We start from the raw sequence: 121,896 nt of genomic DNA on the forward strand, positions 1-121,896 counted from the left end.
TATCACCTCTGCTCTGCTGTCAATTTGTTCCTGCCATTTGGTTTTCCTGTAAATTAAATCTGTTTGAGCCGCAGATGGAATTCAGACGAATGGGCCACAATATAAGAGGAGGGGGATTATGCCTTTCTTTTGTTTGACTGTGACTTTTGTGCAACATTACCAAAGCCCCTCGGCAAATAGAATCATCTCCCAATGAGCAATTGGCAAACAGCATAGGCTTTAGAAGATTTAATTATGCCTAATTGTATCCGTTTCAGTGTGGTTCCATCAATCAGTCTGAGCCATTTTCAGTCTCTTATACATATTTAAATAGATGGGATCCTGATTCTTTGATAGTGATGAGAGGATGGGAGGAGAAAGAAAAGAACTGCCGCTTATATAAGATGTTGCTGCTTCTATACTCAACATATCAAGGCAATCCTAGCATTGGGTGAGTATGCCATTGATGTTGTTGTGTTTGATCACTTGCTGCCATCACTAGGATTCTGAATGATGCAACCAGAGAGAAAGCGCATGGCGTTCCAGCCCGTGGCTTAAAGAGTGGCATACCACCAACAACAAATGTCACGGCATCTGACCTCCAGATTGTTATCTGCAAACTTGTCTCACAGCCTCTGTTCTCCATGCACCTCTCTGCCATCTGCGTCCGCCTGTGAATGATGTCCCCTTAGGCTCCTGATGACAGGATTGGTTTCACCTCCTCTCACGCCTTGAAGTGTTCCTCTAAAGGGCTGGGGATGCTTTATCTCCCCTGTGTTTACAATATACTAGTACCCATATGAGATAGCTTGGGGTGTGCTGACCCATCAGCAGTTGTTATTAAATCCGGCAGACATTAATTTCAAGAACCTCCAGCATATTGTCATCCTTAATGATGGATCAACAACAAATGGCTGCTTAAGTGGCACTAATAAATGTAAGATTCCTGACAAATAAGACTTTTATTCTACATGATTTCACAGTCTCTTATAGGCTGGACATGCTACTTTTTTTGATTAGTTGATTTATTACATATTTCATTAAATATTAAAAAATAAGAACAAAGTTCCCAGAGTCCTATTTGTTATCTTTTTTTATTTTTTATTTTTTTGTATAAATCACAGTTAAACAAGACTCTACAGGGATGCTATCAACTCTGTGAGGCTGTACTAAAGCACAGCAGAGCTTTGAGCTAAATGCTAACATCAGAGCTCTAATATGTTCACAATGACTATGTGAACATGCTGACACATGCTGTTGTTCATGGCTGATTAACCCTGAACACAAAGTACAGCCAAGGCTTGATAGGAAGATGAGGTATTTGGTCATAACCCAAAGTATTATACAAATAAGAAATATTAACTGATGATGGTGTTTGATGAAAAGCTGAGGGAGTTAGAGGATCACCAAAGGTGTTTCAGTTTATCCAGAGGGTCTATTAAATTTCATGGCAATCCATCCAACATCCAACCACAAATGAGTTGGATGGCTACACGGTGACACAGCAGAAAATGTTGGGGTATCACCAGAGTCATTAGGACACGTCTTCTGGTAACCATGAATATCTGTAGTAAATTCTATCACAATGCAAACTTACAGATGGCATTTTGCTTGCACTTACTGCATATCCTAGTAATTCTATTTTTGACGTATTTATTCCTCACTTATTGAATTTAAGGTATTTGAATTTTTTTGTTGTCTCTGCATTTTGATGTTATGTGGTTAATCAGTCTAATTATTAAACATTTGTTTTGAGGTGTGGGAAATCTTTACTCACTCTTGTTTGCCTGACAGTGGAATCCTAGGATAATAGTAATATGTTTTCTTACAGTTTGTTTTGCCCCCTGTGAGCACGTTTCACTTTATTACACCCTCTGTAAACCAACAAACAATTACAGACGTGCAGGCAGCTCAGCTCCAGCCCCATGTAACTGTACTCAACAGTGTGTGTGAAAATGAAATGAATTGTAATTCCTTCTTTTTTCTTTCTTTTTTGGCTCTAAATGAAATGTGCTTTACCACAGCATTGTTTCAACTTCAATCTCCTGCATATTAAATGTTCTGCCATCACATGTCAGCCTGTGTCACGCGGAGGTGGCGTATGAAATGTACTACTTTTATTACTACAGCTGCAGTTCTTGTCATTGGACCCCCGAGCAGCTCCCTCAGTATAATGATACTGGCATACTTATCCTGTCACATTTCGAGTTACTGGCATTACAAAAAGAGACGGCAGAGTATTTTCTAAGACGACTTATGCAGCCATTACTTTCATGTTTCATGTGTAGGGGGGGAAATGATCTGCTACAGAAACTGATGGCCAGCATGATATTTCAAAAGGTTACGCTGCATCTTGCTCAGCGATTGTTTTCCACAGATTTATATTTGTTTAAAGGGGGGTTGTGGTTGTCAGCGATAACAAATGCACTGACAAATAACTGGGCAGTGTGCCATTTGGAATTCATTTAGCAAGACAAGGTAGAGATAAAGGCGCTACCCTTACTGTCTGCGAGCGACACTCCGTAAATCAGAGAACAGCATGGATGAATTACACTGGTGAGAAAGTCTCTCTTCTGAAGGACAACAGCAGTGTGTCTATTTACAAGCAGCTGGCTTACAGCATAGGTCAGTGCTCACTCCTCCTCTCTCTGTCCTTTTGAAAATGTTACACCAGGCCAAGTTGCAGAGAGCAATGAAAGACGGAATACCAATTCAGATTGTCACTTCAGCTGCTTTAAGACCATTGTAAAGGCAATATTTCAGTGGCTTTGTCTGTGTCTTATCATTCATTACTGTCCTGTGCCAGATCTCTTAAATTACACAGGCAATAAACTAGCAGAGGTCTGTTTGACAATATATCTCCTAGTGATGGATATCTGCTAGAAATCAAATCAAGATTTATTATGTAAAGCTAGAGTTATATTGCTTCTTCCTGAGGTGAAATGAATTGCATATTTATATTTCAACTAATGCATTGCGGTATTGTTTTACAACAGTGATATGGATGAGTAATTATGCATCTCTCTATGGATTTATCCTAAATCCATTCGAAGAATCATATGAACGGATAAGACGGGGATAGTTAAATGTATCTGTAATGGTGAACTTGTTTTTCAGAGGAGAGAAAATGGAAAGATAGGGGATAAAAAGTTGTTTTTATCACTATAGGAGAAAATAAACAGCACCTTTTGATATTGAGCTCAGTTTTTTTTATCAATCACACTGCAGCTTTGCTTTTCTGGTGAATACAAAATGTGTTTAAAAGCCTTTTCATCAAATCATTTCCCATGAATAATACAAGCCACTATACACAAACTGAAATATATCAGTGGTGAAGCAAAAGCTCATAAAGCATTGCACACAGATACAATGGGGACTCATCTGCCCACTGGGCAATTTTGATCATGATTGGAAAAAGCTTTGCGGACATGTGGCAAACTTCCTCTCTGTGTGCTTGGGCCAACTTTGCCCGAGCCAAATGATCTGTAATGAACGATGTGATTTTGATCAATTTTGTTGATCCAAGAGTGAAAATTGACTGAAATTGACCAGGCAATATTTGTCTAAAGTTATCTTGACCTGAACTCGGCAGTAAAAGCCAAAAAGTGATTCTGGCTTTATGGCCATTATCTCAACCTCACTGGCTCATTTACTCACTTGTCCTGTATAGTTACCGACTTTAGCTCAGTGCAATGACACTGCTTTCTAGTTTGGCCAACAAATACCTACAAGGGAAAAACCTGTTATACAAATTAGTATTAATTAGCATCTGTAATCCCTAATGACTAAACCAGACTACCTAAATAAACATCATGGTTTGGTTGTCCTCATGCTCCCCTCCCTTGTGTAGATGTGTGTGTCTGGCTGGGGGCGTGGCTCCTTGGTTTCTTTTCCCACCAACTCACCTAAACAGCTGCAAGTCATCACCCAATCAATGTTGCAATTTACCTCAGCATATAAGACCCGGCTCATCCCTTCAGTCTTTGGCAGACTGTTCTGCCAGTGTAGTACCACGCTCCAGCCAGCTCTAATATTAGTTTGCTCCTGTGCTCACTACCTCAGTGCTAACCCTGTGTCACCTGTGCTTTAGATCCTGCTAGCTGCTCCTCCTGCCACTCACCACGTCCAGTTCAAGTCTTTGTCTACTACTCTCGTTTGATTCTCCGCTCTGCCTGTCAGACTCCTTCAGTCGTGAACCACCCAAGACCAACACAGCTCTGCTGCTCTAACTCTACACCTGCCCTGATCTACCATGTGGCTTTCCCACAACTTTGATTAGAAAACCCCAGCATCTACTTCAAACTCAGCTTCAGATACAATGTTAATGTATTTTTCCCAACATTACCATAATCACAGGACGCACTCTGTTGTGAAACAAAATGCTCATATTACCATAAACAAACCACATGACAGGAAAATGTCTGTCTTGCACTTTTCAGTCCTGCTGTAAGAGAAAGGCAGTCAGAGGTATTTACTGCTGTAATGCTGATAGCTGTCATGACATTGATTTGGACTTCTTGTTTGGAGATTATAACTTCAAATGATGGCTAGCTCAGATAAAATATGTAGATAATCAATCTCAGTGGTATTCAGTTCCACAGGCAGACGATCTGTCAGCTAAAAAGCAAGGAAAGAGTGAATACAGACAGACATGACTGATCCATATTTCTCTCCTCTGTGTGTCTATATTATGCATGCAGAGTCCAATATTTAACCATGCCAGAAAAAAGCTGAAATGTGCTGAGATATGCAAAAACTGCAGTACAGCTTGTAATATTTGTGGCATGATTTATTTCAATAGATATCTTTAGAGGAGAGACATGAGGGGGAAAGAAGTACAATTTTTATGCAAAGAAAAATGGCAGCATGGTGGAGATTTCCTTATCTTTTATCATTTTGCTGCCACTTCATAGCCATCCCTAGTGTTGTTAGTGGATGGAGCATGTTATAATGTATTATTCAAAGTCACCTTACCTTTCGCTGTTTATAGGAGCTGATTCAGTTTGACACAGTTGTGCTATCGGTAACGCAACTTTGTCAATAAATCACTGTAAAGTCGGCGGCGAATGATTTAGTCTCAAGAGATGTTTCCTGGTCCTTTTTGTATCTTTGATAATTGCTGGCAAGTTCCCAGACATGAAGTGTTCAATTTGTTCAGAAGGAACCTTGTAATTTGTGCCAGAGCAGGAAGCTAAATCTTTAATTTTATCCAATAAAAGGATCGATTGAGGTCAGCCAGGGCTTGGCAAAGACTGCCAGCTGAAAAAAAAACATTTATTTGGTGGCAAGTTCTTGAAGGACAAACTGGCATTATCATATAATTTTTTTCTTTGTCTCACAAATTGCACAAAAAGACCAAAACCAACAATGTGTTAGCTGTCTCCTAGTACCTTTTGACTTTTCTAACATATCTGTGCCCCAAGTCCAATGAGTCCTGCTGTAGAAAGTCCACAAATATATTGTTTCATCTTTGAAAAAGGAAAAGTAATTTCTTAAAACAGCTAGGCACTGTAGTTTTTAGCAAAACTGCTTTCCCAAGAGTAGGCGGCATTTGTTGAGGACTGTTGTCAGCTGTGGATTGATATACATTTGGTGCACAAGTGATTATTTGGGAGTATGTGGGACTGACTCAGAAGAAAATCTGCAGGGACTCTGTTCATCATAACAAAGCAGCATTTTTGGACACAGATGGAGGTCTGTTACAGAAAGGAATAAGCTATGTCAGACTTCAAAGTCAATACTATTCAGCGGGAGAAATTCATTCTTTGTTTTTGTCTTTTCATTGGATCACTGACTAAAATATGGAATATCACCAGCTTTATCCTTTAAGACATACACTGCAGCTGAAGAAAACATGACCAGTCATTGAATGTCCTTCCCTAATGAAACAGGAAATAGCCAAAAAAAATGTTGTAGCATGTACATTAGATTAAGGAAATGAGGCCAAAGAGGGGGAAAAATCCCAGTTTTCCATTCATGACAAGAATTTAGTTCAAGAAAATATCAAAATCTTTAGAATCAGGTCAGACATGAAGTCAGTTTATAACAACAGACTCTTTGAAGGTTACCCTGAGTATTTCATGTAGGGCAGGAAAAGTGCCCAGCTTTATTTTCTGAGCTGAGTGGCAGATACAGTACAATGCTTCATTGCGCTCAAAGCACTTTACTCTGGGCCGAAGCATGTGGCCTTGATTTAGGTGAATGAGCACATCCCATTTATATTCAAGCAATCAGCGTTCACTCACAGAGACACATGCACACACAATCACACTGGCTCTCTCTCTCTCACTCTTTCTCTCTCCTCCGCTCTCTCAGCCAGCAATGCTCATTACACAGCTGAGACGAGTGAGAGAAAGAAAAGCAGAGACAGAGAGACCCCAGACACAGGGGAGATCTACTCCCACACCAGGCTGTTCACTCCATGCCAGCAGTCAGAGAGTCAGTGATCCTGGCAGCAGCTGCATGGTGCTTGCTCGCCCTGCTCCCTCTCCACTCTGCCAGGGAGGTCCGGAGTGACAGGTCCCAAGACTCGAGACCTCAAGGCCCCCTCCCACCCCCCAGCCCTGTGCTCATGCAGTGCAGACCAAATTCTGAGTCTTCCTGAAAGGGACTTCAAAGGATCAGGTTGGAGGCAGTAACAAGAAAGGTGGGGTACACGGTGAGGTAACGTAAGGTCAGGCCAAACCTGACAAGGCAGGCTTCATCTTGCCGCAAGCTATATTCCAGATTCAAATTGTCAATTGGACACACCAATTATATCAAGCTGATGGAATCATACTTTCTGTAAATGAGGATGTAAGGCGACCTTTGTCACCTTTGGCAGTACTGTGAAGCAGTGTTTTAATGGATCACATTGGCTTCTTTTACATGAAAGGTGTCATTTAAACATGCAACAGGTACACTACCTATTGTACACAGACCTGTTGGCGGAACACACCGGAGCAGTTAGCCACTAAAAAGTAAGATGATTCCCCCTAGGAAATTGAAATGATCAAAAACAGAGGTAAAAGAAGAGTGAGTTTTGGGCCTGAATTAATTAGGTAGACACAAATATGGCTAAATGAACACTAATGATGCTCCATATACGGCTGTTTATTAACATTGCTATTGCACTATGTGCAGCAGCATTAGCACTGCGCATGAAAGTTCAGTCTTGACCTTGAGAACACTAGTTTCTCAATAGGCCTTGATTTTTTTTTTTTTTTTTTTTTTTTTTTTTTTCATATTTCTGGCCACCTTTTGAATACAAAGTCCAATGTTGCCAATTTTTTTTGCCATTATACAGTCATTTGACCATTGTACAGAAAAATAATAATTAGTGGAGCTAAGTAAGAAAATGGGGGCATGATTTTTTTTTTTTTTTCCCCTGTACACACACACAGCATGTTACAACATAGTGAAATCCATCAGAGGATTCATTTTAACTCAAGAACACCTCTCAGACAGTCTCAACAAAAAAACTGTAAGCTTCACAGAGATGGTGTTTATTGCAAAGCTGTTGGATTACATTAAATTATACTGTGCAGATGTTCGTGACCAGATGTTAGAGTCACATGGTTTACATTACAGATGTTGCAAAACATGGATGTGGATGCAGCTATTGGACAAGTTTGAGTGCCAGGTTGGTGGCATTTTAACAAGAGTAAGAAAGGCAGACTCAATGTCAGAGCAGCTCTGTTGGAAAAACCACAGGAATTAAAAGCTTCTGTGCTTCTGCAGAGTCAGTGCTGTAATTATTTTTCGGGTAAAATTTGATAGCGACAGGATCAGAACCCTTTTTTTTCTTTTTCTTTTTCTTTTTTTTTGTTCCTTTTCTTTTGACAAAACTCGCTCCAATTCCTGCAGCTGTCTCTCAAGATATGCACTTCACTCACATACACAGAATTATTATAGGGAGCTGTCAGCGTGGAGGATTATGTTAACAGCTTAATTAGACTATTGCTTTTGCTTGCAGTGTTGATGATAGTCATTATTATGTGTATGTAATTGTGGCCAATGATCAATTAAATAATCTATTATACCAAATTGAATCATACATAACAGACTGTATTTATCGGGAATTATGATTCTTTCAATCACGAGTGTGTTACACTGATATCATTTATATCACATCAGATATGATATAATGGCTGCAATACATGATATGCAACTTTTCCAACAATTTCACAAATGAGAGTAATAAGGATGATGGAGGAGGGATAGACAGGTTAGGATAGAAGGATGGGCTGAGATGACAAGACTTGCAAGGAGGGCTTCATCTTGCCTCTGGGTCTTATCTAACCATCAATCTATACTTGATCACACTGACATACAGAAGACACAACAGCCATACCTGAAAACAGTGCTGTTAATAATAATTGACATCAATAATAAATGAAAAATTACTCAACGTGTGATATGGTTTTCTCTGTAAGCAACAAAATTCTCTTTCTTGTAGAAATTGTGTGATTCTTCCTGCTAATAATACCAATATAACATGATGCTCCATTCATGTTATGTGAGAAGAGGAGGGAGAGCATCATGTTGCTACAGCTATGGAAAGGTTCATCCATTTAATCTAACACTCAACACGGGGATGGTAAGGTCATTTGTTGTTGACAAACTAGATTAAAATCAGCTGCAACAGATAGCAGTCGATTTCAATAAATGGACATGATGACATTAACTGATTATTTCGATTTTTATTGCCTCGGATGGCTGTCATCAGTGAGATACAGAATGACAGAATCGTGCAAGCATATACATGAAGGATAAAGACAGATAAGCATGGATTGATCATGCTGCAGAGGATGGAAGACCACACACCAAGCTTCTGTGTTCATCTGTGAAAACACTCCATTACACAGTGTGGCCGTGTTAACTCCTTCATGCTGGGAGAAAAAGCACCAAGCACTTATAGAAAACATACATCTTCCACATATTTTGGTCCCTGCAGTGTTCCTGCTGAGATTTATACAGGCATGTGAGAGATGTCTGGACCCCCACAGAGGATAGATGGGAGCAAATGACATCTCCTGTCAACACTGTAACACATGTCACTGTGTTAGTAAAGGATTTCAGCAGCAATACTACAGTCTCAGGGTGCACTCATGAGTGTCACCAGAGCTGCAAAATATTGTCAAGGGTTCTCTCACTCTCTGCATGCCTTAACAACCAACAGTGCTGTTACTTTGCACACCCAGATAACAACGCTATAAAGAGTCATTTTTTCACTCCCGTGCAGGAGCCTTCTTAAATGGAAATAAGACTCATTTTGAGAATTCATGTGTGTTATTCTTTTGGCCCTGGAAAGTTCATGTGCGGTTTTGGAAAAACTTTCTTCCAAAGCTTCAAAACCGGAGTGCTGAAACTCTAATCTGCATTGTCACATCGATGTACAGCCTCGAGCTGCTCCATTAACTATGATAACAGGGAGGAACAAACTCTTTTCTCTTGTTTCTGTCTATGGCAGACAGCACTCACTGTTCACTAATACAGGCTGAACTCTCCTAGGGCAATGAGATGACATATTTCAAACCTCAATACAGTGGTTCTCCTCTTTGTATTTCCACCACCTCTGAGGCTTTAACACTTGGAATTTTGTTAGTTCAGGCATGAGGCTGAGATTTCCAGGGAAAAAATCATTCTAGTTCATGATGGAATTTTTTTACCGCAATTTTTAATGAGCACGGTTCAAAGTAAACTTTCCTACACAGCGAGCCTCGCTGGGAGCTTCAACAATAAAATCTTGTATCTAATCTTCATTGAAATTTTCTGTCCCAATGGCTCCTTGGAGAGTGACTCAGCAATGCAACCTTTTCCTCAACTCTCTCATAATTTCTTTTGCCTACCATTAGTCCATAGGCACAAGACATTAGTCAAAACCGGCTATTAATTAACCAGGAAGAATTTCTTTTTACATATTGATTGCCAGGGAATATAGTGCAACCTTGTATAAGAAAAATCTATCATTAAAGAAGATATAAATCAGTCTATTCACATATTCTGATATAAAAATCATACTTAAGCTTTTTCCCCAAGTGCCACTAAAAAAAGATGTGAATTATTTAGATAAATGATTAATCATAACATTTTAGAAAGTGGTACTGCTGCATGTGTGAAACAGTAGATCTGAATGCATAAGAATCATGTCTTTCACCAAAATCCTCTGTGTCTTCAAACACAGCAGCCAGCTTAAACACGCTGTGGTGTCTGGCTTCTTCCTTCCCTCTGCCTCTTTCTCCATCCCAACAGCCCCATCCCTCTGCTTTATCTCCTCCCTCTCTTAAATCTATCTCTCCTGGCTTGTTTTGCTGTTTCCTCCTTCTGCTCAAGCCGGCTCTTTCTTCCCCTCCCTCTGTCTCTCCCCCCCTTTTCCTTTACCTCTGCCTCTCCAGTCTATCTCTCCCTCGATCCCTTCCTCTTTTAGTCTTAAGCAAAAATCCTTGCTTCCATCTTATCTCCAGCCTCCATGTAGCGATGCCAACCATGACCAAAAAAACAGTAAGGACTTACATATCTTTGGCTGGTTGCCATCTTCTTTGCCTTTCTCCTTCCCCACGGCTTTTGTGGGGTCATGTATCTGCCTGCCAGCCAACAGAGAGGGAGGGGGGAAAAACAGGCAAAAGCTATGCTGTTCTTCACCTTGAGCTGGCAGATTAGCACCTTCAACACCTTATCTCTTCAGAAGTTTGAGCAGTCAACTCAGCTATCACACATGTGTACGTGTCTGTATACAGCGTGTGAAGATTTGTATAGAAAGGGACAACTCAAGTTTTTGAGTGACCTGGGGACAGACTCCAAAAACTGGTTTATGTTATGAGTTCTTCAAAAGGGCAATTTTATAAGCAAGATATTTATAGTACTGCAGCAACTTTACCTCAGAATCCACAGCTAAGAGAATAGTCAGGATTAACCTTTTTGCTATGAATGACATCCATGTCTCCTGAAAATGCTAAGAATATGTAATATGCCCAGAGTACTGGTATATACGTAGACCTTTCTGTAGCTGTGAGTTCACCATACAGACACAACAGCAGAGTCTATGGCCATGCAATTGGCTGTGTGGGGTCACAGCTGGGGAGGTTCGAAACAAACTCACTCATACAACATATCGTCCAACTACGCCTGGAGGCAAAAGTGTTTATAGCTGTAGCAAATGGCAACACTCCAAGGCGGAGCAAAAAAACATGGCCATCACAGAGACAGCCAAGACGTGATGATTATTCAAATGATGATAACAACGCACACTTTTGGACAGTCTCCTGTCGAAGGCACTTGTAGTGTTGCACACCTGGCCAGTTGCAGAGTGAGGTGGAAATGACTGGCAGATGGTTTTCAGAAAACATCCCAAAATGTTTGATGCCTTTAGTCATTGCAGTGTTTTGAGATAAATGCTAATGGGAGCGTGTTAGCATACTAACATTTGCTAATTAGCACAAAACACAGAGTGCAGCTGAAGCTGATGGGAATGTCATTAGTTTTGAGAGTGTCTGGTCATAAACCATTGTATTGGACACCAATTTTGACCGATGATGGTGTAAGATGAAACGTCAATAGCAATTCATCCCCTGGGGTATCTTGAATATTTGTACCAAATTTCATTGTAATCCATCCAATAGCTGTTGAAATATTTCCATGGTGATGTACTATTGATTCACCAAGCAACAAATATTGCCATCATCAGAAGCATGCCACTTGCATGGCTGAAATTATAAGTAAGTTGAGAGAACTAAAATAAAAAAACAGCCAACTTTTTGTATGTCTTGATTTACTGGTGTTTTAAATTACAACATTACATTGACTTAAATTTGTTGGCAGGGATTTCAAACATAATCCAAGCAGAGGCCACATTTTCTGCTTTGATCTCAGTAATTTAAAAGTATTTTTGACTGGCATCACTTCACAAAATTAAGAAACTAGATGTGATGCATTTGAATTACTCTCACACCAAAAACATGGGCCTCTCAACATTAGAATTGACATACCATATTATTTTATATTTTTCTTCCAAATCGGCCAGTTGGAAGCTACTGTAAGCTTTGAGAATTTCACCTTAAAAATACGATTAAATCCCAGCAAGACTAAAAGCTAACACAAAGCCTCTTAGCTCTGACGATGGCTCCTAAGGTAGAAAACTTGTTAAGAGTAGGGAGGAGGATTCTCAATGGAGCTTTAGAGTTTTTTGAACAAATGTCTTCAGGAAGCAGAGATGGCAGGAAAGTAGTCCAAACTCTCAACAACAGGGAGACTGAGACGTCATTTGAAATGTGTTTGGGTTACTTAGTCTCTGTAGTAATCCCATCTTGTCATGAATGTTATTTCAACCTAAGTCTCACCTGATGTGAGCAAATTGTGAGCTAACAAATCAGTATTAATGGGTACATGGCACAGCCCACCTGTTGTGTTGTGGGGGTCACCGATGGGACACATTTGCATCATTGCTATTTTGTTTCAGTGTAGTGTTTTCACTACAGGTGAGAGCCATGTTCACCACATTCCAAATATTTAATTGTTCTTAATATTTGATAAAGAAGGATTTTCATTTGTGGGAGAGTCACAAACCAACAATTCAATATAGACTAAATTGTGTTATAATGGATTTGAGTGAGCGTTCATGAATGACTGAAGGAGGCGTGCTGAGATTTCTTGATCAACCAACAACAGAGACTGAAAAAGAACAAAATACCTCCTCAGTTAGATAAAGGTTTACGTCTCTTCCTTGCTCTGAGTCGCTGTGAGATCTTTCCTAAATCACTCTTATGCTGAGACACCTTGCTTGGATTCTTTTAGGCGATATTACAAGCTCACTGCAAGTATTCTCATGGTCTTTACAAATATTGCCCCAAAAATCTTTAACATATTCATAACGGTGAGAAACATTCTTCATGTTGTGTTTGGAAAGCATCATAAATCACTGCGTGTGCCCTGAAGATCCATGGCAGGCAGCAATGATCGATAAATGTATTTACCATGGGTTCTGAGTGACTCATGAATTTAACATAGATAGAAAGTCTCTTTCCAAAGTCAATATGTCATTATGAATAATTCTTTGCATGTGAAATCCTCCTCACAGGAAAAAAAACATGAATGGAGAGAGCAAAATGAATCATTACCATGGTGGACTCTGGGAACACACTGGATGATATACTGACAGATATCCATTCCAGTCCAGGGACAGATATAGTATTAGAGAATCATGTCTGTCAGTTATTGGTGAAATAATACAGTCTGCAGACGCTGGCTATCAGTGCTGAGACGCAAGGCAAACAAATGTGTCTGACTCGGCAGCACTGGGTACTGCAAGACGAGGCCAATACCTTTTCCTGTGTGTTTGTATCGGAACATAATTATGACACCCACGCAGTGACATTATTGCAACCCGGCTTTCTATTCTACCCAAACAGTGTGAGCCTCAGCATAATAAATAATAAACAAAACTGGGAGAAAAAAAAAGAAGAGATGTAGAAAAGCCAAACCATATTTGCACTGGAAATGATGAATAATTGAATCTGGGAGGCATACACACAGATGCAGACACAGACGTGCTTGCATGCACACACATTCACATGCACACATGCTGTACATACACACACAGACACACGTAGGGAAATAGTCCACTGGGTCTCCAGTGCCATCTAGAGTTAGTCTGCAGAAATGTGCATAAAAAATGCTAATTTTAGGATTATGAGTTTTTGTAGTCGTGGTGGCTCAAAGCTAGAAAGAAGTTTGGGAGTTTGTATGCTTTCATGTGTTTTTCCTGCCACTGTTCAAAGACGATGCTTTTGCTGTTAAGCAACAAGCACTCACATGATGAATATGAGTGACTGTCATTTGTTTCTGTGCCTTCCAATCGATGAAGCTGCAGCCCTTCATCATCTTGAAAAGAAAGAGGCAGGTAGAAAAAAGTTAAATTATTGAATATCTCTTTTGCGCTGAATGTGATTAAAGGTTGCTTTGAGAGAAATGAGTGACTTTTATGTTGCATCCAGCGCCACATTGAGCACTCAAGCTTTTTTGCTCACCCTCAGCTGGTGGCCCTGCAAGCACCAGAGGTCTTGCTGAGGGCCACCATGTTCCGGCCACCGTGTCTGGCAGCTGTGTGCGCCACCATATGTTCTGCACAATAATGACTAAATATGTCATTCTTACGGCTGGCTGCACTTCTCAAAGCAAGAAGCCATGCATGAAGTTTTATCAGCTTGTCAACACCAGCGGAATGATTATCCTTCAGTGCATTTGTGTTGCTAGATGGATTTACTTTTTCTGCATTTTCTGAAGATGGTAACAGCTTCCACCAGCAGCAGTTGACACTGACTGAACTGAGGTTCTCTAGGCTGTCTTCCTCCAGTCAGCATTTCAAACATTTCTCTTTCACCTGAATATGTCTGTCTAATCAAAAGGGGTTTTGTCTGGCAGTTTGTCCAATTTTCTATCATACTTTACATAGATCTTCAAATGATATTTCAGCATAATTAGATTATATCCAATCAACAGGACATAATATCTGATATTATAGGACATTAGATGTCCTATATACTTAAGTACATTTGTAAGTACATTTGTACTTAAGTAGAAATCTGAGATACTTCAGTATTTTGGTTCTATTTCATACCCCTATTCTACCCCTACTCTAATATATTTTGTAGGGAAATCTTCTACTATTAACTCCACTACATTTATTTATGTTTTTAAATATAAGATCAGCAGATAAAATATGATGATTTTTAATAGATAAAACTACCCAACAATTTAGAAATTACACAGTACAGTTCTGCATAATGGCCACTTTTACTTGATACTTGACTACATTATGCCAGAAATATATTTATGCAATTTTATTTAAGTGAATTTTTGAATGCATGCATACATGTAGTATAGTGGCTTACTGTGGTACCTGCAGTATCTACCACTGCTGATTGGACTGTGTGTTTTTTGTGTTTTTTTTTTTTTTTTTTTTCTGCTACCAGTCGTCAGAAGGAGCATGTAGGGAGCACACACAAGCACATAAATTCCAGGAACTCTCAAAAACACACATCATATCTGACAACCTTTTCCCTGTGGGCACTGGCACAGGAACACACAATATAAGCAGTTGTTGTTCTTTCCACCACTATAGACGTTAATGTCGTGTTTCCCATTGGCAGCACTTCAGATGCCACTGGCACAACCTGTGCTCTGAACATGGCTCTGCTCCAGAAGCTCTCCATCCCTTGCTATTTAGTGTCTTTGCCTGTACTCCCAGGTCAGGGGCATTTTCCTCTCAGAGGAGAGCTGCTTCATTGGGTAACAGTAGAAAAAGGTACAGCAAGACAATTTTAGTTTGTTAAGAAAAATCACTGATGCTGTGCTTTAACGCCCTCCTCTATCTTTTGATCCTTTTTCTTGCACTGTAGAGTTGGAACTGAAAAGGAACAGCCAATACTGAGTGGCAAAGAGGTGGAAGGGAAACTTTTAATTGGCTACGCAGAGCACAGCTGTGTTTTGTTGTTCCCCCCTAAATTCCATTTGTCAGAAGTGCAGAGCACTGTAATAGGGAAGCAGCACCTGAAACTAATACTTACAGTAAACACTGGTGGCCAGATTTACAGAAGAGCGGTCACCTTCCAGAGTCATCCATCCGATTTCCTGTGTAAGCTAACTAACCAGTACAGGCACTTATTCAAATTGTAAGCTTTCATTTTTGTGAAAATGATAGCAACTACTGAGTGTTTGAAGGAGGCTGCATATGACCCAAAATATCTGCACAGGCAGCGTTCCAGTGTAACATTTACTTTGATATGTTTTATTCATTCTCCTTGACTCCAGAGAGGGGAGGAGGGGAAGAGGAGAGGTGATGTTGGGAATCAGACCATGTTTCCAATCAGCATCAATGTTGCCTCATTTCACTAATCATTATTCAAATGAGATTGATTTGCTTCCCCACCCCTGTGCCTAGTTTGGGTGTAAAACAGTTTAAAGTGGAGTTGACTGTCTCCAAGAGGGATTTGTATCATACCACCCCCCCACTCCCTCCTGCTGAATTGCAGCTGAATGGTCCCTAAGTTCCTAACAATAAGCATGAATACTGAAGTAGTATTTTATTTTTCTCTGCCTGGCTCAATTCTATTCACTGTCATAAAAGAAATGAAATCCCCTTGAAAAGGAGGCCTTTTAGATCATTTGCATGCAAGCTCGGCCCAGTAATGGAATGAAATATGACACACCAATTTAATTACTGTTTCAGAATTGTCTCGCCTCACAGTATAAATATTGATTCAGGCTCCTCTCTCCTCGGTTTTCCTTCCACTATCTCTTTTCACTTCTTCTGTTTCCATCTTTCTCATCTAGTATTCCAATCTCTTCCCTCTCTAAAACACTCCCTCTTTTTCCCCATGCGACACACACACATTCAGTGCCGTTGCCTCCTCTTCAGTTTTCCCTCCCACTCAATCCGCCTCTCATCTCCCTCCACCAGGTTGCCCATTCTCCAGTGTGTCCATTCCTTATTCTGCTAGCATCAGGCGATGCATGTCATGTTGTAGGGGCAAAGACTGGCAAAGGAGCAACGAATATGAGATTCTGCCCTGGGTACTCTTCTGCTCTAGTGTGATGATAGTAGTGCTCTATATGCATGCCTGCACTCTCACCGTTAACGGCCCCTGAAATTACACACAATTTCCATAGCAATAGGCTTTATGGAAGGCAAATGGGTCCCTGCAGGGACCCCAGCCACGCCTTTACAGTGCAGGACAGCACAGGGAAAGAGAAGATAGGCAGCGTGTACAAAAGCACAGAGGAGGAGTAGGAGGGGTAATTTCCCCGCAGGCATCTCCCATGTGGACTTCTATAAACTCTTTGGCCCCACCGCTCCTCCTCGAGTGTGTGAGGGGTCAGCCTCATGGCAAACCTCAGCTCTCAGCAGGGAGGGATACCAGCCCAGAGAAGTGGCCCTGACTGTGAATTCGTTGGCTGTGTTGTGACTGTCTGCCCAGCCAGCTGCTGCCATGAGGCAGGCAGAAGAAAGAAGTAGAAATTGCTGGTAAAGTCTGACATAAAGGGAGCCTATAATGAATTAAACACATTGAGCTAAAGATGTCCCTTTAAATGGAATAGATCAGAGAGTGGTGCTCTTAGCTCCTTGGACCTTCTTTTTTTCCCACAAAGCTTTTCTGAGTCAAAGGGGAAAAAAAACATGCAGCATCCTTTAAAAGCTCAGGCGTTTTGTAAACAACAGATCCTTCCTCACAAGGACTAAGTGTTTCTCATGTTTTCACAGAGCTCTTAACAGGCTGAATGCCTAACAGGGGTGTCTAAACAAGAGATGGAGAATTGAATCCTTGTCGGAGGGTTCATCCATGAAAAGTGAAGCATCAACATCCTCCTAACAGCGCTTCTCATCTTATTCATATTAAAATAGATTCCATTTTTACAAGTCACACTACAGACATGAACTTTTTTAATGAGACAGTCATAAATAGAAGCCTAGACAATTAAGAAGACGGATCTGTCAGAGTGTTTGTGCACCATGTCTTCCTCACATAAAGAGGGTATATGGGCTATTAGGGTGCCTGCCTTTTTAGAAAGCCTGCACTTTCAACCCACTCGCTCTTCTCCACACAGGGTCATGAAAACATCCATTTCCTAATGGCTCACTCATGTGAATCATTGCAATATAGCCTAAAGACATGGTGACAGCACTGCCCAGACTGACGCATCGTTAACACTGTGTAGCTGGAGCAAAAGGGAAGGCAGAGACATGACCTACCAACAGGTTAATCCACCAAACAATGAAGTATGTGAAGATCAGCACTGCAGCCATGGACACCAACCGCAATACAGCTGTAATCACCGATGCTGAGAGGCAGTCAAAGTAACATGACTAAACTTTTTGGTTTTATGAAATAAAACATTGTTAGGAATGTGAGAGGTGTGAAAACAGAGAAGAAAAAGTGGAGGGAAGGCAGATGTTTTGTCTCTGTGATTAAACATCTCAGTCTGCAGGGATCAGCAATGATTATGCGTCGACTGCAGTCTCTGGTTTTTGTCTTCATGTCAGCTCACAAGGTCTCACGTTGAAATGTAGCATTTGATCTTTGAATTAGCTTTTGCAGATCCGTTTATGTAATTTACATAATAGGAAGTGAAGGATAATTTTAGGGAAAGATGAGAATTTTAGGAGGCAAATGTGATCAATCACACAAGTTCTTTCAGTTAAATACTGGAATTAACAGCATTTGTTAGTGATGTCAGTGCAATTCAACTAAAAAAAAACATTCGCTGTGCAAACATTGTTTTCAAAATTGCCATCACAAAGTTCATTCATCTCAGCCGGCGACATTGAGATTTTTTGGCGGACAGAAAAGATTTCCAGCTCACAACAAAACAGACCAACTCATTAGAGACCCCAACTATCCCTTTAAGGGGGCAATAAGTATGGTTTTTACTGCCCCATAGCACAAAACGACCATAATATATCTGCAGTGGGTTGATAGGGTTATGCTTTAAAAACTCATTTTCTACCTCATACTCTGTTTTAGAGCAAAAACTTTAAACTCCCAGAAGTCTACTAGCATTTTAAGACACCAGAATCCCAAGGTTTATTCTTCTCAAGGCAAAACTGTCAATGACAAAGCACTATTTATATTATTCATTGATGCAGTCTTTATTGGGATATAACATCAAATCTTCATGCAGTGTTTCTGTGGGATCTCTGTTTTAACTACCTATCTTACATATCTCTAATGGGAAAATGTGACTTAATTGTTTCTGTCTATTCCAGGCAGCAACTGTCCCTGAAGAGTTTGAGATGGGGGTGGGTGAGTGTGCTGCAGATATTTGTCGGTAATGTTGTTGAGCAGCTTCTTGGAGTCTGATGAAATTCATGTTTAGAATTTAGAAGGGAGCCAATCAAAGCTCTATTAACCTGCAAACGTGTTAGTAATAAACTAATTTGCCATGTACACGCACAGATTGTTACAGATGCTGCCCTGTTCCAGAGATCCCATCAATTTGTTTGTGTGTGAAAATGCTAAAATTTAACAGTGCCAGTAGAGTGTGTACCAAACCTTTTGTGACTCCACTCTTAAAACACAACCACATCAACAGGAGACTTATAAATCTGCTGGCTGGTCCTTAGTCAGAAGTGTTTAGGTCCCTGTGCATCTGTACTGTACTCTATGATGTTAACTGTTACAGAATATAAAACCTAAATAAAGGCAATAATGTGGTTTAAAGTGAAGTGTGTGTGATGCCATTAAATCACAGTTTCCTGCCCAGTCTTGAAAAAAAACTGATGTCTAACTGATGTGCTTTCCATAAGGGGAAGTCTAGTGGGATGAAATTAATAAAGATACATTTGATCATTTAAATTTTAATAGAGCGTAGGTGGGAGTTTGCATTATTTTGCTCACAGCCTCTGAAGAACTGAAAGAGCAGAGTGCAAACATTTTGAGTCCACAAACTAGAACAAATTTAATTCTCTAGCATTCTCACATTGAGACATAAGGCCCCTTAACCTTGATGAATATTACATTTTTCTATTTAGATGTACTAGTGAACTTGTTGCCTTACAACACAAAATATCGGAGGTAAGTACTGTAGATCTGTTGAGTGGGGAATGAAAGACAAAGAGAGGATGACTTCATTTTTATCAGTATTTCAGTGACTGTGCCTCAAAACTGGGCAACTGGTGGAATGAATATTACTTGGGCATTTGTAGTTATTTAAAACTCTGACTTGGGAGGCTCCTCTTCTCTCGCACAATTCTATGGTATGTTGGAGTTAATAAATTTCCTTTGTTTTAGTTCATGTGTTTCCATTATTTGCTATGGTCCAGAGCCAGGCCATACCATTACACAGTGGAAATACATCTTGCAGTCTGTGGAATGTCAAGTCATTTTATTCCTTATCATAAGACCTGCTCAGAATATTTTGCAGAGCAGTATGTCTTCCTGCTGGAATAAATAGAGACAGAATGGCTGATCCACTTGGACAGAAAATCCTCATCCTGATAGACAGTATATGTCAGTCACACCCTTAACATAAAGCATAGCCCTGAGACCTGCCAACAAGTATTAAATAGTTGATTAAATGTCACCCTGTTGACTTTGTAGCTTATTTCTTAGATGTGTAACATATTGTGTGTATTATTCATTGTCAAATTTTGACAAGGCATCCCAGCATCCCTTGATTGACATTTGAGGAAAAGTTTTCTTCACAATCCAAGTTACCAAAGCTTCATTTTTTTTTTTTTTTGCATCCTTGTTAGATGCCTTTAAGTTGGCATCTGGTTTTCCTAAAGTCAACCCAGGTAGTTACATTTTGCAGGTCTAGCAGGTTTTCACACCTGGACAAACCACCACTCTATCTCCATCCTTTAAAATACGCGTGGGCAGTAGGCAGAAAATACACTTTGGCTAGCAAGTCGGAAAGCTTGTCCAGGACATAATGAAGCAGGCAACATCCTTAAGCCTCCCAGTTAGCAGTGCAGAGCATTTCTCTCTATCTGAGCAGCATGTTGTCCCACGCAGGCTAATGTCAACTCAGCTGTTACATCTGCCCAGGCTCTCCAAATCTCCTCCTCTTAATTCCTCCAGCAGGCAGCTGGAATCAGCTGAGGGGACCTGCCAGATATGGAGAAGCAGGTGGCAGCCTTGCAGCCATTCAAACCCCCTTTATGTTTTCAAAAAAAGTCACCAGAGTGAAAATAAAAGCTTTCTTTGAGAGATACCATTTTTATAAAGTGTTCTCTGTTCAGAGCAGTGATGTATCACAGGTTGCTATCAGAGATTTTAATGGTTATAGCATATTTATGCAAGAATATGTGAGTGATATGCTTGCTAGAGCACTTTCATTTGCTCTGCCAGGGGACTAACCAGTGTTAGAAAGTACATCAGTGAGTGGAACATTTAGGAGAAAGCTGTGAAGATAAGGGCAATAGCTGTAATAGTATACTAATCCAATTACAGCTACTCCATTACATTAAATTACAAAATTTCTCTTTAATATGGTATTACCATGGGAGGGGTTACGGTACGGCTGAGTTTCCATGGCTACAGTCAGAAAGTCACAGTTAAATGAAATATAGAGTGGAACATAACACCCACGCACACTACACGGCTTCAAGACTTCAAGATATTTCCCCCATCAACTGGCAAGTATTTGTCAGGCAGAGAAAACAGATGGAGTCACAGTAGTCAAACCCACAGTATGAGTTCATATAATTGATGGATAGGTAGAAGATGATATTTGTCTAAACAGGCAGGCAGTAAATGAACAGGTGAGATAAAAGAAATGAGTGCACATTTTTATTGAGATGTTCAGGTGGTGGGAGGACTGCGGGGAGAGAAAGAGAGATGGGGGAAGATCCAGACTGCGGTGGGAAATTCTGATAAGCCAGATGAGACCACCTGCTGGAAAAAATTATATTTCCCATGACCTGCACTGTCAAAAAAATGCTACTAAGATCTCATTCAGTGGAAACACACTGACAAACAAGTAAGATGTAACTGGCTATGTTATTTGTTAACTCAAGACCAGCTTTATTTTCCTCATTCTTTGCAGCATGAATGACTTCCATTCAGTAGCATGTATGTGTCCAGTTCCAAAACAACCCTACCACATTGCTCTTTGAGACCATTTAAATTAGACTGTTTGAAAACATTGAGCTCATTACATTATTAATTTTGACAAGTAGCCTAAAGAGGCTTTGTTTTTTATTATTTATATGTATCTTCATGTTTATTTTGGGAGGGGATTGTGAACATGGTAAAGTTGCAACCAAAATATTTTTTAAATTCAGAATATTAATTAAATATAGTAATGATGGCAATTTTTCATCTTGACATATGGCAGAATTAAAATAATAACACCAATGATTCCTAAATTAAAATTCCAGTGTTTCCCACTAATAGATTCAATTGTGTGGAAGATAACAGTCATTAATTTCCATTTAGCCTGGTGGAAAGGTGTTGTGTGAAAAAAGGTGCAAAAGACAGTATCCAGGAAAGCAGTTGCATTGCAAGCTGTCAAATGAAAAGAGTTTTGTTTACCTCTCAGACAAGTCCCTTGAGAAGCCTTGAAGTAAACATCAAGTTTGTCCAAAAAAACAAAAAACAAATGGGGCGGTGGCAAAATGTGGAACAACACCTGCTGAATGAGCATTTTCTGTTACAGGTTTGACAAAATGTTATGATGTCTCTCTCTTCCCTGGCTGAACTTTTTGGATGCATGCTGGAATTAACTTTGTTAGCTTGAGATGTGTCAACAGTTTTGCTTAAGCAGCATGACTGAAGCTGATCTGAGGACACAGTGAGCCAGCACTGGCAAACAATCCTCAGTAGTGCTCCATAGCTAGCCTGAAATCAGCTGCAACTTCCTGACAACACAGTGGATGCAACAAACTTCCATGCTTACGCTGACAACACACCTCAGAAGAGTCCATGCTCAAACAATGACTCATACATATAATCATGTTTAGGAGTGTGCTATTTATCTTTATTGTCTTTTTTTACACAAGCCAAATCACTGTAAAGTTTGAGGGCCACGGAATTACAGGATACAAGCATCATCAATCTGTCACTGTCTCTGAACTCCTGCTCTCCTGGCAGAGATTCAGGCAGTGAATTAATCAAAGGAACCGTTATTGCCAAATTACTGACATGGGTTCAAAGATAAATGTCTCCTGGCTGACGCCAACTGACAGCTCAGCGAGTGATTAATTTCACTCCACTCTGGTGATTGGCAAGAGACTCAAACTGAGGATGGCGCATCATCATCGTGCCACGCATCACATGTTGCTTATATTTTTCAGAATCTGGATCTCAGCACCAGTCCTTACTCTGCAATACTACAGCAGTGCTGAGGTACTCTTAGGTGTTTTAAGCTGAAGAGGTACTGAGTGAAGCCCAAGGTTCAGTGGCACAACACTTTCTCAAAGGCCTCAATTTAAGCTGGTGACAGGATTGAGTTATGTGGACACTGTCCTGTCAAATGCAATAAGGAAAGCAAGGCAAAGAAAAGCCCAAGGTTTTCTTCTTTGCGACCAGGGCTTCATAAGCACACAGATTCAAAACCTGCTGCAGGCGATAATGCAGCTGTTATCATAACTGGACAAGACAGGTCTGTATCTTTTTCCTAGATATAGATTCACATGGATATTAGCATGTGGCTAACTACATATACAACCTCCCTGCAAAAAGTCCATGCTGTAATGCACATTCAATACAGTATGACAGCTTAAGAAATCCACACATGATCCTCGCAAATGCTCAACTGCTGCAAAAATGTGTAAGTGAAGCATATCACCTTTTGATCCTTGCCTGTTAGCCTAAACAACTCTATCAGTCTTGATATGAGTCCCATGGAGAGAAGCGAGATCAATCAAATCCATTATCTGGCTTTTGTGTTTATCATGCTTTAAAGTTGCAGCAGGGGCTTGCGTTGTCATAGAAACAGCTGCAGTAGAAAAAGGTTAGATTGTTGTTGAACTTGGTAGGATGCATGGAGTAACGAGAGTCATCATTATGTGAGATATCAGCAGCACAAGCAGAGAGGGGGCTGTTGCATCTTTTGTTTGCTTGAAAAGCAAGGTCTTACAAATTAATGTGCGCGGGTGACTGCAAATTTTCTTCCCCCTTGAATGAGGATACAGGAGAATATGGTCAGGCTCATGGACAATATCGAGGCGAGGCAATATACTGACACAGGTGCAGGGATTTGGCTGAATTCCTGCATAGTAATGAAACTCAGTGATAGAATTTTGTTTTGAGAGCTCAGAATTGGTTTGTACCTGCACCACAATGCAATCATCTTGTCTTGCCTTCCTTCAGATATGGAACCTGTCTGGCGCACCTGTAGTAAAGCTGAAGCACACTGTCATGTCTCTTTACTTGAGGATTGAACATTAGCATTCACACCAATTGGTTAGAGTGTCCCCAATACTGCTTACAATCTCTAAGATGTTGGGCTGTTTGTAACAAGTGTTTGTGCTTCATTTCAATTTTACAAAGCTGTGACAACGAGAGATCTGAGATGTGCAGAGCCATTTTCACACACGGAGACCACATTATTGCCTGATGAATATCCAGCTGACGGAGGCCATTTTGTATTTGATGCAAAATCAAAATAAGGGTTTTGTTTACAGTAGTTCTGCTTAGAAAATAATTTTTTTGCGTTTTTTGGGGTTAAAGCATCTTTTAGCTTATTGTTTTGTGTTTTACAGCCTCTTTCACTGTTCACTGTTTCACTCCTTCACTCTCACCACTCATTATTGACATTTTGTCATCTACAGCAGGGAAATGATTTCAGCAAAAAATACAGAACATTACCTGCCCAGCACTAAACAGCAGACAGACACATTTAGCAACTAGCAGGTGTATATAAGGAGACATTTCACTGCTAAAGAATCAGATATTCTTCTCAGGAGTTAGTGGAGACCAAAGCAGGGCTAAAAGGAGAGTGAATATTCGACTTACAGTTGTCAGTTGGCAAGAGAAACGACTCCAAATTTTCACCATTTCAATTTTATAAGTAGTATAGTATATAGTAGTAGATAGTATAAGATAGTATAAGGTGATTATATGTCATTTACATATTTGCTGATTTTTTCACTGCCTTCAAGTGGGCATAAAAATTATTCAAGGCTGGTTTGAGATGTGATTTCTGTTTTGGATAATTGAAAATTGCAAGTCAGTACCGCCTGAGAAAATCCACCTTCATGCTGTCATCTGTCAGATGTGGAGTTGAACTCCTCCAGTGCCCACCTTATTCACCAGACTTGACATCCTCAGACCACTACCTCTTCCCCAAGATGAAGGAGCAGACCATTTTCACAGTGATGATGGTGTCATCACTGCTGTGGACCATTTTCTTAGACAGCGCTGACTTGTCATTTTCAATTACCCAAAACAGAAATACCACAAAAGTTATTAAAGTCAAACTTTCTGCATAAAAGAGTTGAACGGCACATGCATTTAATGAGAGCTGTCATCTTTTTCTACCTGAGGTTGCAAACTTATCATTCACCCCGTAGACAAGCTTCTGTATAATGATAAAACATTAAAATATTCCATTATGTAGGGACAACATGATGAAAACTTCCTCTCTTTCTTCTGTTTGAGCCATAGTTTACACTTAGCGTTGATGGCTGGATTGCTCCTCTGACAGAGGTACGAAGATGCACTAAAAAGAGCAGGGAGTACTTAAATTAGTTTTCAGAGATTTGTGAAAGTTTTTGCCCTAAGCCAGTTTGAGAGCCACAGTGTCAGAGTGGAACCCGAGCTTGATTAGGCACTGAAACACAACGCTGTGCAAGGTATTAAGATGACACGAGAAACAAACAAGCCAGCTCTGAAGCGAGGACAATGTGATTGCTGTGAGATAGGCAGCGGCAGCATAGCAGAGGAGATAAGGTGAAGAGAGAGATCTCACCAGAGGCGAGTGGTTTGCACTCAACTCAGCTGAAAGTGAATGGCTGATCTGTGTTTCCACACGCATACACCTTGTTTAAAACCCCTGGTTCTTCACCTTCAAAGGCTTTCCAAACTCAAGAACCACAAAGGAGCCTTTTGAAGCAATATCTCCTGGTGTTTCAATGGGACAGCCACGAGCCAAAAAAATCCTTCTACGTGTGCAGATCCACCTGCAGCCTGCTACCTCACATATGTTAGTGTGATTATTCCTCTTTGTAGATGTAAACAACATATCAATTTGCTTTATTTTTGCTTGGCCACACCTCCAACTGCAAGAAACTGGTGAAAAACTGGTTGGACTTTGATCAATTTGAAGTAAGTTTCTTGTACAAGCACCAAAAGAGTAGGTTTGTTTTGTTTAAACACCTTTCCCTCATTAAGTTCATGGAACTTCAGTTGAGAAAGTTTGACTTGAGTTACAGTAGTGACCCAATTATTAGGAAAGTATGCCAAGGAATATGCTTATATCTAAAAGAAACTTGGGCTACTGCAAGACAATACCCGGTAGGTATATCATAAATTTGTTTTGGGAGAAAACAAGAGAAGTCTTATATGCACCAGTGGCATATTTGACTGGTCTGAAATATGAAGAGCCAATTACCTTATAAAAATCCTGGAATATGGTCTACAGTAATATTCTGATGCAGGCTACAAGACACAACAGCAAAAGTCGGTGTATCTGATTGGTGCAGTGTACCAGATCAAATCCAATATCATTTGGAGGAATACATGTGACAAGAGGTTCTAGGGAAGGCAATTGATAAGGGGATTACTCAACAACTGCTTTTTGGTGGGCCGATTGCCCATTCTGAGAAGTCAAAGGGATTTGAAGATACGTCATGGCTCTTGATTCTGGTCTTCACAAACACATACAGCCATGTGTGCGCAAACACACAAACATGCTGCGTCTAAATACACAGGCTTCTGCCTCATATTGCTGAGGAGAGCAGAGATTCCCCCAGAAATCTCTCAGCAGGGCCTATATCAGAGGCTTAAGAGGAACAGCTCGGGGAATTCTCTCAAACATGAAGCAGGGAAGAAAGGGGTTTATTGTTAAAATGTGTTTTGATTTGACATATTACATTCAAAGAGGGGAAAAAACGAAATAATCTAGAGTACTTGAGCTTTAATGAACTGATCCCCCATTAAAGTTGATGATAAGATGTAAATGATAAGCAGGAAATGGAAACAATCTTCAAGAAAATGTATGAATGCTTACCAGTGTTTAAAAAGCAATGGGGTGTAACAGTAGTGTATTTTTATGCTGCCAGATTCTATTTCACAATATGTTCATTGTATCATATCACATTAGCAGGCATGTGGGACATATCAGGCATTGTGTTGTTGTCACCATCCGTGTAAATAGCACACTACTGTGTTGTTAGTCTTCTTCTGTAGAGTATTGTCTACAGGAATGTGTGACAAAGTTGTATTTAAAACTCATAATTTGAGTATGAGGGGATTCAGACTGAAAAACCACACCAAAATAAAAATAGAAAGAAAACTAGGGAAAGAAGAGGTGGGAGTCAAAAATTAATAACGCATATTTATAGAGTAACAGGTTTCAAAGAAGGCTATAGTTCAGGAGCTTTATGGGGAGGCAAAGACACGGCTTGGTAAAGAGATGAGGCAAACAACATAAAAACACGGATTAAGGGAGGGAAGAAAGCCTAATAGTGGTAGATTAAAATGGCATTACTACCTGGTGAGACATGAGTACACACAGCGGGCTTGAGGTATCTGTGGGATGATGGGACTGACACTCAGCGGCTGAGTCACACAGAGGCTGAGCAGAAGGGCGAGGATCATAAAGGCTGCTGCTCTGCTGGGAGGAGAAAAGAGCTCAGCTCCAGTGAGTCATCTTCCACTGGTTTTAACCTCTGTCAATCACACCTTTCATTGGCTACTGACTACATCTATAGTTGAAGGTCTGTATGGAATTCTTCCTCATTATACGCCAAAGAGACTATAATGAGAAATTTTTCTATTAGGTTTCTGTCGAGAGCACTGCGATTGTGTTAAAGTGGCCCACCAACATTTTGGTCTTAATGTGATTATGGGAATATTATGATTAAGACATGGGTCATAAGAACACATTAATCTTATTATGATATTTATTTTAAGGCCATATGGAGATGATTAATACTGCAATTATGACATGCACTATTAGGCACGTTGTTGGAGGCTTATTTAGACACCTTAATCCAGATAAAATTGTTTCCAGTGATTTTTCAAGTTATAACATTTGCCCAGTATGCCTAGAACAATTTCATTTTTCACAGGCACTACACATGGTGATACCCAGTCTTCATGAAATAAGTCATTTGGGTTGCAAGAAAACAACATCTATAATACAAAGGGAGGATTTTTTTGGAAATCTGCTTCTGCCTTCTTGCAGAGAGTTAGACAAGAAGATTTATACCACTCTTGCTACTGTCCTCTAACTATGAATCTACAGCCAGCAGCCAGGTTTTAGTTTGTTTACAGTCTTCATGCAATGCTGCGCTAACCAGCTGCCGGCTGTAGCTTCACATTTAGCTGGCAGATATGAGAGTGGTATCGATCTTCAAATCAAACTCTCAACAAGAAATTTAAGTTTTTTTTCCGAAATGCCAAACTACTGCACAAGCTAACATAACTAAGAGGAATTCTATTTACTGGGTCATGTGGACCTTTACAGAGTATTTGAATTAACCTAGAGCACCATAGCCAGCAAATCCAAGTAAACACCCCAACAGCAGCAGTAAATTGTGTAGTGTGCCTGATGCTGACCTAACTCATCCCAGAAGCTGCATGGTGGTCGCATGTACCTACTTCATTTTCCCAAGCTTTCCCATCCAAGTCAATTTCACAGCCTGGCTGTGGTGAGTTTCCCCCCCCCTTTTCGTGTCTTTCAAACTCAATTTCAAAGAGTTCTGGCAGACAGCGGTGGCCTCAGCGTTGGTCGATCACACTTTCTCATTAATTTAAAGGCACTGTAGATGCCTTCCGATTACGACATGAATAATAAATAGGCTTGTTGGTCTCCTTGTGGTGGGAGTGGCCCTTTTTAATTCACTGTCTATCCATGTGTATTAAGGGAACTGCTTCTCCACAGTAAAAAAAACAGAACAGCCTCAGACACATGACATTGTTGTTCCAGACTTAATAAACAACCCGTCAGGATTTGTTACACAGGGATGTTCCAGTGGACTGAGCTGCACAGTGTCACTGTAAAACCACTATTACACACAAAATGGTTTAGGCTGTGATGCTCGTGTGTCTCAAATAACATTTTTCACATGATATGTAATCTGATGGTTCACTTTCTGCTATCAGATTAAGTGATACCCACCCCATATTTCAGTGTGATTACAACTGTATCACTTTCTTGGATCAAAAGCTTTGATGCGACTCGAGCTCCAATTTGCAAAGTAATTACAGATTATAACAATTCTTCTCCACAGTGTTGAAAAAACAGCCTTCAAAAATTAAATGAGGGAGAGGGTGGATGAATTTACATTCTGGTGCACAGTCGGTGTGCTGCAGGCACAGGAGTAAAAGGGTCAATGTACATCAATTTATGAGCGAAAAATTACACCCATCACAGGTCTTTGCCTCATTGAGTAATCGTCATTCAGTGGGGTCTTCCTGATTATCACAGCATTGATGCTACATATGAAACCACCATTAATTCAATAGGTTGTCTACCTCAATAAAGGACTTCCTTCTGGTCTCATATCCAGTTTGTACAACATGTACTGCTCTACTGCATGGTGACTGTCAAGGTGTTATGTCTCCCCCTAAAGGTAACCTGAGGAACAGAATGAGAGTCCTGTGTGTGTGTGTGTGAGCCCCACATGACAAAATGCTGAACTGATAGGCAGGATAATGATATAAACACTCTGAGCAGCATTTTAATCACAGCCAATTATAGACCTCTGTCGTCTTTAATGATACATTAGTTACAAGTGGATATGATTAGACTTGTGAAATCAGTGGAATTCAGGGGAGATACTGTATGCATCCAATTACACCCTCATATCTATACAGTTTTTAATCAAAAATAGCAGATAAAGTACAAATCATGATTAATTCAGTGGTGTATTATGCATTACAAGTTTTATTATTCAACTAGAATAATAATCTCACATAATAATAATAATACAACAAATGTACAATAATTTGTGCGCTTCTGTGCAAAAGTGTCTAAAAATATAAAATAAGAGACAAAAGAGGGGAAGAAATTACATGAATCCAGAAAGTTTCTCCTTCACTTTCTCTTCAATGTTTGCATAGTATTTCATCTGGGCAAGCAGTGCTTTGGCAGTCTGGAGCTCCCCTGCAAAAGGAAGTTCAGTCAATGACTCACTCCGAGACCTAAAGGAAAGCTTCAGCATAGATTACAAAACAAACAAAGGGATGTGTGGGAGGAACAGAAAATATTTCAATGCAACATCTCAATGTAATACCTTTACGAAGTGCAGCATCTATCTGTACTGTCAAGTCTGCCAGTTTCCCTGCAAGTGAGCAGGAGACAAGTTTCAGTTCTGCATGTTAACAAGACATGGCACGTATCGTGCTTTTTATTCATAGAGATTCAAAAACACACTCGCCTCTGAGAGTAACAGCTTGATTTGATGTCAAACAAACAAGAAAAATCAGAGAGACGTATTGTGTTAACAGTTTGATGTGTGCATCATCTAGCACTGATGTAAAATGAAATATATTACACAGCCCATACAGACACTTACTTAAGTTACTGCAGATCTGTCAGATACTGTAGTGTTCAACCTTACATGCATTGTATATCAAAGGTAGGATATTATGCTCATTCTGTCAGAAGTTAACCCTGGGTTAACGTTATACTCCTAAGATTTTCATGAAATCAAATCCCATACTATTTATGGTCAGCATTTTCTTCTGCATTAGCCATTCAATGTATTTACATTCTGAATTATCTTCTATATAAAGTAGTTTTTATTGTAATTGTGACTCCCTCTATTTAAGAATGCCCACATATGCATATCTACAACATGATTTTGGTTGGCTGCACTGCACTTAAACAGCAACACCAGTTACTCTTCTGTTGTATTTCTGACAAAGCAGCTGCTCAAGGAGTACTGTCTTTAGTTTTAAACTCCACTTGCTGTTACCATGGTAACCACAGGTATCACCAAATCATCCAGAAATGAGATCTTCACAACTTTAACCCTTAAAAACAAAACATGTCTCAATATACTTAGTGAGCAGTTCAGCCATCACTCTGTTTTCATACATTTCTGAGGCCTAGAGAGGGAAAAATCTAATCATAAAACTAGTTATAAATCAGAAGTAGCTGATGTGAACCAATTAACTAGAGAAATGTTCTTCACCTGTGCAAATTTAAGCTCAATAATCAGGCTTTCACCATATAAACTTCAACAGACATGTATGTCTACCTTTAGTGTCTTGGCCAATCTCATTGGCTTTCTCTGGAGTCTGTGCTTCATCAAGAGCTTCATTGATCTCCATCAGCTCCATCAGAAATGCAGAATCGGCCCCGGAGTCTGTGCCCTCTTCTATATGCATCCCCTGCAGCTCCAGCTGAAACATAGGTTAAGAGTTCATCAAACTCAACTGCTCCTTTGAATGCATGTCACTGCTCTTGGATGTCAGATGGTAAAGATGCTTCTCTTGAGGGAGAGATCAGACAGACAGAGCTTACAGTTATGAAAGTAAACTATTCATTAGAATGGAAAAGTGGAAGCAGGGATTTCAAACTCACCATATAAAGACCGCGACTCAAAGGCTTAAGCAGAGTCTTGTATGCTTTGTTCACCAGAGCCGACTGGCTTTCTGAATACTCCTGTTCTTTCTGCAAAAGAGGGTTCTGTTAAGTTTGCTTCTAATTATGGCAGGTTCGCTCCGTATACATTCATTTAAAAAGGGAAAGAAACTCAGTATCATTGTGATTGATAGTGATAGTGATGAGTTTTTTTTTACACCTTGCCATCCCAGTCTATACCACTGTCAATTTTCTAAACACCCTTGGTGATAGTGTCAATTAGATGTATGACATACAGCTACTCTTTTATAGTTGAGCAGTTTGGGACCCTTGAAGGGATACAGGTGTAAGTTTGACACGGCAGATGTGTAGAAATAAGATGGCAAGGAAAATATCTTGGAAATGGTTGGCAGATCTGAGTACATTTTGCAGCTATCAGGTCTGTCAGCTCTTGTGGAAATCAATAGTCTCAAGCTCTGGCCCATGGGCCCCTCGTGTGGAGCTGTTTCTGTAATAACAACAAGTGCAGTAGGTGGCTGCCTTGTAGCCTTGTATAAGTAATGAGTTTTCTATACATGATGAAGATCCCTGAGGCTGGAAGATGTCTAATTAAGAAAAAATGGCCAGAGGTGCTGATAAATAAAACAGAGTCAGTACAATATTGGACAGGTTGTGTGTGAGGAAACCATTTAGGCTACCCCTCCTCTCTCACACTCTGCTGAATATGAGTTTGGCTTTCATATCATATCCTGACAGCATTCTGCATTGTGCTTTTCCACCCGAACGTACAGAATAAATTACAACTGAAGCAACAGACCTCTGCTCCTCCTCTCCTAGTATCCATAATGTTTATTTCTTCTAAAGTGCCATGCAGTTTTTTCAGTGATTCACGAGGGGGAAACTGGATGTTGTGAAACTTTTGTCCACTATTTACCACTTTGTAAAATAACCTATAAACATATTCAACCCTAAAGCACTCAGATGCATTGGTACAAGTCTTATTTCTTTCTTTGACATTTTTAAAGCTGATCTAGTCAAGGTTTTTATGTAAATTATAGTCCTCCTTTTCTCATCTCAGCCTAACTGTGCTTTCGGCTGAGCGTGATTTACCAAGTATCTCAAATCTAGTTTTCCACACAAACCTCTGGTGCTAGAAAGGCACACTTGTTTGCTTATAAAGACAGACAACTCAAAAGCAAAGAGTAAGAGAGGACCAGATTTCTTTCTTTAACAGCAATGAATGAGTCCCCCACAAGTCGACAAACCAAAATTAGACCTCTTCTGTGTATTTTCCCTATAAACCCTATAAAGTATAAACCATCACCATGAGTTTGGTGTGTGCCATTTAATAATGATATTCTATATATCTTTTGAAGGGTTACATTAAGCAGCAGAGGGGCAACTACCTGACAATCCTGACTTTTGGTCTCTAGTATGGATCAAGCTCACAAAATACTGCATCCTACATCTCCCATGACGCAACTTGATAGAACCATTCATTAAAGCCTCCCAGATAGCATTCCATGTCTTAAAGCTCTACTCCCTTCTGATAACATCACTATGACTTAATCATGACTTGACAAACCTCCACCATTGCCACAGAACACATCATACAACTGCTAATGTGTAAACCTTTATGTGTAGAATTAGAGGGATGCCCCTTTAAAATTACATTTCACTTAACATTTTGTCTTTTTCTGCAGGCTAGAGCCACTAACAAGCAAAGTTGCCTTGTGCAGCTTTAAGACATTCAATTTTTACTGGAAAATGTGTGGTTACTTATTTTATGGTACTTACTTTTCCTCCTCTGCCAAAATATGCTTTTAAATCAAAAATTGGATTTCAGCTTTAACTGCACAATGGCTTTGGGATATGTAAGCCAAACTTTCTCTCTTTACCACAGAAAGAAGTTATGAAATACATGGAGGATGGACGGGTTTCCATATATTTATTTACTTACTTTACTTTAACTTTCTCTTGTTCACAGTAGACATCTCAATATGTCAGGTATAACCAGCATTAATAAAGATGTAGGGAAACCAGATCAGGGTCCTGGTATTGTGCATGCTGGTTCACTGGAATTGCCTCCTGGGATACTTAATTTAAAACTATAATGCTGTTTGTAGTCCACTCATTCATTTCTACTATATTTCCACAATTCTTTTGATATATTTCTCATCTTTTCTCCTTTCTCTCTTAAAGCAAAGGCCTTTCAACTTTTCAGTTGTTCATTTTTTGATTCCTTGAAGTTGCTTGCCTTGTCCTTGTTTGCTTAATATAAGAAAAGCTGCCTTACGGGTGGAAAATTTGTCAATGTACTTTAATGAAACCATCTTTCAACTTTGCCCAGTATTATTTCCATGGCCAAATCACAATGAATCATACTAACAAAACAAAAATGCACAGTCAAGTGGGCTAATAGGGACAACGGGTCAGACCCCGTTTCCTGTGTCACACTGCTGCTAATAGATAGGAAAGCTTCGATGACTCATAGAAAATGTCACTCAGTTGATCTCCACTCAGATTCCCCTTACATCCCCCTGCCTACCACAGATTTCTGGCTGAAGTTGTCTGGATGTAGAGACCTCTGGAGCTCCAAGTATCTTTTCTGCAGCTTCTGTGTGTCCAGTGTGAATGTGCAATCACTGAAAAGAGGTAACACGTGGTAATATTACAGACTTGACTTAATTAATAACAAGTTTATGAAGATACAATAGTAGGTAATAAGCAAAAAGACATAGTAATACTCACCAGTCCATGATCTTGAAGTAAGTTATCCCTTCTTCAGGGGGCTGGATTACTTTGCATGACATGCAGAAGAATGCAGGCATTTTGTCAAGAGGCTGTTTACAGTTCCAGCAGTTCAGTTTGACTTGACCTGTACAGTAATTCCGTGGTAAATTGGCTTGATTTGTGTAGTAGGTTAGCCATCTTTCCTTCTCCAGTGCTCTGATGTTCATGTTGCTGTGCCATGCGTCCTTGTTGAGTAAGCTTGTGGACATGCAGTGTGCTGAACATGTAACAGCTCTAGAAAGAGGCATTTGGTTCGTCATTAGTCGGTTCGGGTGCAGTGCAGCCCGGGATAAGCACACAGTCCGTAAAGAGTTCAATGACAACATGTCTGATATTAAAATACACTACCTAGTGCTGTTATGCAGTCAAAACATAGGACCTTCCTGTCAAAACATCAAACATCTTTCTCACTCTCCCTCAGAGGCAGAGGAGGAAGAGCGTTTCTTCTTCTTCTTCTTGTTAAAAGCTGCACACTGCCACCCCTCGCCTGGGCGGTGTAAGCGAAGGTGCTGATATAAAAAACAACGGCTAGCAAACTGAGCTGCTAGCAACAGCAAACACAATTTGTTAGCAACTATTGATGTTAAAGTAGCGTTGGATTTGATCGCAGCACACCAAACGTTGTAAGTCGAACATCCTGGCAGTTTTAAAGCATGTTAGCAGTGTACTGCAGTCGTATAAACTTCAGCGTTTGCTAGGATGTAAACTTCCGATGACAGAAAGAGCCGGTGGTAAATCATGTAGCTAGGCTAGCTCACTAGCTAATGGCAGCCTAGCTTAGTTTGCTAACGTGTTTTAACAGCAAAATTTGTTCTTGTTCGTGGTCGGTGCTGACATGTAGATTGCTGAATTAGCCAGATGACAAAGACATCCCATGCCAGGGTTACGAGCGGTGACGGATGGATAGCGGGTATATCTACTTAAATGGAAATTGTGTCTGACAATGCAAGTCATATATATGGCACGATATATCACACACTTCTTAATAAGGCACATATCGTTTATCGTAAGATATTGTTGTTTAAACATAACTTGGATCTCGTATGTAACTTTCTTTACTTTGCTAATGTATATCACTTCCAAACATGGTAGAAAACATCTGGAACTATATTTCCATCTCCAAATATTCTTTCAGATCTTCTATTCAACCCCATGGCGATGAGAGGGGCAATGGTCCATGAAAAGTTTTGGATATATAGAGAGTGGCTGGTCCACCAGGGACATCATCAGGCACTGGAGCACAGATAACACCTCCGAACTGGTGAGTGTTTGATTTATTGAGTGTACTTGTAGGTGCTACGCCGTCTACTCAATCTGGGCTAGTGAATTGGAATAGCTGTTATGTGTGCAAAAATTTTTCTGAACTGGAGCCAATCTAAATATGCTTATTTGGCCAAGGATCAGACCAGGCGTCCTGACTTCTCGCTTTTACAGTTTCCTAACAAAGTACAAGCTGTGATGAATGCCAGCTCTTGATTCTTGTTGTGTATGTGTAGGTGTGTGTTTTTGGGGGGTGGGGGTGCAAAAGGTGACGGCGGAGTATTCCAGAGAGACACTGGTTGGAGACAGCAGCTTCCATAAGGTAAACAGGATCTCCTCCTGAAGGTCGAGGGAGGTGCTTCTCAAGGCCCCCACAGACAATACTCTGGGTATCCTTAACGGAAATGGCTAAGAATAGAGAGCAAGGGAGCAAGGTGGCTCCTCTGGCGGTCGTGTTGTTTGGGTTAAACAAGCCAAAACGGAACATCATCTGTAGAAGAGTGACTTCTCAAGCTTACAGGCTGGGTGTGTCACACTCGCACAAGGCTAGAGGTTGATTTGGAGGGCTTTATCTGGCTCTGCTGTGCAGTAGCGGCTAAGGGGTACTTGTGGATCACTCTTGCCTGGTTATGTATGGAATTATTGCATTTTACAGTTTGGATTTGTAAGTAGAACCATTTTCAAGTTCATAAAGAACTTTATCTGTCCTTGCACATAAATTATGTTGTATATGCAGACTTTTTTAGTTTCTTATATTGCATACCAACAGCTTGGAGTAAGGTGTAGACTTGAGGTTACATAGTTACCACTAGGAATGTATGCTAGATAAAATCCACTATCACAGTATATGAAATTCTGCTTGACAGTATCATGATATAACACATTTTATGGTACATAAATTAAAATGTGTTTTAGGAATAACATAACCACATAGGAATGTCTGGTTTGGACTTGTTCAGTTTATACCTGACAAATCAAGGGATGTTACTGTAATGCTACAAAAATTGTGCAACTGTGCCATGAAGCAGTCCTGCTCATTAATTTGCATCATTGCTTACTATGGCCTAATACACCTAGTGATGTTAAAGTGATAAATGCCTGAGTATAAATGGTAGGTGAATTTTATTTTTTTTTTTGGTTAAGAAGTTTGTATTGTCTCATGTGTCTCAGTGTCATCATTATATCACCCACCTCTAGTCCAAGTTAGTAGTGCTACATCTTAAACAATACTCTGGATCATTCTCGGCACAATTACTGATGCATAGGTCATTGTTCAGATGTGTATCAGACTGCATTACAAAATTTGAAGTACTTAGTTTAGGTTTCATAGATGTCATAATCGACACCATAATCAAATTCTAGTGTCCCTGCTCATAAGGGTAACTGCCCAATTAAAATCAGACATATAGGTTTTTCATGATTAAGTGTAAAATGATTGTGCTGTTAATTTACTCATTTATTATGCTTACAGCCCACATACACTTTCTGTGTGACATATGTTTGTTTTGTTTTTTTCTTCACAAGAACAGCCCATTTATTCTTCACCTAAATCATGTAAGAATTAAATTAAAATGCAGACAAACTGACTTTGTATTTTATTGATGGCTGGTTTGCCATTCGGGCCACAACATTTGAGGTGCTATGTCCAGTGACAATACCCCTTTGAAAGCAAGATTAATTTTGCATGTTTAGCAGTGGTTAAATCAATAAATATTAGTCTACCTAGTGAAGTAAATCAGGCAGTTCTTTGTCACAACAATTGGGAATTTGGATTTCATTACTCCTGGCAGACTTTGCATTAACTGTCTGGAATGTTTTGATGTATGACCTTGTTAGTTAGCATTGTAGTCATCATTTGTCAGCTTGGTATTATGTTGTGGTTCAGGTATGTAAAGGCTGTTCAGGCATTCATGGAAAGGAGCTTTTTTATTTTTGACAACCTTGTATAGTATATTACTCCACTCTATTATGATTACTTTCTCAACTCTTCTTTTTTTCCACAGATAAACCATGATCCCCATCACTGAGTTGCGGTACTTTGTGGACACACAACCAGCATACCGCATCCTGAAACCATGGTGGGATGTGTTCACCGACTACATCTCCATTGTTATGCTCATGATTTCTGTGTTTGGAGGGACACTGCAGGTCACCCAGGACAAGATGATCTGCTTGCCCTGCAAATGGGTGGTCAATGAGACCTGCAGGAAGAACTTCAATTCCACCCTCTCCACATCACTTTTCTTGGAGCCCAAAGGGATCCAGTATGATCTGGACCGCCACCAGTATAACTATGTGGATGCTGTGTGCTATGAAAATAGATTGCACTGGTTTGCCAAGTATTTCCCCTACCTAGTATTACTTCACACCCTTATTTTCCTAGCTTGCAGCAACTTTTGGTTTAAGTTCCCACGGACTAGTTCCAAACTAGAGCACTTTGTATCGATCTTGCTGAAATGCTTTGACTCCCCATGGACAACTAGGGCACTGTCAGAGACGGTGGTTGAAGAGAGCGACCCAAAACCAATGAAAATGAACGGCTCAATGGACCATAAGGAGTCTGTCATTAGTGAGGATGTTGAAGCAAGTGTTCCTATGCTCCAAAGGACAAAGACACGCTTTGAGCAGGGCATAGTAGATAGAACAGAGACAGGGGTTTTGGACAAAAAAGAGGGTGAACAGGCAAAAGCCCTGTTTGAAAAAGTGAAGAAGTTCCGTATACATGTTGAAGAAGGAGACATTGTGTACAGACTGTACATCCGTCAAACTATTATCAAAGTCATCAAGTTCATTTTGATAATCTGCTACACAGGGTATTACGTGCACGATATTAAATTCAGCGTCGACTGTTCGGTAAATATAGAGAGTCTGACAGGTTACAGTGTGTACCGTTGTGCCCATCCATTGGCTACGCTTTTTAAAATCTTAGCCTGTTTTTACATTAGCTTAGTGGTGGTGTACGGTTTGATTTGCATGTACACGCTTTGCTGGATGCTTCGGCGCTCTCTAAAGAAATACTCCTTTGAATCAATACGGGAAGAGAGCAGCTACAGTGACATACCTGATGTAAAGAATGACTTTGCATTCATGTTGCACATGATAGATCAGTATGACCCTCTGTACTCGAAACGTTTTGCTGTGTTCCTCTCTGAAGTAAGTGAAAATAAACTGAGGCAGCTCAACCTGAACAATGAGTGGACACTGGACAAGCTCAGGCAGAGGATAACTAAGAACTCTCAGGAGAAGTTGGAGTTGCACCTTTTCATGCTAAGTGGCATCCCAGACACAGTGTTTGACCTGATGGAGCTGGAGGTCCTTAAACTGGAGCTTATCCCAGATGTCACCATCCCCCCGATCATCGCCCAGCTGGTTAACCTGCGAGAGATGTGGCTTTACCATACACCAGCCAAAATTGAAGCTCCAGCATTGGCTTTCTTGCGTGAGAACTTGAAGTCTCTGCACATCAAGTTCACTGACATTAAAGAGATTCCCTTATGGATCTACAGTTTGAAGAATCTGAGTGAGCTTCATCTGACAGGGAATCTCAGTGCCGAGAACAACCGTTACATTGTCATTGATGGGCTCAGAGAGCTCAAGAGGCTCAAGGTTCTTCGTCTGAAGAGTAATCTCACCAAGCTACCTCAGGTGGTGACTGATGTGGGCATGCACCTCCAGAAGCTCTCCATCAATAATGAAGGCACCAAGCTGATGGTGCTCAACAGCCTGAAGAAGATGGTGAACCTGACCGAACTGGAGCTTATTCGCTGTGATCTAGAACGTATACCGCACTCAATCTTCAGTTTGCACAACTTGCAGGAGATTGACTTAAAGGACAACAACCTGAAGACCATCGAGGAGATCATCAGCTTCCAGCACCTTCATCGGCTGGTCTGCCTTAAGCTCTGGTACAACCAGATTGCCTACATTCCCATTCAAATTGGCACACTGACCAACCTGGAGAAGCTGTACCTGAACAGAAACAAGATTGAGAAGATCCCCAGCCAGTTGTTTTATTGCCGCAAGCTCCGCTTCCTGGACCTGAGCCATAACAACCTGACCTACATCCCAACAGACATTGGCTGCCTCCAGAATCTTCAGTACCTGGCAGTGACAGCCAACAGGGTGAGTACTTGAATATGACTGTTTTCATCCTCAGAGGTTTGTTTGCAACAATTTGTCTGCTGATGAAAAATGTTTCTCTCTCCTTTTCTCTGCCTTCACAACACCCTCCCCACCTTAAAATAAAGATTGAGAGTCTGCCTAATGAGCTGTTCCAGTGCAAGAAGCTTCGCACTTTGAACTTGGGGAACAATTGCCTACAGTCTCTGCCATCGCGGTTTGGAGAACTGACCGGGTTGACTCAGCTAGAGCTGAGAGGAAACCGTCTGGAATGTCTGCCTGTGGAGCTGGGCGAGTGCCGACAGCTTAAGAGAACCGGTCTCGTGGTGGAGGAGGACCTCTTCAACACGTTGCCCACGGAGGTTAAGGAACAGTTGTGGAAGGTTGACAAAGAACAAGCTTAAAGAGGTCTGTTGCTGTCAGTGAGAGCAGATACTCCCCAACTTGGCCCTGACACAGAAGGAATGCCCATACAGTCCCAGAGGGCTTGCTGCAGGCAGTAGACCTGCTGCCAGTGTACTGCCAGTAAGGTTGGGTATCAAGAGCCAGTGCCAGTTTCACAGAACCGAAATGCTAATCCTGGTAGCTTCTGGTTGTTCTCCATTCAGTTTAGTTTTTTTTAACCTAGTAATGATGCTTTATAGCAATAATGTAGCAGTGACATGGTCAACAATATGTCTTTGAATTTTATGTTTCTCAATTATGGCAGAGAAGTTAACATAATGCAGACTGTTGGCCAACTTTACAAAAACCAGAAATAGAACTTGAGTACGGTTTCCGTACTCCAATCTTGTCTAATCAAGATTGGATATATTACTAAAATAATATGTTCAGTATTGTTAACATGAGTAAGTAAGGTGATCTGTAAGACCTCGCCTCCTCTCTGTGTATAGATAACAGCCAAACTGCAATCTTCACTTGCTCCAATTATTTTGAGTTATTTTGGGGGTGACTAATGATGAGTCATCTCAAAAAAGGTTGTAGATTGTGAGATCCTTGTGTCTGAGAAGGTATTGTATAAGATGGGAAGAAGAGGGTCATTGAGGATAAAGTGTTAGTAGTGCAAGTGCTGTAGAGGAGGAGTAGTTGTCTTTAGCTGGCCTGAGTCTTGGTAGCAGTACAACATTTGGTATTAGACTAGTGAGTGTAATGTTACATTACACTGGCAGGGTGGAAGAGTTGATGGCCTCTTTCTGTGTGGTGTGTTTGACCTACCGCTTGAGGAAAGGCAATTACTGTCCTGAATGCTACCCAGTGGACTAGCATTACAAAACATCAACCCCCGCACACAGTCATCTTATCAGGAAGCAGATACCCAACCCTTACTGTCAGTATACTAATCAGTGGGAACTGGGAACCGAGCAAAATCAATTACATGGCCATGCTGCATTCACATTTTTTGTTTGCAATGACTTGCACAATACAAAATGAACAAATGTGGGAAAAATGCTGAAAAGGTTTTGAATGAGTTGAGTCACATCTGCATCATAAGAATTTAATTGAAGTTTATACAGGATAACATGGTGACACTGAAATGTGTTCCACATGTTGGTAGTATGACTGAAACTAACATAGATGTTTACCTGAAACACTAGATTGGTTTATTACCCTTGCAATGGTGGATATGATGTCCTCAAATCTGCTTTCTGAGCACCTGGCCTTGTGTTCATTTCAGTTTATTTTAACACTGTATTATGATGTTTCTACCTTAATAGGGTTACTCTGTTATTTTAATCCATCTGAACTGCATTACCCAAATATTGTGCAGTGTTCAGTGTAGATGTTGTTCACCTGTGAGTGAATTTACAGCCATCTTTAATGTAAGCAATCTTAATTGCTACATATGTAATTAATTAAGGTGAGTTGAACAATTTAGTGATTTAATCTGAGTTAATTATGTGAACAATGCAATAAGGTCCAAAATGGCCATTTCTGAAACTTAAGCTAGCTAATAAATAAACAAGCCACATTCCACTTAATGGAAAGAAAAAAAATGTAATTTTGATATTCACTTCAGTGGCAAGAAAGATTAGGGGGCATTTATGAAAAGAGCCATGGATTTCAAGTCAGTTGCCTTAACTTTACTCCTTTTGTGTTATGTACTTTTGCTGTTATTTTTGTTGTGGCATCTGTAGAGTTAAAAACAAATGATCGTACTCTTGGCCATGTTTTGATGCAGATAATTGTCTTTAAAGCTGCACTAGATCAACAGGCCCAAATGGTAATGGATAGTTTTGCTGTTTGTTCCATATTTTGCTCTAATGTTTAATTTCATCAGTTCCTGGAGACTTTTCACAAGTGACCATACTTGACACCAGTAATAAATTTGGGCAAACGTAAGACACATATGGTGTCCCAGATGTGATTAACAAGGCGTTCTTTTCTGTTGTAGCCTCACCATGTGACATTGGCTGTGAAAACTTTATTTTTTACATTAAGGTCTGCTCTAGTGCAGCTTTTTTATTTGTAAAAGTGATTTAGAAATTCAGCTGTTGACTTTAAATTTTAATTATTGAAGTGACACAAGCTCATTTGAAAGTAGACTTTTTTTTATTGTGTGATGGATTTTTTGTTTGTGTGTTTGTTTTTGTGCCAGACACTCCGCTCTAATGTCCTGCCAGGGAAATTTAAAAAAGACAAAATTCTAGTAATTATTTAAAAAGATTCTCAAAGCCAGGAATGGGCAGCATGGCAATAGTTAGCACTGTCGCCTCACAGCAAGAAGGTTCCGGGTTTGAGCCCTGGTTCAAGCCCGGGGCTTTTCTGTGTGGAGTTTGCATGTCCTCCCTGTGGCTGCGTGGGTTCTCTCCGGTTACTTCGGCTTCCTCCCACAGTCCAAAGACATGTGGCTTAGGTTAATTGGTAACTCTAAATTGCCCGTAGGTGTGAAATGTGAGAGTGATTGGTTGTTTGTCTATATGTGTTGGCCCTGCGATGGACTGGTGATCCGTACAAGGTGTACCCTGCCTGTCGCCCAATGTCAGCTGGGATAGGCTCCAGCCCCCCCACGACTCTTTACGGATAAGCGGTATAGATAAAGGATAGATGGATGGATGGTGATGTTATGATAATTTTTTATTTATTTCATTTTTTTCCTTTTGGTTTTGTCATAAATGGGCTTCCATACTTCACGTCAGGTCATTGTTATCATTTTGGTTTCAAAGTGTGATCATTTGTAGAGAAAAGTTTAATACTTTTTGCCTTAGAGAGACTTTTCTGCACTTGCGGTTTGCCACAGTAAGCAGCATGATGCTAAAAATGTGGAATTTAAGATCAATGCACAGCGCTCACTCAGCACAACACACAACAGGGGTTCTTTTGTTTACTCTGAGAATTAAAAAAAATATATCAGTTTATGTTTTAATAAACCTAACTACAAGAAAACTTGGACAGTAGCAATATACAGCACAGTAACTGGGTTGGAAAGCATTGGAATAGTTATGTACATTTATTTCAAAACACGTTTAACCATCCTATATTGTGCAATATTGCCTTTATTTAAACTATGTAAGAGTTATTAGTGATGTAGTTTTCTAATGCGCATGGGCATTCTTTTTGTCACATTCATTTTACTAACGCAATGGTGAGAATTTCAAGTTAAATAGATTAGAGGTTATTTTTGATCCTAGAATGCTTTTGCACTATAGCACCTCTCCCACAATTTACATTTAGGTAAATGCAAATAATGATATACAATTTAAAGTATACAACGCATGTTTCGTGTGTTTGCTGGTATGGTATGGTTCAAGTGAATGACTGCCAGCTATGAGATTAAAAGGGTATTTGATTACTATTTAAGTATTTTTAGAACTACTCATAGGAAAACAAATTGAGTTTGTTCCTTACCTTTAAGTCCCAGCAAGGAATTTTAAATGAATGCCTCAGCAATACGCCACAGATGAAGACAATCAACTATTGTAATTAAAGGTGACATCACAAATGTCAAATGTTACGTCTTGTTGTAAGCACTGCAAGTAAATGGTCAGTACATTTAAAAAATACATTGTGTAGGTTACTAGTAAAGTGGTATCAGTAAATAGATTAGGTTCTTGTCTCATAGTCATTGTTAATCTTTATGTTCTCTGTATTTTCCCTCCTCTTTAAAAATCATTTGACTCATTTTTTTTTTTTCATTTTGACAGCTATTAGCATTATGATAGTATGACTAAATTTCTCAGGAAACCAGCTAGTACTCACTTCTTTTTTTGAGTTGATTGCCTATTTTTTATTACACCTGGTATTTTTATTTATTTAAACAGTTGTGATAACATTTTTATATGCATTTCTATACATTCTTTTCTAGTTTGGTGTATTTAATATTGACTGCTGGTTTAAAACAAGATGTGTTTTGTGTTTTTAAAGAAACCACATGGTTTAACCTTGATTCTGTGTTTTCGTCAATCACCATGTATTAATTGAGCTGTGTCATGTCAGAATTGTCATCGTGATTAGCACAGATGAAGTGTGTGTATGAGCGTTACCTGTGTGTATGTATGTTTGCATGATGGCACTCTGTCACTCCTTGATGTCCATGTTCCTGGTCCTTATAGAGTTATTATTTTGGGTACAAAAATCATTGTCATTGTTCCCCAACTCAATTTCAGTCATGGGTGATGTATACATTTGGTTTTGTGCAGTGTTTTTTCTTCTTTTTGCCAAAAGTTTTTCATTAAAACGGAAATCATCAATGCAACAGTATTGACATGAATGATGTGACAATGAGTGAGTATTGTTTGAGCATGTGTCATCTTCTCTTGTACACCATCCACTAGGGTAAAATAAATTTGGTTGACAAAATTTGTCTTGGTTTCTGTTCAGCTTCTGCTTGGATGTTGCAAATGAGTCACTTCTCTCTTTTATTACCACCTGGGCCCCTGTGTCAAATAGCAAATAGTTTTCCTTCTTTGTAACAGTTTTGTGCTTCTAACAATCAAATCAACCCAAAGCCAATCTGGTAATATTCCACCAGAAAAAGGCTTTGAGTGAGGGGGGTGGGAGTTTAGGGGCATAGAAGCTCATTTTAGGTTTATCTGTCTATGTCAACAGTATCACAAATTTACTCTAATGTTCACTGCATCTAGAATGTATGGTTTGCCATACTATAGGTCAGGCAAATTCAAAATCCGGTCATTTCTGCTGTAACTACTCCTTAACGCCATGGGTCCACAATGTATGCATGTATGTGTGTAAATAGCCCAGAGATCTGCACAGCATAATAGAAAGAACATGAGCGTTGCGACACGGAACCATTCAACGCCGGGTAACTGCGCTTACACGGACACGTTTCTCCGACACACTTATTCACAGACGCAGTGTTTGAAATGGTAAAGTTCATTGTAGAATTTTTCAGCAGATTAATATCAAAATACAATTAGCAAAACAGCCCAATAAGTTAATAACTAATATTGTGATTGAATGCTGTTAATCAAGCGTGGAGCCTAGTTCGCGAACTACGCGTGTGTGATGTGATAGTTTGCTTATGTTTGCTAACTGGGAAACGGGCTAAGCTAGACACCCAGCATTAATGAATGGCTTTTAACTCCTGTGCCTGTTAAAAGTTAACGTTTTAAGGACTTCATTGTGTTTTTTTTTGTTGTTGTGAATTTTACAGGCCGTTACCCTTCACACAGATCTAGGAGACATTAAAATTGAACTATTCTGTGAGCGCTCACCGAGAACATGTGAGGTGAGTTGCATGTTTCACTGCTTTAGATGTAAACCACGTAGCTACACTAAACGTTACTGTCGACTGTTTTCCAACACAGTTGCATATTAAGTTACGTTTGTATTAAATAGCAAGAAACTTCCATTATCGCTTTATTAATATTAATATCCTTCTGGGTTTGGACTACTATTAGTTACTTGCTCTTTGGGAGTTGAAGTTAACATAAGCACACGATAAAAAACTTGAGAGGTGAATGTGAAGTATTGCACTCAGGTTAAGGTGCCTTCTTGTGATATGATTCACATGCATGGAGACTCAATATTACATTGTAATAATTTGACAGTTGCTCTCTTGGGATTAGTTGTAGTTGCAAAACTGTGTTTTAATTGTAGCACTGTAATTTTCAAAGGTCTAAACATAACTAATGTATTTTCCTAGGTAAAGTCATGGTATATCATGGCATATCACCTATTTATATTTTTTACTTTACAGAACTTTCTTGCTTTGTGTGCCAGTGGGTTCTACAATGGCTGCATCTTCCACAGAAATATTAAAGGCTTCATGGTTCAGACTGGAGATCCCACAGGTATGGGATTGATCTTGTACCTGAACAATACCTGAAATGTCAGAATTTATATTCTCACTTTTGTTTTTGTTTTCCCTGTATTTCAATTTAATTAACCAGGCACAGGCAAAGGAGGGACGAGTATATGGGGTCGTAAATTCGAAGACGAGTTCAGTGAGCACTTAAAAGTCAGTACCTCCTTTGGTTAATTTTTACCTAAATATTTTTTTATTCAGGGCCATTTTGTAACTCTTGTGTTCTTCTGATTTGTCATATTTCAGCATAATGTGAGAGGAGTGGTCTCAATGGCCAATAATGGTCCCAACACGAATGGCTCCCAGTTTTTCTTCACATATGCCAAACAGCCTCATCTGGATATGAAGTACACAGTGTTTGGGAAGTACGTAACCTGTATACCAATAAATGAGCATATGATTATGTGAGATCAACATAGTGGTAGGGACATAAATAAATGTGAGACAGTGAAACTTGTTTTGACTCTACAGACAACTAGTTAGATTCTGCTTGACAGTTACTGACTGATTAAAATTTAGTTCATGAAATATATCATATATAATTGAGGAGGATCCATGGGCCTCTTTGTATATGCCTCTGCATGACCACAAATCTTTTAGATTGTGCATTGACATCTCACTCTCTTCAACATATAGGATTATTGATGGCCTGGAGACACTGGATGAACTGGAGAAACTGCCCGTCAATGAAAAGACGTTTCGACCACTGACTGAAACTCGGATAAAGGACGTGACCATTCATGCTAACCCTTTTGCTGGATAGCCGAAATGGACATCAAATATACAGATAGCCTTTTAACATGACAAGAACTCTGATGTTTCCAATATGCCTGAATCATGCACTGTATATTGATACAGTGCATGGTACCTTGCCAAAGTTAAAATTAATAACTTGTTGGAGGCTAGAAATTGGAGAAAATCTGACTGAGGCTATGAAATGTTCAATAGTATTGACAATTTGAAAAATATCTCAGTGTTTTAATAAATAAGCACCTCAGTCATTGTCTGTGAAGCAATGCCAGATTTTACAACTGATCCTGTCTGATTCCAGCAGTTTGTAACTAAATCTATGATTGCTAATTTTAAGTTTAAATTGTTATTCTCCTTTAAACTCATGTTGATATGTCAGAGCCTTTGTGGGGAAGTTCATGCTATTCTTAACCTATTCATTTTCACACATTCACAATAGACACCATAAAAAGAAAACATATATGTGGTTTCATACAGAACTGTTGTACAGATTTATTTGTTTTGTTTTGATTTTTCCATAATAGACTGTAAATAAATTGCCAATGTTTTTTTACTGAATAAAGTTTAAAAAAAACACCTTGGTGCTGTCTGCCATAATTAGAATATCATGTCTGCCATGATTCAAAAACATTTTGTACACTTAAAAAGCTAAAAAGATAAAACGTTGAAGACGCGGTCACAGTCAAATTGCGTCATCAGTAGTGGACGAAGTATGTCCCTGGTACTAGAAAGTCCATGCAAACTGCATTCAACTCACAAAAATTATGGCCTCAGACGATGCATTTAAAGTAAGTTTACTTTCTTGCCTGTGATATACTCTTATTTCCATGTTTTCTTCTCATTGTTTTAATATTTGTCGAGCATGATCTAAATTACAGCTCATTTATCCGCGGTAAGGTGAGTCTGGACACTTAACATATTTGCCGTTTGTGTGTGTGTATTTTAGGTGAGTTCTCTGAAGGGGAAAGTGACCCTGATAACGGGTGCCAGCTCAGGCATTGGAGCGGGTACGAGCCTCTTATTTGCCAAACTCGGGGCCCTGTTGGCTCTTAACGGCCGCGACGTGGAAAACCTCAACAAAATAGCCAAACAGTGCACCGACTGTGGAGCTGCCCAGGTACTGACTCTCAGTCTGAGCCGGAAACTAGGTGATCATGTAACGTTTAACTAGAGTGCATGCATAATCCGAAAGTTTGGTTGAGTGTAGCTCTTGGTGGAGCAGCAGGAGTCTGAATATGTAGGAATCATTAACTAGTTTCTGTATTTTTAATCTGTTTTTTGAATGGAGTTTGGTGTGACATCACGATTTGTACGGTGGCCTCCAGTTGCAGAAATAGGCCAACTTTAAATCACCAGAGCCTGACATATTAAGTTGATAAAAGTGCAAAAGCAAAGTGTACTTAGAATGTGTTTTCAAATGTGCCCTGTTTGGGAACATTGTAATTTGTCATGTCAAATTGGTATATACAGCATGGATGTAAAACAAATGTAAATACATTTAGATATATTTGCAGCTTCATGCCTCATGTATGTTAAAATATACATATATACAGTTACATTGTAAGACATGCAAACACACAAAGTGATTTGTTCAGTATTGCATGAATGCAATTTTGACACTACTTAATGAACACTACTTATTACTGTGCAGCCTCTGCTCGTTCCTGGAGACCTGACTGATGAGGAGACGGTGAAGAAGACAGTGGAGCAGATCATTGCTCACTTCGGTCGCCTGGATGTCCTGGTTAACAGCGCTGGTATCTTGGCCATGGGTGGCATCGAGACAACAGACCTAGCCCAGTATGACAAGGTCATGAACATCAATGTCAGGTAGGATTTCAAATCTTCATAACATAATGGAGACATTTTAGTAATATATGTCAGATGATGATTGTCCAGTGAATATAGCTTTACATTTTGAGTTGAGTTGGTTGTTGGAAGAAATGTTTTAATGAACGACTCTGGACAAGAAATATATGATATATAACATGTTTTTAGGACTGAGTGGTGATGATGATAAAAATTATATATTTACAGTAAGAGAATTATTCTCCTTTTTAACATAAAACAATCTCAGGCAGTAGACATGTAAAGGAAAACAAACTTTATTGTAAGATCGAGGATCCATTTTTTCAAGTTGCAGCATCTGAATGAAATTGAAATTGATGTCCATTTTATTCAAGTATTATTTGCATTATGTTAAACAACAAAATGAGAAAGATAGTTTGGGAAATGAATAAAATAGTATTTTATTTTATATAAAAAAGGTATATGTGTACATGCTTGACTGAATCTACATATGACCAGTGGTGTAGTGGTGCCTGGAGAAGTGGGTATACTCTTAATCTATGCCCCAATTTATTTTAAACAGCTGCCCAGCAAAGGATATTATAGGATTAAAGGGTGATATAAACAGTGGCATAAAAGACAACTCTTGTGCACGTAGTTCACCCAGATACTGTCCAGTAGTATTCGCACAATGTCTCTTAAGTTCTGCTGCTTGACTTCAGGGAGTGAATCATACTAAGTCCCCAAATCCATATTTAAGTGTTAAAGTATGTTTTCAGTCATTTTTAATTAGTGTTGCCCCCAACTTTTGTTTCATATTTCAGATCTGTATACCACCTGACTCAACTTTGTGTGCCACACCTGATCAAGACCAAAGGCTCCATCGTCAATGTATCCAGTGTCAATGGACAGAGATCAGTAGGCGTTATGTAGCTGGACAAAAGTTTACAGCAGCACCTTCCATCTTTATTTATTATGAAGCATCTTAGAGAACTGTGATTTTTCTCTTTGTAGTTCCCTGGTGTGCTGGCCTATTGCATGTCCAAGTCTGCCATTGACCAGTTCACACGCTGTATAGCACTTGGTGAGTCGAGCCGTTTTAGCCATTTCATTTAGCCATGTTCAGCATTGTAAAAGTTCACAATGGCACGTTAGCACAGGAAATCACATGACTGCTTTTTATTTCAGAGTTGGCATCAAAGCAAGTCAGAGTGAACTCTGTATGGTATGTCCAATGAACATTTTATTGTTCACTTCTAGATTCACACTTTCTTTCCCATTCTTATCTTAGTTCACATGCCATTTATGCATGTTTATTCTGAAACTGACTTTGAAAAATCATTGAAATTACTTAGTTCTGCTGAAATTTATTATTTCTTTTGCACTATATCATATATTCCTGCTTTTATCTCCTCAGCCCGGGTGTGATCATCACAGATGTCCACAAAAGAGCAGGACTGGATGAAGATCAGTACGCTCAGGTAACACATCATGACATGACACTACTGCATCTCGCCACTAAAATAGAAAAATTTTGACATCATGGTCATACCACTTGAAGGATAACTCCAGTAGTTTTGAACCTGGGCATTGTTTTTCCATGCTATTTGGGTGTAAATAATTGATTTTCCACATCAAAATATATCCACTTAAGCACTTGTTTTTGCCACTGATAGACTGAGAACATGCAGAATATGGGAGATGCTGGAATACCGTTACCTCGATTGGTTAGTTTGTTTGTGTTATTGTGTGACTTTTAATTGGAGTACCACCCAAACTAGAGTGTTCTGCTCCAGTAAAATTACTGTTTTTGTCAACGGAGTATGGTGGCAATAAATAACAATGTTTCTGGTCAAGCAAAAACGATCTTACTCTTTGATACTTAGGGCTATCTCTGTAAGAATCCTCCATAATGTTGTCAGACACTCATAATAACAACCTGAGCCTGTCAGTTGTAATAACAAGCACTTTGGTGGACTTACTTTGATGTGGACAACTGCCCATTGGATTACAGTGCAACAGTTGTCTGGAACAGTGCAACAGTAGCTGGGTAAACATACCCAAAGAATGACCTTTTTATTCTCTGAAAACAACAAAAACTAAATATGTGTATCTTCCATCCGTTGTTCTGTCTTTTTCACCACCAGTTTCTTGCAAAATGTAAGCAGACCCACGCCCTTGGTCGACCAGGTGAGGTGGAGGAAGTGGCCCACAGTATTGCGTTCCTGGCATCTGACGCTGCCAGCTTCATCACTGGAGTCAACCTACCTATTGATGGAGGTCGCCATGCCATGTGCCCAAGATAAGACTATGTAACTTACAACATACAACATACAGCAGTCTGTTAATATATTGCTTTCAAACTCCCAAGTCTGTCTGTGTTTTTGTACTTCGTAAGGCTATTGCCACAACAATTAAACTGAGAGAAAGGTTGCAGAGAGAGAAAAAAAACAAGGGATTAGTTCAAGGGCACAATGGTGACCCTAAAACTTAAAGAGCATTTCACAAAACACAACATCAAATCACAAGTCAACAGTTTTTTTTAATGTCAGTAAAATAGCAGCTGGACTGAGAAATCACAAGAAGCTTTTGGTTAGTGGCATACATACATGGTTAGTTCACTGATACCTTAAATTTCTCAACTTGTTTTTGAAGCTTTCTTTCCTGCAGTCTTTTCATCAGAGGTGTTGCTGAAACTTCCTGTCAGCTGATTTATGTGGACATGGTTGTCTTTCCTGTTACCACATAAACACCTACTGAAGAAATCAGTGAACTAACCATGTGAACAAGTATGTTGGCCACTAAACACACTATTGACTTGAATTGTGTCCAATTATAGACAAATGAATATTTTATGTTTCATGAAATGTTTTAGTGTTTTGTGAATTGTTGTGTCTTTGACCTTCAGGGCCACTGTACTTAACAGTCCCAGTTGTCAAGTGAACAAAAGGAAGCTAAAATCCACCATCACAAGTAAGCAGTTTAAATGCATTTTATTATCTTGCTTTGCTATTAGGTTTTCTTTGATGAAAAAAAAAAATTGAAAGCTGCTTATCAACAAAGGTTTTCAGACATTTATTGAATTACCTGTTAAGTCATTAGACTTCATTCACGCAGCATAGAACATCTGTACAGACCAAACACTGTAAGCTCATGTACTGTGGTAGTTTAATGTTGTGTATTGTAAGAAATCCTCTGAGTTTATAGATTGGTGGGACCAACCATAATTGCTGCACATTGTAGTGTCAGAAGCATTAACAGTAAATAATAATCAGGCTGGTAATGTCCTACAGTTGAATGTTTAGGACAGCTTAATTTTATATATATATATATATATATATATATATATATATATATATAAACCCTCATACAGACTGTAGAAGTTTTAAAGCTCCAAGTGACAAAAACATTGCTAAAAACATGACCTTGATGCCTGGTTTTGAACTGGAAAGCTAATCAGAATTTAAATAGTATTTAAATAGAATCCACTGTAGATAATAAAGGTTGCATAATTATACATTTACATTTTAACAAAAAAGAAAAAATTAAGTTATAGTGTCAGACTCATACAAAGAATATTGCAAAATGTTAAAATACTACCTTGAAAATATAATTTATTGTATTTGGCCTGTGGGTATAGTTTACAATCTTCCCTTTTTCGTAAAAGCACAGACATTGCTTTGCTGAGAGCTGACAAGAGTTTATCATACGAGTGTCAACTGTTGCAGCACCAGGTGTCACCTCTGTGTCATCCCAGATTATATCAGGTGACGACTCGCTTGCTGTGAGATGAGAGGTGCAGTACGAGGTAGCATCTTGACACACTTTTCTTGGTTCACACTGTGGAAACCTTGGGTCCACTTTAACATGGAAAGTACCACACAGCAGTTGTTTTGGTGAAGATGTCTGTTTAAATGTGGGGTCTCTCAGCACTGGACAGTTAGTAGAGGCTCAAGAACACTTACCTGGCGGCAGTATGCCTGTGTGTCTGAGGCACACTGTATACCTGAATGAGTGATATGATGTTGATACTGTATATGCCTAAAGGCTGTAGAACAATAACTATTGCACTTTATATTACAATATACAGTACATATACATGTATAAATAATACTTTAACATTAAAATAGGAATTATTGCATTTGCAGATGTTACTGTTCCATATTTCTGTACAGATCTCTTGAAAAACTTTTTTAGGTTCTTGCAAAATCCGGTATCAGACCGTGAAGAAAATATGATACAACATGGTCCAAGAGATGACAGAAATGACGTTGATATTACTTCCAAAAGGGGCATTCAGATCTTGTATCACACAAACAAGTCTCTGAAAACGGAGCTTATTTTTGTTTTCCATAGGCTGATTAGTGCCAGAAGTCTTATCTCTGCATTTCCAATGGGCCGCCTTTCTCTGGTGCCCCCTCCTGTTCTGCAGTCCAAGCATATTTTGTAGAGATGAAACAGGGGTCTGAAGGGCCATTCATCCCTATCCATCCCCCTCATCCAGTCACTCCTGCATGCAGGAGTATTCCTGGCCCCTCCACAGGGCCCTATAGGAAGCACACAGGCCCAACTTCGAGGTGATAGCGTGCACCAGGTTCTGTTGTTGGTAGGTTGTACACATCCACTATGGGGAGTAAGTTTGGGTCCTGGGTCTGGAAGATGAAGTGGGTCTGATGCCAGCGGCCATCTTTGATCTGAAAGTGAAGGGTACATTATGTCACATGATGTGATAATGTGGAAGACAAAGTAATAGAGGACAAAGGACAGTTAGCTATTTCCCGCTGCTTCCGGTCTTATGCTAACTATGCTAAACTAATTGCTTCCTTGCTTCAGCTCCATGCTTAACACACAGGTATGAGAGTGGTATTGATCTTCTCATTTCAGAAAGAAAACAAATACATGTATTGTCCAAAATGTTCAGCTATATACATTTATATATAACAGTGTAATAATAAAAGTCCGTACCCAACAGTCATCCTTGGGTATGAGAGGCTCCAGGAGGTCTCCTGCCTGGATCTTCTCGCCAGTCCAGGCTTTGAAGCTTACAGCCTTGGTTGAAGGCTGTAGGGAGGGCCCTGCTGCCCACACAGGTGTGTTGAGACAGTGAACGGTGATGTGCTGCACGGCCTCAGTGCTCAAAAGGTGGATGAAGTTCATCTGGATACGACCCACTCCTATCTCCAACTAAAAGGCAAGTGGATTTTTACTTTAATTTGTACATATTTGTAGCATAATTGTGAGGTTAACTATTTAAAGTCAGAATCTAGAAGATGTAACATTGACCATGATACAGTTACATCAATAACTGTGGATATATGTCTACATCTTTCCCATTTCACCATTTTGTTACAAAAAAATGCTTCTTGAGGTCCAGTGTGTGACTGTTTTGCCCACAAATTTTGATGCTTATTCACAAAAATAATTGATAAATTTGGGTATATTCAAATAATTATGTTTTTCAAATTATCATAATGTAGAAAATAGGCCAGTTTTAATGACACAGTTTATTCACTAAACAATCCTGATTCAAACAATAAGGATAGGATAGCACTGGTATTTTTGAGTCTGGGCCTTATTTTCCCATGTTTCATGGTGTAAATGATTGACAGGCACAAAAATCTCTGCAATCTGTCCACTATTGAGCAAGAATGCTGAACCGAGAAAAACTAAACACCTAATCCAATGTAATCAAATGATGCAATTATCCACCTCAAAATATGTCCACTACAGTGTTTGTTTTTGCCCCTGACACTCTCAGATTATTATTATATGTGTCAAACAACATAATGATAGAGAAGCTCTGTAGGTAAATCCATCTCCGTAGGATAGATTCCTTTTTGTTTAACCAGAGAAAGCTGTTACATTACCAACAGACAGCTGACAAAAACTGATTTAGTTGTTGGCAAGTGTTAATCTCTGCAATAGAGGGACTTGAGTGCAATCAATTTAGGAATTGATAACAGGCTTCAATTTCTGATATAAATTAGAACACGTTACATCTGGATCACAGATTGTGCCCCTGTCTGTTCCTATTATTTTATTTACAGTTAATATAAGAATTGGATCTGTTTTTCTGTACTGTAGGGCTGGAATATAAGTCTAAGACAAAGGAGTGAAGGGATGAAGGACAGTTTAAGATTCTGGAGGTTTACTTGCCAACTGAATGTGTCTTTGATGGTGACTTGGCCAAGTCTAAGTGGGACGCCTTAAGATTCACTGCATGAATTATCCATCCAACTAGTCCTAGTGTTTATTGTATAGAGCCAGAAAATGAACAGCTGTGCTCCTTTATGTATCACATGACTGGCATACACACACAGCCCATCTTAAACTCTAAGCCTCTCTACTTCTTGAAAAATTCTGTCTAAGACAACATGAAGAAAACATTCCCCATAAGGACACAAGCACTCAAGGATTTGATATTCATCCACTGTTTGCACAGTATTCTCCCAAAGCGATCTTGTCTCTGTGTAAGTGATGTGTGTTTTGTCTAGCTGAGGCAAATGACTAAATCCAGAAGCAACTGCACCTTGGATACTGTGATAGGTTTCAGGCAAGTCTGTCCTCCGGCAGTGAAGTTGCATGTCACTTCAATAGTGTCAGCGGTGCAGCCGAAGGTTTGGGTCGATCCAATAAGTGCCTGTCAAAGAGGAGCAGCAGAGGAGGAAACAGCTCTCATCAATCAGAACATAGCGAATATATGTGCACAGAAATGATGGAGCAGTTTAAATGTCCTCACCGTCATACATCCTGTGTTCACAGTTGTAGAGGTCTCGGCAGATTCTGGCAGGATTGTCACGGGTTCCCAGTGGGTTCTTTAAACTTTGGATCAGAGTGCTGAGGTGCTGCAGGGTCTTGAAAATCTCTGTGCCCTGGTCTAACATGGGCAGATCCATGCTTTGATAATTCTGCATTGGACATAAATATTTTTAAGCCTTTATTTAAAAAAAAGAAACATTCTATTAATTTTTGATCCTTTTACCAAATCACTCTCATACTATATGCTACTGCAATGGCTCAGTTTCCCATAATGGGTCATGAATTCAATGAGACACCAAAGAACCAACCAACAATCAACAGTGATTCTTTGCGATGAACATTAAATCCCTCAGAACTGACCTCTTGCCTCAGTGCAGCATGGGAATCAATAATTACTTGAAAGGCAGCGCCAAGGGCCTCATTTCTCTATCAAAGAAGAAGCAAGGCAATAACAACCATGGCCATTTTTACTTTTCTGTTTGTACTACTTCATTCTTCATTCCCAAAAAAAACATGAATTAACAATTAAGAGAAACATACTTACAAGTGAAACGGCAGAACTGGGAAGACCCTAGAGACCAAAGGGAGAAACCTGTGTTATAGGCATTGTGTGTTTGCACACATTTGTTATCTTTTGTTGTTAACGTTTTTGTAGCAACAGCCTCTCAGTGTATTTATGATTATGAAGCAGTTCAGTAAATCAAAGTCTACACTGTTGATGCTGGTGTCTTCAATTCTCACCCAATATTCATATATGCATCCAAACAAATGTGAATAAACAGGAAATGAGGCATGAAAGAAAAGGAAATAAAGCATGTCAAATGCAGTGAAGAGGAGCCGCTGGCTAACAGCTATTTGAATTAGATCACCGTGGAAAATGAGCAGGTTAGATTATCCTCTGAATAACGCTCTTGATGTGCTCTTGGTCTAACTAGGGTGTTGATGATCAGATGAGTTTTTCATCTTCAAATGTTTTTTTCCAGCTGCCGCCACAGTTCTGCATGTTTCATTTTAAATTGAACTGAGGGATAAGAATGATGAAAAAGACTTGGTGTTAACATTACGTGTGTTATCAGATCCACCAGAAGAGACCAGGTATCACTAGTGTTCAATGCACACCCACTGGTTCTAAGACATTTTTTGACAAGTGACTTGATTTAGTAACATTATCTAGTGGAGTGATCTGACTTATGTCTAAATACTGTTATTCTATGGTATTTCTTGAAATGTGATAAACTAAATTGGAAACAAGTAAACAAGTAAAAGTTAAACAATCTATTTTTTTCCTCTTTTCATGTAACTACATTAGTCTTTTTTCATTTGAAAAACTATGTAAAAAGAAGAACTTACTGGTGGTCCTGGTGGTCCACGAGGACCCGGTGATCCCTGAAAAATCACAAAATTATTCATAACTTGGACTTCACAGAAGATGATCAAGTTAAATTTTTCCTTCTCATGCTGAGTAGACCACAGGTCTGAGCAAAGAATAATGATTGAGCTACAAGAGTAGAATAATTACTCACCTTTGGTCCTTGCATCCCCTGCAGGAAATCAAAGAAAGAAAAGGAAATCAATATTCATAAGTGGACAATGCCACAATAACATAATCAGTCTGAGAACAGACAAGACATTATTCTATCATGTACAGTATAATGCCATCTTTGTGCCACCAACAGAATACAGCCTTTATCTACTGTCTGCTGTATTGCTACTGAATTGCCCTCTTGCTTCTTTGCAAGCCTACAAAGAAATCTTATTTCCGCATAGCAAATCCTATTTTCACACAGCAAACCTATGCACGAGTGTTGGCATTTCAGGAGTGAGCTTGTGAATTATGCTTGTGTGTATGAGCACTCAACAAACCTCTTTAAAAAGCTTTAGATGAGCATGTAGCCAACATTTATCACCCTGACAGGAATTCCACAGCAGCTAAGTGTCACTGTGAGTGTAACAACAAACAGTGGAGCACAATAGGAAATGAAAAGTGCTGAGGGCAAAGCAGGCTGAGTGGTGTGCTGTCTCCATACTAAGTATCCTATTCTGTGCTCACAGTACAGACAGAAAAGGATTCATCAAAACAGCGCCACGCACCGTCTCCCCCCGACTTCCTTTGTCACCCTGGGGTCCCTGATGGAGAGAAAGGAGACAGAGGATCACTCCATCACTGCCAGAAAGCAGAGAGAAGTCACATAAAGCTTGGCAGATAGGATGAGATATGAGGTACATACAGGATGACCGCTGGGGCCAATGATGCCAACGGGGCCCAAAGCTCCCTCCATACCCTGGAAAGTGGAGGCATGTTAGTGACTGAGGACACATATGATGGAGCATCTGATGAAGCAGTGCTTATTTTTCATGGCAAGTGTGCAGTTTGTGAAAGTTCAGAAATGCTACACTGAGGTACCGAAGTACCATTAATCTTCATCTTACCATCAAACCACGTGGTCCTTTTGGTCCTTGTATCCCTGCTGGGCCAGTGTCTCCAGGAGGTCCCTAGAAACAAACAAACAATTGTTTATTATTAATGGATAAGGTCTGGTAAGTCAAAGGTTAAACCAGTATTAAGTAATCAGTGACCTTTGTTGACCACTGTTGTCAACAAGCAGGATTTTAAACACTGACAAATTTTTATGTGATTAGGAAATGGCAGCCACCATTGTTAAATGCCTAAGCAGCTTAAATGTTTTAAGCTACAGTTTCCCCAGTGGTCTTAAACAATGCATGGTTTTGATGGTTGTCAATCAAACTTCAGCTTTGGAATGTGAAAGTTAAATGAACCTCATAAAGAAATGTTTTCTCTGCTAGAACTAAACCATTTTTTGTATGAGAAGTTATCCCTCTGTGCACAAGACTAAGGCTGCAAAAAGCCATTATCATTGTCAAATAGTCAGTCAATTTTTATCAATCAATTAAGCACCTACTGTGTGAAACATTAAAAAAATTAGATTCTTTAATTTTTACAGTCTGAAACCAATTCAATTTACGGTCATATGTCGCTGAGAAACACAGAAAATACATAGAAGTTGGAAACCAGTAAATGTAAACCAGTAAACTTTTCCATAATAGTACCAAAAAAAAAGCTTACATTTTATTAATGTTATAATTCTGGGGAAGTAGGAAAAGTTTTGTAAGAAACAAGTGTAAACAACTTAATCTGTTCTCTTATTTAGCATAAGGTCAATACTGTTGCCATTAATACAACCAGTTAAAAATCACAAGACATGAGATGTTAAAGGGGTTTGTTACACAGCCATTATTTCTGCAGTTTTATCTGATTTTACTGACTACACTCTAATTATTCTTACTCATTGATTCTGAGTTAGAGCAACTATTATAAACTCCACTGAACACTAACACAGAGCTCATCTGCCTCACACTCCTGCTCAACTCCCACTGTGGGAAAATATCCAACGTCACTCTCAGGGTTTTAAATTAAAAAGTGAGACTCAAGTAAAGCCTGCACTGTTTCTACAGCTGGCAATAATCTATAGTGCAGCAGTGCTGTAAGTAAAGCAGACTCATGGTGCAGCAGATGTTATCCTGGGGCATGTTGCCATAATACCTAACAGCTCTCATACCAATTTTTACTGAAGATAATGTAATGTACCACAAGACAAGTTTAGGCATTTAAATTTCACAAAAGTACTTCAACCAAAAGGTTAGTTCAACCTAGAAATGACTCTTAAAATCATTTTACTAGTCTCAGAGCCATATCATAAGTCTATTCTAAAGGTTAAGAACTTGGTTCAGACCAGAAAACTATAACTGTATAGGTTTGATTGACCTGAGGTCATCATTTCAGTTGAGAGTAGAGCTATAATGGAACATACCTTTGGTCCAAACAGACCAAACACTCCTGGAAATCCTTGTTCACCAGTGTCTCCCTAATACACACAGGAGAAGGGAAAGTATGGTAATCTTCATCACTGCACAAGCCAGGATGTTGTCATGTTAAAGAAACTCCAGTAAGTTATTTTGATAAGTCATTGCTCACTGGTTGCCCTTTAGGTCCCTGGTCTCCTTGTTTTCCTGGCATTCCCATCCCACCAATAGAGCCTTTTTTTCCTGATGGACCAGTATGGCCTGGGAGACCCCTCTCACCCTGGAGAACACACACAAACACACATAAACCCTTGTTCATCTTCCTCACATCCCACCCAACAACCTCTGCAAAGAAGCCCAGACAAAGCAGAGCGAGCAGCAAGTTCATGATCACTGCTTCCCACTGATGGACACTGTTAACTGTATTTAGTTGGGCCAATTAGGAATCACCACTGCTGAGAATTAAACCTGGATATGAGCAATTTTGAGCTGGTGCTTTTCCCTCTACACAACCTGTGTTTCCTCTAATATCAGTTTCATTATCACAGGATACAAAATAACAAAACTTCAGTTTACCTCATAAAGTATACAATAAATGGTTGCATTACATGACCATATCAGAATGCAACGTTGTACCCTACCCACAGGCACTGAGGTGAAAATTGCCTAATACCACCAGTCCAATAAATAAAGTCACTGTGTTTGTCACAGTCATGCATATGTACATTTTATGTAATATTGGCGAGGCCATGCAAATCAAGACTGTGCCAGCTCGTTAATATTTTGCAACACTGACTTCCCAAAATTACTGCAGTGAATATGAGGTCTTTTGAGAAATTGTGTAAAGTCTTTGTGCAGACTTTGGCCTTTGAGATCAGAAAATGCTCCAGATATAAAGGCAGCTTTATGGTGCCAAGGGAGGCAGCCCTGGCAGATTAAAGCTGAGTTGGCAATTTCCACTTGATACTGGCAATATATTTGCCTGCATTTTAATCTATAAAAGATGCTTGTGCCATAATTTAAGATTAAGTTCTTTGTGAATAAGATCAAAACTTTCTTAGCACAAGCAACTAAAATGTTGCAACTTGTCTACCCATCATTCTCACCTTTTGCCCAAAGGAGCCTTGACTTCCAGGAAGCCCTGTCACACCAGTTTTACCTGGCCATCCAGGTTTTCCAGGTGAGCCCACCGCTCCATCTTCTCCTTGCTCCCCCTAAAGAGAAACAATAATGGGTAAACAACAGTCAGTGCTGATATTGATTTAATTTAGCAAAGAATAAGTGTACAGCACTCTCCTCACCTTGACTCCTTTACTTCCATCTTTAGCATGCTGTCCATCCATTCCAGGCGGCCCCTCAAGTCCCTCCCTGCCCACAACCCCCCGTGGACCAGGAGGACCCTCCAGACCCTTATGAAAGAGAAATGTTTACATCAAAGCTTGATCTGATTTAAATAGAAACATAGTTGTTAGTAGTTTAACTGTAACCCAATATCACAAATGCATCCAACTCACTGGTGGTCCTTTGGTCCCAGGTGCACCTGTTGCCCCCGTCTTTCCTTTCTGACCCTAGAGCATAAAGAGTTCATGTTCCACAGTTCTGACATGGTTACATGGCAGAAAGTACAGTCCGGTAAAATTGCACTGAGTTTCCTCATACAACAAAATCATGCAACTATTATCTATGTCCTTACTTGATCACCTTTGGATCCTTTCAGCCCTGGTTGTCCCTTTGGCCCAGGATGTCCCTAAAATTATCATTAGTGTTTGATTTAAATTCCACTTCATTCAGGGTTTTACATGTCAAGAAAAATAAGACACTTACAGGAAGCCCTGGAGCACCAGCATCTCCTCTCTTTCCATCAAAACCCATTTGACCCTGGAAAATATAATTGCATCTGCAGTTCAATGTATAGGACACTTAAACTTGAAGACAAAAGAAAACAACATGTCTGTTTTTGTTCACTTACAATGTATCCAGGGTCACCTGGCTCTCCTCTCTCTCCTCTGTCTCCAGGAGGACCCTGGATTCATATGGAAACAAATTCATTTAACAATCCCAAACACCACTAACAAACAACAAAAGAGAAACTGGTACATGTAAGAAACTCACTCTGTCACCTTGGGGACCTGGAGAACCCTCTACCTTGCTGTCGTCCCCCTGTCCACCCTAAACAAGCAATATAGGGGCAGACAAACAACCGCAATCAATGGCATTTCCCTAAAACCCAGTGGTCTGTGCAAAATCAATGCACGTTTTGTTTGAAAGAGTATAACAATGGAAACACATTGACTGCTCTCTTTATATAAATGGCAAATCATTACATGCGCTATTACCCACAATGATCCCATTTCACGTAAATGGTGCCAGTGTCTGTTCCAGGGTCTTTATGGAATTCATTAACCAATAACCACAGATGTGTGTATGATTTTAACAATCATGTGTTGTGCATGTGTCAAATTAAATAAATAAAAGAAGAGTCCAGCAGGCATCCAAAAGTAGGAGGATAATTACTGATGCCCAGGGGCTGAGCAAAACTGACACTTGCATGGATAAAAAGCACTACATTTTAGCATTAGTGCTTTTAACTTAACTGTGATACGGATATGTATTCATCTGCAGCATGTTTTAGCACCAGGGCTACCTGTCACGCTCAATTGAAAATCATAAATTTTGCAATGACCTGTGTCATAGCATGATATTGATTTAATTACTGAGTAAGCAGAGCCATTATTTTGAGGATATTGGCAAAGCGAAAATAACAAATATCCACATCCAGATGGCTCCTGCCCAGGGACTAAAAAAATGCAAATTAGCATCTCACTAAACTCTGGTGTGGAGTGTTCTAGTGGGTGCTGCTCCTGTCAAATAAACACAAATTATGGTGCTAATATCCCCAAAATCACAAGCAGAAGCACACAGGTGCTTGGCTAATTATATACATTTAACAGCACTTAGTTAATTGGATGTGTCCTGGTTCATATCATTAATCAAACTAGGGATGAGTTGACGAATACTGGAAGGACAACAAGACAGACAGAAGAAGCACCAATTAGGGACACAACTGAAGCCCCAATACATCAAATAAACTGACCATGCACTCAAAGACAATGTGCTGCATCCCCGTTTTACATTGTTAAATAATGCAACCATTAGAGGCCCCCCGAGCTCATTAGACACAATCAAAATGCAGATGGCTATTAAGAACAGCAAGTAATTTTGGTGATGTACCTTTTCACCTTTTGGCCCAGGAGGTCCCAGTGGGCCTTGTGGTCCCATGTGACCCTGTGACAAGAAAAGAGTTTGTGACTGAATCTCATTTCAGGACTGTAACCTCACAGTCTTCACTCCACTTTACCATGTGACGTATTATACTCATAATGTAGAGAAACACATGGGATCAAGCTACAGACAGAGAATAAGACAGTGCCATCAATCATCAGTTCACCTCCTGGTGCCATGAAGGATGCTATTTTGTAAATCATCAGTTAAAGCATGGTTCTATTTTTTCACAGTTCAGTTCTACTTCAGTCTTAAATCTGCAGTAATCAGTTTCTCAGCCCAATCGTATCTTGAATGTGTGTGCACAGGTGCAGACCAGCAATGCTGCTGTTTTCATCTCATTTGTACATGAAATAAGAGAAGGTTTGTTGTGAAACCTCAGCCCAAACCAAAAGTTTTTTTAGTCACTCCCATATTTTTTATTGGCAAATGTTCAGTGTATTCTTTATTGGTTTAGACAGATAGAGGAGATTTACATTTGGTGAGCTGCAAGCAGACATGGCTAGCTAGAGATAGACAAACCAATCCTCTTTTTGTAATGTGATATTTTCTTTTTATGATGCGTTTGTTTCTTTGCAACTACTTTCTGCCCTCTAGTGGTCAGTTGTGAAGCGAAAATTAATTACAATTCAATTAATCAAGATAAGATTACATATTTTATAGTGGTTTATACCTTTAAATAGCAAAGAATCATGAGAAATCAAACTATACTGGAGATTCCAAAAGAGGGAGGACAACTCAGAGGGAACTAGTTATTTTCCTTGTACTCCATAAAAAAAATTAAATTAACCAAAACAACACACAGGGTTGTCAACAGATCTGAGTATCTGAGGATTCCCCCTGTGGAATGAAGAAGAAGAAGCACAAAACACCAGCAAATGAGAATCAGCCTGTGATTCATCAACACCAGAACAATAAAAGCATAGTGACTCATATGTCAATAGTGTTACTCCATAATGTTCAATATGTAAACCTAGACGGGACATAAATGGGGTATAATGTAAATTGTTGAATAAAGTGGTTTAAAAATACTGTTCTAGGAAATGTTAAAAGCTAACAGTGATGTAAACTCACTGGATACTCGCATGGTGTGTCCTTAGTTTCATTTATGTTGTTTGATTGGTTATTTTTGGTGTCAGTCGGCACCACCTGTCGTAATTGGCCCAGGTAAGGAAGAGAACGGTAGAGGGCGGGGCAAGTGCAACAATACGGAAGTGGGGGAAAAGGGGGAAAGAGAAAGCACGAGAGGGAGAAATGATATGAAACGCTATTGTGGATAGTTGGTGAATGTTTAAGTGACAGAGAACTACAGCTGTGAGCATTACGCACATTATTTTAACTTAATTGCTGTGATTAGGGAGGACGTTTGTGCCAGTGTGACTGTGCTAGCTTAAGCTAAAGACAATGTTGTCGCAGACGAGTGGATGCCATTGCTAACCGGAGACAACGGCTTTGTGTTTCCGGAGGAGTGTTCTGGGATTCCTGACGAGGATTTCATCTCCTGTTGCCATCTGGTTTCATCTTTTAGACCACAAACTGTTTCTCCAGGACTAGGACTGACGCCGGACAGTGAGGTAGACCTTTTGTGTTTCTTGCTCTGCTGAGGATAAGTACTCAATTGCCGCACTGCACCCGAGTGACACAAGTGCCTGCAACTGTTTTTTGTTTATAGTCAAATAAAATGAGTGAGAAATAAGGATTTTGCTAAAAGAATGCAGAGAAATACAGTTTTGTGCTGTAACATTTGGGTTATAAGCCAATTCAATTTTGCCAATTAAGTCATTTGCTAATTTTGGCGACAGTAATTTGGTTAATTATTATTTAGACATATTAGGTATTTTAAAGGGGTCTAAATTTTGTTTTCATAGCGTTATTTCATTTCAACTAACAGTGGTAAAAAATAATTTGTACACTTCAAAAGCAAAACTTTAAGTAAACTGTGAATACCTTTTTAATCATAAGTTTTCTTTGGGGTCAGTTATTTGAAACACAGTATAGTGAATGCAAGTGCTGCCAAGTCTTGCAGTTTTGTTCTTTTACATGGGTATTATTAGTTTGACAGAAAATAGGTTAACTTTCTGGGTAGCTACCATAGGAAGTCAATCCCAGACACCCTGTCTTTCTTATCTAAGGTAAATTAAAGCAATTTAGGCATACAATAGTGTTAGGGTGCTACACTGGTAAAAACATTAGATGGACTCCAAAAAGCAATGAAGTTTCAACATTACATCATCATTAGGTAACATGCCTGTCAACAATGTAATACTTAATTTTGCCTTTTTACCCACACATTCTACATTGTTACATATATACTACCATGTGGCAAAAATAGAAAAATAAAAGGTTTTCTTTCCATACAAGATAATAAGAATCTTCATTTTAGATGCTTAAGAAGGTTGTCCCAGTATGTAACATTTTTGCATTGACAGCAGTGTAGAGTTCTGGAAGTGCTGTAGGTCCCTCACTTTCATAATATCCTGCAATGTAATGTATTATTCCATCACTGTTTATGAAGAAGTGCTTACCTCGTAACCGGATATGCCTGGATTTCCTTGTTGGCCCATTCTCCCTGGAGCACCCTAGGGAAATATATATATTTAGCCCACATCCACCAACAACCAATTAAGTCCTTCAATCAATCTGTAAAGAACTCACCACTGGCCCGATGGTTCCTCTTGCTCCCTTCTGTCCAACAAACCCCATTTCTCCCTGCTCACCGATTGGCCCAGTCTCTCCCAGGTGACCTTGGTGACCTTTGCTCCCCTGGAGAGAGGCCATCAATGAGCGGGTATGCAGTGAGTGTACAAACTTCCCTGAACAGTTGTGTGGCTTGTTTGACAATACAAACATTTAATACTCAAACTCTGCTTGACAAGCACCTCAAATGGCATGCTTATGGAGGTTACTGACCTCACTGTTTTCTACTACAGCAGTGAGCTATTCAACTTGTCATACAAGAGAACACATTGACAGGCATCAAAGAATGAAAAGTGTATTTTAGCCCCAAGCAAGCGAACTGACAAACCTTTTCTCCTGGTTTTCCTCTTTCACCAATTTTGCCAGGTTTACCCTCCTGACCCTTGTAAAAGAAAATTGAACAGGGCTGTGAGTGGACAAATAGCTGTCTTTTCATGAGAACTGAATGAAAGTTGGAGTTGGCTGCTGATACACTCACCCTCACACCCACTAGTCCAGGAGGCCCGGGAGGTCCTTCCTTTCCTTTCAAGCCAATTTCACCCCTGTCTCCTTTGGCGCCCTCTGAACCAGCATCCCCCTTTTCACCCTGAGAAGAGTAATACAAGCCTAATAAAAAAAGGTGATCGTACAATTGAGGTGCAATAAACTGGACTATTCTGACGCAATCACATGCAATCATAGCTAGGATTTTGGCCTGTTGGAGCTTGAATACATTTGAATAAAATATTCAGACTGAAGAAAAAGTCATTTATATGCAATGAAACTTTTGAGTTTCACATGGCAAGCATAAAGAATACATAAATGAAATGAAATGTCAGTGAAAGATCTGTCTGTAGTTACAGGTTTTTATGTGATATTCCATATTATCATCCTACCAAATGTCTGCAGAAAGATTATTGCAGAACCTGGGGGGGCACAGCAATGAAAGCTTTTGAATTTGGCCAGAAGAACAGTCACTAAGGTCTGATCCGATGAACACAGAATCCTGCCTGTCAAATCCTAGATTAAGAGTCTACATATCTGAGTAGGAGCTTGATTTTGAAGAGCGTTGCAAATTATAAATAAAATCTTTCATGTTATCCAGTATTCACAGGCCACTAATGACATGAACCCAGGATGGGAGGGATGTGAGCTCTAAAGCTGGCCCTACATAAAAGTCTTGCTGCAGCATTCTGAGCTAGCTGCAGTTTCCACAGTGACAGCTCAGGCATGTAAACAGAGAGTTACAGTAGTTTAGCCAGAATGACACAAAAGCATGACTAATTTATCGGTGAGGCACAACAGGCTGTAATTTGGAAACATTTCTAAGATGGAAAAAAATGTGTTGACATGTTCTTCAAGGTGCATGTGCTCCCAGAGCATCACTAGTTGCCAGAAAGTGAGCTTAGGCTCAGCTGTAGATTTGATGCTACACTGTCAGATCAGATCATAATGAGCTTTATTGCTATTTTACTGAAAGAAACTATTGGCAGTCTAACTTTTTACTCTTGTAAGAAAGTCAGCATGTCCACTTATTGGCAATACAGTTTTTTTTAGCCAAGCCCGTGTTATTTGGAATTCTTTTTTTTTTTTCTTCTTTTTTTGGACATTTTTATGTTTCATAAAAGTTATTACACCCATCTGTCCCAGCATTCCTCATATCAACTGAGTGAAATATGTAAAATACATTCATTTCAGCCTGGCACAAAAAAGTTATTTTGTGTAAGAAAGGGGTATGTGCAGATAAAGTTTGAAATAGCTTCAACTTGGAAAGCAGATAACATTGCCCAGTCTTACTTTTTTGTTCTCCAAATAAGGGATCACATTTTACTGTTTCCAACAACTATGTAATGCTTTATTAAATAGAAATATGGGTTCTTTTGAGAGCAGCTGATATTACGGACATACAAAAGCCTTTGGCTCTTTGGAAAACGCTTATTCTGACATCAACAAGAAGATGATGTTCAACTTAAATAAAAGGAGAAAGCAGAATATATACAGTGACAGCTTGAGTTCACTTAGTTCTTACAGAATACAGTGTCATGAACAGGGTTCATTTCACAAGTATGGATTGTCTGAAAATTATTCAAATACTGATTTAAAAATTTGACACCGGGTCCAAAACCTGCCATGTTACCATAATTACTCACAAGATGTAATAACTTTGTTCATTAAAACAGAATTGTAAGATTATTTGTTGAATTTCCACCAGTTCCACCAATGAATACAGCAACAAACCGTGACAATGCACTGATTTTCATTCTCTGAACAGTTAACAGTAAAAGCTGCAAATCCCTCTCGAGCTGCTGTTTTCCATCCAGGAGCTGCATTCCAGCCAAGAACTGTTCAAAGTAGTTTACTCTCCTGACTAACAGAAAACGTCCTGTACAGCACTGAGCTGAACAGGCTCTCAGGTTGACTCTATTCTAATCCTCTGTGTTCTCTGTGCTCACATTTTACCACCTTCTCTAAGCCAAAAGCTGTTTGTGGGTCTGTCAGCCATACTTCCAGCAGTTTGGCTCTGCTGAATAGGCAGGCTTTTTGTGCTTTTCTTTTTTTCCCCCATCACAATACTTGCCAGACAGTAGAGCTCTTAAAATAGCCTCTATCTGTTTTCACTAAGTGTCAACACAATGCAGCTCCAACTGTACAAAGGGCAATAGCTCACAAACAATACTCAACTTGCTCTAATTACAATAAGCTGCTTCAGTAAACAGGAAAGTTCATCAGGTTCACAGACAAACAGCTTCATAACAGAAAAAATGATGTTGAAATTAATGACAGCAATGTTATTACTAGCCAAAGTCCCGAATATTTTTTTTCAATTTACTGCATGTTTTGGGATGATGTATATCTCAAATTTTCACTTACAATTTGTCTTTTATTTTCTATACTTGCCTTGGCTCCATCGGGTCCACTTGGTCCAGCCTCCCCATCAATGCCTGGCTCACCCTGACAGACAAATTGTAAAAATATTATGGCTGCAAAATGTTTCAGTGTGACAAGGAAATCACAGGAAGCAAGAACAGATGTGTAGCAAGCACACAGTAAAACTGTTTTGTCTTTTTATTTATTATTTTGTTTACGCTGTGTTACAAGTGACGTGTGCGGTTCTGAATATAGTTGAGGATTTGCCAAAATAAATTTGATTAACTCATTAGGATGTAACTGAAAGAAAAACATGGCATACTCACTCTCTGGCCTATCAAACCCTGCTCCCCAATGTTGCCAGGTAGACCAGTGGCACCCTGCCAGGGGAAGAAACATGATGATTGTGATGTCTTGTACCTCTTCATGTTTCCACCATTGTTTTTACCAGTGTTTCCTGCTCCGTAATGGATAGCAGTATAACATCATGTCTGCACCTCAAATCCTGAGTTTGCATATTGACATTTTGAGTACTGAAAAAATTCTTTTGCAGGCACATAATTTATGTTTCGTGGTAAAACAATAATTTAATTTGATCATCCACATAGATGTCCACAGTGCATAATAACCTTTCTCAGTTCTACTTTGCCACAACTTTTGTTGTGTCTTGTTTCTAATACAACTGATAGAACAATGATCGATGATTAGATAGTGTAGAAACACATGGAGAATGGTATATAGGACACACTAGTCAGACCTAGTTTTGCAAAGGCTATTGTAATGTGATTCTCCCATGCTAATTTTCATGATGCAAAACACAACCAGTGTACAACCAGTACACATTAATCTCAGTACTCGATAATCAATGAACACTTCAACAGCATATCATCATCTTCACCTTCTCTCCGGTTTCACCAGGTGGCCCTCTCTCTCCAGCCTTCCCTGGTGGACCCTGACAGAAACAGTGACAGCCTTTAGTATTCAGTGCTAATGTAAAAGTCAGCGGGGGTTCTCACGCCAGCTGAGTGATCAAACTCACCATCTGCCCCATCTCCCCCAGTGGCCCAATCGTTCCTGGTGGCCCTGGTGGTCCCTGCAGTGACAAAGCAGAGGCATTGATAAAAAAGGTTAAGAGTGCTTTCTAATCTTGGACAAACACCTCTGAAAGTGACAGTAAAGGAGGAAAAATGAGAAAAGAAATAAGAACCAGGCAGAAAGTGTGGATTTGTAGAGATAAGTTAATCTGCAGGGCTAAAAGCCTTCAAAACACTGAGCCAAAGCTCCTGTAAGTGATGGAAACAGCCCTGCTGTTATAGAGACACATTCAGGCTACAATAAAGCTGCCTCTCCAGGAAGGAGATGGTGTAAATCAAATTGTCTCAGACTCAGTACTTTTCTGCTTGTGTCTGTGAGACTTGGGCAGAATAAGAGAAAGAGGATTAGGTTGTTCAGGGCTTTTTGACCAGACAGTGGGTTTCTAGGGTGCACTGAATAAAAGGTGTCAAAGTGAAAATTCTGAGTTTATGTGCAAGGGCAAAAGGAAATGGTACACAGTAGGTGTTGCAGGGCTACAGGTTATTAAAGATAATAACCTGTATGTGACTATATCTTCGAGATTCTGCAACTTCCAAATTTTTTTAACTGGGCCACATGGAGTAAAACACACACATGCACACACAAACAAAAACATTACGCTCTTTAATAATGAAGTTTATTTTAAAATATGGGGCCAAAATAGTGTACATTCATGTAAGCAAATAATAAACTCACTGGCTCTCCAGCAATTCCTTTGGCTCCTGGAGGTCCCGAGGGTCCTTGAACACCCTGAAAATAATACAGTCGTTTATAACACACACACACTACTGGTGTGTACATACATACACATGCCAAAATGCCATAACACCTGCTAGAGAAACAGTGCGCCACACAAGACTCTCCCATCCTCTACTGTTCCCCAAAAATGTTTCCTCCCCAAAAATCAAGACTGACCTAAAACAGACCTCTGTTAGCCCCAATCACTTACTGGAAATCCCTTAGGCCCAGCTTCAGCCGGCTCGCCAGGCCTTCCCTACAGCAAAACAGCACAAAATGGAAAAATAAGTACAGTCAAACAGGTTTTAATGGTGCTGTTTGTTCTTAAACCATGACATAGGCAGCATAAGGCTAGGCTGAGTTCGGTGTATGCTCCATGTCCTCCTTTAAATGATATTCACACACACATTTCATGAGCTGGAAAGTTGGACATTTTCTGTTTGAAAAATGACCTAAACAATTATCATGTTCATAAAATGTCATTTAAATTTCAAACTAATAGCCTGAGTAATAGCCTGCTGAAACTGAATATCACAGGAAGTTCACAAGCCAGCTGAGAACACGCATAATAAAGAGAATGAAAAATGGCATGATGAATCAGTGCTCTTATCTACATCCCCATTTAGAAGATTTAATGGATTTTAATAGATGTGAATTCTATTTGACCACGTGCCCTATGCAACAACAAGCACAGAGCTTATATAAAATTCTTTCTCTGCCCCTGCTTTAATGAGAAGTTTCTCTCCAAGTCACCCTGGAAAATTGTTCTTCATTAGGACAGTACCAGCACTGCTATTTATCCCAGCTACTTGTTCTGTAACCTTGAGAGGGCACGATGACCAAATGTACTCTAACCAGGATTGCTGCTAATACTGCTAATAATGTCACTACTGTTAAGAAAGGAAAGTGAAGAAGCCTGATTTTCCTTACCATCTCTCCAGGGAGGCCCACTTTTCCTGGTGGACCATCAGGGCCCTGCAAAAAAACATCCAACTCAGTTAGCTTGAGCTTTCTAAAATCCCCCAGAGTTAAAATGTTCCCGACTGCCAAGCACTAGCAGCACCATCAATATTTTAGGACTCTTTGATTTAAGGTTCTGTTGTTAGATTTGTAGTTAACAAAGAGTGTCCTCTGAAGAGTCTTTAGATGTTAAAAATAGTTAATAATTACAGTCTGCTGAACAAAGCTGTTTTGAGAAGTTCTCATGATTTTTCTTCCCTCCGTTGAGAAACTTGAGTCATTTTGTTTATCCTTGTTTTCTGTGGGAGAGGTTTGATGTGTGCAATTAGGAAGCTTAAGGCCAGATGTTGCTCTAAGGCATGTAAGGTGACATTATCAACAATTAGCCACAAACTTGAGCCCGACAAGAGGCTCTGAAGATGATTTATTAACCAGTGGTCAACTTTGACTTTTGTGACCATATGCTCACCTTTATTCCTGTAGACCCTTTCTCCCCCACTGGCCCATCAGGACCCCTTGGACCCTATACAAAGAAATAAAAGTTGTCACTGATGAATAGCTTTGGAAAGCTTAGCCTTAAGCAGACCCGGGGCATGTCGTTTAATACATTAAGTCAATAAATGTAGCCACTCAATCTCCATTTTTGTCATCCCCACTTAGTGGAGCCTGGGAGGCAGTTCTCTTGGTTTTATAGTGTACTAGGGTTTAGCCCACACTGGAGACACACGATCAAAGATTGTGGCTATGTTGCAAATACTTGGCGACTGCGAATTAGCTCCACAGTTTGCCCAATCCACACTGTGAAGACTTTGTCCCCATCTTTCCACGATCACATACAGTGGTACTGCCTGCACACTGGGGTCATTGTAAAGAGGCCTTGGGGAAAAGGTCACAAACCCTGTTGCTGATTCATCCTTGCCTTTTAAATTGAACCAAACTATTCAGAAAACAAAATGACTGACTGTGTCTTTTGCTTGTCATTCATGTAAACATCTCTTATTAAGGTGACCTCAACAGAGCCATAGCAGAGTACAGTCCATCCCTATATAAAGCCTTGTAATTTTAATCACTATTTGACAAACTAGTTCAAGATTGTTGTTGAGAGACTGAGATGTAGCAGTGTTAGGAAGCTATTGCATTTCTAATTGTTGGCTTATGATTGATGACAGTTATATCAGAGCTGTGAAATGTGTGTTAAACACAAGGTAAAAATAGTACTTGAATTTAAAAAGCTTTCTCATCATTCAAAAAAGTAGGGTATTTAAATTATTCCATAAATATTGCTGATCTTTTTGTGTCCTTTTCATATGCTTTCTGTTTTTCCATCATTTGTGTTGTTATATAGCCATTAACATTAAAAAGAGATTGCTAAGTCCACTGAAAGTAGTAATTCTAGATTGTTAAAAACTTGTTTTGTTTAATACTGAGTTACATTTAGACATAAGAGGGGATAATTTTACCTTAAATTTTCTTGACACAGGTCACACCTTAATGTAGCATGGGAGCAACCTCATTTCAAGTTATTGTCATTTGTCTTTCTTGAAAAAGGGCATGATTACAACTGAAACTGTATGGGAAATTCTGAAATAATCTCAATCTATTGTCTTTTTTTTGACAATGTGACAACATATTTTATAGTTCAGACATTTACTATCCATCCATCAGCCCACCATAATCAGTTTTTCAGTTCCATTCAATGTGAACAAGCACATTAGTTTGAAGCTCACCCACGTTTCAAAGCTTTCTTTTAAAGTGCATCAATTTTAGGGCTTTTAACTGAAGAGTACAGTGGAAACACCTGGGATAAAATGATGGTGATGGCTTACTTACATATCACAGAAATGCATCACATGAAGATTGAAAAATTGTTTAAATTCAGAGGAATGAGATTGGATGAGGACATAGGAGACTCTGCTTTTAAACATACTTGAATAACACAGTGACATGATGATGATGTATGCTTCAAGTAAAATACAGTTTTTAAAATTTAAAAAGATACAAGAGCAGGATGTAGGAATAAGACATATCGCTTTTACTCAAACACAGACCACATTTTTAAAATGCGTGAAATAAAGCTATTCTCTTCCTTCTTGAGAGTATAATGTAATTATAATTTTAAACAAAACTTTGGGAACAGGAAAATGTTAAGTTTTTTCTTCATTCTGTTTGATTGGGAATCACTTCAGACATTGTAATAAGGAGAATGGTGTTTAATGGTAGTGGTCATAATTCTATTTTCCAAAGCCTTGATGTAATTTTCAGCTATTACAGTTATTAAATATTACATTTGTGACTGCATGTGATATCAGGGGAGCCATGTAAAACCAAACCAGAGAATGAAATGCTTTAATTATACCACTTATTCACGTTAGATCAATTATTCATTCAGTCCAATGATCCTGCTGTGCAACCAAGGGCTATTTTCACAAAATAGAAAACTCAATTATGGAAAAGCCAGCGAACACTGGAATTATCCCAAGCTCATGGCACACACCCATGTTCAGAGAGTATGTATAAAGACGCTGGGACAAGCTGCTTAGCATATTAGAATTTATGTGCTTTATTAAGATATGTTCTGATTCTACTTGTCATGTCTACGTAGAAATATACAGAACTTTATGTCTCTTAAAAGGTTTTTTCCTCTTTGACAGAGGTTGCTAAGTAGTCCTTAGTCTGGTGTTTTTAGACTGCTCTTTGATGTGATTTAAGTATCTGTGGATGGCTGGGTTTGATAAGTGATTTGTCAGTTTCTCTACTTTCATGTCTACACAGTTCTTTTTCCATTTATTCAAAATAAAGTGTTGCAGAGCACCCCCATAGCCTAATGGTTGGGGCACATACTGCATGGGCCTTAGTGCCCTGAGCAGCTGGTCCCTGGTTTGACTCCTGATCCAGGAGTAAAGGCTAAAAAACCCCAAAAATATAAAAATATATAGATAAACTGGTTTGGCTGTAAAATGCTTGTGTAAAATGCATGATTTCCTATAAGCAAAACATTTTTTAATGAAGAAGACCTACCAGCAATTATGAAACAAGGCAATTGTTAAATACTAAAGCAAGAACAACAACATGCTCGTAATGGGTTTTAACATGCAGATGTTTAGCTGGTACAATGTTTATCATATTCACCATCTAAGTTTAAGCAGGTTAGCATGCTAACATTTGCTAATTAGCACTAAATAAAAAGTACAGGTGACATTAATAGGAATGCATTTAGTTTTGTAGATATTTGACAAGGTATTGGACAAATTATTTCTGGGAGGCATGGATGTCTGCACAAAAACTCAATTAATTTGATAGCTGTTGGGATATTTCAGTCTACACTAAAGCGTTGGACCAACAGTATGCGCTCAAATTAGTGTCAAAAAGCTCGAGACTGGGTTGATTGGATCCTACTTTGTGATTGGACTGTCATTCTTACAGATACAAATCTTTCCTTCAGATGTAAAAACTTTCCCAGGCTGATTTTACAATGGTTGACTTACTTTTTGATTAACTACAAACCTTGAAATTGTTTTAATGTGATTATTATTATAACACTCACCTTAAAAGTTCAAAGTCTAATTTGAGCCCATTTAACAGACACACAGGCATTGCTATCCCCAGAGCCATGATGAATGAATTGTTACGTAGTACCATTTTTTAACATAGAGCAGTTATGTGTCTCCTAATATATATATATAAACGTATAATGCAGTTTTACTTACCCTGATGCCTTTGGGTCCTCTGATGCCGAAAGATCCCCGAGAACCAGGAGGCCCCTGAATGCATGTGAAGAAATATTCTTTTATAAGTTTACAAGTTTGACTGCATCAAACTATGGAAACTAAGATACAAAGGACAGCTGTCTCAGTCTTATCTTTATTAACAAGTTGAATGCAGGTACAGAACTGTTAACTTATAATATTTCTTTAAATGTATTTATATCTTATAGTTGATATATGATCATTATGTTTTCAGGTAACACAGCTGAAATTGTATCAAGTACAACTGTCTATACATGCATAAACTGCCAGTGTGTATTCTCTGGTTTATGACAATGACAACAGTAAACTTACTGGGATTCCTTGTGGTCCAGGTTGCCCCGTCTCTCCAGGCATTCCAGTGTGACCCTGATGGATACAACATTACTTAAATGACATCCATGTTATTTATCAAAGAAATCATGAATTAACTTTTTGACAAAACTGGATTACCTTAAATTATCTGCTTATTAGTTGATTATTGTTTAATCACTTAAACCAGTCTTTCCAAACGTATGACACCCCCATCCCTTACGTATGTAGAATTGAATGCCCCACGGTACGAGAGACAGGGTCCAGACTTACTCCTTACCATCGGCCCTGGTTCACCTGGCGGCCCGGGGGCGCCTGTTTTCCCTCGATCCCCCTGAGGAACCACAAGCAATGACATTTATTGATTAATCTGTCCAATTCTGGTGTAGTTTAACTGATGAAAGCATTCAGTCTAAAAAATATAAATCACAAGTTTCACAGAACCCAAAGTGATGCTTTTGCTGATTTTGTCTGACCAACAGTCAAAAACTCAAAGATACTGTGTGAAAAGCAGCAAATCTGCATATTTTTGAAGCTGCTGGCATCTTAAGCTTGATAAAGAGCAAACAATTACTATATTATCAAATTTGCTGTAATTGGCTTATTGTTTCAGCACTAATCACATGTTAGATCAACAGAAAGCAATATAACAGATTAAAGTGGATGTTGGACAACACCAAATTGTGACACTAGAAAAGTGTGACAAATTGAGACCATACTAACCTTTTCTCCAGCAATGCCCATCTCTCCAATTGGTCCAATAAAACCAGGCAGTCCCTGAAGGAGAGAAAGCATGCTGTCTTAATGGTTTCTTATTCCTCTTAGTTCTACTGAAGTTGTATTTCTCATAATAGGCTGCTCAGCTTTGGGGCTCCAACAAAACAGACACATACAGTGAGCATCAAACAGAAATCAGCAGAAAGAGGGAGAAAAGCCTTTACCCTCTCGCCAAGCTTTCCGACCTCGCCAGTTATCCCGGTCTCGCCCTACAGCAAAGCAGCCAATTAGCACATCACAAACTTATTCATGCCTTTCGTTTTTAGTTCAAATCAGTCCAAATGTGCTTGGGGGCCCGTTCCCCTGTGGTAACGGAGTATTAACATCTAATTTACACATATTCAGATGATACATTATCATAAAAGGGAACCAGGGAGGGAATGTTCAGTTAAGGATGACAGTGGTTCGGCGGTGGACATGTGACTGTAAGGTCTGACCTTGAGTCCATCTGGGCCTGTCAATCCAGGGAATCCCTGCCTCCCAGGCCTGCCCTGAACAGAAAGCAAAAATGACACATAGAAGTATACCGCGGCTCCACACAGCAAAAACAATAAAGTCTCTATATCTCCTGTAAAAGGTGCAGCCTGTGAGTCTGCCGTCCCTCGAGAGGCCGTGGCACAAAACAAACCAACAACTGATGCCAAAACAACAACATCCCTTAATGATCCTGAAAACAAAGAACCATTTGCAGCATCAAAGGCTTGTTATTACTCTGAAAAGTCACTGGGTCATTTGTGTTTGTTTTCTGCAATCACTTGTGGGTTACACTTTTGGGAAACAGCAGACTGGAGGCAACCAATGCAAAAATAGAGTTTCATTGGAGAAGTCTTCTCTATTGTTTAGCCTGGGATGACTCCAAACAAACACTTTTTTGGACTGAGATAGTCACTGATAGTCACCGTAGACTTTTATTTATACTGCAAAACAGTTCAAAGCCATCCCATTTGTCTCTTGCAGAATCCAAAGTTTGGCTTTCATGGCCCCTTTATCCACTATGTTATATGATCAGATACTGAAAACTGAGAATATAAATCTACACGTGGTGGAGATAAACAAACAACAAACAGCACTATTATAATTATTTCATAGTGTCCCTAGATTAAATAACTTTTACTGCACATTTGACTTCCCTAGACAATAATAATTCATTATTGTCAGTAAAAGTATTTTATGAATCAGTCATCACATGAAACTATATTTTGTTTTTTTGTTCAGTACATTTGGTTTGAAATTGAAAGACATTTGCTTTGACTTTTATGTGTGCGTGAGTGTATGAACTTTTTTTATTATAGAAAAGAGCATAGCAATTTGCTGACCAGTCTGGTAATATGAGTATATAGTGTCCAATAGGAAGTCTTTCAAAACAGCTTTAGAACAATAGAGAGATCAGTCAGCCAAAGAACTTGCTGTCCAATACAGACCATGAATGCAAATTAGACAAAGCCTAAATTTAGGCAGAGACACTTGGTGCTTTTGTGTAGAATATACTGTGGTCTGGTGTGTATAGTAGATCCTACATGATTACTGTGTTATGATGTTTTGTAACAGGTCTTGAGTTGCAGGGATTATCCAATCAACACTCACCTCGAGTCCAGCGGGTCCAGCTGGCCCAACTGGTCCCTCATCACCCTGACAAGAAAATTGTTGCTAAAGGTCAGGAAAAGAAAAACACCTTTATCTTTTGCTCATTTTCATAGTATCAACACACCAACCCACCTGAAGTCCAGGTGTTCCTCTTGGACCTGGCAAACCTCTTGTCCCTTGCTTTCCCTATAGATAAAAAGAATATAAATGAACTTTCACTTCATTTCTGAAGCTTGATGATTCATTTTGTGAAATCAAATTCACTCTACTAACCTTGGGTCCCTCAGGGCCATTTTGACCCGGTGGGCCAATGTCACCTGGAAAGCCCTGTGAAAATAAACAACCACACTTGCTGCAAGCTGCACTGTATTGACAAAGACAGAGGAACATAAATGTGTATCTAGTCAAAATATAATACTTGGTAAATAGAATCTGTCCAACCTCTGGGCCAGGAGGGCCAGGTAAACCAGTAGGGCCCTTTTCACCAGGTTTGCCCTAAGAAAGGTCACAAATGATCTTATGTTATCACAGATCAGACAACTTCAAAATAAGTGTAACCATGTTGATAAGACTAAAGCCCAAATTCACTATATATAGTTTGTGTAGGGAACATCATGTACTATATTTCAAAAACAATCTAATATAACCTGAAAATGACAGGAAATCTTTCTCGTAGCATCTGTAAAAATCATCTTTATGCAATTCAGTCATGTACGTAACTGTAGAAATTGCTACTGAACCTCTGGTAAGATCCTGCTAGGAGGAATGAGACAACTCGGAACAGCTGCTATCACTCCTGCAAGATGCCAACATTATTTAGCAGGTCAAGCAAGCGAAAGAGCGGGTTTTCCCAGGAATCTCAAATCAGATCAGAGAGCACTCAAGATATTAAGGACACTTAAGAGCACATGAGTGCCAACTGGTGGATTAGTCTTAATGCTCAGGGAGCATGTGCACTGGGAGTTTGCCCATGCCCTGCTCTTTGAGGGGTTGGTTGTGCTTGATTAGCTTCAATTTCCGAAGTTTTCCTACACAAGAGCACCTGAAATGAGCTTTTGTAAATATTTCCACTCATTTTTACTCAGGAGCACCAGTGCCTCTTTTTTTTTTTTTTTTTTTTTTGAGTGCTTACCATACCCACACACCATTATACTGTTTAGACCAAAATTCTGATCTGAGGCAACTAAAGGAGGAAAAAAGTAGAGAAAGCCTTCACAACAAAATTTTAGAATGGCTACTCACAGCTCACTGTGTTGCATTTAGACAGTACTTTTTCAATCATTTATTGATCACTCAGGAAATCAGCACAGTGGAGAAAAACTCCACAACCACTAATCACCAATTAACTGTGCAGTCTAATCAAAGAGGTCCCACCTCTGCACTGCAACTGCACCCCTGAGCTCCTGTTAACTAAATGTGTAGGGTGATAGAGGATACCTGCGGTCCAGGTTTTCCACGCGGCCCCAGCAACCCAGGTGAGCCACGGATACCCTGTAACATAATGATAAACAGAATTATTTTGTAGGGTCAAAAAAGTAATGTATTTGAAAATGCTGATTAGATACATAAACACGCCAACTACACTTCTGATTTTTATGAAAAATAAATGGTTAATCCACTGCACTTCTGTAGTACACTTAGAGAGCAGGACACCAAGCTTTACCATAGGCCTCATTAACCAGTGCACACAAACACACCAGCAGTGACAGAGATTCCCTACAAGTTGGTCTTATCATTGGAAGCAATATGGAGTTCAGTGTCTTCCTCAAGGATACTTTGACATGCAGATAAGAGCAGCCTGGCACCAAACCACCAATCCTACTATTTATAAAACCCAAGCACATACCAACACACACACACACACACACACACACACACACATACCTTGTCCCCTTGGAATCCACACTCCCCTGGCTCTCCTGGCACACCAAAATCCCCCTGAGAAAACACAAATAAAAAATGAAAAAAAGAAAATTATTCAATCAATATGCACCCCAGGTATGCTAGATAACACAAGTCACACATTATAGCGTAGTGCTATCTTAAATACATTTCTGTCATTTACTCATCTCCACTATTCGTGGATTTTTTTTTTTTTTTTTTTTTGTGGTCTAGGAAAGATATATGCAGATCACCTTATCACCTTTCAGTCCTGGTTCCCCTGGGTTTCCTGGTACTCCCTTGGAGGCAAAAAGATGAAAACCATTAACACAGTTTTTGCTGTGTTAACTACACTGTCAGGCTGTTTGAAGAGGATGTGAGTATGGAGTGGAAGAGTTCACAAAGTTTACAAATTTGATCCCCAAACCAGCAAAGTGTTCAACAAACTATAAGCAACTAGAGTACTTGAAGTTTTTTCATGTCACACCAATGTCAAGACCAGAGACATACACAACATGTCCACATTGTGTACCTTGAGTCCTGGCGGTCCTGCAAATCCCATCATGCCAACAGGGCCCATGTCTCCCTGTCACCAACAACAAACACAAAACATTTACTTACTAAACTGAATAAGCAAAGAAAACTCTTAAACCTGAATGAATTTCAAATGCTCACTGTCACAGCTGCTTCTATTACAACAAGATCTGGCTATCATATAATTTGGTATATACTTGTGCTGATACAATACCCGAGTTGAAATGGAAACAATGAAAGGAGAATATGAACATGTTTTCATTTAACAAAAGAAGCCAAATCTGTCAAATGTTAGATGTTAAGACATTTGTCTCCTGAACAAATATAATATTATAAAATTGGCAACTTTTTTTTATTTAAATCAAGAATTATCTGATCAGACAATACAAGATTATTTAGATGGCCTGACATTCAGTTCAAGGTTTTGGCACTTTACACTTTCTGATACTCATTTAGGGTTGAAACCCAGGACCAGTGCTTTGATTGCCAAGAAATGAAAAAAGAAAAAAAAAATGTTTTCTCAGCTGAATGTCCCAACAGAAAACTGGGGAGAAACTTAAAAGAATAGCAAATAAGGAATAAAACTTTTTCATATGACAATTTTCAAAAGAGTAGCTACTGCTACATCCTGCTGCTTTCCAGAGGGAAGAAAGAGACAAAGAGAAAACAAGGACACTAAGTGTATGAATCACAAAATATAAAGCTATAAAAGCTTTATGAGAAGGATACAACAACACTCACAATAAGACCAGGGACTCCACATGGGCCAGGAGCTCCGAGTTCACCCTAAGAGGGAGGGAGAAGAGAAAAAGGGAGATGCACAAAAGATGCAACATTGTTTCTGTATTTTGTTTGTTTGCTAGTTTATTCCTCTGTTGATAGCCAGAGTAATGTGTTTCTCCTCTCAGTTTAGCACAGTGAGTGAGCACTTGGCACTTGACACACAGAGGCTTGTTGTCCAAATGATCTACCCTGCAGCCTCATGCCATGCCTGCATCCTCTCCAAGCTATGCATCCAGTGGAGAGATGAATGACACACATGGCCCAGTGTGGCCTTCCTGTCGCCTCCTCCAGTTCGCCATGAATGAAAGGGGATGAATTCAGCCAAATGGAACATCCCCTCTTCCCTCTGGAGGGAGAGGAAATGAGGCCTGGAGGAGGCTCTCAGAGGTCAGCCAATCACAATCTAGCACTGACCCTGTCAATCGTGCAGTGTGGGTCAAACTAAAGAAAGAGAAGAGGCAAGAAACTGCTGAAACTGCCCTCGTATCAGTATGGATTATGATGGGTGAGTGAGTTACTGTATGACTGCACAGATCTGCCTCACAGTCAATCTTCTGCAAAAAAAAAAAAAAAATGCTGTGGACTGGCCTGATGAATTTCACTGTGCCAAAAGTGAACAGAAAGTGCATGTATCTATATCATTTCACTTACTGGGTTACCATCAGGCCCAGGAGGTCCCCTCTCTCCAAAATCACCAGGAAACCCCTGAACACACAACAAACAGGATAGTCATGTAACCGGATGGGTAACTGAATATCTGTCATGTTCATTTGATGAAAGCATTCATTTTGATGTTGGATTTAAATAGATATCACATGGTTTGTCAGTTAAGTTATCACACCATACACAGGGGATCAACAAAGTGTTTCCCAAAACAGAAGTTTGCAGAGTAAAGCCAAGCAAATCCCATCAAATGTGATCCCAGCGCTTCATTCCTGGGAGACCAGCAGGAAATTCCACGGCTGAGTGTTTCCGAGCGACCGAGTGTCTGTGTGTGCACGCGCTGGCAGAGAGCGCTCAGCAGCCCGCGAACCAAACCCCCAGGACTTGCCTAAATGGCTGAATAAAGCTGCTTGGCCCAGGAACTGCTGACTTCGTCTTTTTTTTCGCTTGGTGCTCGTAATTCCATTATAGAGGCAGAACAAGAGGCGTGATGCAGCCATGAGGCCACACGCTCAACGTGTGCTTGTCAGCATGCCAAGGTCAACATGCAACCCACCGCAACATCACAGCTCAGCACTTGCCTACAGAAGTCGAGCGCACAATGTTTAGAAAATGATAAATGGCAGAACAGAGGAGAAAGCTCTCATTCTCTGTTTGCAGATGGAAAGGAAATGATCAGATCAAAGTAAGAAGACCTCAAGAGATGGCAGAGATAGGATTGTTGTGTGGCAGAGTGCTTCTACATGACATTAGGCAAATGTGGATAAAGTAATAAGAGGTAATTGGTGCAACATGAAGCCCACAGGAAATGTGGAAAAATGTTCCTCTTTCCAAAAATGTCCATAACTGACTCAGTTTGATCAGAAACACATGCAAGTCTTTGTTCTCGTATTGACAACAACTTTTAGTGATGTTGGCGAGACCCTCTTTATTAGAAGATTTGTCCACTGGAAGTCCTGCCATTCATCTATGTGCAAAATATGACATTCACTAGATAAATTCATATACATGGCTACTTTCCAACTGCAATGTTGATGCAGAAAGCTGGAAAGCTTGTCTCTTTTTTTTGCATTTTATGGCTTTTTTGCTTTGTGTTTTTGTGGTTCAAATCGTTGTAGGCTTCACATGCATCTCTGTTGGATCAAACATGCCAACTCTTTCTCATCTGTCTCTGTTATACCTCTTTACTGCTGACTCAGGATAGAAAAAGACTTCTTACGCAACTTGACTGACCTCACTTTTCACCACAGAGGAAGAGAAAAGGCTTGCTCATGACTTGGCTATAACAAGCTTACTTTTGGACCTCAGTCTGTGTCACTGACCATTACTGCATAATAGTATTTTTTGAAAAAAAAACTTGTACAACCAGACTGAGCCTGGGAAAATATCACATTTACACAAGTGGCTATGTGCAGCATTAATATTTTCCATGTAAGACTGGAAGGATGGGAAATTTACTTCCAGGCGCCAATGACGATAGACTTCCCTGGTCTGCGGGTAGAGGCTCTGGAGAGCCAAACCCACAACTGACACCTCACATTATCATATCAGTCTAATGCAAAACAAGCACAGTAATAAGCACAAACTGTATTACATACAATGTTTCATAATCAACTTCAGCCAGAGAAAATTGATCATAAAAGATTTATAGATGATCAGTCACCGACTTTAATATGAGGCCAGGAACTTCTGATTTTAAAAAGGGAACTGACTAAGAGTTTAAATATAATCTGCTGACACACAAACATTTCTGTTTCCAGTATATTCAGTTACCCTATTTGGGGTGCATATTTGTCTGGTTATAATAGTCCCTAGCATCACTGTACCAGTGTGGAAGTTACCACAGCTTTTCTTCACAGATTTACGACTAAAGCCAAGAAGGGCTTCACAGTGAACTAGAGTCTCTGTCAGAGTAATGGTCCTTTAATACACTCGAAAGTAGCTATGCACCACAGTAAGAGTCCATAGATCAAGACAAATATATCCTCTTTCATGAGGCTGCATTAAAAATGTTGTCTGAAAAGTATGTTGAGAGAAAACTTTACCGGCCTACCCATCTTGCCCTTCTTCCCATGAACGCCAGGACCTCCCTGGAAATAGGAAAGAAAACAAAGTTTAGAGACCGAAAGAGACAAACTGAACTTAAGAAGAGATAAAAGTGCATTATATAAAAAATAGAGAGATTATTAGATGATAAGACTGAACAGTTTTAGTCACATTATCAGCCCTGTGAAGCTATCATGCCCCTTACGTTACAGAAATAAAGTCAGATGAAGTAACAATGGAGAAATCCTTAGCATCATCGCTTCAAAGCATACCATGTCAGCATTAATCTCAAAGCACAGCTGAGGCAGACAGAATTCATTCATTAGCTTTAGGACTATTCTGTCTTAGTGAAAACTTTGCCCTGTTATTATTGGCAGTAGATGAGAAGTTAATTCCCTGACTTGGGGCATGGGATTCATCCTCTTAGTTGCAAGTTGTAAATTCATCCCAATGTTTGTGACATGTTTTACTCAAAATGTTAGATCAGTGGTTTGGATTGACAGATGCATGTGGCCATGAGGTCCATAGTGCCACTTGGCTAGGGGTTGCAAAAAAACTAGAAGAAATTCCAAAATGCTTGGTGTGAAAATCCCAAAAGATTTGGTGCCACTGTTTTGCCCTGGAGGTTCATGTTGAGTCTTGGCTGGGTTTAAGTAGATTTCAATTTACCTTCCACATTATAATCTTATCCAACACAGAAGAGAGGTTGGGGTGTAGGTTGTCTATGCACGCAGGTTTGATCCAATACAAAGGCAGCTTGCACTACTTTCGATTTAAAAACATGATTTGGCGAAGTGTGCCTAGAGTACTTCAAGAATGAAATCTATTCTTATTTCATCACTTTGGCCCATGGACAGTCATATAATGCAACTCAGTAGGCATTTACTCTCAAAGCCACTAATACTCACTCTCTCGCCATCAGGACCAGGGAGGCCAAAAAGCCCAGGGATGCCAATGTGACCCTGGAGAGATGAATAAAAGATGGAGTGGGGAGAAAGATAGATAGAAAAGAGCAGAGATGATGGAGATGGACAATAGAACTGTAAGATGTCAACAATACCATCACATCTTAAAATCTCTACAGACAAGACTTGAGCTGTGATGCATTGATCTGTTACAGCACTGCAGGCTTTTGCTACAGTGGAGTTGGTCTAGAAGAGCCAAGCCTTGAGGCAAGTGTATATGCCCATGGACTGCATGGTGCTGGCTTCCACGATGTAGTCCAAGGGCACATACCCTCACATCAGGGATCTCTGAAGATCTCACTGCCATACCTGCTCAGTGGAAGAGGAGGAAAAACTGCCAAGGGCAGAAGGGCAGTAGGAGAAATTACAAGGACATTATATGATAAACTAACGCCTGAATGCATTAGGGTTGCACAAGGCAGCAGAGCAATATAGTTTTATGATGTTTGGCTAACATTAACAGGAACAGCAAGCATGGAACGGATTTAAAGGCCAGTGTTAATTGCTCCTTCAGTACTTGAAACATATACTAACAAAACCATCTGTCATTATCATCATGGAGTTAACAGGAGGAGGCAAGTGGCATTTACAACGTTGGCCTTTTTATGTATCCACACTGGTTAGGTAATTCACTGAGCACACATTTCACAGTTCATTTAAAAAAGTGAAAGTTCAACATCTTTGCTGTACAGACAAGAAACATGTCTCTCTCCCCTCGTGGCCTTCAGGAGAAACAAAGTGAGGGTGCATGACAAGAACATGAAATACAAGTACAAGTCATTCTCAGAGTGTGAGATATACAGTATTTACTTTCAAAGTACCTTTTTATTACCACAGAACAGACATACTACCTTACAGTGTCTATATGTACTAAAAAAAAATCAATGCTGAAGCTGTATTTTTCCAGCAACTACTTACCCTGACTCCTTTTGGCCCCATTTTTCCTATAGGCCCAGGAAAACCCTAAATGTAACAGATGACAAAACACATTTCTGTGGTTACAAACTTAAGTTCTGATTCTGTTAAAGTTCTTATTTGGAAAAACAAAGAACATGTTTTGATTATCTAAGCAAGTTAAACATTCTCCATACTTGATGATAAGCATCAGCTTTTTTCTGTGATTTTTGCATCCTTTTTAAAATTCTAATTAGCATCTTGGCTGACATTTGCAGTGTTAATACTTCAGCAGCATTCGCATCAATTTCTCAGAGACACTGCCAGCAAATCCACCAGAGTAGAAAATATCCCACCTACAACTATAAAGCTCAACTCTCAGCTCAGGAGAACTCCCCACAGCAAAGTGCAGCATCTTGACACAGACCTGCAGCCCCAATGATTCACAGCCTACAGATGGTAGGGGGTGCTAAAACCTAATCCATCACACACCACTAAGTGTCTATAGGGATCAGAGTCCTGACATAGTAAGTGCAAACAGCAAGACCTGTGCCTGAACTCTATGTTATCATAAACATTCAGGGAGCACAAGTGAGTGAGCAGTTGTTCAGCTGTTTTTGAACTTTAAATTTGCTTAAAGCTAAGAGGAAACAGATTTTAAATACTCAGAAACCCTAAAGCTCCCCAGCTTTGACTTCTTAGTTTTAAACACCATTCCTCGAAGTGAGGTAAAGACTGGATGCTCATAGTTTGGAGGGACAGAGAAAGCTTATTTGTACCTGGGGAGCTGTGGCATTAGTCACACTTTTATTACCTTTTCTTTCTTCAGGGTAGTGCTTACTATGGAAACCTTTTGACATTTTATTTCCTCACCGGACTGGGGGGCATCCATTGCTGAAATTCACCCACAGGTGCTTCTCAACAGTTTAGAGCTGTTGTCGCTTTTTCAGGGGCTTTTTTTCCTGTCATTCAGCCACTACAAGCATTTTATTTGGATTTACCAAATTGGGTTGGGGAGGCTGATGCTGAAATGCCGATGGCTGAGATTTTCACCACCATCCAATATCTTTAAATGTGATTATTTTTTATCTACAGAAAACACACAAGGATTCAGTGTTTCCCCTATAATTCTTGTTTCATTCATCAATCTGACAGTAAGAAAAAATTACTAGCTGAAATTTGATTTATTAAAAGGTCAAAATTGCCCCTATATTTTCAAAAGTTGAACTCACAGTAGAGATAACATTCTAGTTTCCATTTATTGGTTTATCTGTGTGTGTGTGTGTGTTTCTTTGTTTACATATCTGCGTGTATATGTATTTGTGTGTGTGTGTGTGTGTGTGTGTGTGTGTGTGTGTGTGTGGTGTGTGTGTGTGTGTGTGTGTGTGTGTGTGGCCCTGTTCAACCAGCACCGCAACACTAGATTTACTGCACCTGCCTGCCAGGATAGCCTTTGGCCCCAGGGCTTCCATCATCTCCCCGCTGACCCTGTGGAGAGAAAGGCAGAACAGAAATCAGCACTGGAGGGGGGGGGCAAGAAACTAAAAGAGGGAAAAGGAGGGATGAAAGGATGGAGGAATAGAGAGAATGAGGAAGTAATATTCTTTACGAGAAATATTTCCATTATACACACATGGTTTCTGTTGGAGCCTCACTGATTGCTATAATAGGAACTTAAAAAAGACAGTAATAAAAACAGAAAGCAGGCACTGTGCTTATGAAGTAATAAACAACAGTCAATTGGTCCTATGGAAGAATTTAAATCTCAGCTTTTCAATAAAGACCTTTTGTTTAGTCGAGTCAGTGTTGCCTAAGGAAAGAGGCGCCACAGCAGACGTTGCCACTCTAACCATTCAATTAATCCAGCAGTAAGTGCTATTAGAGTGTGGTCGAGCCACATGCTGTTAAGACTACTGTGAGTACAGTTTTGCCTTAATATGTTTATCCTCATCAACGCACAGAATAACTCATGAGTCATTTCTTCCTTGTGGTAAGACCAAACCTCCTGTATGCATCCCTCTGAGAGGAATGTTTAACTCTACATGTATGGCAAGAGTAAGACAGGATTAGTTAGTGAAGGCATGCAAGAAATTGCAGGCTTTTCATACAGTGTACTTAGGGTGAACCACATTCATTATACACTGGCAACAGTTTCCGGAAAAAAAGACAGATAATTCATGTGATGAGAGAGACCAAAATGTGTATTGTCTATTGTTCAAAATGATGAGAATACTTGTAAATGGCTACAAAGAAACTTAGGTGGCCCCTTTCTTTGGGACACTTGTATAATCTGAAGCAGCCCAATTCAACAGCTCTACAATATCATCTATATTTATGAAGCTCAGTTACAAAGTTTTTGTTGACATTGCTGGAAATTCATTTACACGTTTATTACTGAGTTCATAGTTAAAGTTGGTGATGGACTGAACTGCATTATATTGTTTGTTCAGCTTACATTCATGCAGACCATCTGCAACACCTCTCAATACAACGCAGTCCAGTGCATCACCAAACTTTATTACATGGCATATTTAATCGTTTAATCATCTAGGTACTATGGAGCAATGTTTTAATAAGCAGGTCCCTGTTTTGTGTGTATTTTACGCTCTACTAACCAGGATACACAAGCATACAGGTGACGCTATACACATTCCTGGCGACAGCAGAGGACAATATCTCAAATATGCAGTCCATGCAAGCCACGCTATTCCACTGATGAACAGATGGTGGCAGTAACACATTAATAAACCTTGCAGACGCCAGCAAAAGGCAGGAAAGAAGACTGCTAGCCTATGTAGACGTGGATGTTTCGGTATAAAGTAGATTTGTAGTAGGTTTGTTTTTTGTTTTTTGTTTTTTTGCAAATGCATTTAACCTGTTAGGCCTTGTTTTTGTGAGAATTATTGAAAGTGTAATGTTTGTTAACAACAAATCCTCACAGGATGCCTTTAAGTAATACACAACTTCCACCAAATTAAGAGTCAAAATCTTTCTGGCAGAAGCCAGTTATTTTCAACAAAGTAAGAGGCCTTGGACAACAGGCCAATAATAATAACTGACTTAAACAGATCTGCATGTTAAACCATGTGATTTTGTCATTTTCCAAAGAAAGGAGTGCATCATCTCTAGAAAATGCTACAGGAGACAGAAAAAGTTTTCTTTTTTTTTCTTCCTTGTGACACAGCACATTCTTCTCAGAGATAATACACAGGATTTGAACCAAGAGGGAGGGAAAGGAGAAGGAGGAATGACCTAGGGTGTCCAAACTATTTAGCCCACTTGCACCTCTGCCAAAAATCGCTCGCTCTGTTTTCCCGCCAAGATTCCCGAACAACTTATGTCTAATGTCTCTACTCTCTCAACTGTAATCCCCTCCCACCCATCACCCCTCTTTTTTAACGTCCCCATGTCTCTGTGTTAATGTTTTCTCTCTGTCATTCCCTCCCTTTCTCCTCTTGTAACTATAAATGGAAAGACATGCTGGAGTCTCTGCAGACTCTCAGTTCTTCTATTCAGTGAGTAAACATACATTGACATACAGCTAACACACACGGCAGCCATCAGACAGACAAACAGCATGAGGTGGATTTAGACAGCATGATAACACTTCAAAGAGACGGGGGAGGGATTGTGTCAGAGGAACCAAAGAAATCCCATTTCAGTTGTTTTTAGATGGCACCCTTGCTGTTCAGAAAATCCTCTTTGCCAGTTGATGGTTTTTAATCCCTAAGATAAAACTCACACTCTCACCTCAGACACTGTTTATCAAATTCTTAAAAAAGGGGGCAATGATATATCTCATATCAGAGTTTTAGTTTTCCCCTTTACATGACCTAAGAAGGCGCTACACATACATATATTGCAATTACTGATGTGTTCACCTGATGGCCCAAAGGAGAGTGATATTAAAACTTGGTGGTAGATTAGTGAGGATACAAAGAAAGGAATTCTACATATTTTATGTTATCTGTGAGAAAGAATGTACAATATACATCAAACCGAATCCATGATTACAGAGAAATAAAATACTCACAGGTTCACCTGGGAGACCAGAAGGACCAGGATGACCCTTTTGTCCCTGTTGATAGAGAAATAATATGTTAGAGTTTAAGACTAAGTAAAAATACTATGACATCTTATCTTGTTTAAATTCTGATCACAAAACCACAGGGAAGTAAAATGTGCTCTGGAGAAAGAGATTATTTCAGTCTTGGGCAGAAAATATTAAGTAAATGGTCAAATTTAATCTAATTTTTGAGAGTTTATCACCTTGTGTTCAAGAGCATCTCACTTCCACAGGTACTGAAATTATAATGAAGGCTTTTCCAATTGCCTTAGAGAGGACTTGATTTTGTTTCCTTGTAAAATCTTCAATAAAATAACTTGGTAATCACCCGGAAGGTTTAGTTTAAAAGGGTCCACGGCAAAGACAAACTTAATAGCCGTGAAACTACAAGGACCACTTCTGAGCAGTACTGGCTGGTTAACCCTGAATAAAATGCTTCTTTATTATTTCTAAACAAGCACAATACAGTTTTTATTTATTGTTGCAGCACAGCTGCTTGGCTACAAGTTTGTCTAATCACCACTACCACCACACTGACAAAACTATTTTGAACACTCTTGCTTTAATTAACTCAGTAAACCAATTAGACAGTAACAAGTGGCACCCAAAGGGATAATTAATAGTCACCTTCATGCCCTGTGGTCTCAAGTGAGCGTGCCAGCTGGTTGCAAAATGTAATAATCTTTTTGCAATCAAAGCCTACGGTAGATAGAGTCATGTGAAGTCATCTTTAAGGGAAGAACACATCTATCCCTTCATGTGTGAAGTCATCAGCCACCAGCTGTGTTGGCTTCTCAGCAACAGAACAAGTCAGCCACAGAGAGCCAGAGGCTGATGTAAAAAAAATTAGTATCAGTGTAAACAAACAAGTCACCATCAAGAGACCAAAGCACTCTCAAGTCTGCCGCCAGAGTGTGTACATGAGGATTAAAATCTCCCTCTGCAAAAGTCCTGAGAGACATTTGGTAATATTGATGTAAAGCAGGGCTCAACTTTAAAGGCGGCTTCACTGAGTTTAAGCAAGCATGATGATTATAAGGAAGGAGAAATTAAAGATTTTTTTTTTTACATTATTAAGCTGACTTCAACATCAACATCAGCCTATTTTGTGCTGATATTGCTAAGATTAGAATATTTTCATGTGAAATAATTACCAGGAGCACTTTTTTATACTTGGCAGCATGCTAAAATCTCTGAAACATCATTCAGAACACAAGGTGATTCTAACGCAGGCTAATAAAAACTTAAATACTACTTAAACCTAGATTTTCTACTTTAAATATGCATTCATCTTCTTTCTTGCTGAGATGAGAATATTGAGACCACTCTCATGTCTGTCTGTTGAACAAGAAGCTAGCGCAAAGATACGGTTAGCTTAGCACAAAGACTGGAAACAGGGGAAACAGCTAGCCTGGCACTGACTAAAGTTTAAAAACTTCACCTACAAGACTTTTTTTTTTTAACAAATTAACATGTTGTAGCTGGTTTGTTGAATCCATAAAAAAGCAGAAGTAAAAATATCAAATTATATTTTTTTACTGGACAGTGCGGTGTCTTCCTGTTTCCTCTGTTACCAGTCTTTATGCTTAAGTTAACCGTCTCCTGGCTACAGCTTCATATTTAGACATGAGAATGGTATTGATCTAACTATCTACAAGAAAGTGAATAAGTTATTCCTTTAATCATTTAAACCATTTTTTTCAGTATTTCCCCTTTAGTAACTTTAAAGTTCGGAGAATTCATTCCAAACTGTGTTAAAATGTTGTACGCCATACTTCATTTCAATTCTCTGCTGCTTATAATCAATGAAATATTAAAACCTAAGACACTATGCCTTCAAAAGAGAACATTGTACAGTAGATGTATATGTCCTATGAATCATTTAACACACATTTTGCAGTAATTGGGCCTGACATGGTTGTTGACTTTAGAACCTCTGGACACTTGATTAGAATTTAAAATGAGATTCTGTGGGTTTGGCTGCACAACATGTGTTAATATTGATGGACCCACCAGTGGGTCTGGTAGGGTTAAGGGCCTAAGACAGAGTGAGACTAATATGCCTGAAGCTGTTAAGTAAAATCATGCAGACAGGCTGACATCCCATGTTGATCAGAAGCCTGTTATCGGTCCAATGTATCATGTTAACTCAGAGAGTATATTAACAACATTGGAACATTTCAATAGAATTTATCACAATTATCCCCCAGTGACAAACCAATCAACTAGGGCTGTGACATCATCATTAAATGAGAACTGATCCTTAATCTATCAGCTGGGAGCTGAATTTAAGCATTCACATTAGTACAGCGTGTAGCAGAGATGAAAAACACTCCTGAGTTGATCTTTTACAAATGCTCAGAGCTCGGTGCCGAGTCCAATAAAAAGTCCTTACAAAGAAATAAGGAAATAAACACACTCTGGAAGGCAACTATATTTTAGGATTCAAATTTTCTGTGACATCTCCTGCAGCTTTTAGACATAGAGTGAAGCCAGATGCTGGTCCACTGGCCACAGTAATTCTATCAGACGCTGTTATACTCCGTTCCGTCAAACTCCTGATTATTTGTCTATTTATCTGCAGAAAGGCGGCAATGTGCTTCGAGTTGGAAATAGGACAAGATTTTTGGGGAGTAGATGAGTCTCCCTGCAGGAGCCAAAGTGCTGCAGCCACGAAAGGACAAAAGAATGTGTCTGGGCCTTGCAACAGGGCCAGTACAGCTGAGTACAGTAAAAGAAGGGAGAAGTCTGTCCCTGAAGTGTGTATCGTATTTGGGCTCAAAACAGCTTTCACAGTTCTGTAAATCCATTGTGTGACACAAAGATGGCAAAGGATCACATTCTCCATTAGTTCTCCCTCTCTATGACGAGCAAACAGTTTTAATTAGCATAACTCACAGCAGATCAACCCTGCAGCCAATAGGCAAAGTGCAGCAGCAGCAGCGGTGTCTCCCCTGCTTACATAGTAAGTAACAGACTGTACTTGGCAGACAAAAAGTAAGTTGTTCTTTCCATAGATTTTTTACTTTTATTATAAAACAAAAACTTATTCCCACCTGGCAAACCTAACACTTCTTTCTTGGACAAATCCGACTCAGCAAATAAAGGTACGAGAATGTTATTATACACAGCTGAGGAGCAGGAAGGAAAAATCTTGAGGGCTGCACAGCTAATAAAACGTTGAGTGTTATTCCAGTGTGCCATGATCAGAGCTGGCTGTGTAAAAGGCACACGGGTCCAGGGCTGGTAATACTCTCTCTACTGTGTTTAGGCTTGACACACGCATACATGAATCCCTTCTTACTTTACAGCGCAGGCCGTTGCCTGACTCCCAGGCAACCTTCCCATTACATCTTTACACATTTCCCACAGTGAGAGAGGCTTTCTCTGGCGGCAGGCCAGGGGGACTGAGCAGAAAACTCAGCGAAAAGGGGTCCATAAAGCTGCAGCAGGTCATAGTTTTACTGACTGCTTGGACAAGAGCAGACAAGGGAGCAAACCTCAAGCTTCAACTGTGGCAGATGATGGAATTTCAGAGTAATTTGAATACAAAAGTGCACTGTAAGGAGTTCTGGCTTCTAGTCCCAGAGTATGATCAAAAAATTCTAAGAGAGTTAAGCACAGCTGCAAGCAATGAGGTGTCTGGTGGCTTTCAACAGAGCCAAGCTGACTGCCTTGATTTTATTAGCTGGATACAAACTGCATTTTAATACTTTGTATGGCTGTCAGCAGTTACTTGTGTGGACGAGAGTGTCTTAAGGTTAACACAGGATTGATCAGAGGGAACTAGAATCCCACCTGAGCTGAGCATCAGAACAGGGAAAGGGGATCTGTTACAACCACTTAACCTCTGCCTGGATACCCGGTACACGCCCAGCTAAGATCCATAATTACAATAAATCAGGAAGAATATCAGCTTTTTCCCATGACTCCACTTTCCATGACTCACAAGGCACAAGGAGGTCTTCCTTTCTTTTTTTTTTTTTTTTTAATTGGAGCCCTCCCCACTACTACACTGAATGGAGGAACCTTGAGGACACCAGATGGTTTTTCACAGTCAGCGCTGTCCCATTGCATAACAGATTGTTGGAGATCCCGCCAAGGCATTATTGCACTCATACTATTATGTCCCAAATGAGGACAGGGGGGTGTGTGTGTGTGTGAGTCTCAGTGAGAAAGAGAAGTTGCTTACAAAGGATTTTTCATGTTGTGTGACAGTTGTTTTCTTAATTAGAATTCTTCTGACGTCTGTATCCTGACCTCACTGTGACCTTTACTGTACTGATGCACAGTTCTTGTTTCTTTCTGTCCTGGACAGAGTATAATTCTGACAGCAGGCCACAAAAGGAGTAGTGTGCTGAGTGCAATTTAAAAGATGCCCCGTCTGAGGATTTTTTTCCACAAGTTTTTATGACTTTGTTTTTTTTTTTTTTTTTACTTTGTGTGTGTGTGTGTGTGTGTGTGGTTTTTTTTTTTGAACACATGCAGCAGCAACAGACTGTCAGGTAACTCAGCAGTGGCTCTCTTTGCAAAGTTTCCCTTTTTCATTCTTATTTTAACCAGAATGAAAACAGTCTGTGACCCACAAATGAAATTCTAAGAGATTCTAGAAAATCTGAAATGCATATTAATTCAATTTCTCATTTAAATCTGAGAGATTTTCTGCTGCTAAATAAGTAGGGTGGTTCCCTCTGCATAAAAATCTGATAAGCCTAAACTAATTTCATATATTTGGGCTTGAATTTTTGTGTCCTACAGTGGTTTAGGAGCTGTTTCCAAGGTTTTTCCCCCTGCTAACAGGATAAATCTGGGGGAAATGCTGAATTTGCAACGTTTTTGGCACAGAAATTATCTGCATGTTGTCGCCCTCTCCAGCAATGGGAGGTAACTGATAGCAAAGATGGCAGCTGTTGTGGAGAATTTTGCGAGGCCTGCTGTTTATTGGAATCAGCCACCGCTACACGCAGCGAGCAAATATTCTACATGACTCGTGCTGTTGATTTTACCAGTGAAACTTTAGATGCGTTGTGAAACAATTCTTCCACTGCACTGGTTCTGGTTTGAACAGAAGTTTTTCTGAAATGACCTGGCACAAAATGTGTGTTAATCCGTATCCGAAAATAGTCCAAAAACAAATGCACAATTTACACTTATTGAATAATGTTAGGTGTTACAACCGTACCTAGCTGGCCTGTGCTTGGGCTGAGTGCCAGAGACAGGATAGAGGAGCCAAAAAGTAGAGAGAGACAGACTAATGTGTTGTTAGTTTTGGTCTTTTCATGGGATTTTGTTGATAGTAACAACAAATATGAAATATCACCAACTTTATTCTTTCACGATAGTCGGTATTATGTTTTATGATACTCCATTACACAGATAAGTAAACCAGTGATACTGTGATTAAAAAGCACTGCAGTCACCAAATTGAAACATATTTATATGTGGAAAAAATAACTAATGCAAACATACTGTCTTAAAACAAACAAAATGCAAAAAAAGAGTCAGCTACAGAGTACTATGTTATTTGCACACTGTGCATAGTAGGAAGTCCAAGAGGCTCTGGTCCACTTGAGATGTGTAATTACTGTGAGCAGGATAGCAGGCTTTGGGAAAAGGCCAAGGATAAAATGCACAAGGCCATGGAGAAAACACTCTGCTGCTAACCATCACTCTCTGTCAGGGTAACCCAACACAGGGGCATGTAAAGTCAAATAATGTAGACAAATAATCCTTTGCAGGACCCCATCACACAACTAACCCACATTCATAACTTGTCCTACTTTTTAGAAACAACTGCTCGCCAGAGAAGTGAATGACATAACATGCATTTGGAGGAAGCAAATACAACATGAGCCTCACCCACTAAAACTTCTAGTTTCCTCAGCTTCCTTCTTCATTTTGGAGGCCTGCGATACTGATGATGTAACAGCTCAGCTATTCAAATCTTTTGTATTTCAACCCACAGGGGAGCCAAAACACAGGTGTGCTTCTTGATTCCTGCATTATGTTAGGCTGCTTTCCAAACAAGAGCTCAAACATTCATGTTTGGCTGGAGCCTCTAAACACTGCAATTTCACAGATTTCCCTCCTCAAAGGAAGCTCAGACAGGGCCATGGCTGAGAGGGTACATTTGATTTACTGATCCTCTATATACACAACTCTGCTCATTCAGTCACATCATTCACTCTGTGTCTGATTTATGTGTGAAAACATTTTGAGGACAGGAAAAGAACAGATACACACACCTAGCATATAAACTTTCACACATTTGGGACAGAGCCAGTAAACTGACGGATATCAGTTACTTCCTTGTAGATTTGCACACACAAACAAACACACAGTTTGAGTTTGTGAGCCCAAACTGATCTTCTACCTTTCGTCCATTTTGGCCAGGCAGTCCAGGGGGGCCCATGACACCAGGCTCTCCCTAAAACAACAAATTAGGTCACATTAAATGCAACATCATATTTACACGACTGTGTCTGAAAGTAATTGAGCAGTTTCAGAAGAAGGAAATGTGATAATATGCATACTTTATATCCTTTTGGGGCTTGACCAGGGGAAAGTCCAGGATCTCCTTTTTGTCCCTAGAACATAAAACAGAGGAAATTTTCTCATACTCAAAGAGACACTTTTCCCCCACCAAGCACAAAATACATCCTCGTCTGCACCAGTTCTCTGCATATTTTCTAGATTGCCAAAGCCTTCCACTTTACAAGGCGCAGAGGAGCTTGCAGTTTGCACTTACACTATCACAGAGTAATGACTTCACCCTACTTATTGGAGAGTGTAGTGCTTGTATTTACACAAACATTTAGTCCATTTATGCCCACCGGTTACTCGGTTTACATCAATCCAGCATGAAGTGATGGGGAGTGAACGTGTACATTCTTCTCCCTTTTTGGGCAGTGGGAATCCTGTCAGTGCATTCTAGGTCAGCATTTGATGTCAAATTGTACTGGTAAAAGAGCTGCCCAGTAATCTACGTAATGATAATGTCTGAGGTCCATGGAGAAATAGATAATTTCCTGTGCTAAGCACTTATCATATAAAGAAATAAGTATATGGAGAAAGAATTTGCTGCACTGCGTTGGATTGTAATCAAACAACAGCTGTTATCAGCTGATTGCAAGTGTTCTGACACATTTAATTTAACAAATTGAAGTTTGGGTGTGGGAATAAATCCTGCATTGTGACTCATTTTGGTACAATCCTGCAGCTAACATCTCTTTTTAAAAGGAACATGGGCGCCATTTCCCAAACCTCTTGTGCAAAAGGCAACAGCACACCAGCAGTTCAGTCTTGGGTGGAAAGACATGCACTGCTTCAAAAGAGTAGGTTTTATTGACTGAGTTACTGATGAAAGTAGGACAAAATTTCCCATCTACAGTATATCGGTCCATTTAAACCTGCATGTTCGTGTCAGCTACAACTTGGCATTGAACAGTCTGTGGGAATTTTCTCCAGAATGATTTCTTAACAGAGCCCAGGAGTGCTGCTTCAGCCAAGAGCAATATACATACATGAACACTGTGTCTTTTCACTGTCTGAAGGTTTTCACCTCAGCTGGATTATCTGAAGAGTTTAAGCTCAAAACAGAGCTAAATTAGGGTATTTCTTTTGAAAGCTCATGGCCTTAAAAAGCACTTCTACCTTCCACTGATTATATGCATATTCTATGCCTCCATTCATTTAATTTTTAAGTCTAATGGTAGGCTACTTGCAGTAGTAGGTGACTGAACATCATCTTGTCTCAAATTATCATCTTTAAATCCAGACGAAGTGTCATATTCAAAACTAAATTTCAGCTAACATACGATATGTTTTCATCTGGCTGGTTCATTTTTCTTATGACCTAGAACTGTGCCAGACCAGACAGTCTGCTATTTGAGGTTTGTGTGCAAATGAGTCAAACTGAGCCAGGCCAGGTTTGGTTAGGCTCCAGCTAGCACATATGTACGATATAAGAGTTATAGTTTTTCCCTGGTCAAAGCGGGCCAAAGCATGGTATCAATTATGTTTTTTAAATGCTTAAGGACTGTGGAAAATGTTGAAATTCAATGCATTTGAATGAACTAGGTACAGGCTTGAAATACGAGCAATTTTCCATTTTATTCCAGCAAAGTCTAACATGCAGACTCTTGTGATATCAGACTGACATATTATGGCGCTAAGCAACCCTCTCTGTTGACAGTGCAAACCAGCTGGAACACAGACTGATGTCAAGTACTTGCAAATTAGTGAGTCAGAAAGACTTAAAACTGCTGTTCTCTCCTGAATGGAAACAAATGGCTTTGTAAGAGGGTAAAGAGTTGCACTTTGAAGCCAAGAGGATCTGACCTCAGACATGCAAACTAAGTTAAATCACAAATAAACATTGGATGAAGACGAAAAACCACAAGAAATACTTCCTCTTCAAATTCATATTGTTTTTTAAATGCCCTTGTTACATCAGTTAGATATGGTGCATAAAGCAGTATTATGTTTATATGAACCATAAAAAGCCAATTATTTAATTGTTTTTTAATTTACATTATCTGAACATTTCATCTTGATTAGAACTACGTGTCTATTATGTGTAAAAATCCCAGGACAGTTTCAGAAATACCCAAACCAGCCTGTCTGGCACTAACAATCATGTCACAGTCAGAGTCACTGATAACATATTTTTTCCCCCATTCTCATGCTTCATGTGAACATTAACTGAAGCTCCTGACCTGCAGCTGTATGATTTTATGCATTGCACTGCTGTCACGTGATTGGCTGACTGGATAATTGCATGAATAAACAGGCGTATAGTGCTCAGTGAGTGCATCAGGCTTTGGCTAATGGCTACATAGGCAATACTTGTTAGTAGTACAAATTTATTGTTGGTTTTGGACTTTTCATAGAATTTATTGACAAAAAATAAAAATATTAAATATTGCCAGTCTGTCCATTAATGACTTAGATAAAGTTATTCTTGTTTAGTATTCGCCAATCAGTCTGAAAGGGATAGAAGAATCAGTGATCATCCTTGGTGTACAAAATTAGGAACTTATCATAGGATCCACTCAATCTGGTGCATAGTACAGGTGTAATTCCTTCCAAAAAAAAAAGAAAAATACCATTTGAAATGACAATGATTCATCAATGCCGTACCTTCACTCCAGGAGGTCCAGGACGACCAGGGTTTCCATGTGGGCCAGGGGGACCCTGAAAATAAGACACACACATGATTAAGGAAGACACAGAGTAAAGGTGATCATCAGGGTCACTGAGCAGGCCTCCATTTCAGCAACAATGGGGTGGTGGGTGGGGGGGTGGCTAGTGTTATATGTGAGGTATTCACAGATGTATGTACACACTGTGTGCTGCCTGTGTTATGGGACAGGTCAGCAGTGCCCCGAGGTCCCTCTGTGTTTGTGTATAGGTGCTCTGTGAGACGTACTGTGTGTGTCTCCTGCCTGCCTTGCCTGTCTGCCTGCCCGTCCAATGACATATGGATGTGATTTTCCTCATCCTTACACTTTTCCACTGGTTTCTGGGGTCCCACAAAGTGAAGGCCACTCATCCATCACGCCATATTCCCCAATCGCATTGTGCCACAAGCTAGGTATCTGTAATATATAATGTGCTTAGATGTAATGCATGCAGCTATCTGTTCCAAAACGCTTTATCAAAATTGACAATCTACTGCAAGTCAGGCCAGGTGGGATGTTCAGGAGAGTGAGGAGACAGAATCTATTTTTTTCTGGTTGGAGGGACTGTAAATTCAAGCAAGCTGTAGAGAGGGATTGTTTGGAAAAATAAAGCCACAACTTCCTGAAGCATCCAACTGAAAAGTCTTCCGTTCAACTGCACTATTTGTGTGGAGCCGGGTTGAAATGCTGAGCATGGAAAATCTTCCCCAGCAAAATTGAAAGCATTGAAACATGTTCAGATGGCTCGAACAGGAAGCTACTGTATCTTCGGCCCGTTCTTTGAGCTGTTCAGACTTTCCATGGGTTGCAAAGAAAAACCTTTTCCCCCCGAGCTGGAGCTGAAAGTGAGGGATAGGATTACTCTGAGTCAAGCAGACGGAGGAGGCCAAGAGGTGTAAGAGTACGGTTGGGTGATCCAGCCGGTCTCTGTCTCTGTTATTTATCTGTGCTCTATTATCAGACTGTGGAGAGGAGTCAAACAGACCAGGCAGCTCCCCCCCTCCCCTCGAACTGGCCAGACCTTTCCCCTCGCAGGCGCTCACTGTAGGACATATGGAGACACTTAACAGAAGCTCATCTACAGATTTCCTCCTCCTCCTCCTCCTCCCCTATTCAGAGCATTCCCTCTTTTGCTCGCTCGATATTAAAACGTATGGAAGTCATTTTCTCTAGATAGGAAGCAAAGGGAGGAGGAGACAGAGAGAAATGGGGAGGTCGAGACAGAATATTACAAATTGCATTCTCACAGTACATAAGATGAGGAAGCACGGTGCTGATGACAAGGTGGGCGGGTGTTTTCCTAGTGGAGACCAGGATAATGGGGAGAATGAGTCACTTTATCCATCTATCTTCATGTGGGTGAGAAGTGGAATAAACATCCTCTTTGCTTAATTACTGAAAGGAGCTCCGAACAGGAAGAACCCACTGAGATACCACCAACAAGTAAACACAAAACACACATGTGAGCACTAATGTAAAGCCAGGTCAGCATATACAAACACATAGATACTCACACCTGAGGCCCGCAGATGAAAGACACCTGTGTGTCAGAGCTGTGACCAGGTTTACGATGTGGGCCAATGACTTTTACAGGAATGACACGTGGGGTGCTACTGTTGTTATAGGCCATTAACCCAGAACAGACCTGCTAACACCTTCTCTGGACTGCACAGGAGGAAACAGTGTCTTTAGTCTGATGATTAGTCAAAATTATGTATATTAAAAAGATCTTAACTCTATTTTATTTGGCAACATTTTGGTGCCAAGTATGTGCTAATTGCTTCTCTAAGATTATTGATCTAGGAGGAAAAGAGCCAGTAGTGTGACTGGGTTGAAACTAGCCATTCTTTTGCAAATATCTTTTTTTTTAATCAATTAATTGTGAAGCCTATATAGTGTCAAAAACAGTACAATACATAAAATCAGTCACACACTCATATTTGAGAAGCTGCAACCATCGAGTGTTTCGAGTGGCTATTTTTGTTTGGTTCGTTGACAAATCATTTCAATGCAGAAACTTGTCTGAGGTGTACAGGCCTTTTCCATGGGTTGTGTGTTGATGATTCAATTGTTTCTTAACAGCAGTTCACTTTTATTTTATGCATTTGTTTAAAACAAATACTGTAGCTGCACCTGGAAATATAAAATGCATCACCTCCTTCGCACCAGAGGTGACATGTAGGTAGACCTACCACATACTGATACATATACATTGATACAGAGCTATTTTCGTCTACTAGGTATTGGTTAAATGACTGGTGTGTTACAGTACATTAATACTGAAGTAATGCATGGAAAATTGTTTAGACAATGTACAAATGCTTGCAGTTTTTCCCACCCTATGCTTAGGAAAAAATTCAGTGGTGATGAACAAACTGACAGTTGCCGGCATCTTGTGTGAACCCTTAACTTCAACTCTCTAAATGTGCTCCCTATTAGCTTAAGTACAAGCAATAGTGGAAAATGTCTGTGTAACCAATAATGACAAACCTAATCAAGCCTCTGAGAGTCTGCTCATTCATGCCTACAAATGTAATTCATCTCAAAAGAATTGAATTTTTTACAACAGACATAAAGCAGTTCAGTTTTCTGTGCCAGTAAACCAGTGGCAAAACCAGAGCTGAGCCTCCATAGACTCCTTATGTCATGTCAAAGACTGTCAACCATCCCTTTAGAAATTATGCAAATGTTTTCAATTTCACAGTAACCCAGCATCACTCACTGACTTCACACTGGCAGTTTCTCTGCACAAAGCCCTCTTTGATCCACTCTCAAGCCTCCCCTTCAGGGCCGGGTGAACTCCGGCTCTCTGTCGGGCTTATGGCTGTGTCGAGGAACGTGGACGCTCTCACGTGTAAGAGATGCTGCCGGTCGGCAGCCGCGGTGAGACTGTCTGCTCAGTCAGACATGACACCTCGCTGTCAGGGAGGTAAAGCCCTAATGGTGCCATGTCATTCCAACTGCTGTAAAGATTTTGTGATGAGTAAGTGGGCCCACATTTTCCCAGAAAAGACCACACATTTTCTGCAGTAGCAACAGTTATTTGTTTCACACCATATCTCCCTGCAATTTTTACTATATCTGACTTAAAAGGAGAACGTGAAATGAGATAAGGACCTTCCAAAGATTAGAGTTGCTGACTGGCAAATCAGACAATGTTGAGGAGAATAAATTTGTCACACATGTCCTCAATTTCTTGAGGCCTTTTAAGTTCATGAAACAAACAGTGGCTTAAACTCATACACACACAAACAAAATTTGGATTTGGTGCTGTTTAGTGTGTGTGCAACCATCAGCAGTAGTGAGGAACAGCAGCCCTCACATTTAGCCCTCTGCTCAGTAAATCTCTTTTCATGTGTAAAAACATATCAAAACATGGGGAAACATAAACAGCAGAGTTTAATGACTGCTTGAGCGGCATACATAGGGGCATTACTGTTCATTAACTTATAGGGAAGTACATTATGTTTAAAAAAAATACAGTTTTCTTCTATAGTGAATATCGCTTTTATTCCACATGTTTGTACAGGCTTTTTCCCAGAGTCCACTCGAGAGTTTTCTGTTGATCATGTGTGTAGCTGTGAGGTATTTTTTTCTAATCACATGACCTATCCAGGAAAATTCTGATAGTTCAAGAAAACAATCGGAATGTTTTTTTTTTTTTCCTTTCTGAGTTGGCGTGGCCTGCAGTTGGGTCTCAAGAGTTTGATGATGAATGAACTCTATAGAGGTTGGTACGCTACTGGATAGAACTGCTGAGCTCCAGACAGGGTCTTAAATGCCTTTAATAAGATGGGGACAAAGCCCTCTTTCTTCCTTGTTTAAAGAGATTGGGTTCCCACAGCCCACCCCTCTGAGGCCCGACCACAGGGCGCAGTCTCACAGGTTGCAGCAGGTAGCTTGTACACACACACATGCACACTCCTTGGGAGCACAAGTGCTCTGCAGGAGTACTTCAGCAGTGGCTCTGCAAAAGAGCAACCAAAACTGCTATGACTCCATATCACTCCACACTTCCATTGCCTTAAGGTCTACCATATTCATTTCAACTTAGGACTCATTGTAAGGCCAAGTTCAAAATGTGCTTCATTCATTGTTATATAAGGGATGTGACAAGGCAGTTAAATGGGCAGCAACTACATGCACAACCATCAGTAATAGGGCTTTAAAAAGAAATCAAAATAACAAAGCGTCACTTGGGACAAATCATCTTCCAATGTTTTCCCTCTTCTTAAGTTTCTTCTGAAAACATGAGCTTAAAATAACATCTGCATTCACTCTCTTTGGTTCCATCAGGAGCTCACAGTTCTAGACTGACACTGAGCCCCAGAATGAGAGACATGGTACCAGAGGACTGAGTCCAATACACTAGAAGCATTCACCAATGTTAACATAGGGTGTATGCCTAATTTAAGTACCAGTACTGTTTATGAATGGGATAGAAAGCACTTGTTCTGGAAATTTATATATATGCTTGCACAAGTTACCTTATTTTTTTCATGTCCATCTAATACCTACCATATGTGTTCAATTAATTTTAAATTGGCAACCCACAGATTTGTAGCTTATGGTTGTTTGCTCTCCAGCTTTACAAATGGACTTTGGCAGCAGAGAAGCACAGTTTGATCAAACCCAGAGCCAAAGCAAACTAACGTCTGGCTGAATAATGCTCCATAATCCAAAGATGTCACTGGGTGCTTGATCAAAATGCTCAGAGGTCTTCCATGTCTGTGCACTTCTAATGGTGTTATCTCACCATAATGCAGACTCAGGCTTTAAGGCATCATTAAGATAAAGTGTAGTATATGTGGAAGATTTTAGAAGGGAATAGAAAAAAAAATAATAATGGAAAAAAAGAGGAAGGTAAATGGGAGACTTGTCACTATTTGGGAGACACTCACTCGTGGGCCCCTCTTCCCTGGCTTTCCTGGCAACCCTGGAAGTCCTTGAAGGCCCTGAAAGGGAAAGATAAAAGATGTCAGGGACAGAGTGAGGCAAGTGTCTATAAATACAAAAGGAGGGAATAAGAGTTGCTGCCTTTTGTGTTGTCATTTCAAGGAAGCCTTGAGCAGTCTTGATTGGAGAAGTGAGAGTAAAGAAAAATCAGATAATTCACTTAAGTTAGATATTCAAACAGTAAATGCATGCAGTTAGCTGAAAGTACACGGTCAGTGAGATGCTGGCAGGCATGAGAATGTCTTGTTAGAGGCTAGAGCAGCCCTGTCCTTCTGTAGCCAATATTATTTCACTGCAAAACCACTACAGTGCACGGACTGTAAGTCTGACTCATTGTACTGGCAGGGAGGTCGGCACTGATTCCAGCCACAGCCAATCACATTAATTATGGGCATTGGCTAGCTTTAAAACAATTTCATACATGGATTAGCAAAGCTCTAAAAGGTCAAATCTAATGAGGGGTCAATCTGAGGAACCTCAGTTTGCTCGAGATGTTCGGAGTGTTGCTAAATTTTCCCATGGCTCCAGAAGTTTAAAGAAAGAGGAAAAGGAAATGGGCCTAAAAACAGCTTGAGGCAGTCCAAGCTGAAATTGGGCTACTGTAATAATGTCAGATGTATAGAGCACTTTTGTCTAACTTGGACAGGATTAATATTATACTCTTTCAGCCAGCCCACACTCTGAAAAGCCAAAGGGCTTTCTGCAACCCTAAGACTCCTTAAACTGCAACCATCAGGCTGTCCACACATGATAAGCAATTTGAGCTGCAGTTGCGGGCACCAAGCCAGTGCTAGAACTCACATCTTTATAGAATTTAAACAGTTCATAAACAATTACTATTCATGACTTGAAACTCTGGCTTTAAGTCATAATTTGACTTGAGATTATTTTGTCACAAATAACTATTCAAATGGAATAAAACCAAATACTGAAATTGAAAAAAAAATTCAAGGTATAACATCCCACTGTTGGGCAACTTCTGAGGTAGCACTTCTGCATGGTTCAGAGCATCTCTGTCTCGGCAAAGGCAAACAAAAGATTGCAAAAGGACGCACCAATCCAACTTTTCCACACACAATACCAAGTGCAATACCTTGTGTCATGATATTTACCAACAGAACCTAACTAATACAAGTGCTCTTTTAGCCAATTCAAAACCCTGTATACGTAACTGCTTGAGGTACTGGATTCATTTTTTTGTAAGGTAACTTGACACCTAGGATTCCTGTGCCACTAACAAGCGGAGCCAGCAGCTAGCCATTTAATTCCTCAGTATTATTGAGACATTTATATGATACCCATGGAAACATAATAAGCACTGAACAGTCTCTAGTTCTCAACTAGAGAACTTACCAAGATTATCTAGTCATTTTGGTCCTCCCTCTTATAGTATATTATTTATTTGGTCGAAAACTCAACAGTGTGCTACCTCTAGTCGTAAGTGAAATGACTCAAAAGACAATATGGTAGATTAATTCTAGATCCTGTACCTGAATCTGTTCAGAATAAAGTATTAGCAAGCAATACAATGGTGAAAGTCCTCAGCCAGGTAACCTTTACCACACATCAGGGATTGACTGGAATCGGTTACTTTCTCTCTCATAAAAAATGGTCTGAGCGGCTTCAGGGGCATGTAGAGCTGCGGTTTCCCTCACTGCCAGAGCAGGAAAGCTTTACTTAAAACATTCTTTTTGGTCAAAGCTAACCTAATATAAGACAGAGAAGTCCTTTTAACAATGGAAAATGTGGGTAACCATTTTGTGTTCAACAGAGGAACAGTGTCTGACAGGATCACATGGTCAACATGAATGTATACAGTCTACAGTCAACACTGGTTGATAAATGTCCACATAAAGTACTCTACTTTGTTCATCACCAATGCTTTGTTCTGAACTAAGAAAGGTTAGTCTTACGTTGTAGCATTAAGATGATCTAATAAAAATGAGAAATGTCTCTTCATAAGCTTTTCAGTTGTAGCATTTTATCAGTGGAGCTGTGATCTGAATAGTTTAGCAGAGTACATGTTTTTTGTTACAGATTTGCAAAATCTCAGACCTACCATTAGAAACACATATTTTAAAATGTAATATTCCTTATGCATGTATCTGACACATGCTTAGTACTCAAGTTAGTCATAGATACAGTCAGATATTTTTAATGAATTACACATTTGATATAATGTTTTCTGTACAAAACAAACACATTTTCCATTTCCTACAATCCCTGCACATCATGCCAACATTCCTACCAAGAAAGTCTGCTGGTGCTTAAAATGGGAAAATAATACAGTGCTCAATAATGGGGATGAGTCACTGCATTTATTTTGAAAATACCTTTATATTCTTACTCTCAATAGGTTAATTGTGCACAAGTGCTTTATCCCTTTTTTTTACCTTTGACCCCACTTTAAAAGTATCCATTCTCTGAGCAGTCACACTCCCTCTCAGAGGAATCTAACACCTTAGCGCCAGTCCCTGCACTCAGACAAACACAAACTGGCAGGGGCCAGCTATGAACCTGACTATTTCTACCACTGCTGCTAAAAAGGAAATCACACATTAATCAGCACCAATTTGACGTGGACAGAAAATCTTTAACACCACAAACAAGCGTTTGAGGCGAGTTAGAAAACCAACTGAGGATAGGGAGTGAAGCAGTTCAAAAAAGTCCCAGTCATTAACACATGCAATACGTCTATTGTCGAATCAGCAAACATTTTTGAGACGCAATGCTTAGTGATTGCCAGATTTGCAAAACCACACAACCAAGAGACATGTCAGCATCCACGTCAGCAGCAGTTTCCAACATCAAAGAAAGGGAAAAACTGACATTTAAACAACAAGCTGTCACACTTGTATAATCATTGTGATACAAAGAGGTATTAGGAAATTGGCCCGAAGCATAGAAAAATGGCAGCCAAGAATTAAAACATGCATCTGTTACAATTCCACTGCTCTAATTCATAAGGCATTCATTCATAAAATAAACACTAAAACACTATAGTGTAAACAAATCATAAGATAAACAAATATTCACAAAGATGCACTCATTGTGACTCAAAGGTGTAATAAATGTGCTTTTACTCATGCATGGGTTTCACAGGCAGGTTTGTGTTGTGTTTGTTTAGAGCTCACACACTCACCGGCGGTCCTGGTTCTCCCTTTAGTCCAGGTGGTCCAGCCAGCAGTGAGAAGTGGGTCGGTTCCAGGTCAAATGTTTGGAAGCCATCTGTTGCAGCTGGAGTGACTGGAATAAGCGAGGTGGGTTTGACATCCTGCACACTGGTCACTTTTGGCTCAGGTTTCTTTGGAGCTACTGTGCTCAACTTCTCTTTATGGGGAAGGTAGGCGTTTGAAGGAGACCCCTGTGTGGAAGCAGCTGTGGTCTGGAGGTTTGGCTTCATCTCTGATGGTCTGGTGGAAGCAGGTAAATCCAAACTATTCCCAGAGGGTTTCAGGGTGTTCGTATGTCCTTGCTTTGTGTTCTTACCAGCATGTAAAGTTGGGTTTGGTGGTGTCACGCTGATCCTAAGAGATGTAGTAACCGTTTGAGTTGGAAATTTTAACGGGCTTTCCAACCCTGGATGAACCGGTGGAGAAACAGACACAGCACCAGGTTTTGGAGTGCTTGCAGTCTGATACACAGATGTTTTGTTCTGCATTAGCAAGCGGTCAGTTGGAACAAGAATTGTAGTCCTGGTGTTTTCCTCAATCAAGGCCAGAGTAGGTCTCTGGCCCTTCTTGGAAAGCTCCGTCATTGACAGTGGAGTTATATGAGTAACAGTAATGTTTGGGTCTGTGGAAAATAGAGGTAGCAGGGGTGGAAACATGGGCCGATACGTGTCGGCTTCTCTGCAATGTTTCTTAATGTAATCACAATAGTTTTGAGCTGCCTTAGCAGAGGGATAAATGTCAAACTGACAGATGGCACCTTCAAACGGCACCGAGTTGTGGTTCATTTTGCCCAGCAGGAAAGAGCCCTCCGGATCCAGGGCCTCCACTTTTTTAGAGGGCAAATCTGTATGTATGCTATTCTCTCCGCAAGAAGTGTGTAAGAACACCTGATGACCTTGGATGTCCAAGGCCAGACTATGCCACCGGCCATCATGGACATCATAGTCGAAACTCACAGAGCTCCTGTGTCCCACATGTACCAGGACCTTGCCTGGGATGAACTGCACTGCGAGCTGCACTTTCCGTTTCTTAGACTGCACTGAGAAAAGAAAAGCGCTGTTGATGCGGTGAACAGACAGGCTGAGGATCAGGGAAAGATTGGTGGAGCTGTAGTTAGCAGGGATGACAGTGCGCAGAGGCACCTGGATACGTGCCCTCGGGGTGAGGATAACTCCAGACTTAAAGGGGATGATGCCATTAGGGATGGATCGAGCACCTGAAGATGATGACCCGCCTGCCCTTCGCCCCGAAAGCCCGAGCTGCTGCAGAACATCCACATCTTCAGAAAAACAAAAGAGAGTGAAGTCAGTGACTCTTAGCTTTGTAGACCTTTTCACAAAATCACGATATCATGATTTCCAAGCTTATATAAAATAATGAAGTACGTGACTTTCTTCTTTCTAAATCCTCTAAAAGTGATAACTTTAAGCTAACTCTTTGGTAAAGGTAGAGACTACAAAAAGCATTACAGAAGGACATAAAAGAAAAACATTACATTACATTTATACATTTCAAAATTAAAAAGAAAAAAGAGGAGGTTAATTGCCTTAAACATTTGACTTTTATGTGCACTTAATAAGCTATTTGAAAGAAGATAGCATATTAATTTGTGTAAGTGCACCTATTAACAACCTCCCACTCAGGAGCACTGATCTATATCAAAGTACACACAAAAGTGCAGCAATATAAGTAATAATTTACTTTATTGTCACGCCAAGCAGGGAGTTCACAGGTTTAAACTCAGATGAATGGAAATGCAGCAGCAAAAGCAATTTAAAAAGGCTGCATTAACTTTCCAATAAAGCCACACATCAACATCCAGTTTTGGCGATTGCTGCAAATTATGTAATCATTACATCAGTCTTAATTAGAACAATCTCTGGAAAACGGAGATTGAACGGGTCCCTGGAGAGGACAGTGTTGGGGTTTTAAGAGGTGTATTAGTGCAGAGACAGAAGAGTCATCTCGCTTTATCAGGTAATGTCTGCTGATTAAAGACAATCGCTCTGACAGGGGTCTGAGCTCATGAAAACATACTGCAGCGTTTTCTGCAGGTTTTAATTGCTACTTGCATCTCATGGGAGGAAAATGTGGGTAATTTTTACACATTACAGTGTTGTGTGTACTGTATACTGCCCCTAATTGGATTCACACCTTTGTTGAGTTTAATTAAATCCACATTTCACCGTAGCGAGAAACTGCCTATGTTTCTAGAGCAATCTTTACAATAAACACACAGTCTTGAGCAAATGATTTGACACTATTTAGTCTTGCACAAGAAATAAAGCTAAAATAAGAGAAAAGTTGTTTCTTAACCTCTAAATCACCTTCTCAAGCCCTGAAAATAATGTACTTGGTGACCTCCAAACTCAACATGATGGTCCCACACCGAGAACCACTGAAACCACAGCACCACGGTTATTTAAATCTAGATATTACTTTCACAAGCATAACATTCAGGGCTTTTAGAAAGTAAAATCTGTTTTTGGTTCCAACATCAAAAGACATTGGAATTGTTCCCATTATCATACTATTGTCTATTGTTAGGCACCGGTGCAAGTCATCAGTAATGTCAAACAAAGGCTTTTTGTTTAGTTTAGCAAGGTTGGAAAATAAAGAATTGATCATCCCCGGCCAATCAGCTTGAATATGGTACGTTAATCCTCTCAGTACGTGCAACGTACAAACTAAAAGCTTATATATGGATCTCAACTATCAATGCTTTTCCAGACTAATGCAAAACAAATGTGGGCAATACTGAAATAAACATGTGCAGACGCTGTACATGTTAAGAGGGAAACCCTGCTCAGTGTGCGCAGTCAGTGGGAGGTCAGCTCGATAGCAAAGAAGACAAACAAAACAGAAACTGAAACAAGAACAAAGACTTTCCTGAGTTAGATTTCCCATACAGCACTCATTTGAAATGTTAATACGGTATGAGGAAAGCAAAACTGCTCTTTTACTTTGTGATTTGTGATCTACTTTCACAGCTTTCCCTGCATACCTAAATCTAAGCGGATAGGCAGGCCGCCTGAGGCTTTTTGTGACCTCCTGATGAGCTGGGGAAAAAAAAAAAGCTGAAAACTGAGAACTAAGAATAAAACATCCTGGAGACAAAGTGCCGCTAAAGATCAAGTGTAGCAAATAACATAACTTGCATTTGTCTGTGCTGACACGTGCATCTGTCTGTGCTGGCACGTGCACAGACAGATGCATTTTCACCTATTAGTATGCTGTCAATGCACACTCAAGATTTCCTGCAGCTGCTTCACACTAAAAGGACTTTTGATGGAGACAAAGAATAGAAATGGATAGATACTTAAACACTTTGTTTGTTCATTCAGGAAAGGTGCTGGCATTAAGTGACACAACTGGTTCTAAACATTTAACACAGCTAAATGAATCACAACTTCTCTTTCAAGAACTCTGCAATTGTTTTGAGTAACAGTTTCTCAGGAAAGAATGAGTATTTTGTTGGCTGGTGACTCGGCACATTAATGTATCGACAGGCCATCAGATATTACCAAAGGTCTCAAACTCAGCCAAAACTTTTCCCATTCCACATTAAAATGGATCATTTTTTTGTCAAAAGGTCTTAGTGAGTGACAGGACATCATTATTCCTTACACCAAGGAGTGCTTTCCCAGGGTATATGTCTTTACCTTATTATATATGAATTATTTACCACCATCATTATTATTCACACAGTTTGCTTTGTGCCTAGACGGCCTCCAACGGGTGGAGGGTCAACCAGTCACCCCAGGGCTGCTATATTGTAATAGGTGAGCCATCATCTGGAAGATAGTTGGTATTACATCTACAGTGACATATTGAGCCCCTAAATCTGCTCCAGGGATGCTGCGCAGCAGCAGACCTTGATGAGGCTCTGAGCCGTCTGAGCTTGTGTGTAGGTTGTTAACATATGTGTAGCCAGGGTAACTGTGCAAAAAGATTACATTTAAAGGCCAGTGCATATTAACAATCAAGTTTCCTTCTGAAGCCTGAGGTGAGAACATAGACGTAGCAGCCCATGTGGTAGATGTCTGCTTAGGAAAGTCTGTGATACACCAGCCCTGGATTGGGTCTTTTATACACTGGAGTGTAGCCAGCACCATGCAGTTTGCACAGTCATTTCCCATATGCAAGACTTCCACTGCAACCCACCTCTTTATGAAAAGAGTAGACAACATAGACATCATCTTTTAAATGATTCAAACACAGTCTGCATGTTTTTACAGTTTATTAGCAGTGCTGTTTTTTCCACACTGCAGCCTGCACAAATTTATAGTCTCATTAGGATCTGAGAGTTTGCAAATTAACACATCCTTACATATAAAAAAATCCAGGTCTCTAGGCACTCAGCAGTCATCACGGGAGGAAAATATCAACTGACGAAGGCAGAATTACAGAGTAATTGCCAACAACAGTTATCGTTGAGTGCGATGGCTCACATTATCTAAAGGCATCTAGAAACTGCAAAGTGCTCTGATTGAATAAGATCTGGCAGATTTTGATTGGCAGCGAAATCAGACAACATGCTCATAAGGGTCTTTAAGTTACATAACAGAGCTGACTGAAAGCAGCAGACATCAAGGCACAGCTGACAGTGAGTCAACATAAGAAAGATCACACTTCAAGCGAGCAGGGAAAACATCAGGAATCAGGGCTGACGGGTTGTCTAACACCTTGGAAATCTTTATTAAGACATTAGACAAGGTTATGAGGTTTGCTTAGGCTTGGAGACATGCTGCTACAGATTGCAAAAGGTTTGTAGGTTCATCAAGTTCAAATGTCTGAACAAAACATACCTGTTTTTTTTCACATTTTTAGGTCGATACATTAAGTACAGTGCTTTCAGCAAAACTACTAAGATATCAGGTTTTCAAAATGCATCTACTGACACTGCGAAAGATGAGTATGATGTGCTCTAATTTTACCATCCTCAAATAGCTGAGAAAACAATGCCATGAATAAGAAGATATTTTTTGAAGGACATCTGCAGTTTCCTGCTAATCTAGTTCAACTGTTCAGCACACAGCAACCACTTCAAGGGAAAAGGGCAAAAAAGAGCAGCCAATCTCTAACAAAGACTTAGTATGCTTTCCTGGGTAAACATATTAAATCAGAGGTTTTGGCCTTGATAGATCAAACAGTGATGCTGACAGAGGCACAGCTGACCAAGCCAGGGGAAAATCTAGATGCCACTTTTAGATAATCCCTGGATAACTTGGGTAAACAAGTGCACAACAAGGGGCCCATGTAAAAGGTTACATACTTTAGACTTCCCTCACTCATTCTGTGTTCCACTGCTGATCATATACCCACAATATTACCTGGTTTAGGATCTGAATATTGTCACTGCTGTGTAGTGCATAGGAGACACCTGAAAGTGTCACTGTAACCTCCCACAAATTTGTTTAAATTTCCTCATCCCCACACTGTGATGCTACCAGTACCACACAGTGCCTGTATGAGTTAAGATCTCATAAAACAACAACATACTAAATATGTAAAACTACTTACCTTGTGCTTGTGCAAGCCTTAGAGAGCAGGTGCAAGAGAGTATAGTCCAAAGAATCAGAACTCTCCTACAGAGAAAGAAAACAAATTGAAAAAAAAAAAAAACAGTCAAGGACAGATAATCTTAGAGATTATTCTATTACTATTCATTTATCTTTCAAATATGGTTTGATTAATGGTTATTCTCTGCAATGTGAAAAGTAATAATAAATTCCAAATTCAAAGGTAACCAGAGTGCTAACATTTTATCCTCATATTTCTTACTAAGTCTGATCAGAAACAGAAAAAGAAATTAATTTATTCAAGTCATCAGAATGACATGGAAAAGGAAAAGTAAGATAATGTCAACATTTTTGAAGCTTTAAAGAGGAGATGGGGCTGATTGTATGTTTAATCAACTAATTGCCTCAGCTCCTAATTAATCCCTGACTCATCTAATTAAAAGTCTCAACAGTGAATCAGAAGTTGCAGCAAATAGTACAAGCCAAGTTGTAACAAGTGGGGATGAAACTGACGCACTAAAACTCTGAACATTCACCTACCACAGTAAGCAGGCACGCTGCAGAGTGAGTGAAAGCATCAGCAGCAGCTCTGCTCTGCTCAAACAGCCCTAACATCTGTTTCAAAACAACAGGCTTTGTCTTATCTTGCTGCCTGACCAGATAAGCTCCCACTGAGCAGGGTTAGGTGAGCGCTCCCGCTGGACCACCTCTGACAACCCTAAACCACACTCTCACTTTAAAACCTACAATTTCAAGTAAAAGATAAAGACAGTTGTAACCAGTCTCATAAATCAATCTGAACTTTTCGGTCACTGAGACAAAACCACCTTGATTATATTGTGCTCTGCACTTTTTGACTGCAAGTTTTGAAAGGAGGATTTCATGGGTCTAAAAAGGTGCAGAATTTCCTCAGCCCCACAAAAGACCATGTAATCCTTCAATCGGAAATAGATCAACTCCATTTTCGCATGACAACACTGACATTTATCACCTCACACCATGCAATGCACAGCAAATGTTCCACCATTGATTTCTCAGTGACATTTATATCTTGAGACAAGTGATAACAGGAGTGTTGACTGCTCACATGTAGAGCTGATGCAGCTCTAAAGGCGTTATATTATCTCTGGAGGGAGTGCAAACTCATAATATCCCAGAGATAATGTTGCTTTTTTTTTCCCTGGAGCAGTGTTTTCGTCATACGCGGCACATAAAACTGGACGCTTGTTGAGCTAGTGATGTTTGAAGTGGCACGGGCTCAGTGACAAGTGCCATAATGAAAGCAGTTAGAGGAAATCTTTAACATTTGTGGTTTTCCAGAGAGCCGCAGAAAAAACCATTGGTCAACCACTGGCACACTGACTGCCAGCTGAGGCTCTTAAAAGTTTTCCTCTCTCCCTCTTTATGTCCCACTGCTCTCTCGCTATACTGACATTAGCAGCAGAAACTTTAAAAAAAAAAAAAGGTGGGGGTGTGCAGTTTGTTACCAAGTCTTTCATATGTCCAGCAGGGTTATATGATGCAACATTTTGACTTTTATCTCCCCTCCCATTGGGACAGCTAGCCAACCAGCTGAGTGAGATGCACAGTAGGGAGGAGAGAAAAGGAGGAGGAGGAGGAGGAAGAGAAGGAGAGGACTTTCTCCTCCTCTCATACATCTCCCTCAAATCAGTCCCAGATCCTCTGGCAGCTCATTCTGATACAAGCTGCAAAGACACAACCCCGAGAACAGTACAGCAGACTACACTGACTTCCACTGAACTATGATAGGAGCAGACAAAATTGTTTCCATAAACTAACCTGAAACCTATTAAAACACACCACCTGTTCCAATTTCTGACTATCTATTTTTTTCAAGTAATAAAATATTCTGTAATTTCTCAGGATAACTGTCAACAAATTCTGCAGCAAGTTTTTCAGACCACTTGTGGAAAATATTACAATTTCTATCAACGTTGCTGGCGACTAAACACGAATATCTTTGTCAAGACGCAGGTGATGTTCATGAGCACACGAATGACTTCCTCGTGAACTTGATAACGCATAAAAAAGAAAGAGAAAACAGCTATTTTGTTTGGACTTAAAATTGTATCGACTCACCCCCCGACTCCAGTGGTTTTGAGTTTGGAGTACGGGGCATTGTCCGGCTCCATAGCGGTTACTTCATTCTTTCTTGGGAGTTTTTACTACAGTCCAGACGAGGCAGATAAAGTTTTTCCATTCCAGGTGTTCATTGAGGGGTCGCGCGAGGAGTGAACGAACCGGAAAACAAAAACAAAGCAACAAAGCAAAAACTGTTGGATTAACCTGCAGTGAAACTGCTGCTTTCTGTCATTGTCTTGTCCCCCTTTTGTATCCCTGTAGCCTCCCTCCAGAAGGTGACAGCAATTTTTTTTTTTTTTTACAAAAAGACGCTCCGGAGAGCTCCACCTGTGCGCTTCCTATGTTTTCTCCAGTATCCCTTTCGCGCGTTTTGCAAAGTACAATGAACGTCAAGTCAAGGCTGGTCCAGCTCTCCCGGGGAACAGTTGCAGGACAAGATGACGACCGCCGTTGTGTGTGTGTATGTGTGTGTGTCGACTTCCCAAAATGAAAGTTTATTGTGGACCGAGGGAAATCTTGAGAACCGGGAGGGGGGAACACCTCCCTCTGTCGCCCTCAGCTGACATCGAGGGAAACAAAATTGGAGTTCCTACAGCTGAAGGTGTGTCTTTTTAGAGAGCAGGGTCCTCTCACATTGTACGTGTAACATATACGTTGTGTGTGTATTTGTGGTCAGTCAGGTTTTATGTGCGGTTTTAAATCACTGAACACATTTGATGTTGAAGCTGCTTGTTGCAATAGCAGCATTTTCAGGGCCACACAGAGGATTTTAGAGATACTGAGCCCATGAGTCCAGCCCCCCTCAGCCACCCCACACACCCTTGAAGGAAACTTCCAACAGCCACCAAAAACCCTCTGTAAAATTTACTGTTATTTTGAAAAAAGTTCAACATTTTATTACATACGTTAAAGATTAAATTACAATTTTCATGGCAGACACACCGAGTAATAAAAACACAGGTGTAAATAATAAAATTGTGTGAAGTGAAACAACTGCTTCTCCATGAAGAAGGGGAAGATGGACTTGCCCCAAGTTCACAAGTAGGACCCTCAGCTTTGAGTGACATTCTATTGTACTGTTTCTAAGAGGCAGGAAAATCTCAACTTCTGAGTTGTCTGAAATGCAGCATTAGTGGGACAGTTTAAGAGAACAGAGCCATCATTAATGCTTTTAGTAACACCTATGTTTTTCAATCCATGACAAGTCAACTCACAACAACTATATTCTGAATGTTAAACTGATCAACTTTAAAAAGACAAAACGGACAAGATCTCACAGAAGTGTTCAAAATGTTTTTTTAATAATGTTTTTAAGTTTAACACAGCAGCTGAGCAAAATTTAGCTGCCGATGAAGACCATGTGATACGGTCAAAAACATGCATGTAAGGTGACCTTGAGTTGAGATTGTTTTTTGAACTAGTTAGTGACCTCTTGTGGACAAACTGTGTAATGGCAATTGTGTTTCTGAATTGCCATGGGAATGTGTTTGACATTTATATCAGTGATAAGCTAGAATCAGTCTGTTTATTGGTCAGGCTCAAATAAAAACTCCACTTCAGGTCACAAAAATTGTTGAAACCAAAAACACAAGGTATGACCCTGAGATCCAGAGCAATTTTCCTCCTTGTATTATCAGTATAGGTGAGGCCCAGTTGCAGTAAAGAAGCTTCATGTAATCACCTCACAGATAAATTGGCTCCTTTTGAAATATATTTTATTTCTTGTGACAGGGGTGGTACAACTTTCATGGTATAATCTATTTGACAGATGAAAATTCACCATGTAAACACTCCTTCTGTTTGTGCCTCACAACTGCTCTGTTCCACCTCATTACAGAAGATACGATGAACGCATTGCGGTTATAACAAATGACCAATCAATGTCATCAAGTGAAATTTAAACCAGTAGACCAGCTTTCTTTGACAGCCTTCTTTCACCTCCTGCTTCAGCAACATCCACTTCCGTTCTCACCAGAGTAGCAGGGATCTGGGTTGCAGGGCTGCACTAGTTGCAGTGTGTGTTTGTGTGTGCGCTGTCGTGTGCTGTGAAATTCCTCTGCCAAAGAAAGTCCTCATTGACCCGCCTTCAGCAAACACGCTATGACAGTGTCCAGGGGAGACCCAACAGAGCACCGATTCAGCTGCCTGCAACTGGATCCCTCCTGCTCACACAGAGCCCCCTCACAGTTTGTCCTCTCAGGGCCAGGAAGGAAGGGAGCTCACCACTTTGAAAGAGAACTTCCCATGTACCTGTCTGAGCTACGTCGGATGTGAGCTTTTGTTACTGCAAGTTTTAGTTCACAGACAAGAAGGGCAATGTCCTCACGGCCTGTGGAAGAGAGCAGAGGAAGATCTTCAATCTGGGGTGTACAGTTTCATGGGGTTTGTAATGACTATTGTAGCAGCCTATGGAAGTGGTTCTCAAACTGTGGCTCAGGAACTGCCAAATGTTCTTGAAGAAGAATAGTCTAAAGGAATAGGTCAACACTTTGTAAAATACTCTTACTTGCTTTCTTACCAAGAGTTAGATGAGAAAATGGATACCACTTTCATGTTGGTGGGATAAACACAAAACTACAGCCAGCAGCTGGTTAGCTTATCTTAACATAGGGGGATACAGTAAGCCAGGCTCTGTCCAAAGGTAACAAATCCACCCAAAAACCAGTCTTCTCTTAAAAGGCTGGTACAATTCTATATCTTCCTTGATGCCAACAACCCAAACCAACAATGCATTTGTCAGTCTTTCAGTACTCCCTGACTTCCCTCACCAGTCTGTGGCACTCAGCCCAAAGGCCATTCATTCTTACTGAAGATGTACACCTTTAAAAACAGGTCACAAATTTATAGTTTTTTTTTTTTTTTTAACAAGGCTAAATAATTTCCTAATACAGCCGGGTGCTGTAATTTTCAACGAATGCCTCTCAAACAGGAGTTAATAGGGCATTTGTTGGATTAATACACATTTAATGTGCTAGCAAGTGTTTATGGCAGCAGGCCATGGTGTATATGGGATGAGTCAAAATAAACTACAGTCCCCATATTCATGGTAATGAGGGAAAGTTTCACCAGTTGTCAGTCATGTGCTTTTAATAGAGCTCTGTGGCACAGAGGAATAAGCTATATCAGGCTTTGGCTACACGGGCACTTTGGTCTTTTCATGGGATTTGTTGACAATAAGAAAATGTAGAAAGGATAGACTTGTCCTTTAATGCACAATGACAGAAGAAAGGGGGTGAGTAATAGCTGTCAGCATCCATCCTTTCTCATGCAACGTAGGCTGTAGAAAGTTATGTAATTGTTATGTAAAGTCTTCCCAGATATGGTTTCTTGGGACACATAGGGATTTGCAGTCTGATACTCGTGTTGGTGGTCCTTGACTTGTAAAAGCTTGACTTTCATTTCATGTTGGCCTTTGGGACACTGCGCCTGAAGGCAAGAGCAGCACAATTTTATCACAGATTTTCTACCTGACAGCAGTTCAACAAGCACCTCCTTCCAATGCAAGCAAAGACCTTCCACTCTGTATTGACGCCAAGAGTCTGTTTCATGGAAACCATGAATGAGCTCTGGTGGAAAGAGAAATTAAACAGAGTAGATTTTTTTTAAGTTACCCAGAGGCTGGTTTTTCTATTAGTGTTTTATGTGTTGATTTTCTTCCACTCATCACATATGACAGCCATCCTAGACCTCATCTATAACCATTGACAGGTGTGGATAGGCACTGTGAATGTTTTTACTCCAGACCAGTGGTGGGTAATAGAAGTCAGCTGGCCAGTATACCCCAACATTACAATGGATATTAGAAGTTCCGCGTCTGCAGGAAATTGGATGATTTTCCTGCAGACAGACAATGTCAATGTAACTAGTATCCCTATACTATATCCATATGAATCACCCTCAGCTGACAGAGAAGTCACATAATTTATGAGTAGTCCAAGAATTATGGTGATTTATTCCATTGACTGTGGCTCTAATTTGTGAGATTAGTAAAAACATCTAAAGACCTGAAGGGATTATGATCATTTTAGGCTATCCCCCTCCCCTTTCTATTTTTGTAACAGGCCTCAAAATATAAACTAATAAAATAGCACATGTATCCTTTTATGTCATGCTCTAGTGATGGAAACTCTTGTCTGATAAACACAGAGTCTTTTGTTTTACTCCCATGTCTTGGAGAATTGGGGCCAGCTGAATGCAGCAACCTCTGTCCAGGCCCAGCTGGATCCAATAAGACCATGCCCTGGTGCTCTGTTTACTCATTCCATACATACAACAGGAAATTTAGAGAAAAGTTCTACTCATTCTTTGTCAGTGCAATTAAGTGATATAATAGTATCTTCTATTATGTTGCCGCAGATGAAATGTACTAATCAAAAATTTTGTATAGTTAAGATTACAAAACAATTAATCAATGATTAACATGATCAAATAAAAAAAAATCATCTGAAACAATGGATGAATGCAACAATTGAATAATGTTAATTTAACACAAATAACAAAGTCATGGTCTAGTAAAATTAATGTTATAATGTCTACATATAGTGTGAATTGCTTAGTAATGACACAAACAGAGAAGTATTACCTGACTTTGCAGTTCCCTCAGCTCTGCAGAGCATTTTAGCATCTTTAATGTCATTGTTTTGGTTTTCAAACTGAACTTTGGTTCAATTTCACACTCACGCTTTAATTGTCACAATCCTAGTGATAAAGCTGTGTAAAAGCCACTGTGTGCCTGCCGAATACCAAACTGCAGAACAATATTATATGTACAGCTTATTGTTTTACCCAAGTGGCAAAAAATTAAATACTCGGTTTAAAGAAAAATAATCTATTTACACTCTCTGCTATCAGGTCCGATTCTGCCTTTACAGAACCCACTGTAGCTTTTTGCCACAAACTGGGTCTGTAGAGCCATTACTGACGTGAAGCTGCACGTTAAGTAAATACATTTGATATTTTCTTTGTGGTCATGGGTCTGTTACATCCATTGGTCATCTGTGACATCATGTTATGCTACAGCAGTTCACACATTTCCTGCATTAGGCATATTTACATCTTCTTTAAAAGCATCATAAGTCAGAGCACAGACCGCAATATTGCAGTGATGCCAAGATTCTCATTTCTTTCCTTGCTTCTCAATAAAATGGTAATGATAATAATTTGAAAAGCAAAAGAGTTTGAACACAAAGTCTCAATTTTTCTGAAGGCCACATTAGATGTGGTAATTATTGCCAATTCCTTACCCCGTGGAGCTGCAGAAAGACAGACACTGCTGCCAAGTCAGAGGCATTGTTGTGGTGACATTTGAGTGGAGGATCAAACCGCTGATGAATAATCCATATTGAAATGCTGGTCTTTCTGCCAAATGTCAAACAGCAGCAGGAGCCATTGTTCAAGGAGCGGATTCTAAAACTTTCTTTCACCATCATCACAATGCTTTGTCACATAATGTGGTGAATGTGGCAAAGGAGAGTGCACAGAACATAAAGTTGTAGCTCAGGGCTCACATGCTGCTAGTCATGTAATCCAATGCTTTATAATGGACCTTACTTATTGACTGTACTGTAATTTTAAAGGCAGTGACATTGCCCACACAAAGAAATTCATTACTTTATTTTTAGTCACAATTTTGCTCATTGTTCTGCATTCAGGTGATTTTCTGTGTATCTCAATATGGCCTGAATCAGTGGCTTTTTGACTTGGGCTGTATGTACTTAAAATGACCCAGTGCCTATGTGATCCCCTTGTCATGGGTTTAATACAGTCTGTATTAACCTACAAGGGATTTTACCCTCTCAGATTGCTTTATCATTTTTAGAGGCCAAAGGGAAAAAAACAACTTTCCTCAGGAAAATATCAAAATATGTTTTTAATTCTCCTGTTCCATTAATCATTTTTCGACCTCTTAGATTCATCTTACGACATATTTTCTGGGTCTCTCACTGCCAGATTGGGAATCAGTGGTTTAAATGCTTTTGACACTCCCCCCAATATGACAATAAAATGCTAAGCGGAAATACTGAATGCTTGTCAAAATATTTTGGAATCATTAAAGGTTAAACTGAAAGAATCAATCCAAAAACAGTGGTACTGGCATCACTTTTCAGGATCCAAAAGCAGTCAAACCACATGGGATGATTTTTTTTAGTTAGCAAGATCCAGTAAAAGTCATGTCACAGATAATCTAAGAATGGGAAATTCAACTTGACAGAAAACACATTTTATGTAGGCGTACAAAATTTCCATTTGGCTACTTTCCACTTGAACTTCAAGTCAGTTTTTGACTAATCTGTCATAGCAATAAGAACAATTTGCTTCCATGTAACTGTAGCTTTGCATGAGTCAGTATCACAACAGCATCCGGTCTATAAATTGCTTTCCTATTCTTGACAATAAAGAAGATATGTTATGGAGAGGCCCTGCTAAGAGATCTCACTGCAGTGCTATATCTCACAAATCTAGAAACCTTTGCTCTCATCCTCAGCCAGGCCTGCCTGTGCACATTCATCCTCTGCTGCAGCTCCTGCAGCTAGAATGAGCCAACGTCAACTTCCTGCTCCCTTCTTGCTGCAACAGTTAAGAAGATGAAGACAAAGATCTTCATGCTGTTGTTAATCAAGAACACATCATAGTCTTCTGTGAGTGTTTTAACTTATCTGATTAGCTTTTCATTGTCATAGACTGGCAATCAGAGGGATTCTAATTAGCCAGTCACAAAGCCAGGCAATGTGTCAGAGCTTATAGCAAGTCTATGGTCCATGTGAAAAAAATATTTTTGAATTAACAACAAATGGCCTCCAATTTGTCAAGCTGCAGAAGTAAGATCTGATTTGGACAAACTAGACAAAACAAATTAGTGTGTGCCTGCGGTCAGTACAAAACAGACTTACATGGACACCACGGAGGGTTTGCTGTTCTGACAGAGGTCCACCAGCCCCCAGGCTTCCGTAAACACAAACACGCCACCTGGGTTGCTACATGTAGGCTGAAAACTGGTCCACTGTACACAAACATACACCTCTGCCCATCTATTCCATCATGTTGTACATTGACTCAGACTGTTCTCATGGCACAGATCTACAAAGTGGATACAGTCTCTCCCAGCACGCTTTGGTGTTAATTTTGTTGGTGGTAGAAATGATGCAGAATGGAGGTCTCACTATACTCACACTTAAACATTTAACAAAACTAAGAGTCTACAGCCATGCTGGCAGCTCTGTGAAGCTGTATTTAAACACAGTGCTCCTTTGAGTTAAATACTGATGTCAGCATGCTAACATGCTCAGACTGATAATGCTAACATGCTGATGTTTGCTATATCAACCATTTTAATTTAGCATGTGAGTAAAGCACAAAGCTTAGAAATGATAAGAACAGTAAAGCAAGAGTTAACATTGACATTGATTTCCACTGCTAAAGACAGCTCTTGCCGAGTGAACTTGCAACATTTTTTCTGGACTGGTGAGTAAACAGTTGTTAATCCTACTGATGGCAATGTAGCAATAGCAAAAACTTACATATAGCACCTTTAAGGCAACACCAAAATATTACAATTCATCCAGACATCCAGAGAAGAACATGTCTGTAGTAAATGGCATGGCAGTCCATCCAATAGTTGTTGAGGTATTTCACTTAAATCACGAATGTCAACCTCATAGTGTCACCTGAAGAATAGGCAGTCATTTGGCTTTATGTGGATGAATGTTTGCAAAAAAAAAAAATGTGCTGAGATATTTTAGTCTTGACCAAAATGGTGAATAGATTGATTAGCCAACATTGCCATTCCTATAGCCATGCCTCATTCAAGGCTAAATATTCACTTGAAGGTTGAAAAAGCTTTACCCACCTGTGTGTATCCAGAGGCACTCCATTACAAAGGCATCAAACATTAACGGCCCTGCAAACAGACACTGACCCTTTATATACTGTAAGTGGAAATAAATTGCATCACCCTGCCCAGGAAACTTAAAGGAAGTCTGAATCACTGAACTTCCCATGAGTGTAAGTAACCATTGTTCACTTCATTTGTTTGGTTTTTGCCCTAAGTCACAGTCAAGAAACTGAATTCCCAAGACTTTCCACTCTCTATTTCCCCCCCAGTACAGCATCAGTTGTCTGAAACTTAACCCCTCTATATCCATATATAAGATGTGTACATGCTACTTTTCAGCTGTAAAAAAAAGAGAGCAATTCCTTGTTTTACAGATTAAGATTAAGGTGAGTAAACGTTCACAATAGTCACATAGATGAATGATGTGTTTAACCTGATTATTTCTGGGCTGTACAACAGGGGACAGTGAGGCATCATGTGACTACACAGGGACTGAAAGGGGAAACTGAATAAACCTGTAAATTCTTAACAGACTGAGCTTCTATGATTTAATGTCATGTTTTTGGAAGATC

At 39.8% G+C, this 121,896-nt stretch overlaps 5 protein-coding genes across 9 annotated transcripts; 3 read left to right on the forward strand and 2 right to left on the reverse strand.

Annotated features, from left to right (window-relative positions):
* Positions 1 to 29,303: 29,303 nt before the first annotated feature.
* Positions 29,304 to 34,420, reverse strand: hscb (HscB mitochondrial iron-sulfur cluster cochaperone). Of its 2 annotated transcripts, XM_018662841.2 has the most exons (7): positions 34,297 to 34,420; positions 33,907 to 34,182; positions 33,704 to 33,800; positions 31,156 to 31,245; positions 30,830 to 30,974; positions 29,861 to 29,908; positions 29,304 to 29,730 (listed from the first exon to the last, which is right to left on the reverse strand). In XM_018662841.2, the coding sequence occupies exons 2-7, from the start codon at positions 34,155 to 34,157 to the stop codon at positions 29,636 to 29,638; spliced, it is 726 nt and encodes a 241-aa protein (XP_018518357.1). In that variant the 5' UTR covers positions 34,158 to 34,182; positions 34,297 to 34,420; the 3' UTR covers positions 29,304 to 29,635. The 2 variants fall into 2 exon arrangements, with proteins under 2 accessions (XP_018518357.1, XP_018518291.1); XM_018662775.2 differs by having other exon boundaries at positions 33,907 to 34,408.
* Positions 34,415 to 44,124, forward strand: lrrc8ab (leucine rich repeat containing 8 VRAC subunit Ab). 4 transcript variants are annotated; one of them, XM_018662557.2, is made up of 5 exons: positions 34,453 to 34,571; positions 34,790 to 34,858; positions 35,084 to 35,209; positions 37,212 to 39,330; positions 39,456 to 44,124. In XM_018662557.2, exons 4-5 carry the CDS (start codon positions 37,219 to 37,221, stop codon positions 39,729 to 39,731), a joined length of 2,388 nt encoding a protein of 795 aa, XP_018518073.1. In that variant the 5' UTR covers positions 34,453 to 34,571; positions 34,790 to 34,858; positions 35,084 to 35,209; positions 37,212 to 37,218; the 3' UTR covers positions 39,732 to 44,124. The 4 variants fall into 4 exon arrangements, with proteins under 4 accessions (XP_018518001.1, XP_018518160.1, XP_018518073.1 ...); XM_018662485.2 differs by lacking the exon at positions 34,790 to 34,858 and having other exon boundaries at positions 34,415 to 34,571; XM_018662644.2 differs by lacking the exons at positions 34,790 to 34,858; positions 35,084 to 35,209 and having other exon boundaries at positions 34,448 to 34,571.
* A 385-nt stretch (positions 44,125 to 44,509) lies between these two features.
* ppil3 (peptidylprolyl isomerase (cyclophilin)-like 3) lies at positions 44,510 to 46,923 on the forward strand. Its single transcript, XM_018696679.2, has 6 exons — positions 44,510 to 44,651; positions 44,939 to 45,013; positions 45,485 to 45,578; positions 45,678 to 45,745; positions 45,839 to 45,957; positions 46,229 to 46,923. The coding sequence occupies exons 1-6, from the start codon at positions 44,649 to 44,651 to the stop codon at positions 46,353 to 46,355; spliced, it is 486 nt and encodes a 161-aa protein (XP_018552195.1). The 5' UTR covers positions 44,510 to 44,648; the 3' UTR covers positions 46,356 to 46,923.
* Positions 46,924 to 47,002: 79 nt separating this feature from the next.
* zgc:101858 (uncharacterized protein LOC449555 homolog) lies at positions 47,003 to 50,500 on the forward strand. Its single transcript, XM_018663054.2, has 8 exons — positions 47,003 to 47,130; positions 47,289 to 47,459; positions 47,994 to 48,172; positions 48,955 to 49,048; positions 49,145 to 49,214; positions 49,319 to 49,355; positions 49,548 to 49,611; positions 50,278 to 50,500. Exons 1-8 carry the CDS (start codon positions 47,107 to 47,109, stop codon positions 50,434 to 50,436), a joined length of 798 nt encoding a protein of 265 aa, XP_018518570.1. The 5' UTR covers positions 47,003 to 47,106; the 3' UTR covers positions 50,437 to 50,500.
* A 690-nt stretch (positions 50,501 to 51,190) lies between these two features.
* LOC108874454 (collagen alpha-1(XXVII) chain B-like) lies at positions 51,191 to 121,579 on the reverse strand. The gene is given in 63 exon segments (XM_018662958.2): positions 51,191 to 52,824; positions 53,096 to 53,314; positions 54,660 to 54,743; positions 54,745 to 54,770; positions 54,870 to 55,038; positions 55,250 to 55,315; positions 55,434 to 55,460; positions 56,240 to 56,275; positions 56,413 to 56,430; positions 56,981 to 57,016; positions 57,118 to 57,171; positions 57,320 to 57,382; positions 58,720 to 58,773; positions 58,884 to 58,991; positions 59,818 to 59,925; positions 60,013 to 60,120; positions 60,226 to 60,279; positions 60,405 to 60,458; positions 60,536 to 60,589; positions 60,681 to 60,734; positions 60,824 to 60,880; positions 61,943 to 61,996; positions 64,519 to 64,572; positions 64,649 to 64,756; positions 65,019 to 65,072; positions 65,169 to 65,276; positions 67,568 to 67,621; positions 67,864 to 67,917; positions 68,436 to 68,489; positions 68,577 to 68,630; positions 69,308 to 69,361; positions 69,561 to 69,605; positions 70,280 to 70,324; positions 70,779 to 70,832; positions 74,017 to 74,070; positions 74,368 to 74,421; positions 74,645 to 74,698; positions 75,088 to 75,141; positions 75,306 to 75,350; positions 75,579 to 75,632; positions 76,726 to 76,770; positions 76,858 to 76,911; positions 76,999 to 77,052; positions 77,167 to 77,220; positions 78,163 to 78,216; positions 78,610 to 78,663; positions 78,861 to 78,905; positions 79,139 to 79,192; positions 79,882 to 79,926; positions 80,575 to 80,628; positions 82,632 to 82,676; positions 83,541 to 83,594; positions 84,516 to 84,560; positions 85,926 to 85,979; positions 88,525 to 88,569; positions 94,931 to 94,984; positions 95,091 to 95,144; positions 97,699 to 97,752; positions 102,641 to 102,694; positions 105,838 to 107,147; positions 111,392 to 111,456; positions 113,491 to 115,822; positions 121,340 to 121,579. Coding segments are annotated over 62 exon segments (5,103 nt in total). The 5' UTR covers positions 113,544 to 115,822; positions 121,340 to 121,579; the 3' UTR covers positions 51,191 to 52,677.
* Between the last annotated feature and the right edge of the window lie 317 nt (positions 121,580 to 121,896).

Source organism: Lates calcarifer, linkage group LG13, assembly GCF_001640805.2.
Source record: "Lates calcarifer isolate ASB-BC8 linkage group LG13, TLL_Latcal_v3, whole genome shotgun sequence".
NCBI lineage: Eukaryota > Metazoa > Chordata > Actinopteri > Centropomidae > Lates > Lates calcarifer.

Coding starts and splice junctions, on each gene's coding strand:
- ppil3 (XM_018696679.2), top strand. Junction 45,014..45,484: donor GCTCACCGAGAACATGTGAG/GTGAGTTGCATG, acceptor TTTACTTTACAG/AACTTTCTTGCTTTGTGTGC. Junction 45,958..46,228: donor AAGTACACAGTGTTTGGGAA/GTACGTAACCTG, acceptor TTCAACATATAG/GATTATTGATGGCCTGGAGA.
- zgc:101858 (XM_018663054.2), top strand. CDS start 47,107: ATGGCCTCAGACGATGCATTTAAA. Junction 47,131..47,288: donor CCTCAGACGATGCATTTAAA/GTAAGTTTACTT, acceptor TGTGTATTTTAG/GTGAGTTCTCTGAAGGGGAA. Junction 49,612..50,277: donor ATGAAGATCAGTACGCTCAG/GTAACACATCAT, acceptor TTTCACCACCAG/TTTCTTGCAAAATGTAAGCA.
- lrrc8ab (XM_018662485.2), top strand. CDS start 37,219: ATGATCCCCATCACTGAGTTGCGGTACTTTGTGGACACACAACCAGCA. Junction 39,331..39,455: donor TGGCAGTGACAGCCAACAGG/GTGAGTACTTGA, acceptor CTTAAAATAAAG/ATTGAGAGTCTGCCTAATGA.
- hscb (XM_018662775.2), bottom strand. CDS start 34,274: ATGTTGTCATTGAACTCTTTACGGACTGTGTGCTTATCCCGGGCTGCA. Junction 30,975..31,155: donor TGAGTCGCGGTCTTTATATG/GTGAGTTTGAAA, acceptor CCTATGTTTCAG/CTGGAGCTGCAGGGGATGCA. Junction 29,731..29,860: donor AGATGCTGCACTTCGTAAAG/GTATTACATTGA, acceptor TTCCTTTTGCAG/GGGAGCTCCAGACTGCCAAA.